Source organism: Anas platyrhynchos, chromosome 3 (assembly GCF_047663525.1).
Source record: "Anas platyrhynchos isolate ZD024472 breed Pekin duck chromosome 3, IASCAAS_PekinDuck_T2T, whole genome shotgun sequence".
NCBI lineage: Eukaryota > Metazoa > Chordata > Aves > Anseriformes > Anatidae > Anas > Anas platyrhynchos.
The window spans coordinates 45,134,193-45,274,283 of record NC_092589.1 but is presented as its reverse complement, the minus strand read 5'-3'; the positions used below and the strand labels follow the sequence as shown (position 1 = coordinate 45,274,283).

Below are 140,091 nucleotides of genomic sequence, written 5' to 3'. Positions count from 1 at the left end.
ACCTCCACAGCTCCCAAAAGGTTTTTAGGGGTGAACTGTGGTCAGAATGGAATGTCTAATTAATGCAGTCCTGGTCTGGGGTTTTATAAGTGCTGTTAAAGAAGAGGTGAAGGAAATTCAGTTCTTTAAAAATAAACAGTTGAAAATTGAAACGCAAAGCTGACAGCAGAACATCAAACCTTAGAAAAAAGAAGCTTATTCAGAATGTTGTGTTTTCTCACCCTTTAAGCATGTAAACACACAGTGCTGTGGATGCATTACAAGAAGTTGCTGTTAAATGGTGCTACGTTGCTTTTTAATATCACCTTATCAAAGTGACTTAAGTTGGCCATGCTACCTACTTTCAGGATCATGTTCTCAGTAAAATATGATAGCTTTAGTCCAATTTTGTTACTGGATACGTTAACAAAAATGATATTGACTGACATTTGGCTAACTAAACTGCTGAGAACCTTTTATGCACTTACTGTTTCTCTGGACTAGAATGTACTACACTTATATGCTCTGTTATTTAGGATGTTCAAGCAGCAAACAGTTGTTTTGGGGGCATGTACTGATGCATGAAAATCAGTATTGACCGAATAACAGATTTGTTACAGGCAAGGAAGAACAGGGACCATCTGATTTTGCCTGTTATCTGCGGTCAGGCAGCAAAACAAGGGAGAAAAGGAGAAATCTTTTGCATTCTTCCTATCTGCTATTTCTTATGCCTTTTACTGTGACAGTCAGCGTTGTTCCTGTTTGCACACATGCTGAAGCCAGTCAGATCCTTCTGGTGCTGTCATTGTTTTCAAGCTGTGCTTCCTCCAGCATCAGGGATTTCTGGAGACTGGGAAACTGTCTCTGGGAAAGTGTCTAAATGGGTGAGAGCTACATAACCTCCCCATGCACCCTAGAGAGTACATGAGCCAGAGGTAATGGGGTGATGCTGAGACAGAGATGTGTCACGTGTGTTAAGTTCAGACATGGATGGTTTCTCTGAAGAGATCTTGGCTTTCTCCAGGTTATGGACTGGTAACAAAGCAGGCATCAACAGCCAGGCATGCATCCTGCAGGAGTGCCTCATCCGCACTGTGACAGTCTTCTTAATAACAGTAAGAAGGCCACTGATGCTGAATTTGTTGGCAATGTTTTAAGAATTTATTTAGAAACTGTAAAACGGCATAAACTCATATGTCAGGTTTTTCCAAAAGAGTAATAATAATACACAAAGTTTTAGACCAAAAGACAAAAAGCAGTTTGTTTCCGATTCAAAAAATACAAACTTTTGCTACAGATACAAAATTATAAAAGTTTCTATTTTCCTCTTGATCTGGTGACAGACACATACAGAAGAGATGTATATTTCACCAGGTCCAAATTCATATAAGGTATGGGAAATGATGCTAAAGAAAAAAAATGTTGTCGTTAAGAAGAAAACAGGAAAAAAACTTCTCGTCCTTCACTTAACCAGAAGTGAACACCATTATCTTATTCCTTTGCACTTTTTTTGGTTGCCAACATTTAAATTAGTGTTACTCATGCTTCATATAACAATCAGAAATAACAGCAGTTTTACCTCATGCATTTACTTCAATATTCATCACATAATGTCTTCTCACCATGCTACCTACAAAGGTTAGTTTTTATTGACAACATTAAAGGAAGGTGGTAGCAGCCATCAGGATGAAAGAATGGGATCTGGATCCATAAATACTTAGATCTACTGACTTACAATAACATATTAAAAATCCTCCAATTAGCAGAAAAAAATAATTTAGTACTGTTCTGCTTGGATTTGCTTCCAATTACAAACACAACAGAAAGTCACTTAACAGAAGGGGAAAATGCTGCTGAGTATCTAGCTCAGCCAACACACATCTGTCTCCTGTATTGTGCAAAGATGCAGAAACCCCACACGTAGTTTTTGTGGCTTGCATATGGGCTTCTACACATAGAAAGACTGAGTGTATCTTATTTGTGATGGATTTGTGCTTCAAGCTGCCACTCCAGCCATTTGTATGCGAGCATTTAGTAGTACTGGACAGAGGAATCACCAGAAATGTTGTCAATAAAAACTAGAAGCAGCTCACTTAAAAAAAAAAGTTAATAAAAATTAATAACAGTAAGATGACTCTCCATCTTTGATAATTTTCAGTGATAAGTGCCCTTTATGTTTGCAATGTGTTTGATTTGTTACCATAACCTGTTGATGGACTTGTCATCTCCCTTCCAAAGTTGAGCTAGCCAAGATGTTTGGGTTTTTCATAGTATTTTACCTGGTTCAAAGGTTAATTTTTTCCTCTGCTATTTAAGCGTATTGCTGCAAAGCTGATAAAGCCTGAGATTAGGTCTAACAACTCTATTTTCTCATCTTTCTTTTTGTGAACAGAGGATGTACTAGATGGTACCAGAAAGCTGCTGTTAACAGGTTGTTGTACTTCGCATCCCTTCTCACAGGAACAGGTCATCTTAATTGTGGTCCAAAATGCACGACCTCATTGGTAATCACAAAGTATTTTTCACGTGGTGGTAGTGGCAGCTTAACCTTGACTCTCTTTCTCTTTCCTCTTTTAATGTTAATATGTAAGAAAAAAATAATCTGCATATCACATTTCTTCTTGCTCTAGAACAACTAGGAAACATGGGTATTGGTGCTCTGTGCCATCTTTACTAGTTATACTTCAAAAGGAGAAGTTAAAAACAGAATTCATACAGCACTACAACAGAACTCTCATCACCAGCCAAGAACAAACTACAGCAATACACTGTAATGGTTTTATTTACAACATGATGGAACACTATGCACATAATAAATTACATTTGATAATTTTCCTCTTAATTTCTGATATATGTAAGCTTTTTTTTTTTAATCCAGTCCAATGTATTTTTCTTTATGTCTTTAAAGTATGGCAAATATGGGAGGTGACAGTGCTGTTTGCCTGTCTTCTGTGTTTTAGAAGCCAAATTGCTTTCCAAATTCAAGATGCATCACAGTATCCTACTGTCCTTGCTGACATATTTTAGTGTGCATCTTTCAACCTCAGAAGTAGTAAGAGATTGTCAGCTAGGCCTGTGCTCTCTTAGTAAGAGCTCTTCACAAGAACTTTCTGGGCTGATGAGGGAAATACAGGTTCAGGAAATCGTGTAGCATTGCACGCAGTGGGAGATCTGACAATGCCCCTGATGGCACAATTCTTTTGTTTGGTCCCACTAAACGTAATAGGGAAATTTGCAGAGGAAAGAGCCAGGATGATGGTTCACAAAAGATAACGTTTGGGTTTGTGTGGGTAGGTGAAAGCTAAGAGTCCCTTGTTGCTCTGCAGGACAGAAAGTTTGCCTGCTGTATTCATTTAGCAGCTGTGCAAATGTTCCAAATTGACATTTTCGGAAATCAAGTTTCATTGTGCTTATTAGAGGAGGACTTGCTTCTTTTGTAAACATTTAGTCAATTTACAACTGCCTTATGTGGACTCTGCACCACAGGGGATGAACATGGGATGAGACTCAACCCAGTGCAAAAGGCTCTGCTCTCCTATTTATAGGGAAGAGCCTGTGCTCCCGGAACAGATGCATCCCACAAAAAGCAGCTCGCTGCTTGTCCAGGTGCCTGGGATACAGGAGGATCATGATTTTGGAGCCCCAGAGAGCTGCACAAATATCCCAAGGAATCAAAAGGAAGCAAGAGACATCCAAAGCCCTTCGGTATCTGTGCCACCTTTTGGTTCCCCGGGTTCCTCCTGGATAGTCAGCGGGGCAATTTCTGCAAGGACTGCACTACTAAAGGCTGGCTCCCTCCCAGAGAAGGGATTTGGAGGAAATAGAAGCTGGCAAAAGAGATGCTGTAGATGAAGAACATGCAGGCTGCTGGGTTTATAACCAGATGGGAGAGTTACCTGCAGAGAAACAAGCTACCTCCCTCCTGAGCAGAGAGGTGAAAGTGCCCTGCTTCTCCCCACCCGATGCTGTTCTGCAAAAGGCAATTTCTGCTCTGCTCTAAGTTCAGATGGCTCCTGCTGCCATCTGGATGCTCTGTGTAAATATGTGTGGAGTAATTCGTTTCCTAGCATAATTCTATCTACTTAAGCATTATTTCTGTTAAACTACCAAAATGCATCCAGCTAAGTCATGAGACTACGTTCTGTTGGGGTAACTTGGCTTATTGCTATGGACCACGCCAAGTCCAAGTTGCTGAAATTGTACACAACCAACACATACACCCACTTTGTTTAGGTTTAGACCTAGGCTAAATTAGTCCTGCTAATGCAGGATACCTACTTCTAACTGTATTCCTTTTATTTTATTTGCATCTCCACTAGGTTAAAAAGAGGCTGTAATGGCAGCTAGTCTGTACCCTACCTGTATGAGTGTTAGAACAACAATGAGCTTCTCTACAGAGCTGATGTGGGTCCCTACCGTCCATATTTCCATGAAAAAGTAGTGACCTGTACCACTCACTGTATTCTCCCCAAGGTACAACACTAGGAACCTATACCAAAGCAACTATGAAAACCAAAACCAAGTACTGCAACGCTTCTAAAACCCATTCAGAATTAATTTTAAACATCTGGCAATGGTTGAAGAGTGGAACGATCTAAATTCATTTGAATTTCCTTCACAGAAGCTGGGAGCAAAGACAAAGGTTTAGTCCCAAAACAAACATCTGGTTGTTTTTAATAAGAAAAGTGAAAGTGGAGTGCCTTCTGTATTAAAATCATCATGGGATGTTCCTCAATATAAAAAACTATGTGCAACTTATGTACAGTATTCCCACACACTGCTCTGACTGGCAATACTCAGCTTTTAGGTTCACTGAAGACAATTTTATGATGAGCATGCTCGGGAGGAAATTCAGGGTCCAATAGCACTCTAGCTGAGGTAGGTTAAAGCAGACCCACTGAATTAGAAAATCCTGCACGAGTTCATATGGCATTAAACACAACCAAAAATTAAAACACAGCTGGTCTCTGCTATTCCTTAAGAAATCAAGGTGAGCATAGCACAGTTATTCCAATGTTTAAAAGGTTACTCCATTTCAGACTTTAAGAAAGTACAGTTGCTTTCCTGCTTAACAGCTTAAGTTATTTTTTCCTTTTGTTGGTTTTGTTTCCTATTTCAGTCTTGACATCCCTGAAGGTGCATTGCTGTCGTGCAGGAGAGGTGGGCTACGAGATGCTTAGCTAGTTACAGGCACTGTGGTGGCAGGCTGCATTTCACCTGTCAAATAGCCCGTGACTATTTCATGCCGGGTTGCCTTCTGCTCCCCACAGTGGCTGTGCAGGATGGGATGCCACCAGTGAGGACGCTGGCTGCTCTGTCACAGCACAGCCTTGACAGCACTCAGCACTACCTGAGTGATGTGCTCAGGGCAGGGACTGAAAGTGCAGCTGCACCAGGCTGCCCAAAGGGAAGCCTGGGCTGTTGGTCCTGTGGCTATGCAAGGCAGTTAGCTGGATCTGGGCTTCAGGCTTTGTAATTACTTGGCTGACAACAATACGCATGTGCTTGTACATATGCTTAGAGGGGAAAATCTGTGTAAGCAGCAGAATTTAAGAAAAGGACATAGCACATCAATAGGATGTAAGAGCTGATGCTTGTGGCATCTTGTTTGATCCCACTGCACTTACGTAGGATTGGACAAAATGACAAATGGCAAAGTCTGAGATGTCGTGGGCTCACACAGTCTGCTGCATCTTGTTCTTATGCGTTACCACTAGGCACACACAGAGCTTATGTTAACTTGTTTTACAGGAAAAGGAACACTCACACAAACCAATATGTTTTCTGACAACAGCATGCAGGTGGGAGTGCTGTGGTTAGGGGAAGTTCCACGTTGGTCAGACTCACGTTGTCACGGACAGCATCTGAAATGGCTTCTTGCCTTCAAGGGAGATTCAATAGACAGTCACATCTCACAAAGTATTTATGTCCCAATCCAGAAAAAAAATCTTCAGAACAGATTTAGCATTAATCCTATGAATCTCTCTTGCTCAAATGTTTCATGGAAGTCAAGACGTTAGATACATCACCCTAATCTAATAGAAAATTAAGGCTTTTGATCTCAAAGCTACATTGGAACTACAGTTGCCCAGGACTTACAGGCTGAAAAGCAGCATTTCTCTGTGTGGAATACTTTGCATATACCATATCTAAATAAATCTCTCATCAGTTAAATTCAAAAGGATCTACCCTGCATAATTTTTCAAGAGTTGTGCTGATAACCACAATCAGATCTTCTCTGTGTGATAGTCCCCACAATCACACTTAAATAAGGAATATGAAAATGTATCAAGAATATTTTTCTCTCTACCTTTCATATCTGAATTGTGCAGGTATCATGGTGCAAGCTCAAATGAGCACAACTATTATGTGACAGCATTTGGGAAACGATCTTATTCTTATTGAAGTGCAAGTTCTGCCACTGAATTCTAGGGGAACAAAAGTCACAGCTTACTGTACTCTAGAGCCAGAAGGAATAGTTAAGGTCATTTGAGCCCCTGGAAGTAACAGACAAAAGAATCTTGCAGGTGAATTCTTTAACTGAGCACACAGCTTCCACTTCAGCTGCCAAAACACACACTGTCTTGAATTAAGGATTTCAGGAGGCAAAAGGAATCCACCAAATTCACCAACTGGTGAATTGTTCCAGCAGCCAATGTTCTCCAGTCCTAGTCTTGCCCATTTTTTCAAGCATCCTTAATATCTTTTGAGTACAAATCCAGCCATGGGAGAGAAAATACACTCATTTACTTTTTCACCTTATAAATATGTGTACGCATGTGTGTGCACATGTATGCAATGCAGTATAGATATGTGCAGGTACCCAGTTGTAATCACGTGCCAGTTCTGTGGGTATGCTTGCTATGGCTTGTTAAATCAAAGATGGAGTGGGCGAGCTGTAACCAGTGGAGTACTCAGTGAGCAACACGGTGTACAACATTTTACGTAGGGAAGAGAATGCTTTTTTTCTGACTTACTAAAAGGTGCCAAATCACACTGAGAAAGCTTGCAGATCCAGCAGGGGCTCAGGCAGAAGCTTCATTAGTTGCTGGGCAACTTTGGCTGCTTTACACATTGTGGCACCTCCAGTCCTGTCTGCAGTGTCACCTGTGCAAAGGAGAAATAACACTGGCCATGAGCTTCCCCCTCACACTTTCTTGGCCATGCTCTGCCTTAACTTGGTCATGGTAAATGTAAGCCAGGTGCTACAAGGATGTAGGGAGGCTGCAACTGAAAACGTGTGTTGAAAAAAGCAGTCAGGTTCCCAGGGAGGTGCTTGCATCTTCCACTTTGTGCATCAAATACAATAAAGCGACAAAACCTTGAAAGATTTGGATGCCACCAGCAACTAATGCTAATGTTAATGTAAGGCCGTGTGAAGTTTCTTGCTTCAGTCTGGGGATTGTACATGATGGATATTCCATGCCTGACTGCATTGGTCCTGTCTGACTAAAACCAGCCTCTGTCATTCCTCAGGCTTCTGGCATTTCCATAGGTAGAGCTGCTGGTTCTCCCTTACATTACCTCCTGTTTCTAGCCATATGCAGTGGTTTTGAAGTAAAAAACACATTATATTGAAAGAGGGTTCCTCCAAGAGGAGATTTCTTGGGAACAGAGAGAAATCTCTGAACTTCAGAGTCTTCTCTGTTGAACCAATTCTCTGACCTGTGTTGTCTTTGCTCTACTTACTGCTTTGCTGTTGGCATTTCTGTCTCTTGACAATGTTAACTATCTCTAAACACAAGATCTACGTGGAATTCGGATACTCATGCTTTTTAGTCAAAATGGCAGAAGAAGCCTTAACCCTGCTGCTTTCTAAGGGGTTGTGTTGCAGCAGACCAATGTAGGCATTAGGATGCACAGGCACTTTTGCTTGCTTTTACAGGGTTACCCCTCACACCTTTGAGGCAAGACAGAAGGTCAAATCAAATTTTCAAGAAAGTGTTAGCCTTCTCAGTGAAAGCTGAGAAGGAAAGCTAATATCCGTAGTGACTACCCACAAATGACATTACCTGTCACAGCAGAAAGGGCCAGTAGCATATCCCCTCCTTTAGCTGAGCAGGGCAAGTTGTCTTGAACTACAGAAGACTTACCTGGACGTTTCGATTGAGGCTCAGTGCAGGCATGAAGACACCCTCAATGTTTTCAAAAGCTGGAGGTCCTTGCTGCTGCCCATTTATATAGAAGGTCAGGTTGTGCTTGTTCAGATCCAGCAGAACACCAACGGTGGCACCTTTAGAGACTCCTCCTTCAGTCCTAAGGCACAAAGGAACCGCAAGGTTGGTTTAGTGAAGGCAGAATGCTACACCCCTGCTGCTCTCTCCAGGACAAGCAGTCTTACTAAGGAAGGGGAGAGTGGAGCAGCACAGAGAAAAGATTAGCCCCACAGCACTTTGGCAATGACAAACCGCACCTTTACCCAAAACATATGTACCACGTTCATCAGAGCTTAAAGGGGATATCTGAAAGAGAAATTGGGTCCAATTCTCCTCCAGCTGTAAAGTCAGCGCTAAAAATTGTGTTCAAAGCTAACAGAGGCCCTGAGCTGACAAGAGCTGGGCAGGTAAGCAGATCGGTTCAGTGCTGAGGGTGCAGGACAGGAGTCCTGGAGATAGCTCCTGAGAGTGCCCCTGCTGTGGTGGAGTGATGCGCACAGAGAATGAACGAGCAGAAAAGCTTGTGTGCTAGGCACTCGTTTTTAATTGCTCTGCCTGCTAACAGCTCGAGACTCACCTCTGCCATCCCCCCATCCCCAAGGAGACCCAATTTCCCAGAGCCAGCATAGGTCGAACAGATCCTGGCTTCAGGGAGGAAGGGAAGGTGGGGCTGGTTAGGGATACACGTAGATCTGCGGCTGGCGAGGTGTTCAGCTATAGGGCTGGGAGCTGTTCTAGGCTTTGGGGCACAGCTATTAGTATCGGGGATAATTGGTTGTGTCAGGAGCAGCTGCTGAGAGCTACCATGGTATCAGAGTGTGCCAGGACAGATCCAGCCATTACATGCATGAACGATTTGACGTTAATGCACTTTGATTTGGGGGTTAGTCAAACCCAGTATTACTTTAAAGAGCACTGAGCAAGAAATCTGCTACATATGCAGATTGGCCACAGGCACTGCTACTTCGCTAATGTCATGGGGTGGGGGCTCTGCAATGGATTTACAACCTGACACAATTTGTTCAGGCTAAATCAGATTTCAAGTCATTTGCATCAGGAAAGGAAGCAACTGTCCTTTGTCCCACGAGCTTCCCTCAGTCACACAAAATTCACAGGATAAATGCAATTTTAACATAAAATTTATCCCATAGATAAAACAAATACACTAGGAATATGGTAGGAAATTTTCATCGTGTCCACTAGGTGTCATAAACTGCTTTTCCTTTAGACTAAATGCGGCACATACAATTTCCTCTTAAGGTGTAAGTAGTTTTACCTGTGATAGTAATGGCAACAATATTTTGACTTCTCTATTTATAGCTCTTCAAACAATAATGGTACAGCTGAGAATCAGGAGTTGGGCTCTCAGATGTGTTAGATTTAAAACTGTGCAGTTCTGAGCTCCCTTTAATCTATTTCTGGTATTGTAAGCATTAACAAGTTTGTGTTTGAGCTCTTCTCCAAAACCATAAAGCATATTATTTTCCAACAAAAGTTAAAATGCTTACCTAGCCTCAGTGTCTTAAGATCTAGGTTGTTGAAAAACTCAGTGAGACTGTGGGAAGTGTCACTACTACGATCTAGAGCTATTTTCAAATGGATAATGTGGTTTTTTTTGTTTGTTTTTTTTTTTCCTCTGATGGAGAACAGCTTTGATTGCAGTGCACCAAGTTTCATATCCTGCAGTGTTTCAAAATAGATTTTATGACATCCTTTTAAATGACATTGATTCTCTCGGGGAAACAGAAATGGCAACTTTGCCTATTTCAGATTATTATGCTCTTTCTTATATAATAAACTAATTTGCTTCTTGTGGGCTAATTAGCCACGTGCTACATGGTGACATTGAGTGACTTCTCTGCAGCCCAAGGGGAAAGCCCTGCTGAAGAAAAGCTGCTGCCTGCAGCACATGACCCAGCTGAGGGCTGCCCGGGACAAGGGGAGCAAGACACGGGGCTCTCCCTGACTTTCTTGCCCCAAATTTTGCAGCACTTCAGCAGGCCAGATGCCTTGTTACTGAGCATCCACCTCCCCACAGGGAGCAGCAGGCTCTGGCAGGATGAAGCCATGGCTTCTGAGGCTGAACAGCTCATCCTGGGCATCCCAGGATGTCTTTGGGAACTTATTTTGAGAGACCCAGTGCTTTTGGGACTACTGTCACGGTCACCTCCTTTAGGCGGAAAGATGGGACAGCTAAAGTTTCATGAGCAAACTTGTGCAGAACACAGTCACTCTTCCACACATCATCAAGACTGGATATTTTACTGGATATTTATTCTAATAAACGTCTTAGTTGTAATACAAAAGCCTGCTAGCTCAAGCAACTTAAACTGATGCTCCTTCCTGGTACACTTCTGTGCCAGCATGTCCAAGAGCTGACACTTCAATGTCTTTTTAAACTACTTAATGGTAGTTATCCTACAGCCTCCTGATAGTCTGAAGACCAAGTGAAAGGAAAAGGCAGCTACCTGGTACAGTAGTACTTCTGCAATGATGATCCATTTTTGAAAACATGCACCACTTTCATCATTCCCAGTAAATCCCAACTCTCACACACCTTTTCCCACAGTCCTGCAAATATTTACCTCTGTGCACAGTGCTGAGTACTGACTGCCAGTATTATGTGTAGGACTGAGTGCAGACACAGGAATTGGGCTACCCTGAAAAATGCCACTGTCTGCTGCAGTGGGATCTGACGTTCTCAGAATGCTTTCAGCAGCAGTGTGGACAATTTGCAAAACTGGACTGAATGAATTGGCTTGAGGAATTAAGAATAGCAGTAAATTTCAATGTTATTGAAAAATAAATCTTAACTTATGAACACTGTTTAATACACTGAAGAATTAACTCCACATTAACAGTGTTTTTTCATTAACTTTAGAGTAACTTCACAACTTTGCCATGTCCATTGCCAAGGCCAGTATTTTTCAATCAATTGTAATATTTTTGTGTGATGAGAACCTGTTCTTGAGACCTCTGAAGTTAGTGCAGAGACTCGCCTTAAGCAGGGGGCTTAAAGATTAACTGTCCAGATTTTGACATCCCCCAGTCTTTCAGCATAAAATATTTCAGTGTGATTTCCATCTCTTTCATTGCAATGAGTGGTGATGCCTCTAAGCAATGGGCACACAACACCTCTGCTGTGAATCGACTATTTTCAGGAACAACAAGGCTGAAAGGTACCTTACAGAGGTATATCCCTGCCCTGAAGTATCAAACTAGTGTCTGCATAACCTGTTCTCAAAGGTCTCTATTTTTTATAGCATTAGGTTCATCTGTTTGTGCCCTTTCCTCTAGCACGACAGAGGTCGAGCCCAGCCTGGCTGTTTTTAAGGATGCAGACAGATCCTGGCGTGCTTGCTGTGAGCAAAAAGAACAGGAAAGTGTTCTAAACTTGTCAGGTCCCATGCCTCGGTCTTTCAAGCTCCACCCCAGCTTATCCTTGAAGCTAGTCATTTATTTATAGTCCTAATTTAGTCTTGTGAAGATTTGGATGGATGAAATGATTACTAGGATATCTCCTCCAACATAATAACATCTGAGAGGCTAAAAGCTGGCAATAAATTTTCTTTGGACTGACATTGTGCTATCATGCACTTGTCTCCAGTGGGGAAAAATGACAAGGCAGCAACAATTGTTTCCACAAGACTACCACAGCTAATGAGTTAAAAACCTGACCTACTTGACTGTCACGGTTAAAAATATAATGCCTAGACCTAATTTCATTGAAGCGCATGTGATTTCATGAGACTACATGCTCTTCATCAGTGTATTTCACTCGAAAGAATATTCTACTGGACTGCCCATTCCTTGGATGTGCTTGCCAAACCTCTGTTTTACCTAGTAAAAAGAGGGAAGCTCTCATCAACACAAAGTACTTCGTTCTCTTGTTTAAGCAGGATGATTGGAAATCCAAAGTGTTTCCATTGCTTTTGCTTCCCAGAAGGAAAGCTTTTGCTTTGCTCTTGTGTTGCTTGCGGGAAGAAGCATGCCTAGGACCAAATCCATAAAATAGGTTTCTGGGACAGCAGCACACAGAACGTTTGCCAGTTTTTTCCAGAAAACATAAGCTGTTTCACAGAGCATTAAAATTTACCCAGCTTAACATTACTTCCACCCTAAATCAAATCAAGATATTAAAGGGACAGAGAACCTTTTGATATATTTATTATTCTGACGTTATTTTATGCTGCATTTACTTATGACATGACCTAAGTCATGTCCTAAAAAGACCTTTCATTGGCCTTTGGAGCCGATTAAAATATTCATATTTACTTTAGATAGCTTTGGGTCCAGCTACAAGGTTCTTCCACCTGTCTGTAACAAATTAAAAAATCAAACTGCTTCAAACAAAAATTACCATCAATTGCAGTATATGTACTCAAAATACAAGTATGTTTTAGAGTTTGAATGACTTCTCAACAGGAGACATTATTATCAGCTTAGGATGCCATGAAAGTTGGCAGAAACTTCCCTCTAAGGAGATAATACAAGCATTTTTAGTGTTTTAAAAATGACTGCAAACCTTTCTTTTAATCATTTGACATAACTGAAACAACATCTGACCTAGTAAGTACGGAAAACCTGCTGAGACAGGCAGTAGGAAACTAAATCAAAATTGATTCCCACTCTGCCACAGACCCACTATATATCCTCAGCCAGACTTTGTACATCAGTCTCCCATCATGGTAGAGTAGGTATACAAATATGGTGTTTTCCAAATATACAAGGCATTTAGACTGCATGGCACTCCTATCTACCGACATTGTGGGTAGGACATGAAATCATGGGTTTAATCGCAGCAGGGGAGATTTAGCTAGATCTCAGGAAAAAGCTGCTAATGGAAAGGGTAACATACACCAACACAGATTGCCTGGGGACGAGATGCCATCTCTGTCACTGGTGACTTTTAAGAACAGGTGAGTCAGGAATAAAATAACTATTTGGCAGGGAGGTGGACTACAGCTTGTTGAGATCTCATCCTCTGATGACAAGGAGAAAAAAAGAAACAACCGATAAGGAGAAAATTGTGCAGATGGTGCTTACCGGTTGGTGTGAGAGTTGCAGTGCATGAACCAGCTGCGGTTGTTGTCAACGTACATGGCCCAAGCCTTGTCGTCCTTGCCCAGCATCATGTCCTTGACGACATTAATCCTGGCAATGCCAAAGGCTGGATCGGGATGGTTGTCATAGCGGTCCACGTGCAGTTCCCAGTAATGCACGCCCTTGGAGAAGGCAGCCGTGCCCAGAACAACCCGGTCATCGTAGCTGCTGCAGGTGGCCGTCTGGTTGTCATTTGACAGCACGATGTCCCTGTGAGCTGAGGAGGGGTCGAAGGTGAACCACGCCACTGTGCAGGGGAAAAGGAGATGCAGGTTTGTGACAGAATTGGCTGTACACACCGATCGGATGCTCTACTTCCACTAGGAGAACGAGGATCAGCCTTCCTAAAGACCCCACCACACTCTCAAGTAACAAGGATGATCTTTCCTCATTATCCTAGAGGTTACACAGGACTGCTTTGCACTGAGACCCAGCTCAGGGTGACTACTGGTGACTGAGTGAGAAAGAAAAGAGTGCTTCATGCAATCTGCATAACCCAGGAAGACCTGAAAGGCATTTTTCAGTTCAGGCAGCTGAAAGGTGCTATGGAAGTGTAAATTACTCGTGTGCCTTATATCATCTGCGTCTCTGAATGGACGCTTCTAAGGGCAGTGACCTGCTATTCTCATACAGTAACTAGAAAATCATAGAGGAAACGAAGTCTTCTTCGTAATGCAGAAAATGCTCACAAGTGTGAATTGGTTCAGGATTGTCTCTAATAAAAACAGAGTTCCTCTGTGTCCATGCTGGTAAGGGCTGATTTCACTAGTTTATCAAAGAAGGGAAGAAAAAAAAAAAAAAACAAAAAAACAGAGAAAAAGCTCTTAAAGTATTAATAATTTACACTGGCCTATTTTGGCAACACAGCATAAAAGTTGAAGTGAGGACAGCACATACTTCTCAATTCATTACAATATCATTACTGAAGATGAACTTCTTGTAATGCCTCTGTGGATGTCAAGTGTAATTACAGAAGAACAAGCACAAATTCCCATCTCTGTCTTATCAAACCTTGCTCTGAAATTGAAGCAGTAGTGAGGAAAAACACAGATTCCAAAGATAAATGTAAAAGTGGAGACAGCATGGCATACAAAATATCCATATTGCATAACTGCCTCTGTATGCTACAACAAATAAAGACCCTAATTGGACATCCAACTTCCATAACCAAACAAAACAGCAAATTTGAAACCTGAAGTGTTACTGACAATGGAAAATCCCCCAAAAGCATAAAGAAATGGCCTACTTGAATTTTATCATTAGTGAAGTTAGGACTGGGTTGTTCCCCCCCCCCCGAGATAGCAGGCTGTTTTCCACCCAAGTGCACTGCAGCAGCCATCAGAATACACCTACAGCTGCGTGTGGTTTTGGGCACTGTCTTCTGCACGTACACTCAGCAGCATCGGTCACCTGCAGGTGGGTTGGCTTCAATCAGCACTGGAAAAGCATGCACACACAAAGGTGCGTGCAGCTTGTTGGAAATGCTGTGCAGTCATTTAGCTCACATGCAGAAGGGACGGCAGGGACAGCAGTGGCACAGCCCTGCATTCTTCAGCCCTGACCTGGAAGTGCACATCTGGAGGACAGCTCAGTCCCTAGCCTCCCCACTGAGATGATCCAAAATCTCCATGCCAGCAAGTCCCACATGTATCAGTGGATATAATGGGATGCAAGTGTCCTGACACTGCAGGCTGCAGTTTTACTTTAGAAACTGGCAAAAAACAAACTCACCATCAGATGTCTGTAAGATAACTGTCTTGCTGTAAGGACCAACTCCCGATGAATTAAAAGCTTTGACTCTTGCATTATAGGTGCTGTTGAAATGAAGGCCATCAATAGTGCAGAGAGTCTCCTTGCCGACATATACTTCCTAAACACCAAAAACAACCAGAGAGAAAGAAAGAGGGACATAGTTTAACTGTTTCTGTGTCTCATGATCATGTTAAGACTTCTAAACAGAAATCACAAGTAAACAAATTCTTGTGGCTTTAGTGAATGCAGAGTTTAGGCTGTTACAACATGGATAGCTACAGAAGTGGAGACACCAAGTAAGGTCAGCACTGGAGACACTAAGGTGAAGGTAAAAAGGGAACACAGATTTTACTTTTCATCCTCTTTTCCTAAACACCTATTCGAAAACACTATTTTGGGCAGTAGTCCTAGAATCTCAACTACCATGGCCATTCTTATCTTTATATAGGACCATAAAAAGGGGGAAAGGAGGAATAAAAAACAAGTAAGCACAGTTTAATTCTGTTGGAAAGGTTGTCTCATGCCTGCATTAATACATAATTTTGAAACCCGCTAAGACAGAGACAGAAGAATCCAGTCTCCTGAAGATTAGGATCACATGCATCACCTGATGAAACAGCAACTAGACAGCAGAGACATAATAAAAGTCTGCAAAGATTTATTAAAGAGCAAGCACTTGCATAACGCAAAATATTTCAGGAGGAGGAAAAGCTAGGCAAAATACCAGGATCAGTCAGATGATAGTTTGTGATGAACTGAAAGAAGCCTAGAAACCTCATGTTTATTGGAAAACTGAATACAGCAATAGGAAATGATCGAAAAGGAAATAATCCTGTTCAGCAGCAGGCTGAAAGCCACAGTTCCCAAGCTTTCTCACCTCTGATTTCTCTTATTTTGTGAAATCCACAGATCTGTGGTAGCAAAGGCTGTAAACAGCTTAAGGCTGTGAGTAAGCAGAGCACTCAGCCCCCAGTTAGGTTAAGACACTTAAGTATACGCCTAGAAGCAGTCCTGATGATTAAAGCTCTTTGATAGGAACCTGAAGTGAATGGAGTATGTGATGAATAAGAAAGGGATTATTTAAGTACATGGCAGGGTGTGTGTTTTTCCACCTTGCTTACTGTGGTGGCTGCCACAATAACAAAATCTCTTGAGTCCTGAGCTAGCCTCTGAACTTTCATGGAGAGAAAGAGTTTCAACAGAACAGTTTTTCATCTCTGTATTATAAAATATACTGCCTGTGCAAAACGTTGTATTTGTAGGACAACTCTCCATTTTCCAATCCATCTATTTTTACAGTTGTTTCACCATAGTCTTACCACTGCTTGTGTTTATTCAGACTGATGCTCTCCACTACAAAGGGAAAAAAGAAACATTCTTAAAAATCTACTCATCAAGAATTGATGAAGCGCAGTCAGTATCACTGCTCTCAGATATGTAATCCTTCAGAAAACTGGTCAGCAAACTCTTATTGAAATGGGATTTCTGAGAAGCCTGCATTTTATCTTTCCGTGGGTAAAACTGAGGATGTTCCTTCCCCAGCAAACAAAGTGTTTCACTTAGAAACCGTGACCTTTGAGCTTTAGGGATTGAGATTGTATTGTATCCTTTCAATCCAAAATCCTGACACGGCAGCACTGGCAGTCCTAAAGCCTTTGCCAGTTATAAAACGCCACACGCAAATGGACCAAGGCTCATTCACACCTTGGATATGCACACCCTGAAATCTTGTCTATTCACAACTATTTCTTTAGTTGTAAATAACACTTGAAATGGTTTATCCAAGACACTGGAATGTGTCACACCTCATCCACCGCACATGGATGGATACCGCTCTCACCTACTAACATTAACTCTGTCAGCAGCTTCTGGCCAGTCATTCTCAAAGGTACCTTTTCACAAATGATACTTGGACCAAGGAATTGAGAAGTTCTAGAAACACTGTGCCCTCTCCAAAACACCCTGCCAACATTGCTGTTTTTTCTAATGAGGGGCATCCAAACCAGGTGCCTTTGCTGGCTGTGGTGTAGTGGTTTGGTATGGGGAGGCAGTTCCTTAGGTAGGCCAGCTCCAGGCTATTTAACTAGCTTTACTAAGCTTTACTAACCTTCAGGTTTCTGGTGGGAAGCTAGTTTACAGCTCCCAAAGAAATCTCATCGCATATTTTAGGCACAATTTCCCCCTTGTGAAGACAGCTCTGTAGTAATGATTTCAAGGCACTAGGCCCTGGGGAACCCATCAGCCTAGCCTGGTCCTGAAGTAACAGAAGTATGAACAGTAGCAGCAATCCTGTCCGTGGTAGGCAGACCACTGCTTCTAGCATGACGTGGCTGGCAGAAAGATGGTTGAATTACTTCTGCGGTTCATTTATTCAGATGTGGAGGGAGGGGACAAGAGTATCCTGCATCTACAGGCATGAGTGAGCAGTTGTGGAATCACCCTGGAGATCTGGGAGGATGGCACTCAGGATGTCCTCCCATACTTACTGAGGCCACTGCAGCGTGTCTGAGGAACACTTCCCTCAGCCTCATATCATCCACTCTCAGAGAAAAATATTAGAAATCCTGTATTTTTATGCAGGATCCTATTTTAAATCTGAACACTAGGGGAAAAAAAAATGCATTTCTGGACCAAGAATTTCATCTATTATATCTATCTATATAGGGGAGACAATATGGACAGACGAGAGTAGGGGCTTCAAAGAAATCCTTGCTACGTGGCATGAAGCACTTCCAGCCCCTGTAGGCTGGTGTGGGATTTTCTGTGGGGGTGTTCTCCAGGGAGGACACACAGCAGATACACTAGTGACTTGAAATTCCACCTTTCACCTCAGCAAGGCCTCTTTGCCAGCTGCCCAGGAAGAGCTTCAACCAAATTCCTACCCAAGCTGGGGCTCCTTCTAAGGAGTAGAAACCACATCCAGAGCTTTCTACATCCATGCAATGAAAGCCAGGGATGCTTTGACAAACCAAACCTTCCCTACTCCCTCTCCCCACCCTCAGACAGACACAAATTCATATCCTGAGGAATCTTATATACAAAGAAACACAAATAAATGCTGAATGAAATTCTCACTCGGAATTGGCCACCATCTCCATCATCAAGTTCCAAGATATAACCCTCCACCGGGTTGTGGCTCAAAGGTGGCATCCTCCAGGCCAATGTCACACTGTTGTTTCTGGTGCAACACTTCTCCAGCTGCAGTAATGGGACGGGTGGCACTGTAACAGGAACTGAGTACAGATTAGTGCAGCTCTGCCCAACCCCCTCAGTCTGTGTTGGGAGCAGGACCACAACCACTCGCTTCCCTCCTCTCCTGGGGAGTGAATGGTAGGGGGGGGATCAGAAGGGTGTGGGTTGGAAGGGACCTTTAAAGATCATCCAGTCCAACCCCCGAAGATGGCCGTTGAAACAAAAGCTGGTAAAAATGATATAATGAAATGTTTTTACTTGGCTAGGCAAACCATTTGGCAGAAATATGTAAATTAAAATGTATTTGGAAACTGTTCCAATTGCAACGTTTATCTAAATCCCTCAGCTCAGGTAGCCAAAGGAGCTTCTGCGTCACAGGAGACTGCTTGTGGCTCTGTCCTTTTGGAAATTAGAGCCTTGAAGTTATCTGCAGACACGCTTTTTTACTGACTTTCCCAGGAAAAAAAAAAACACACCAAGACGCTGTTGACCAGAGCAGCATCTTAAAAATAAAAGTAAACTGAGTACAACATTCAGGCCTGAAAAATAAAAGTAAACTGAGTACAACATTCAGGCCTGCCTCTGGGAAGAGGCCTCCACCACACCTTCTCTACCACGCACACCTGAACTCTCACTGTTCGCCCTTTGCTGGAAATTATTAAGTGAAATTTAAGTCTCCTGGAGAGATCTGGCATATGTCTTGTGCACGACTGAAATTACACAGGATAAGTGAGATATACGTGACGCACAGGCCCTGCCTCGTCTTCTGCCCAAGGCTTAATTTCAGTGTTAGGATCATTTCTGCAGAGCTCCACGGCATCTTGCAGGGAGCTGAGTGCTCTGAGCATTCATTGACTGAGCTCTTAACAATGTCAATTTGCTCTTCTTTTATGTACTCCACTTTGAGCCTCTAGTTTATTCTCCTCCTCCTGCCTGTGAGAGAGCTAAGCCCTTGAGCTGTTCCTTTCGTCCTATTTAACCTCTCAGCATAAAAAGGACTGCTCATGTTTCGTGCAGCAAACTGTCTGTGGGAAAACAGGGGGAAAATGCTCCCTACTGCGTCAGGAGGCTAAGGCTTCACCCCCACGTTGGAAGGGACAAAAGTCAACACCCTACCCCAACAGAATGAGTGTGGCCTGTAACAAAGGAGCTCAATAAACTAGCTCTTAAAGGATTTTCTGAAAACAAAACACAATAGAAACCTTTGCTGCTTTTCCTTGATATTTAAGGATGATTCAGAGGGTCTCATATATAAAGACCTACTTGTTTTTTTCCACACAAAAAGTTCAGACTTTTCTCTAGAAGGCACCATGTCTGGAAAAGTAACAGAAATATGGCATTACAGGAGCCAAAAAACTGACAGCAAGGAATGCAGAGGTAAAGCGAATTTTAAACAAACCATTTTTAGTTTAGGGTTTTGTTTGTGTTTGTTAGCATGTGTATTTTCAGTGATTGATGAACCTGGGAGAAGACAGGGCTGCATCAGCCACCACTCCCACTCCTGCCACTCTGGCTACCCTGCCAACTCTCTCAGGAAGTGTTTGCTGGGTCCCCCCTACTTCTGAGACTCCCTCTGGCAAAACTACATGAAAACCTCGTTCACAAAGCTAAGTGCAAAATAGGCAGCACTCCCACACTCCTCAACCAAGCGCCCAAATCCCTGTGCTGCACAGCCACACAGTGGCCCAGGACAGGATAAGAAGCTCCCCCCAGGCAGGTGTCCAGCTTTGCTGGATTACGCCTGCTGCACTCGCCCTCCTGGAGCAGCTGGACACAGATGGTCGGAGATTTATCTTGACCTCAGACTCCCTTTGGGAGGAAAGAGGGTGAACTCTTTCTGTAAAAGTCATAGGAAAGTACAGAGGGAGTTGAATAAGTGGGACACGGGGATGCACTTCATAGTGAAGAGCCATGGGACAGCGCTAGGAAAAGACAAATATAGGCTGTCAGGAAAAAAAAAAAGAAGTTTCAGATGTTAAATAACAGTGCTGTCCCACTTCTTGTTCAACTTAAAAGTCCTCTAGAGAGTTTTTGAAGGAAAGGAATGAAAATATAAAGGGAGAAGTGATACTGCATTGGCACAGCAAGACCTATTAATGAGCTTGAATAATGTCCTGCTATTGCAGAAGTGCTACACGCAGGTCATGCTTAGCTAAGAAATGTGATACTGATGCCTAACGTCAACTCAGCAGTTTCAGAAACACATTATTCAATGCATCTCACAGTTGATCTTCTCTTAGGGTAGAGTAAGGCTGTTCTAAGATTTTGCTTGTTATTTGTCATCATGTGGATATAAATGACTGTCCAGCGGTGGTACAGAAAATTGGCAGGTAGCTACATTCTTTCCTGTTTTGCACCTGGTCTACATTTTACAACAAACCAAGACTGCATGGCAATTCCAGCTGTTTGCACTAAACAAACCTCAAACACATTATTTGCCTGTGTCCATAGCTTGAACTGAGAAAATGCATTGTACACAATGAGCTAATCATTGAATAAGACAGGAATTTCATGCCAAGGCACTCAGAAAAAGCAATAAAAAGAAGAAAACACAGACAGAGGAAGGAGATTTGGGAAAGCTCAGCACACCAGCAAATACTAGAGCTGCACATGTATCTCAGCAGGTCAGCTAGACAGGGGACTGCAGGACCCTTACCAAAGAAGAATCAGTGAGACACTTCAGTCAATACGACTGCTTAAGCATTGCTTCTGCTTCTATCACATTTCTGCTCCCTGCACATTTAATTTGGTACTGAATTGCTTTTTTCTTTCCATAAAAAGAAAAGAAAACAACACTCCCTGATCTTTATTCACTGAGATTGGCCTTAGATATAGGCTTACACAGAATCCACCAGTAAGGTACATGAACAAGTCATCAGAGCAAATCTAATGTGATTTGTTCTCATTTTCATTCTTCTTTGTCTAACACAGTGAATCAATGTTTACTTACAAGCAAGCTTTCACTCTAAATGACCCATGCAAGCTCACTGAGGTTGAATGAGGCCAGAGTTTGGAAAAAAAAATTAGAAATTCAGTCATGCATTAAGCATCGATAACAATATTACAGACCTTACATCGCAATGCATTTGCAAAGAAACAGCACGCAGCTGGAAAAGCTACATTGGCCCTGTTCTCTGAGGCTCCCCCCAAAATCCCTCTACAGACGGTCTCTGATGTCTTTAGTGTATCTACTCTTGTCAGATTGATCCATACGGTGAGTCAGTAACACTCCCCTCAACACCAAACGTTTGGCAAAGATCGATGACTCGGTGTGCTGGGGCAGGTGAGATTCAAGAAAGAAGAGCAGATGTGAAGAGACAGATTTTTTTGTGTGTGGAATTGGCGACTCAGAAGGATTCAAGTCCTGAGGGTGATTTTGCTACAAATAGCAAAACAGAACCAACAACAGCTCCCTCTCAGTCTGCAAAGTGATAATCCTCGTGGGTCTGGGTGCTCACTACTGAAAGGCTGGGTTGTTTACTCTGTAGTATCTGTGTCTTCAGATGCAAGACCACTACGCATGAGAAGATGATGCAAAGCTGGCTGATGTCCATAGAGGTAAATATGTCCACAATGACGCCCATAGAGGCAAATTTCAGAAACAAAAATGTCAATGTGTCAGATAGTGAGCAGCTCAAATACAAATAGATTTGTAGTCAGTCATAAACTGAAAAATATACTGCATATATTTAACTATGCTCAGTACCTACAAATGTTGGCTCAGGACCAGCTGGTGGCACACATTGCTTGGGCACACATCAGTGCCAGGGGGAATAACGCAGTCCCTTATGCATCTGCAGTAACGGGGACCAGGATAAATTTCCACCCCTGTTTGCACCGTTTCTACAGCCAGGCCAGGTCTCAACATGCACCAGCCATCTGTACTGACCAACCCAACGAGATTTGCAGCTTGGTCAAAGCCAAGACAGCCCAAGGAAAAGCTCTTCCCAAGGACTAACTATCACAGTGCTGCTGGGGAGCAGTGCCCAAGCTGGTCTGTAAGCTCTCCACAGGCTTAAGCAGAAGCAGTCCTGCCCTGTCCTCTGCATCTCAGGCTACGTCTAGCTCAGTGCCAGAGCTTAACAGTGATAGTACTTTAAATGGGTTTGTCAACTGACAGCACTATCTCTCATAAAGCTCCAGTGAATCTGGCTCAATTAGTCTCTAAGTCCTCACACTTAAAGCCAGATGAACATCCAAAAGCCAAATACCTAAGCTGCTCTCACCTCAAGTGACCTGTGGCTAATGAGCAATCTAAGTGGGTAGTTTAGCTAAATTCTTTAAATGTTAGGGATGGAGACTGGTGGAAGATTAGTACTAAATATATTTAATAATAAATATGGCCAGCATTAAATATAAACTGATTTAAACAGATAAATGCGAGAATATTTGGAGAAGCTTTATCAGCAATACTCTTTCTCTCTTGACTGCTTTACAGCTCTAAGCATTTCAGGAGCAGTTTGCAGATGTTTTTTCAGTAACTTCTTTAACACAGCCTGTTCCTGTCAAGATGTAAGCCATTCCTGGTGAGCAGACTTTGGCCTTTAACCGTTTACCCATTCTTTCTCCACAGATTTATCTGCCAAATGATCCACTCCATCTTGGGTCTCTTAGGTTCAGAATCAGGTTCAGGGAGAACAGAAACTGAACTGAAATCTTTACGTTTATTTGAAGTTAAAAAAAAAACAAAAAAACAACACATCCAACATCACTACATGATTATTCTTAACTTATTCATGAACTTCTGCCAGCCTCTACCCTGTTGCCCACTTGTATAACTAAGTCTTGATTCACCACTGAGTAGAGAAAGTGGCCTGATTCCCAGAGACCACCATGGGTTTAACATCTAGCTAGCCTATGTATCTCTCTACTTAATCCTGATGCAGTTGTGTGCTCTGCATACACCATGTGCATTACAAGCACATGTTTGTTAGTATATTTTTGCCAATGGCATCTACTGTTCATCAGCTTCTGCTTTTAAATAATTTCCTTAACCTCATCTTCCATTTATTTGTGCCCCTCAGGATCGTTCTGACAACTGGAATCAAGGAACAGTACAGGCACTGAACTACTTTCTGCCTGTAATTCTCCACCTCCCAGTTTTATTTTATTTTAAAGCCTGAGCACTGTTAGCAGCACATTCCAGATATAAGCCAAAGGGGTTCTCTCCCAATGAAGCATATGTGTGTGGGGGGGAGTATTTATTTACTACTTCAGCTGTTCCCGACAAGATAGAGGTAACTAGTATTTTGATTAACTCTGTTAAATCTATGAATGCTATAAAATGGCATGAAGTTTCATGCAGCTGATGTCTTTTGAATCACCAAAGCTAACAGACAGTCCTATTTTGAAGAATTCATCTTTTCAAATATGCAACGGCACATGGTATCACTGTCTGAGCCTGTCCAGGTCACTGCATGTGAGATGAGCACACCCGTCTCGGAAACACCCAGCAATCTTAATTTGCTTGAAAACTTTTTTAAAATATCCAGCAATTTCAAATCATTCCTCCCACTGCGTCCCCCCCTCTTCACAGTGCAATTTCAACACATGCATGAAAAACAGAAAAACAAAATTACAAAAGCTCACCCCTACATTTCATCTGAATAAAATCCAAATGGTGAATCGCCTCCAGTAAAGGTTCACTATCCAATGTCAGGTCAAACTCAGCAGACACTTTTGGCTCCAAGGCTCCTTTGACCCATTGTTCCTGGGATACCTGAACACGTTTGATTAAAGCATCTGAAATCTGAAAGACAGCATCAAGCTTATGATGAAACTGCAGATGAAGCAGCACATTGGAAGACATTAGAAGTGACAGTATGGCTGAGAGATACAGCACAAGGAAACCAGGATTATGACAGCATGAGAGTTGAGATGGGATCCAGTAATTCTGGGGTGAGTTCCATTTATGTGGTATCCTTTGGTCTCCTCCTTTCAAAAACAATCTTAGAATAGGGAAGTAAAAACTGCATTCATAAAGACCATTAAGATTGTTATGTATCATGTCTCTGAATGCCTCATGCACTTGTGAACTCTGTTCTCTGCTGTGTACAGTATCGTTTTGCTCTCCTGTTTAAACAGCAGTTGCACAGAGGCTTACATGTCAGAGAGTCTCTCCATTTAGCACAAATAATTCAGCTGAAAGGAATAAAAAATCAAAAGGAAAAGAAGGTGTGTATTTCTCACAGTGAGGGAAGTAAGTTGTCAGCCAGATTTCCTTAGAATATGATGGACTTGCTATCGATACATCAAAACAATTTCGTTTTTAAATCTTTGCTCTAGCTCAGCCCACAGACAATTAGGCCAGAAGTCACACTAAGATGATCCCAATGGCCTCCTCTGTAAGCGAAATCTTGGCTCTGAGGAAATCAATGAACTCAACTGTCCTTGAGTTCAGCAACACCAGTTGGATACCTGGAATCCTTCCCAGTGAGATTCCTGCAAATCACAGAGAGCAGAATTTTCTTCTGTCTAGGTCAGAGATATTTTTCCTGTACTGCAGGAGTTCAGATATTCTTCCTCACTACTGTCACTGTAAGACACTTCTGTCTGGACTCCTGCACCAACAGCTCCTAACCAGTCTGTGCCTTAAGTGGAGAAGCATCTTACAGCCTTCCTACAACCTTGGAGTCACTTACAGGGGTGCTGGATCCCTTGGCTGCGTTTCAATATCCTGGCTGCAGGAGTAGTTGGCTCTAAGTAATGCAGTGCTTCAGTGTTTGCTGGTAACCTGGAAATCATTGTTAAATAAACCAGGAAAATGTAAAAACAAAAGTACTTTTTTTTACGTAAAAGGCGAGCGCAAAAAACGAAGTCACAAAGGTTATAGGAAAAATAAGCTGAAACAAAAAGAAAGCATATATCTAAGCATGTGTGTAAGACCTAAAGGTTGCATTCGTTCTGTAGTATCCAACTGACAGCTTGCTAAAATGCTGTGTAGTCTTTTAGATTAACATACACCACACATTCCTAACTCTTGTTTGAGACCAGACGTGACAGTAACAATCAATCTGGAGTGCTAATAGGTTTATGTTGGCTAATTTTCATCCTGTTCTTAGGGATACTGTGACAGCCCTCTGACACTCATGCATTCATGTGTGCAGCATGCCCTGTTCAGCTGACAGCCACATACAAATCATTTTGTTTGATGTGCCTTTCTTCTTAGGCAATTTATAAGGCAATAAAGCTAATACGTTAAAATAAGAATTAAGGAAAATAGTTAATGTGATTAATTAGGCAAAGTAATTAATTGGATAGTAAAACTGTTATGTTTTTTTCTCATCAATTGACCCTTTCATGATTTGCCCAATCTCCTCCCTAATCTTGGCAATGGTAACAATGAAAGACTCCTGCTTCCTCCCTGGGACCTAGGCTGCACAGCTCCTGGAACTGAGCCAGAGGAAGTCAAATGTTAAAGAAGAGACACCTGCCAATCAATCCTTCATGTTGTAGGCTTACATGAGATCTAGCCATAAAATCTCACTCAGTAGTTACTGAGGCAGATTCTAAGGGGCCTTCTATACATTTAAAAGCTCTTCAAACCTTAGGACACACCACTAATGAGTTGTCTGTTGTAGAGAAGATGGAATAAAACTATCAGATTTAGTGATATTAAAAATGTATAGAAAAAGAAAAGCTTGCACCTAAGAAACAATATTTGCAACTGGCCTTTTAGACATTACCAACAGGAGTTAAAATGAACCTGCCTTGGAGGTGAAAGGTGCTAATTAGCAAAGCAGTCCATTTTTAGATTTACATATCAATTTATATTTTTTTTTCCTCAGAACACTGGAAAGAAAAATACCTGTAAAAACCCAGAGGGATCATTTTCTTTGATAACTTCTAGGCAGTACTCCATAAGCCCTGTTGACTGACGTAGCTTCAGTGTACAGTGATTTATCTGGTCCCAAACAACCTGGAAAACAATCAGTACAGTCCTGATAATTGCCTCAGCTCACAGTGAAATGTATAAAATTATTTCAGAAGAGGCAACAAACGGATGAGTGTGTTAAAGCTATGCTTAATTTAGCTGCCATATGGCCATTGCCACATCTCCATCAGCTACACTCACTTGCTCTGTATTGTAAATACCGATAATTAGTTTGGCAAAATGTTGTGCACAGGGAATCTCAATTTTCAGAGCAGATTAATTGCTCAAACCTCAGGTTTGCTTGGGGCAGAGAAAGCACAGAATATGTTTTTGCATTTGTAGTATTCACATTTACAATCGTGCTTTCACTAAAAATTGAGCTTTCAAAAAACCTTTGACTTAAAAAGCAAATATTACAGAGGATAACTGCAGGGATAGCTTCTTGCAGATTATACTCTGCCATTATCTTCACAATTCCCCATTGATCCTGTTCTGCTTGAAGATGCATTGCTAGGATTAAGAATGCCTCTCATTTCTTCCAGATTTTGTACTAGATTCTGCTGTAAATTAGGCCTAATAGCACTGTGTTCAGTCACAGAACTCCACAGTTACCTCAGGCTAAGGGGAATGAAAAGCAGGATCAACTATGCTGTTAAAAGCACGTCCTAAATGTTGGTTCTTGTTAAGCACGGGGATTTTGGAATGCTTACTTCAGGTAGATTTTATTCATTGTTTTCCACTTTATATTTTTCACTTTGATTTTTCCTTCTGTCTTAGATGCCATTAATGTTACCAGCACTGTAATATCTCAAAATCATTTATGTAGTTCCCCTTTCCAAGAAATTTGCTTATTTTCTGACTGCCACTTTGTTTAACCACCCATAGCTTTCTTTTCTTCCCTTTACAGCATCTCTTTAATGTCTTTCGAGTAGCGCATTAATATCTGGTGGTGGCCTGTCTGAATTTCAGAGACTTGAAGAGAATCCAAAATCCTCAAAGATTTACTTGGGCAGAAGGGGTTTCTTGCATTTGGAAGGACCTACAATCGAAATCACACAGAGGTTACACTAACAAGCAGCTGTCAAAAGTGAGCCCCTAAGTATCAGATACATAGAATGATGGCCTCACTCAAGAAATTGCTGAAGTACAGGCCTAATTTTAAGTGTATAAGCACATTTCCATTAAACTGCTAAGATGGAACCTGCTGAAGGACTTCGGGATTGGGCTGTTCAGCATTAAAGGGCTCAGAACTTGACAAAATGCTCACTAACACAAGATATCAACAGCTGAATATTCACAGCTAATGAGAGTTACACTCACTTTTAGCTTGTGCTCACGTTCCTTGGTAACTTTTGTGAGCAGCTTGGCCTTTTGTCGTGTTAACGCATCGACCAGGGCATCGCACTGAGCAACGAGACAGGCTTCATAATCCAACCCATTCTCCTAGAAGAAGTTGAGAAACATATTAATCAAAGAACACATTTTATAGCTTACATGATTGTTCATTCTTACCATTTTCCATTCGGAGAAGATTTCTTTTCAAGGTTTTAGCATGCCTATTGCCTTTCTGATTTCATTATTGCTGTACCATTAATATCCACATGCTATAAAACAAAACAGTGAGATGCTATGCCACAGAGTAAGTTTATATGAAAACCTTGATTTACTGGCACTTTTCCAGACAGCAGATGTAGTACAACATAATGTAAAATCTAAACCTGCCATGCACAATGCATATATATATATGTAAGAGGGTTCTGTCCCACTGTATAATTATTGCAGTGTAGCTCCCTTGAAATCACTAGCTCTACACTATGACAACTAGAAGAGAATTATGGACCAGGATGCAGTCCATAGGCTGATTACCAAGAAATGAATCAAGTACGAATATTATTCCTGAGATTTTGTGTATTGCCTCTAGTACTTTTTCACAAATAGCAAGCACTTGGCAGTCTTTTATTGATGCTGTGGTAAAACTCTCTGCTGGGCAGAGGCCAGCACGTGAGGTGCACAATGTCTACCCCTGCTGAGCCTTGAACAACACCTGGGTATCGCTCAGCCTTGTATAAACTCCTATACAAAAGACAGGGCACAAACCCCGCTTTCACTGACTCCCACTGCAGCAGTAGAAATCCGTGTGAATGTCTTGAAGTGTCTTCAGGATGGCTCCCTCTGGTTGTGGAGTTGGTGCTGTAACATCCATCGAAGGGAGGCTCTCCCTTGCTTCATCTGCTGGTGAGGCTAGAAGGAGAAAGTTTTCAAGCTCCTCTTTCCATCTTTCCAGATGCTTAGCTGTCCTGTCAGCTTTTTAACCAGTTCCCCAAATCAACAAAAAGAAAAAAAAAAAGGGAGATGATTTTAAACATGTGCTTAAGGAGAAGTATCTCTATGGAAAGCCATCACACATCACACACCCCTAACTCCTTATTTTCTCTCAGCTCTTTTGTTTATGCTGTTCTCTTCTTTTCTGTTCATTTGTTTTGTCTTCATTCTTTTGAGACCAAATCTTTCAGCACTGCATTCCTTTCCCTGCAGTACAACACCTTCATCCCTTCCTCTGTCCAAGAGAAGCAGGCTTACTCTTCATTGTCCTAGCCACTGGCAGCGAGAGGGGAGCAGGGAGACACCACACAGCTCGATTACTGTTCACAGGTTTGTTCTAGATTCCTCCTGTTTGTATCTCTCCCTCCTCGGCTTTTATCACACCTGACTCACTCTTAAGCTTCTTTCTGTCAAGCTTCTCTTGACACACTGTTATGTGTACAGAGCCTGACTCTGTAAATGGCTGTGGTGCATCGTTTTTTCTCTTCATTTTCTGTTCACACATCAAACAGGGTGTTTGGCGACATGCCTCTTCCGAGTGAGAAAGGAGGAAATTGTTACAGCAGATGGGAAAATGTGAAAATCCGATAATGACCACAACAAGGAGGAGCAAGGAAGCAACAGGGGCAATGAGGAAGGAACAGGCAGTTTCTAAAGAGAAAAGACTACAAGATTTAAAAGTGACCTCAGAAAGGGGAAGGGAATGAAGATGAGGAGAAACCAACAGATCTGCAAAATGGGAGAAAGAATAGATTATGAATTTGTAAACTGCCTCAGGCAAGACAAAAGCACTGCTCCTGGTAGCTCTGACATGCTCAGAGAAGAGATGAAGAGTGGATGGCTAACTGGTCCAGTATGCATTGAAACAGGATAATAAAATGAACATATGGCTCACTCCTTTGTGTAAAAATACATTTTAGCTGAGTAGTGTCTGTATGCATGTGTGGTAACCACAAGACAGCTATTAGAAATACCCTGCACTGAGATACATGGTTCTGTGTACCTCCATGCAAATTATATCTACCTCCTCAAAAATCAGTCCAAGAACTGTTCTTTGGTCCAAAGGCCAAAAGGCACAGATCAGCTCATGACACATTGAAATCCCTTCCCCTAAATCAGCATGGCTGCACCAAACCTGCCTACTGGGAGCAATCCCCAGCACGTGCCATCAGTCAGTGCTGCTCAGGCTTCACCTGGGAAGACTGCAATTTGTCATGGGACAAACCGTGCCGTGTCAGACGGTGTGAGTGATCATCATCTAGCACTCAGTTATACCCTAGCCTTGTTTCACTTACTAATACATATGCAGCTGATTTGTCCTTATGTTCTAGTTTGCTAAAATTTGATGTCCTCATTCAGCCTGATGCTGGAGAATGGCTCAACATGTGAAGTTCACATTCAGCTTTGTGTCCAGACACACCTGAATTTTAGAGGGCGGTTGGTAGATACTGTTTCCACTTTCAAGCCCTCCTCTAGCATTTAAGCAATGAGCAGCATCAAAGAAATTACTTGGTCTTTTGATCTAATTCTAGCAGCTCCCTTAAGCAGAGCAATTTGCCAGTGATTTTATTGAAACACATTAAAGGATTTTACAGCATAGTCATAAATAGTCGTAATAGGCCACCTTTGGGTTTCAAGAGGGAAAAAATACATTTTTAATGGAGGTAGATGACTCAAGAAAAGACTGGTGACAGACTTGTTTTGGATGAGTTTTCCCAGCCTAAAATAGCTGCCAGTACATATAGGAAGAACGGTTCTCTACAGGTACCTCTCCTTCTCCTTGGAAAATGTCAGAAGCCCAAGTGACTAGGCTGGATGAGCTATTTACCTTTTAAATAGCTAAGGTCAGCTGAGAAAAACCTCACACTGCATCCAAAACATGACACGTGACAGGCACCAGTCAGTGGCTGCATGCTGGTTTCTTTCAGCTAGATGTTCTTTCCTTTAACCAATTTCCTAGTCTTTGCTTGTTCTCCTTCCCACCCTGTCACAGAAGGCTGTAGGGGGGGGATTTATGCTGCTCTGTGGCAATCCACGAGCTCTGGCAGCATTTGTGGTACAAATCCATAATTTGCAGCATAAAGTGTCATTTTTTTAATGATTACGTTCTAAACCGAATACAGATTTTTGAACTTGGGCTTTGGCTTTCTGTTAGTAACAGAAACAGGACTTGCTTGTTGATGAAAGATGAGCAGGCATATCGTGGAGCAGATGATGCGTATCGCACAGAAAACACACGGCAGCAGAGCGCTGCTGCTGCAGATAGCAAGTGTCCGCTCCTGGAATCATTGAAGCTCGAAGCACAGCAGCACATCCCCAGCCCCACTCTGCAGGGTGAGAAGGAAGTTAAGGATCACCTAACCTCCAACACTGATCAGAGCTTAAATCTGGTTGAAAATAGAACTTGTTTCATTTGGGGTTTGTGCTCTCAATTATTGCACTCACCATGAGCCCTATTCTCACTGTTGAAGCTCGGCAATTATGTGCATGGAAATATCTTCTCCTTCAAACCAAATTGATTTAGTTTCTTTTTCCTTATTTTTGACTTCCTAAAAATTCTCCAATAAACAGGTTGGCTGGATTTTATCCAGAAATTAGTACATTTTTAGAAATTGCTAGATGAAAAACAAGTAGTAAATTGTAAGTGGGTAAAAAATGAGAACTTATCCTAAATTCAAAGAATTATCATCAGGCAGGAGGCTGGATTCAATCAAATACAAATCAACACAGCTTCAGCATCCAGTATTGAATATCAGCTTCGTGCAATAAGCAGCAAACAATCCGGAAGCTAAAAGAGGCTTACAGACATTATTTGATGAGTAATTTTGCCTAGCAAATACATTCAAGAAAGGTTAGACGATTCCAGGAAATATGAGAACAGCAAAGGAGACAAAGTCATCAGATAAATTATTCACTCAGTTCTATTGATTAGGTATTATCACAACAGCTAATATTCTACATACCTGTATCTGCTGCAATAGATTTTTCAGCTGAACCAAAAATTCTTTAGCTTCTTTTGCTTTATCTGAAACACCATTTAAAGCCTGAGAGAGCTGTGCCTGCAAGAAAAAAAAAATAGAAGGAAAAATTAGAGATAAAATGCAAAATCTCTTACTAATCCTTGCTTTTAACAATTAACAGTGAGCTAAAAGGTTTATGTGCTGTCACATGTATTCTTACACACAGACTGTTTGTGCTTGAAGAGAAGAGTTAAGATTTTAATTGTAGTAAGTTTTAATAAAGGAGAAATATGCATGTGGGGGCAGTCAAGTATTGTGTCTGCACATTACACTTTATTACAGTGACTCTAACTCAAAATACTTTTTACAAGACAACTACCCACATATATAACAAAATAATAGTCTTACACAGCAGCATCTGTCACGCCAAAAAAATTCCCAAGTGCTTTCAAAAACAGTTTTTTATTTCCAAAGCCTGAAATCTTAAATGTAGTAGATTCTACCAAACCTACGACTTCAAAGACAAATCTGTGTTTTCAGACTTCATAGTAATGTCTTTTGGGGGCTTCAGTTTTCCATGCTCCAATCCAAGAAACGGGTGAACATTTCTGGAGAAGCTGAAAAAACCTATTCTGATAGCTTTTGACAGGTGAGATATGAGGACTTGATCACTGCATAAGTACACACCGGAGAGCCAACTTTTCCTTTGCTCAGCTGGCACCTGATCTCTCTAAACTGAACAAGACATTTCTTGATGGACTTTCTGGGTTGGAAGGAAACTCCATCTACAGGAACCCGTGGTCTGAGCGCACAGTCCTTGAGCAGCTTCCTTGGAGCCTGGCTGGGACTACAGAAACCACACTCTTCCATCTGGCAGCCCAAATCCAGCATTAGATTTCTGCCAGTGTAGCATGGAGAGATGGGATGGGTCCCCTTGTGGGTGTCACTGAAGACATTTTCTTCTTGCTGTCATACTCAGCCTTCTTCACAAGGGCATCCACCGAGCATGGGGCTCTGGGCTCCTGTGCCAAGTCCTACCAGTTGGACCTTCTCCTCTGGGTTTGCTTCTTCGTCGCACTTGGCCACATCAGATTGCCAATGCCCTCGTAATATCCTCAGCAAACAGATATAATAATTGATGGAGAAATGGAAAATTAAGTATTCTTGATAATGTCAGACCCCCAAAAGTTTACAGTCTCTTTGGCTCTAGGACTAGAGGGTGTCTTGAGACAGCACCTTCTATGAAGGAAGGCACAAAAGCTATGAGCCCCTAAGAGGAGACCTAGTTGCAGTCCTGGAAGTCCCCACTCATTCTCTGCTTCCCTCTTGTTCCTGAAGGGAAGTGAATTACTCCACCCCTGAGAAGGGCACAGCTCACTTCTTCACACTGACAGGGTTCAGGGCTTACCTCCTGCCTGAACGTCCCCTACACATCCTCCACAACTGGGGCTGAATTATAGAGAAAGCAGCCATCCTCACACCTTTCCCTCACTGTCACACAATTTTTACCCTTTAAGCCCAGCTGTAGGCATCACATCAGTGTCAAATCTGGAAATTAAATATGCTTTACTACAACTCCTTTGTAACAAATGTAATAGGAAGATCAACAATTACCGTGTTAGTTGCTCGATAGTTAAATATTTAATATTCTCTTACACAGAATCCTGCCACCTCACAAAAATGTAAAGTAAGCATATTTGATAGAAAAGCCACCTGAGGCCACAAAAAAATCCTCTAACTCCTTGTAAGGGTCCCTGTTTTCTGCCAGACCTGCTGATCAGGACTGCAGATCAGCCCTCTGTGTGCTGGTTGTGGCTGCGATGATTTAAAGCCCACCCTTTTTGATGGCACTTTCTACCCAACCCACAAGGTGTTTGGGCCTTTGGTTTGTCCAGCTGACACATGACAAGGTGGAACTGGCGCATGACAAAGCAGTGGGGAGGAAGCAAGAAAGAAACAGGGGGCACAAGCAGCAGAAGTTCTGCCAAGGACCAGCCCAGCACAACTGTCCCAGTGTTTCTGTCACAGCAAAGCCAAGGACTGGTCCTGACAAAAGTAAAACTTTTCCAACATCAACTCTCACTTACAAATCAAAGTGTATGTTGCCAGGTAAGAAGAGCCGAAAATTATTTGTGGCCATCAGGTAGAAACCCAAGCCAACGCAGACGAACTGTGGCCACCACAGGCGCTGCCGTCAATTCGCAGTCACGCTACCACTGCGAGGGACTGGAGCAGACACTTGACAAAGTCATTGATCAGATGGCTCTTAAGGGAATTTTCGTGCTCACTAAAAACAGCAGTTGCATTAACGCGGCTGCAGCACGGAACCACGGAGAAGACCAGACCTCCATTTATGAAACCCACTTAGAGATAATAGCCTTGTTTTTCAAAGCGATTGCAAAGGATACCTTACAAAGCAGTGGCATCTGGTCCTGCACTTCCCATTAAAATCAAACAGGGCTACATGACTAAGCCCTCAGTAAACCAACCAAACCATAAAATACCCTGTACGCTCCGAGCAGTCTTGCGTGCTGCAGAATATTTACTTGAAGCCAAGCTGAAACATTACAAGCTCCATTGACTATGATAATTAATAACTCCTGACAAACGGTACTCTGCTGATGGTTGTCTTTACTATCATACCTGCTCTGGCAACAAAAAAAAAGTGAGGATGCTGGATGCCAAGTTTCTGCTTCTATCAAACACAGGAACAGGGAGATAATGAGGGTGAGTAATTAAATCCAGATAGGCATGGAAGACTGATGCTTCCTTTGATTGTAGAAAATGAACCAGATAATGCCAATGTCCTTTTTCAAGCACACAGCTCGTGTTCGTTTAGCTTGCTTTCCCTCTCTCTCTCTTTAGCAGCAGATTGGCTATTGATTAGATAAGCTTACCCTGGCAGTGAATGCTGAAAGAGCCCTCATGTTTTGGGGAGCACAAGTCTTCACACCAGCAAACAAAAGCAGGCATGCAGACTCCAATTCCATGCGTCCACAATCATTTAGGAAGTGCAGAGGTGAGACATGCCCACCATCATTCCTCATATCCATAGGTCCTCTGTTCTTGTTTTGAATGCCTCAACCAACTTCTCTGGCAGTACTTTTACTTCATCACCTCAAGCTGCTGGTCCAGATGCACAAGTCATGTCAGTGAACGTAACACAGCCCACCTAACTCAGTGGATTTACTTACCCTGCTTCATGCCATCAGGGCCCTCTTTTTGTTTTCCACCCTTTTTCATACCTCTAAAGGAGAGGTTACGTGCAGCAGGGTAATGGGGAAACCTGCACCATTATCAGGGGCCAATCAGTCTTGAACAGCCATAAGGGCAGCAGCACGGCTGAGGTGAGATGCCATTTGCACTGCATGGTCTGAAACACTGCATGGATGAGTTCACACGCTCTGTAATTTCCCACCAAATCACTACATAAGGCTCAGAGAACGGAGAAGTCAAAGAGCCTGAGCAGAAGGCTAATGCAGAAGTGGGTGGAAATGGTCCTGAAGGTGAAGACGGGCAGGGGCTCTGGACAAACAGCTCTAAGGTCGGTAGAGAAATTGTTCATCTGAAGTTTGCTGCTGTGGGATGAAACCACGCCCTGTAAGAGGAGGGGGACATGGCACTAGCATGTGTATCTAAGTATCTAACTCCAGAGCAATTTTTCCAAGAGAATGTGAGCTGCTGATTTAGGCTGTCTGACTGTATGGTTCCACTATATTTACTTTCAGCCAAGCACGTTGTTCTGGGGAAAGTAATATTCACAGGAGACCAACTTCAGAGTCCCCAGATTAGTTAATTTTGAGTCTTTTTTTTTTTTTTTTTGGCTTTCACCAGCCTTTTCACACTAAGATTGAATCTATAAATCAAGAGAAATCACATTCAGTGATACCATACTCACTGAAAAAATGCAGTAAAAATAGAAACCAACTTGCTCTTGTTCATTCTGGTGACATCAGAAAATGACCGACGGTGCACTCTGATCACAGCAGAGTTTATCACACTGTTCAAAAAGGCACCAAGCCAGTTTTAACTCAAAGTAAATTGTAACACAACAAGCCGGTCCCTCACAACACACAAAATGTTAACCACATGTGAACAGTGAGCTCGGTCACTGCTCATGGAAATAATTCTGCTCAGAACTGGAATCTGCCATTAGCAGCTTAGTGATGGCTGCAGATCTGTGATCTGCTCCTTCTGAGTTGAGAGAACTTCTCCCCTGCACAAGTAACAGTCACATTTGTGAGGAGGAGGCTGAGCCCTTGGCCAAGAGTATGCAATGGACACGCATTTGGAAGGAGCTTGTCTTTCTCAGATGGACAAGCTATGGATTTCAATACCAACTGGTGTCTTTTGGAGGTCTTAAAACCAAAAGCCAATGTTTTTCATTATGCTAGCTCGTGCTCAGCCACTCCATGGCTGGGGGATGAGGAGACCTGACTTGATTCTGTCCTTTCCGGCAGTGTCTGAAAGGATTTCTCTGGGCTCCTTTCAGTGCTATCTGCAGCAGAGAAGGAGATCCTGAAGCCATCAGAGCTAGCCAAGTACCCTTCGCATGGCCTGTAGGACTTTGCCCCCAACACAGCTGGACACTCCAAAGGACAGCTCTCAGCTCAGATGTTTTAATACAAATGAACATACAGAGGGGAATCTAACTAACTTTCCCAGGGTCCATCATTTTTAATAAGAATGAGCTAACTTCGTGCACTTTATAAACTTTTATGGTCAAGTCTTGCTCTTTATTCAAATGGTTGCAAAGACTTATCTTGCACCACCTGTGCTGCAAAGCACTGACTCTGAGATCTCCGGGGTCTCCAGGAAGGGCTAAGGGAAAGATCAGACACAACATCATGGGAATTGCAAGAGGCTGTACTTGTCCCCTGAGCCCATCCTACAATTCCTCACTCACTTTTGTGCCATGAAGGCCCCCCAGCCATTCCTTCTGCCCTCTGGGTATTGAGGGGAGGAGAAGACCTCCTTGAGGACCAGGAGACAACACGGTGCCCTGCGAGCCTCCCTGCCACACCTTCACATTTAAAAACTTTGGGTGGCTGCGGGCCATTTGACCAATTTGCGGCATTGACAGGAAGGAAGAGGTGGTGGGAAGAGTCCCAGGAGGTGAAATGGAAGAACGGACAAGATGATGGCATGGACAAGCAAGCTGGCAGGGCTGGTAACCCCAGGTGCCTGCTGGGGACCAGCCTGAGGTCTGACACTGGGATGAGGCATGGTGGCAGTGGGAGGGAGCCTGCTGGTGCCAGAAAACCCCGAGTGAAGGCTTTTGGGCGTCGGGGCTTACCTTGTGCTGCTTCCACATGGCTCCCAGGGCCTTGACGTCGTGCTTGCCGTGCCGGCCGTCCTCCAGGCACTGGTAGCAGACGGGGCTGCGGCAGCTCAGGCAGTACATGCTGTACTGCTCCAGCTCATGCTCGGCGCACGTCGCCGGCTTGCGCCCGCCGCCCGCCCCTTTCCCTTCGGCCCCGGGGGGGGGTCCGGGCTGGCCGGGCGGCGGCGCCAGGCGGTGCTTGGCGAAGGGCCCGCGGGCCGGGTGGCAGCGGAGCTGGCAGGCGGCGCAGTACAGCACCTCGCACTGCTCGCACAGCACGGCCGCCGGCTCGGCCGGGCTGCGGTCGCACAGCTGGCACCTGGCCGTGCGGCCCTGGCGGTAGCGCTGCACGATGGCCTCCAGCAGCCGGTTGCGCTGGAAGCCGCGGAGGCCGCGCTGCTCCAGCGAGGCGCTCCGGTGGCACTGCGGGCAGGTGAGGGACGAGCCCACGGGGCCGGGGATGGGGCTGGGGCTGGGGACGGCGCCCCGCGGAGCTGCTGCTGCTGCTGCTCCCCCCGGGGGTGCGGGCACCAGCGGCAGCACCCGCACGCCGTTGGGGGACTTGAGGCTGGGCGTGTAGGAGCCGTAGCCGCTGTCGGTCTCGCTGTGCAGGCTCAGCTTGTCCGCGTGGTCCCCGCCGCCGCCCGCCGAGCACTCCGGGTCCAAGGGGGCGGCGGAGCCCCCGGGCGGCCCCGGGGTTGTCGTTGTTGTTGTTGGGGTCGGGGCCGGAGCGGCGGTGCCCCGCGGGTGGAGCAGGGCCGGCAGGTGCTGCTCGCTCTCCGGGGTCTGCACGGCGATGGTGCGGGCGCAGGGCAGGCAGACATTGTGCGAGCAGGGCAGGATGATGGGCTCCCTGAAGAGCGAGCCGCACACCGGGCACTTCAGCTCCTCTTCCATGGCCGCCGCTGTGTGCACGGGGATGGATCGGGGGGCTCCCTCCCCACTCCTCCCGGTGCCCTCCTCCTTCTCCTTCAGCACTCGGCGGGCGCGGACAGCTCGGCGGGGCCGGGCCGAGGGGCCGGCAGCCCGGGGACGCCGCCCGGTCTGGCCCGGCGGGGCGTTATGGGGGCGGCTTTATGGGGGCGGGAGGAGGCGGGAGGAGCCCCTGGCAGCGAATGAGGGGCCGCGCTCCTCGCGGCTGGGGAGGGCGAAAACAGCCTGGGAAGGGGCTCTCAGGGCGGAGGGGGCTTCCCTCGGTGCCTGTGAAGGTGCTGGGGGGGGCGGGGGTGCCTTTCCTCAGCGCCACGGGGGCTTTCTGAGCACCCCCCGGGGGTGGGTGGCAAACGGGAGCTCAGGGGCTGAAGGCAGCCCCCTCGGAAGGAAAAACAGCGCTGGGAGCCCCCCTTTCCCGTCTGGTTTACTCGGTTTGTTTTCATAGTGGAGAGGTTACGCGCTGCTATTTATTTTGCTCGTGTGCCTTGTCCGAAAGCCACGTCTCCAGGGACTTCAGCTCCCCAAGCAGATGCCTTTTTATTAAAATGCAAGCTGGTTGGGTCAGAGCAGCTTTTAAAAATTGCACTACTAACTCCTATCTAATAAAAAAAAAAAAAGTCCGTATTAAACACATCGCCTCTCTCATAATGTTTCTTAATACACGATGATCATTTTGTGGCACTGGGTAGGAAAGGATTTTCCAGTTTCGCGTTTTCTTTTTGCCAGGTTATTAAAACTGTTGATGCGTAGAAAAGGAGGGAAGGGGACAGAGAGCACAAATATATTAAAGGTTCCCGGTTTTGCCTTCCTTCCTCTCTGCAGCTCTCCTTCTTGCCTAGATGTTCTCGTGACAAGCTGAGGGGAAAGAAAGTCCCAGGTGGCTTCAAGCTTTGTAGCTGCTCGGTTCAAGGTTGAAAGGGGCACGTTTGTCCTCTGGCACACAAAAGAAGAAAGCCCTGACCCACATAAACCCGCCTGTCTTCTGTCTAGGTATCTTTTTCTTTCATGTGACCTCTGTGCCAAGACTTGGAGTTGATAGAAGGGCTGTGTTTGGGCTGCCTCCACCCAGAAACCTCAGCCGTGCAAGAAATGTTCTCAAATACCATTGATTTCGCAGCTGCCTTGTGCTACTACACTGCAAGAAAAAGCTGGGGGTGAAATGCTGTCACCTCCAGAGCCTCCATTCTCTGCTTTACCATCTGTCAGCAGTGGGAAGGGATGTATAATAAAGGCTTCCTGCATCTGTACAGGTGAATCCAAATCACAATTTTCACATATATGTTGGAAGCCACAGTCCTAACATAATTAGGAAGGCACCATAGCTTTTATTATTATTATTATTTTCTCCCCAGGACTTTTGCTTTCTTTCTTTACCTGTCTTGTGTGTTAGATGAGAGCAATCAAAAAGTGTACATGTATATTGGTAATAGCAGCTCCGAGACATATAAAAAAAACCCTGGGCTTATCAGACTGGAACGGGTGAAAATGACTGGGTACAAACACCAAACCCTACCAGCACACCTTTACAGGAGCTTTTTAGCCATGGCTGACAAGTTCCAGACTTCTAATACAGTGAATTTCAAATTTCCATTTTGACCATTGCTCTACAGTTTACATAAAAGTGTAATATTTTTTGCCCTTGGCTACTGAGGGAAGAAAGCATCTCTGAAGTGCCACTGTGATCAGTCAAACCGAACTCCTCCACAAGCCTGATGTGGCCTCAAAGTGTATATCCGTAAGAGATGACATTTGGAATGCAAGCCAAAAAATTGAGTGGGTCTTCTCTGCCCTGTGATGTGACCTTTATCTTTCTCCACCTGCTTCATAAGCTTGCCTCAAACGTCTCTGTCCAGGAGAGCTCTGGCTCTGAAAGAAGGGAGAGCCGCGTGGGCTGGTGTTCCAGCTCATCTGTCAAGGCAGTGCTGGCTTCCAGGCGATTGCAGAGGGCGAGCACAGAAACATGCAGCCATGTGGCACCATCGGCTGCTGACCAAATTAGCGCCTACGATTGCTCTACTAACTGCTCTGAGGGGTTTAGGTTGCAGAGCACAGGTTTTCCTCCTCATGACAAGCGTTCATCTATCCAAAGGCGAGTGACGATGGGGGTGAGCAATTAAGACACCGCTATCGTCTCTGCTGCCTCAGAGGCCAGAACAGAAACTGATCTAAGCACTGAAAACTGGCACCAAGCATGAGTGATCCCTGCAAACCCCACCAACTAACTTTGGACACCCTTAGTTTTGCCAAGAAACAGAACCTACTGGTGTTAACTGATGTTAACTGGTGTTAATGGAGTTATTCCTAGAGCTCTGCGCAGCCCGATCAGCCTGATAGAATTGGGCCTTTACTATGTTTTGTAATCAAGCCATTCTTATAACAGAGATGATCCCAATGATTTTTCCTCTTTTCATGTTCAAATGAGTCTTTAATCTGTTAGAACTGTAACTGCATAGAATAACCTAGAAACCCTATTCTGGCAGTCACTGCTTTGATCTTTATTTTAATACTTCAGTATCACTAATATCATCCCCTTAAACTATTTACCCTTTGTAAGAACTCATTAGCATCTTTTATATCCTCCCGGCAGGAAAAAAAAAAAAGCTAATGAAGTTTATTTATAAATGTATTAAAAAGACGATGAGGCAGGTTGCAGTACAAGCCCTCAGTATAGAGATTTGATTCATCTTTTTGCCTCTCTTGTTTCATTGCTTACATCTTTTTTTTTTCTGTTTCCCCATTTATTTTCTTGTACTTCTTTATATTTTAGAATGCCCTCACACATTAACCCCTTTCCAATTAGTGTTTCTTTTTTTTTATATTATTTTTCTCAGCTTTTTTTTCTTCTAAAGCTGTCCATAAAGGTCACTTCACTTTCTTCAGTTTTCTTCTTTTACCACGGCCGTTTCCCCACCCATGGGGAACTTTTTGATCCCAGTATTCCAGCATCGCTCCCACTAAGGGGCATCACTCAAAGCACACCTCCTGCAGTTTGAAGGGCAACAGAGAAAAAAAAAAATCTTTTCTCCACAGGCACTTATTCCATTGCAAAAAGAACTACAGAGAGAGAGAGTTCACAAAACCAGAAGATGACAAAACACATCTGGGCTAATGCCAGCGTGTGTCTGGCAGTGTAAGGTGAGGAGTCTCGCTGCACCGTTATAAATGCATGTTGCTCAATTAGCAGGGGAGGATGCCCTCAGCAAGCACCGAGGACAATGCAGTTGCAGCTGCTGCTATCTCTGAATTTTAGGCTAGAGTACTAACCCGTGGATGTGTTTTTGGTACACACACACATCACACCTTGCCATTGCTCATAAACAAACACGCCACTTTGTAACCTCTCCTCTTTCCAGCATTACTAGCCGCAGCTGAGGCTGGTGTATGTTCTGTGTGAGGGGTGATGTGGCAGAGGCATGGGAGATTGCTTCCGCTGGGGATTAGAGGAAAAGCTGATGCATGCAGTCTCTGGGGCAGGGCAGCTTTGGAAAAGGTAGCTATGTGCTACCACTCTTCCTTATTTACCTGTTTTTGTAGATTTGCATTAGCTACAATATGTAGGTGCAACAGTTTTGATTTTTTTTTCAGCTTGCATTCAAGTATCTATTATGCTATTTAGGGTTTTTAAATGTTTGCACATTGATCTGTTCATGAAAGGAAAGAAGGCAGAGCTTGGCAGCAGCCCAGAAGAGTGCCACAGAAGCATGGCTGCTGATAAAAAGCTTATCTGTTGGCTAGCAGAAGACTGTATCTGTAATATAAATGCAGCTACATATTGAATTTTCTCTGTCAGAGGATTAAATCTGCCATAAAAAATATAATTCAAAACAGAGAACAATTTTATACAATGCAATTTTATTCAGACTGTCTACTGAGTGTATGTTTGTTATGATGGTTAAATAGCAAAAAATAACGCTTGATCCTAAATATTTATTGACAAATACACTCCTAAGTGTACTCTGGCAATCTATGAATTAAATTTGATATAGAGGAAATGCTGCTTTAAACACATGACAACAACAACAACAAAAAAAGGTAAATTGGCACAAATTACAGTAAGAGGTCCGTTTCAACACTTCTTAACAAATTTCTGTTGAAAAGAAATCATGAGGAAAAACAAAAGGCACTAATCTATAATCAGGACTCTTGAAAAGTAAGATCTCGTGTTTCAGTGATGCTGTAAAAGTCTTTCAGACTAAAAGCCTCTGGAATCACTCCAGGGACATTCTGGCTTTTCTGCTATGTGAGGAGCCCTCTCTTTGTTGCAGTTTCTGGAGTGAGATCCTTTCCTTGTCTGCTAGAATTCAAACAGCGGGCAGCGACCTCAGAACGGTGCTCTTGAGAAGTGAGAGAAGGGAGCGCTGGACCCTGCACCTCCATGTTTAATGGAAATCACGATTGACATTGGGAGCATCATCAGTGCCTTCACAACATGAGTATTATAGAGAGCTCTTGTAGCATTTTCTTTTTTTGTTGTTGTTTTTTTTTGTTTTTAAGGTACTGTGTGAATTTCTTAAAAAGACGTCTGAATTTCACAAAGTCGTGCTCACTGTGCCCATTTGAGCAAAGGGCTGCAAAAAGCTGTCCTGAGCATGTACTTGCGGTCAGTCTAAACTCTCTGCCCTGGATCTGCCTCAGTTCCCTGCTCTGCCCAGCTGCCCCCATGGTCATCCTACTCATGACTAAAAGGAAAAGAAGCTTATCTGGCTTTTTTGAAAAGCTAGCCAAGGAGTACGTAAAATCCAAAGTGTTCGTGTGTTCACTTTTTGCAGGAAGACTGGGAGGAGGTAGAAAACAATCACAGACTCATAGAATATCCCAAGTTGGAAGGGACACTCAAGGATCACTGTGTCCAACTCTGGGCTCTACAAAGAACCACACAAAAATCAACCCGTACGTCTGAGAGCATTGTCCAAACAATCCTTGAACTCCTTCAGGCTCGGCGCCATGACCACTGCCCTGGGGAGCCTGTCCCAGTGCCCAACCACCCTCTGGGTGCAGAACCTGTCCCTAACCCCCAGCCTGACACTCCCCTGCCCCAGCTCCATGCCGTCCCCTCGGGTCCTGTCGCTGTCCCCAGAGAGCAGAGCTCAGTGCCTGCCCCTCCGCTCCCCTCGTGAGGGAGCTGCAGGCCGCCATGAGGCCTCCCCTCAGCCTGCGCTGCTCGGGGCTGAGCAAACCAAGGGACTGCTCCTCAGGCATCTTCCCCTCCAGACCCCTCACCATTTTTGTAGCACTCCCTTGGACACTCTCTAACAGTTTTCTATATTTCTTATACTGTTGTGCCCCAAACTGCACACAGTACTCAAGGTGAGGCCACACCACGGCAGAGTAAAGCGGGAAATGATGGTATTCAAAGCATAGTAGGGGGGCAAGGGTGAGAGGAGAGGGACAAACACCCTCAACAAAAACGGGGGAAGAAGAACAGATGATCTTAACATGGAGTGCTAACATTTCATAAGAGCACAAGATGGGCTGAAAAAATAACAAACACTTGAAAATGAAACAAGGCTAGGCTAGGTATTGTGTGTATACAATTGTAAAGTGGATGTAAATTGCCACCATGTGGCAATCTCTCCACATACAAAGAAAATACTTATATAAGGGGGATAGTGAATTTTTGTCCCTGAAAGAGCAGGCAATATACTGTGAACTGAGCTAGGGAGCTGATTGCTTTGTGACTCACTGAGAAGGGTCTTTTATCAAGAACAGAGGCTTCCCTTCCTAAGTAGCTTTTCTCCAGCTCTAATGTACATAAGAAAAGACAGAAAATGTTATCATTGTTTAGCAAAAGATAACAGATAGAGAGGAAATTTCCCTGAGCCATAAAGAATCTATAAATACCCTAGCAGATGGGCTTTGTTTTTCTATTCTGGAAGTAACTAGGGATCAGACCTTCTCACAAGGCCTTTAGAAACTGGAGAAAGACCTGGAGACCTGTACAAACTGCTTTGGCTGTAGCTACTGGGACGAAATTCCCATGAAGTTCTAGTGGGTTTGATCAAAGCCTCCTCTATCCTTTGCAATATCATCCAGGAGCACTGAAAATCAGGAGGAGACTTGGAAGCTGCATGGAGAAACAAGGAGTAAGAGCCAAGGAAGCAGGATCACGAGGAAGAAATGTAGGAGATAATCATGTTTGAGGCACAGATGGAGAGCCTTCAGAGCAGGCTGCAGGTGTAGGGACTGCCTTGGGCTTGCCCTTCTTTTTTTAGCTTGGTTTCTGTTGAGCAAGCAAGAATTCATACATCTGTATGCATCAGAGAGTCAAGACAGAAGAGATCTCTTGTGAGCACAGGCCTGGGCTAGGCTGGGACTCATGCCTCATCAGTTGGTGACTAGACGAGCACTGTAATCTGGTGTAAATCCATGTCATTGCTATAAAGGGAGGTCCTTTGTGCCACCGCCCCTACCCATTCGTTCTCACAGCCACAAGATAATAATACTGAAGGGCTCAGAAAGGCTGGTTTCCAGCATCAGCACTCTGATCCCCAAATGCTGGTGACTCCACAAGGACAGGAGGGGAAGGGAGTGGCCCCTACCAGCAGCTCTGAGGGTGATTCAAAGAGCAGCGTGGCCATGGCCTGAGACACCAGCATTAATCAGGTGGAGAGGCAGGTCCACAAGATGCCAAGCTTGATATACTTGTTTTCGTCAACACAACACCTCACGTACCTGAGTTTTATGTCCCCTCTCTCTCAGCAGCTAGCGGAGGTGCCCAGTGGGAAGGAGGAAGTGGAAACCAGCCAAATCAACCACACTCACGTCAGCAGTGGGCTTTATGGCTTCATTACATTTTCTGATTTGAAAAACAATTTATTCCTGCCTTTGTGCTTTCTTTCCCTTTGCAACATTTTATTTTCATCTATTTTATGTAATATATAAATCATACATACTATATATAAAATAATATAATAATACAGTATATAAAATATATTTTAAATAATATAAAAAAATAAATATTTCGCATTATTAAATAAGTAGAGATGCTGCTTCCCTTTTCCTTCTGGTATGAGCAGATCCCTCTGCATCCCCTGCAATGTAGGCCATTGAGGGACATACAAAGCTGTCATCATTTACAGCACTGAGCAGCATTAGGATAGAAGAAACACAAAGCCCTCTCTGGTCCAGAGTCAGAGGGTGCAAAGACAGCTGTGAATCCTATAAAGCACACCAGACAGTGTGGTCCATCAGATTTAAATTCCTATTTACAATGATTTTGCACCATTGTAACCACTGATTGCAATAGCAGGAGATCCTTTTTTCACCATAGTGTGGACATAATATGAAGTATGTATGGAATTGAGTATATATGCAAACCGGTTCCTCCTTCTGTTTCTACTATAGCCCCATAGGAATGGCCAAGCCATTTTCAGGCCCCCTATTCATTCCTCTAGCTTAATCATTTCTCAGTACACAGCATGTGGTAAGCCAGAATTCCATAAATCCCACTTCTTCTTAAAAAAAAAAAAAAAAAAAAAGGCATTATCAATCTGATTTCAATTTTCTCCTCATACTGGCTCTGATACCCACAAAGATAAATGAAATGGTAATATATGTGAAATACAAAATCTTCTGCACGCATATTTAAAAACAAAGATGTCAGCACATTATCCCAGCTGCAGAGAGATCTCCCCCCTTAACTTTTTCTTCCTAAGTCTCTTGCTGGGCTCTTGCCTCTCAGTTGATTCCACTTTTAATTTTACGTTTCCATGAATAGCAGAGAAATAAGACAGCTGAAGGGGACAGATAAGGGACTTAGTCCACAACAGCCACTATCCAACTCCAAATTGGATTGACTGGCTGAGTGCCCCAAAATCCTCTATGGATATGCAATTTAACAGAACGAAAAAACTCCTCACACAAAGAAAAATGTACAGGAAATACTGTGGCCACTTTACGAAACATCACAGCCCGGGCAATGTGTATACAATTATAGCCTTAATTCAAACAAAATGTAACATGCATGCTTTTATATTACCCTAAGAAAAAAGAACGCAGCTGATTATTTCACTTGTCCTTTTACCAAATGTTTTATTTTTTAGTGAGGCATTACTCAAGGAAGAACATAAAACAAGACTGTATCACAGCAGCCCAATGATGAACCCAGTCCCTCTTGTCTTTAACAATAGCCAGTAATGGATACCGAGAGAATACAAAAGAGTGTAACAAAACAGATGTGGAAAAAATAATAATAATAATAATAATGAGAATCTGAGGAAGAGAAAAAAAAATAAGGCAGGTGGAGGAGCTAAAAGAATTCCCCCAGTTTTGTAGGTAGTTGCATGTATGTGTTGTACAGAGGCAGTTTTGCACAGAAGCAGCATGTGTCGAGATCAGCTCTGCTGCTCAGGGGCACTCCAATATCTGGCTGTGGAGAGGGAAGACTGTCTGGCCAGGCTGCCAGGGCAGAGTAGTAGATGTTTGCCCGACCAGTCATTTGTATTATTATTTCTTTTCACTTGAGCTGTCTCCCCTAGGACATAACCAGTTTTAAATGCAAGCAGAACTCATGCATTCTCAAAGTATGTGCTGGCATCTTTCTATAACCACCCGGTTGGTCAGAAGATAGATATTATACCAGTCCTACCATACTCCTTTGTCACAAACTCAGCAGACCTCTGTCCCGGAATTATGCTGTGCTGTCCTAATCTCTCCCTCTCGCTATTCTTCTTTTAAATTATTCCACTTTGCTTCACAACTTTGCCTCCCCTTGATCTCCTAATAGGATGGTGACCCCCTGATCCCTTTTCCAGGAGTACTGCCTGCAACTTAACCTTTTCAGACAGCTAAACTTTTTTTCTCCTCATTTCCGTCCTGCTGTGCCACCAGTTTCATTGTTTCCTTTCTACATCTCTATCTCTGCATTTTCTTTCATTATTTTTCTGCTAGGAAAATGCAGCTTAGCCTACTCACTGCTGAACCACCACAGTAGCTGCTGAGTGACGAAAATCACTGGAATATTAAAGAATTTGCAGTGGCTCATTTAGCAGCACAGCACATGTTTTGTACGAGGACAGTGTGGTGCTTTACATTTGCTTGTAATAATTGGAATGTTTCCTATCTGAATGCTGCTGGCTTTAGGCTTATTTGGTAAAATCTCCATCTGTGGTGTGCACAGGACACAGGTCAGCAAGTTGGAGTTCAGTGGTCGAGCGTGGGACACATCTCACCACACTGCGACTGTCGCAGTAAGGGTTTTGATGCTCAGGTAGGTACCTCAGTTGTTCTGCAGGCATTTCTACATTTATTTATATATGTAAAATAACACGTATATAGGTGTGTGTAAGTCCCCGGGCTGTGCCTCTCCAAGGACAGCAGAGGGAGCTCAGAGGACGAGGTCAGGACCATGCCAGCCCTCAGGTGGGCCGCGGTGGATGGTCCCAATGCCACCTCTGGGGACTCTGCCTGCTGAAGCGACAGCAAAGCCTCTGGCCAGGAGCTGGAGTGGTGCTGTGGAGGACAGGGAGGAGAGGGGTTTTGGTTTGATCATCATTGTTTTGATGAGAAAACAGTTTGTATGACAGACCCTCACTAAGGTGCAACCACCACTGACAAAAGTCCCCCATGCAGGCAAAAGATGGGACTTTCTAAGCTGAAACTTGTTTAAAATGCATGTAAACATGTTCTACCTGAGTATCTTTGCATAAGAAATACCTGTTGGTCAGTTCTGAGCTTTATTCAGCTTGCTTTTCTGTTGCTCTACCACAACCTAGAGAAGGTGGATGGGGTGAACAAGGTCTGCAGGAATTCTGGAAGAGGCCACTAAGGTGACCCAACACAGACCAGGATGGCTTTTTTTTTTCGATATTAGGAAAAAATTCTTCTCAGAAGGAGTGGTTAGGCATTGAAACAGGTTGCCCAGGGAGGTGGTGGAGTCACCATCCCTGGGGGTGTGTAAGGAAAGGGTCGATGTGGTGCTTAGGGACATGGTTTAGTGGCCAGTATTGGTGGTAGGGGAACAGTTGGACCAGACGATCTCAGAGGTCTTTTCCAACCTTAATGATTCTGTGATTTTATTATTTTTCTTGTACTTGTTTCCTCCACTTTGATATTTAAAATGTCTAGTATTTGTACTGTGCCATTTGTCAGTCCACTACTAATAACTGCAATAATAGTCACAAGATCTCTGGAAGTATTCAGGTGTGGTTTTGTGATGTTTTAAGACGCTCAGTTGAATGGTGTTATATAATAAGAAATCCAGACTAACTATGCATTAAAATGTTCTATTTTACATCTCTATTTAAAAAGATAGCATGCCCTGCATCTGGATTACAGGAAAGAAGCTGTCTTTGTATTCCAGCAATACAAATGCAACATACAAACACATATATATACACACGCAGCTCATCCTGCACAGCTGTTAATAAATATGTATTTTACATTTAGCCACTAACTGCTGTTCAGGGTTTCTTTCCAGATGCCCAGGGATGAGTTAACATCACTTTGATTACAGGGTAATGCATTCCCTATATCAAAAGCTAGCAAAAGGAGCTCCTTTGATAGCAAAAGAGACAGCCAGTGGTGATTACAACAAGCAAATGTCCTGGGGAGATGTTTGAGGCAAACTGCAGACCCTGATCAAAGCACAGGTACTGTCAGCAGCATAAGGTTAGTGGGGAGAAGCAGTATCTTTTATTAGACCAGCTTGCAGTACTGGAGAGCATGGACAACTCTTGATGGCCTTTCTTCAGGTCTATCAGTTGAGCTAATAAAAAGCATCCTGTCTCCCTAAATATGTTGCTTCTTTTGCATTTGCAGACCCCTCCTGAGACAATATTCCTACTGCTAAGGTAGATGTAATTTTTATGACAGACATGATTGATGCCACACTGTCTAACAGTTTATGGGAATAATTTAAGATCCCAATTATTTCAGTACAGAAATGCAGCTCCCAAAGAGAATTTATCTGATTTGTTGAAAGAGAGCTCTCTTAGAGAAAGAAGACACAAAAAGTTGAAAGATGTGTTTGTCAAAGCCCAAGAGTTCTAACATAACAATGGCAAAAACCTATTTTTGAACATTAACTGTAGCAGAAAGCTGTCTGACATCTCTCACAGTCAGTCTCTGGCTTTGTGCAACTCAATTGCAGTGACTTCAGATTTTTATTTGCTTCTTAGTCTGTAGCCACTCACCCCTCTGCCCTACCTGTCTGCTTGCCTCACCAAACGAGATGGAAAAAGCCCTGCCTTCACTTTCACCCAAGAGCTGCTGGATGGACAGGAAACACATCCAAAAGCAAACAGAAAGCTGAGAAGAGCCCTGTCTACCTCACCTGTGGGGGGGATTCACTGCTTCTCAGCTCTCCCTCATCTCTCAGCAGCAGTTTCCTTGGCCCGCAGGACTTGTGACCTCCATGGGGAAGAAGGCTGAGCTAAGATCCTGAGCCACATGTGACACTGGAAAGAGAAAAGTGTGGAACAGGGATGGAGAAGGGAAAGATTAACTGGGATGAGAATTTTTGCAAAGGCAACAGTTGACATGGAGACGGGCAACAGTTTGGAGAAGAGAGAGCCATGGGTTCACGTTTGGGCTATATGAAATGGATTTTGGGGTGGAAATTGATTTATCCTTAATATAATTGGGTGCCTTGGAGAATTCTGGGACAGAACTGAACTGGTGGGAGGCAAGTAAAAGCCCTGGGAGGCTGGTGTGTCTGTTTTGTGAGATGTTGTTTCAGTCTGCCTCCCCTTCACCAAGGTGTGCTCGAGGTTCCTTCAGGGAAAGGAGCAAGACAATAAAGAGTGGGGCAAAATGATAAACCATGTCTTTATTTTTTGTGATACTAAAATGAACATTTCCATGAGGCATTTTGATCGAAGGTAATGCTGACATATGCTCCAGTTACAGATCTGCCAGCTTGCTTCCAAATTGTCTGTGAGCAGGAGAACATTTTCACCAGTCTACTCTGCTGCCAAAAAGGCAGGCAAGCAGGAGTGATACGGAGTGGCTGACTAATTTCCAAATGTCAAGGTTTGCCTTTAACTCTCTCTCCACCCCAGTTTCACGGAGGCAGGCTGAAGTTTGTGACTGCAGTGCCTTGGGCAAGAGAGCTGTTATTGCTCCGGATCTGGCTACAGATACTGCACGCTGCTCCTTGACGTGTTCTGAAGTCTTGTCGCAGAGCAATCCCCAAGGAACGTGTCTTCATCTGTTTCTTCAGGGACTGCTTTTTCCAATCTGTGTAATACTGTGTGAGAAACTGCTGCAAAGTCCTGTGGAAATGTCAGCTGCACTTTGCTTGTCAATGCAGAGCTGAGCTCCTGTTGCAGACGCTGGCTTTGTGCAGTACCAGCATGTACCTGCTCATTCCTTTCACAGGCAGATAAGGTACGTTGTCTACAAGACTCTTCAGAGAGCACATCCCTAGTTTAACACTAACACATCTCCAAACGTATTCCTTCTCACTGACAGAAAACACAGCGTTTCCCAAAATAAACACAACCCCAGCTATCCAATCTTTCCGTGCTCCTCCAGACAAACATCTGGTGAAACAGATGAAATCCTGACCTTTCCCTCACAGGCAGCCCACAGAGGCTGGCATAGAGGAGGCCTCCACCAGGCCCGTGGTATAGCCACGGCACATTAGCTCCAGGCACGTGCTGTGGAAACCCCCATCAGCTCTCAGGGACAGAAGTGATTCCGTAGCTGTCAGAAGTCAGCTCCTGAGGTATACGCAGAAATAAACAAGAAGCTTCTGCAGCTGTTGGGAAAGAGGCTGTCAGAAATGTCCATCAGTTTCTGTCCACCGAAGACTGCTCACGCTGTGAGCTGTCAGAGGGTTTTGACAGCTGTATCCTGTCGCAGCTGCAACTTCTGTGAAAACGCTGCAGGGTAATGCCAGATAAGTCACGTATAAGCAGGTAGGCATGGAAAAGCTACACACAAAGATGCAAACAGAGAGATGTGAGTGGGAAAATAAGAACTCTTCACGGAATCATAGAAGCATTAAGGTTGGGGAACACCTCCAAGATCATCTGGTCCAACCATTCCCCAACCACCAATACTAAACCATGTCCCTAAACCACTAAACCATGTCCCTAAAACAAGCCTTCATTACGCACATTAACTGAAATTTTGGGGAAAATAGGGGAATCACAGAGCACCCTCTTCCCTGCATGCATTTCAGCATAACTGTTCTTGTTCCCCCCCCCCTCCTTTCTTCCTTGGTGACCCTTTTAATAACTGTTTTGGGGGTCCTATTTTCTCAGCACTGTTTCCAGCAAACTTTTCATTTCCTGTTGGCACATCTTTCTTCCTTACTTCTTCTCCTTCATTATCCCTTGCTACACACCTCACCCAGCTGTTGGGGTGATATCCCCTGAACAAGCACTTGGCATTTGCTTATTCTACCCCATTTTCTTTGCTCCAGCCAAATCCCTGATGTTCTTTGAGCTCAGCTCCTTCTTCTCTGCAGAAGTCTTAACCTTAGAAGAGGCTCTTCTTATCTCTTCACCTTGTTCTTACTTCACTACTTCTTTTTCAATATCATTATCTCTCTTTTCCACCACCAACGCAACCTTCACAGAGCTGCCCTTATGTTTCTCGTCTTCCAACCCCTCCTTAGACTCTCCTCATTGAATTTCCCAGAAGGATCCCTGCAAAGATCACAAGACCTGCAGAAACCCCTGCCAAAGTGATGAAATATGTATGGGCTCTATCTGCACAGATAGTGATAGCCCCTTCAAGCCTCCCGTGTCAGTTATGAACTCTGTTGCTCACATGGCATCCTGCAAAGATGATAAACTGAGCATGGACTCCCACAGAGAAAATAAAAGCCAGAAGGGCTCCCCTGGTGCTTCATATTACACTGAGGCTTCAAAAAGATACGGATAAATGCATTCAACCTTTGCAAGACGAGGAAGTACAGCAAAATGCTCCAGAATGACTCGTTTAAAGGAGGTTCAGGGATGCGATGGAAATGCACAGCACTGGGTTAAGATGCAAGGGTGACATAGAACAGGGTGGTATAAAAGTTAGGAAACCTCAGAGCAAAAACAGGAGATAGGGAGAAAACAGAGCTTGGAAATTCAAGGTTCAGTTAACCCAACTGTTGCATATACAGGCAATCAGGACCAAGACAGCTTGGAAAGACTCAGGTCTGTCTCAGCTCCTTGCCACTCCAGCCTGTCTCAGTGTTTGTCCCTAGACAATAAAGTACCTGACACTCTAAGCCCTCTGCAGTTTTATTAGTTCTTTGGCCCATATTGCAGTCATCCTAAAGTAGGTCTAGCGTGGTTTAAGTTGCAGAGGGCATACATAAGGGAATATCCTTGCAGATGGGGCTGTAGTCTTTTTGAAAATCCTAAAAGCTTAAAGTAGATAGCAATTTCCCAGGCACTGACATAAATAAATTATACAAGGAAAGCAGGCTAAAATGAGTTCAGTCTTTGGGTGAAGTGTGAGAAGAAAACGAGGTCAGATACCGCTGCTGTCTTACCAAAGCAGGGACAGGAGAATGGTCTGCGATCTTTTTACAGCCTTTCGACAGGTTCTTTGGTATGAAACGTGGCTCTGTCTGGGGCAAGGGTGCTAAACGGTCCTGAGCTCCTCCGCCTTTTAGCGTGAGGCAGCATGAATGTACAGCACACCCAGCCAGCCACATCAGGGATGTGTCCCTCCTTCACTGCCTGGCTCACTCGGTGCTTTAAAATGATGTGCATGACACCACCACTGACATTCACGTATGCAATTCATTTTGCATTAGCAAATTTTGCAGGTCAAACTTCTGCTCAGAGCTAATGGATTCAGTTTCAACTGTCTTAAAATATAGCATGTTTTTTCTGCAGGTCCATTACAACAGGCAGCTTTAGCTTGATCTTTCAACTGCTTTTATATAACCATCTGCTTCTACACCAAAGAACAGATGATGAGAGCTAAACAGAAATTTATTCCTGTAAGACTTCAATAGAGAGCAGTGATGTGTTCAGGCTAGCTTCGTCGTGCTTCCTTCCTCTGATATTTATATTTCTGGTTTTGATCAATTAATCAGTTGTGATTGTGGGTTTTTAATAAACTGAGAACGCAAGAAAAAACAAGGTCTCCTTTTCTCTTGCAGCTCTGGGCTACCTACCTCATGAGCATAAAACATTAAAAGACTTAATAATACCGCTACTTTTAGTCATCTTTTAACCTACATTGTTCTTGTTTATATTTTACTTGTGTGTTTAATTAAGTGGGCTGTTATTTATTTATCCTTTGTTTTTCATCTAAATACCAGTCAAAATGAAGCAGCGCATGGTGGCTGAGAAAAATTACCACACAGGCAATGTTTGAAAGACTCTAGTTGTGCAGTTCTGTGGATGCGAAGGGGAAGAAGAGCCAGAGGGGGACAATGCTTCCTCCAGGCAAGGCTGGCTCTGTCACCTGAGAGGACAACACTGAGCCAGCAGGGCATTGCCATTTCCACCGCCATCTGAGATGTGCCCAAGGGGAGCTGCGCTTTGCTGGCTCAAGCTATTTGCCTTCCCATCTGCTCAAGTTGATTTAGAGACATGCGTTATGCAACCTGCTGTATTCCTGCGATGCCGGCGGTCAAATGGATGCGGCAGCACACTTAATGCTTCGAGGAGAAGTTTGGAGGAGAAGGAGTGGTTATTTCAAACCAGGCTTTTCAGTCTGCTGTGGTAAAGATATTCCTATGTGACCAAAAAAGAAAAAAAAAAGACTTGAGGAGAGCTGAAGAAGATTAAAACTGAGAAAGGCTGAGGCGCACTCAATTGTATGGGCGAGGATTAATGCTTGAAAACCGGTCAGGACAATGCTAAAGACAGATTATCTGCACAGTTGGGGGTTTGGCAGGGAAACAGTGCTATTGTACAGCAGCCTAGGGCTGGGTCGCCTGCAGTCCTTCAGACGGTCTGGTACCGCTGGGCAGGAACATTTGCAGAGCACATGTTAAGTGCCTTCAGCTAAGAAAACCCAACACATTTAGTGGGTGCTTGTGAACTGTGATAAAATATTCCTATCAATATTTAGTTTAATGAAACCCCTCCTAAAATTCCCTACATTTTCTGTGATAAAACTATTTGACGGCATGCTTTACACTGGCCGGTACTACAAATGACACAGTCTTTCCTTCCTGATCTCCCTTTATGGGGCTGTCACTCACCTATCAACTTCCACCAATACTTCATTAGCATCCACTTTGAGCAGTCAGCATCTCTGCTTGGCTTCCTCAGCCAGCTCCCGAGTTTCTTGGCCACCTCTCTTCTGCAAAACCCTAACACTTTGGGTTCAGGGACTATATCCACAACAAGCAGGACATGTGCAGGCCTTCTACAGGGAGCTTATCCCAGCCAAGGACCTCACCAAGCTCCCTTCATAACTGAATTCATTTTCAGAAACAAGTCCAGAGCAGAGACAGAAAAGTATATAAGGTCTGAAATGATTAAAAAATGATGGTATTTTTAAGTTAGCACTTGTTTATCTTCTGATCCATGACAATTCACCAAAGCAATGTAAAATTATCATCTTATGTCTCTCCCTAGCTGTCTCACAGCAGTGTCAGAGCAAAGAATGACTCGGCAAGAAGAGAGCTGGTAAATATAAACAGCTTCATCAAAGGTGCAGGTGCCTCCGGGTGCACATCACCTGCTCTTGCAGCACTGACAGAATAGTGCTGATCCTATTCTGAACACTTATATAATTTTTGGAACATGAAAGAGCTAGTTCTTGCTATTTTTTGCTTGAAGTTGAAAACTGGCAAGAATTGATAAGGATATTAAAGTTATTTCAGGTCACTGGTATTCCAAAAAGTTCTGAAAACTCCTCATTAATTAAAAAGCAATTGTACTCCAGTAATCGACCATGTAAAAAAGATAAGTTAAACTCAAAGCAAGTAAACGTTGCACTCTAAATCCTATTTTTCATATTGTAGTGGCTTTATGGCCTTGCAAAAATTATGGTTTTTAACCTGTCACAGTTCTTTAAAAAAATGCTGAAGGAGAAAGGTGAGTGAGAAGACCTGTGCTCCTTTCGCCTTTCAGATCTGTAAACTCAAGGTCTGTTAAAGATCTCCACCGCTTTTGCCTCATTAGTGTTCATTTTGAATGGAAGCAGAAATCAAGTTATTGATGGGCCTTAGAACTGACTTTTAGGATAAATTACACTCAAAAACATATTGAGCAATGTATTTTTTCCGAACTACATGGATACATCAGCATAAAGTTGCTAGTTACTGATGCACAAAGTTCACCCAAAGAAAGAGGAGGCTCTGAAGCAATGAACTTGAACAACGTCCTGTTACCAAAAGCTCATTTTCGCGGCAAGTGCAGGCACTGTCAGTAACCATACTTCTGGTGGTTCCTCCTCAAGCAGTCTATTTAGGCTTCCATCTTCCTTGGCTGACTTATCAAAGAAAGACAAAGGATGCTTTAGTTCATCTTTGCCTTGGCAGAACAATTCTTATTTTGGCAAACTTGCCAAAAAAACTTCAAAAATCCATGTTCTTGCCTTTTAACTCATTTGCACACCTGTTTGTTCCTGTCAGGGGCTGATTAGTGCAGCAGTGATTGGCTTGATCTGATCTCATTTCCAGCACAGATGTCGGGTTTTCACAGCTTCCCTTCTTTGCGGATATTGCTATCACGTTTCCCCCTGGAAGGGCTTTGGTCTTTTGTTTTGTTTTGCTTTGCTTTATTTTTTTGTTTCCTTTTGCAACTATAATATATACTGTAGATTGCTTTTTTTCTTTTTTTTAAGGTTCTGTGTGATGTTCCAGATGGCACCTAGTTGTAACATGGCGAAGTGACTTGAATTCTCATACGGTTTGATCCTGCCACACGTTGTCTCCAACAATACAACAGGTGCATCAGGTACGGGCAGGAATCACTGCACTCCAGAACAGCTTTCACTTGGCAATACGGCTCTTGCCAATACTCTTCTCCCTCAGCATTTCTACTAAGGAAGAACAGCTCTGAGGAGCAAAGAAAACCAGAGGGACTTCACAGAGGTGAGCTGAGCTGAGCCTCTGGATCCCCCAGTGGGGGATCCCCCGCCAGAGCCTCCCTCTTGGCAGGCTCAGAAAGCTCTTGGGTAGAAGTCAGGAAAGCAACCACTCAGTTTGGAGAGCCTGAGAGGGGGCTTTTTTTGGTGCTGTGTGTGCGTGAATTGTTTTCCTGCTGTTTGAAATGTAAACCGCTTTGATGGCATTTTTCTGACAGGTTCACTTCGGGTAAAAATCTGGTATCGCAGGTACTCAAGCCAAAAAGTTATTTTCAAGCTTTATGTTTGCTGTACGGAATATATTTCAGTTTTAAATGCTGGTTATATTTCAAAGTTATTCCTTCGCCTCTACCATTACAAAAGTTGATTTCCCATACTAAATAAGGCTCGGTCTTGTTGCTGTTTGGGTGCCACATGCTCAAATGCTGCAAGAAGCAATGAACATAACTCAGCTAGCAGAACATCTGCCTCTGAGTCAGTAATTGCTGAGTGCCCCTGCACTGAATTCAGGGGTCACTGGGCTGCTGAATGTGCTGTTCTCATATGAAATATGAAACAAAAATTCTAATCACTTGTTGGCCATTAAATAACTGATGACAGTTTTCATCAGAGACTCACAATAGCTTTGCTCCTCTAAGTGTGCCAGGTAATTACATTCTATCTACCTAAATGAACTTTCAATTACAAAGAGTACTTTTCTCCTCTAAACTATTTAGAAATAATGTTATGCACTGTTAAATTACTGTCCTTGACCTATCTCAGTAATAGACAAAGAGATCTGGGTATATGGAAGGATACCTGACCGCAGGCTTTGTCGCAGCCGCGATTCAGCAACCAGATTTTGTTCTCAGGCGTGCACTTTGGCCTCATGAACTCGGTGCAACTTGAGCTGCTGGGAGGTAAAGCAACCACTGACATCTGCTCATCACTCTCCCCTTCCAAGAGCTTGCACAGACGTGCAGGCTGTTTTCACTACCAGGCAGTACTCCAGCACAGGCGGGAGGTGCTAGGTGCTAATGGAATTTGGCCTGGCTCAACTGAAGGATATGTATTTTTTTTTATGGCCTCAGTTTTGCCTTTAATTATTCAGCACTAGTCTGTCTGCTTGTGGAAGAGGATGGTCGTTTTTCAGGAACACAGGTATGTCTGAGTATAAAATTACCCCTCCTTAAGAGCAAACATTATAGCTATACACGGCTGAAGAGTGTTTATCTTCTGAGCAGTGTAACCTGCATCCATCTCACGGAAATATGTTATCTCACAGATTTTTGCATTCAACCTGGAAAAAAATTTCACCTGTAGATTTAGTAAGGGAGAATGCAGAAGAAAGAAGCAAGAAATTATGTTTATTAACATTAGTTGAACATGGTAATATACAGAAACTTCCATGTTTGGTTACAACTGAATGCCTTGCAGAGAAATAATTCTTTTTAGAAGTGATTGACTACGGCTCCCCACTCAAAAATACTGCAAGGCAGATATCAGACCGCTAGAGAATCTGCAATATTCTGCAATCCGTAAGCACAAATCATTCTTACTACTTGTGCACATCAGCAGGCATCCCTTTTCAGCAGCACTTCATTTCAGCCCTGCAATTTTGCCTGCAGATTTAGACCTCCCGTCATTTTTACCTCAAATGACCTCGGCACGGCTTAGGCGGCATCCTCAGGGTTTGACCCCAATGTAGGTCTCACTGAAGGAAAGAGTCTGCTCAGTGTCACTGGGATAATAAGACAAATACCCTCAAAGCCTGTAGCTCTGATCCCCTGGCTATCTACTTTCAGTAATCAGATTCTGGAAAGCTGTTACTGGAAGTCAGGAGCAAGCAACCTGTTGTTGGGAGGCTAACAAACTGAACCCAATGCTGGAGCAGCAGTAATAAAGGTCCGCTCAAGCCATCATTTTGAAGAGGCAAATGATTCAGCCCAAAGCTTATCAGAACTATACCGAGCTCTTAGGAAGCATGGGGGAAAAAAAATCAAAAGGCCCTTTGAAGTCCTTAGTTCCTTTTGTATTTTTGATGCAGAAGGAGACTAAGGAAGACGTTCAATGCCGTTGTGGGCTGTGGGCATGAGGATCGTCTATTGCATAATTATCTCACAAAACTCTGTCATGTTCTTTTATGCCTACGAATTTCCACATAATACCGGAATGATTAATTCCTACAACATAGTATTGTTTCTCATTTCATTTTGGTGGATTTGCTTTTACCAGCTGATATGAAATCCTAAAATGACTTTCTTTGTTAATTACAGAAAGAAGCCTCGTTCTGAAGAGGAGGGTGTTGCAGCAACATGAATTTGGTGGGGTCTAAATGCCAACTCTCTTTTCTGCTAGCTAATGTAATGGGGATGAATCCATGAGACTGGAGAGGTAGGGAGAATAGACTGATACTGTTACATCTGATTTAATGAAGTGAGAGGACACAGGAGATTTTAAAACCGGTGTTGCAGAGCACAGTGATGTACTATGGAGAAGATTTATAGTTTGATCTAAGGTTAAACAGAGACATGAACAAGCCAGATTTTGGCATCATCAGGAAAATAAATGACCAGTTATCTTAACTCCCATCAATTTTACTATCAGGCCAAGTCAATGTTTATCCTGAGTATGATCCTTCTATAATCCTAAACCAGAATTTCTGATATGAAAGTACAGACTTTGATTGTGTCTTTTCTTTCCACAACAAAAACTAATAGCATTTGGTAACAGATGAAAATGTGAAACAAAGAAAAGCAAAATAGTGTGAGAGAGGAATTAGACCCGTAGTGATTACAGAAATATAACCTGCTATTTGCCATATGCACCCAGCCTTTGGATTTTCATACTGCTTCTTACTGCTTTCTGCTGGGCATAAATTATTCCAAAAATCCCTACCATCCTCATTGCGAAAAGGAGAGAGAGAGGGGACAGAGCTCTGGTTGGAGGAGCTGCTATTTGTGAACAAAAAGAAGAAACATACCTACGTGCATATTATTGCTGGCTGGCAGATGCCTTCAGTGGAGAAATTGTTACTCATCCACACTCATAGACCTCTACATACCAGTCCCTATATTTAACCTCTCTGGTTCTTCCTTCCTTTTGAACCCATTGCCCTTGCTCTCCCAATACTAATCAGCATTTCGTCAGCATCTACCCTTCCCATCCCCTATATATATATCTCCTGCTGTCAAAAGTTTGCTTTTCTAGTTCTCTATAAAAAAAAAAAAAGGAAGAGTTAGCAGTCTGACTTCTCTACAGAAGAATAAAGGGCAGAGTTACATATTAAAGAACAGCTGAGGAAGGCAGCAGCAAGAGTGCATGTGTGGCAGCTGTTGAAAGAGGGACAAAAGCAAAAGGCGGGTGTAGGAACTAAGGGGTCAGAGATCATAGCTAGCAGTCACTGGTTCGGACAGGGTTCTTGCAAGGACAGGAACTGGTGAAAAAAAACAGCAACATGGGACAAAAAACAGCAACAAGTATCAAAATTGGGACTCTTTACAGTTTTATTTAAAAACACTTTTTGATGTGGTTTTATGACACCTAAGAATTGAATGATCTTTGGCTGAAAATCTAATTTCTTCTTGGCTATGCCACTATGTGGAGTTGTGTATCATGTGTGAATTATGCCCAGCAACTTCTACATTCTCTTAGCCCAAGGACCAAAATCTGTAGCATTCCCAGAGCATCACAGAACAGCATCATCTGATCTCTGTTCCTCCACATCAGTGATGAAAACCAGAGGCCTCATGAGAAATAGAGTATATTCAAGGCATTCTGACTGCAGGAGGAAATGGAAGAGTAAACCACGCGTCACTAATTATTAATTTGTCTTCCATACGCCTAGTTTGTGATATCTGGATCCTGACCTGTCATTTGCAAGCAGTCGTGGCTGCAAGTTGACCCAATGAGAGACATCTTGCAAACAAACAGGACTTAAAAATGCCAATGGCAGTGACAGATGAGCTCTGGTGCATCTTGTTTGGCAAGTTTAAGATGCCCCTGCAGCACAGTGGACAAAATGTGACCTTAGCCACATCACTGCAAAGGCTTAGAGCAAAGGTGCTGCCCTGCACAGGGTAGCTTAAAGTTGAGGCTCACGTCCTTCTGTCAGAAGGGTGGGATAACATTCAATTCAATTAAAATGCCATAAAGACATTTTGGGGTTGCTACAATACACGTTGAACTGCTGCAAAAAGCTTTGTGTTCTAAGGAAAATCATCCCTAAGAATCACAAAGTAGGCACTTAAAATTAGTAAACATGTTTTACCGTGACCTACCTTTAGCTCTGTGTCCTGGTTCCCTATCCACAGAACAAATAATAATACCATCTGCTATCACAGGGGTGTCATAAAGAAGAATTCATCAGCGTTTGTAGATAAGTCAGTTATTACAGGGGAGAGCATTATAGGAAAGGCTGCAGGAAACCCTCATAATTTATCAATCCAACATGCTCTATAGTGAATATATATCACCACATCCAGAAAGAAGAGTATTAGAAATGAGGTATAAATGATACACGAGTATCATCTATTCTCATAATGAATGATGAAAGGAAAAAAAAATCACATAAGAATGTAAAATTAAAGATATACCATAATGCATTTGTATGAGGAAATGGCCTCTATTCTGACACTTCCTAGTTCTTTATGACACAAACTACATGATGTATTTTTAATGTGTTTTCTTTTTTAAGGTTGTATCCTTAACAAAGGACACTTGTGAGTAACATTTCTGCATCTTGGTCCTAGGAAATAGCACAGACTAAGAGATTTATACAGCTAAAGAAAGCATGTTCCACAAAAGCACAACAGACAACTGTGAAGACTCCAGCTTCCACTGTCACCGTGTTATAACTAGGTCAGACTAAATAAAGAAGTTGGTTTAGATTTTAAAGGCTAGCTAAGAACTTAGAATCAGAATATCCCAAACTGGAAGGGACCCACAAGGATCACTGAATCCAACTCCTGCCTCCACAAAGGACCACCCAAAAATCAACCCATACGTCTGAGAGCATTGTCCAAACACTCCTTGAACTCCTTCAGGCTCGGCGCCATGACCACTGCCCTGGGGAGCCTGTCCCAGTGCCCGACCACCCTCTGGGTGCAGAACCTGTCCCTAACCCCCAGCCTGACCCTCCCCTGTCCCAGCTCCATGCCGTCCCCTCGGGTCCTGTCACTGTCCCCAGAGAGCAGAGCTCAGCGCCTGCCCCTCCGCTCCCCTTGTGAGGGAGCTGCAGGCCGCCATGAGGCCTCCCCTCAGCCTGCTCTGCTCGGGGCTGAGCAAACCAAGGGACCTCAGGGGCTCCTCAGGCATCGTCCCCTCTAGGTCCTTCACCATCTTTGCAGCCCTTCTTTGGGTACTCTCTAACAGCTTCATGTCCTTGTTTAATATGAACAAAGGCTAGGTAAGGTTGCCATCCGAGAGATGAGAACCCAGAAAGTAAATTTTTTGACTTTTCGGTTGACAAAGTTAAACAGCAAGCCAGCATAAAGATTGTTAATAGTAATGATATGGCAATAAGGTGCCTAAAGGCCCTGAGTGTGAAAAAAATGCACTTATAATCTAATGGGATCAGGCAAGCTGAAAAAAATAATTATGATAAGCCGGTCTAGATAAAATAAGAATATTCATGAGCTTTTCCAAATAGCTGTCATCTGGAAAAAAAAAAAAAAAAAGATGAACGGATTGGAAGGAAAGCAAATAAATAAGCTATATTTGCTTATAGAAAGCAGGAAGATAATAATGTGCCTACATTGTCAGCAAACTGAATCAATATTTTTGCTGTCAGACACATTTAGCCTGCAAGGACAAGGGCTTTCTTAATGCTTTTAATCTACAACAGGAATGGTCTGAAATGCGTTTAGTGTTATAAATGCTAACAGCACTATTTCATTTTTCACAATCAGCTGGGGCAGAAGTCACAACATGACAAATGGAAAATAAAAATCCTCTTGACTCTAATGTACAAGGCATTAAAATGAAGAGCAGATCATCTTAAAAATCAATTCCCGAAGTAGCACATAAATACAAATAAGGATTGGAAAAAGATTCCTCCACCGTAAGCCAGTTTAAAACAATTGTCAGGGGGGTTGATGAGAATGAAATCCGGAAAAAGCCACATGAATCTGCGAGCAAAACACAAAACGGTGTGGAGGCTTAACTCCACTGCAACTCCATAATACAGATATTAAAAATCACTGTATGTGGAGGGGTTTTTTTTGAACAAAATATTGCACAAAGAAAGCGAGGTTGTGGCAACAGGACTACACCTTAAACCATCTGCTCCTAGCAGCCTGGCCGGGCCATGGCAGTGTGCTCCCAGAGCTCCACCTTTACCAAACGGCTTTGGGTTTGGCTTTTCGGTCTGCAGCTGTTGCACAAAAGGCAAAGGTCCTTCTGGCAGGCAGGGAGGCTGTCACAGCTAATGTGGGGTAAGAGTTAATGTGGGGTATATACAATAAGGAAGCATCTGCTCTGTATGAAGTCAAGAAGCGTTTAACTATTCAATATGAAGTCAGGAAGCTTTTTACTGCTCAATATTTAGCTTTCAAACACCCACTTGCCCTGGCATTGCGTGCAGGTTAGGGGGGGGGAGGAAAACCACAAAGGTCTGCCCGAGAGCTGCCCGACCCCAGCGCTGCCCCACCGCCCGGGGCCGGCGCTACCGAGGCGGCGGCGCTGATTGCCGCGGGCAGCGCTACGGGAGGCACCTGCTGCGCGCTGCAGGCGGCGCCGCCAGCACGGCACAGCTCGGTACAGCACAGCACGGCTCGGGAGGGCTCGGTACAACACAGCCCGGCCCGGTACGGCTCCGTACAGCCCGGCCCAGGAGGCGGGGCGGGCAGCGGGCGGTGCCTCCCCGGCTTGGAGCCGGGCCGGCCCTTCCCGTCGCCGCTCGCCGCTGGCCGCCGCCGCAGCATGAGCGGGCCGGGGCTGCCGGGTCCCGGCTCGGGCTCGGGGCTGCCGCCGCTGCCCAAGAGCCTGAGCGGGCTGCTCAACTCCTCCTCCTCCGGCGGCGGCGGCCAGGGCGGGCGCTGGCGGGACCTGGAGCGGCTATACGCGCAGAAGTCCCGCATCCAGGACGAGCTGAGCGGCGGCGGCCGGGGCTCGCCGCGGCCCCCCAAGCCCCCCAACCTGGACGCGGCGCTGGCCCTGCTCCGCAAGGAGATGGTGAGGGGCGGCGGGGGAAAGGGGGCGGGGGGGAGCCGCGTCGAGGCCTCCCGGAGGCCGAGGCCTGTCTGGGCCAGGGCTCGGCCTCCGGGGCTTTGTCCCCTTCGCTGAGCCCGGGGAGAGGCTTTGTGCTTTGTGCCCCCTCCCGAGGGTGCCCGGCTGTGGGGGGCGCAGCGGCGGCCATGGGAGCGGGGCGCCCCCCCCCCCCCCCCAGCGCTATTGGGGGCTGTAGGGGAGGGTTAGCGCCCGTCCAGGGGGAGCAAGCCCCGGCAGGGCTCTTCTTCGGGCTTTGTTTTGGGTCTGTAGAGCCGTGGCAGAGGCAGAGCTCTTCCTGAACCAGCGATTACAGGCGGGTTGGGGTGGCTTGTGCCAGGTGCGGCTGCAGTGAGTAAGAAGCGACGGGCATTACGCGCCCTGTGCTCCCAAACAAGGCACGGGACGGCTAAAATCTGCCCTTTACAAGGCCTTTTTATTCCTAACCATGCCAAAAACGTGCTTTGAACGTGAGATGCTGTTGAGAAACCTGTGTGTAGCTTCAGAAGGATGTGCAGCCTGAGTCTGCCGTGAATGCGCCAACAAGTAATTCAGATAAAGTTTGAGACAGCCCTAAAATTGCGCTGAAGCACAGGCAGCACAAGTGGCCATCCACCCCAGTTGTTTTTTTTCCCTATAGTCTAATAAAGGAACACAAAAATATGATCCTACTCATCATAATCCTTCCCGAAAAAGCAAAGGTAGCTCTTATAAAAAGTCTAATTTATTTTTCCTAATGGAAAATCAAACGAGATGCTGGTTAAAGTCATTTGACACCCGCATTCCCCTTTGATACTCAGTTATCCTTGATGATAACTTGATAAAACCCTTCTGAAGAAAAAAAACACTTTGCCTCCAAACACATCAAAGGCGTTCAAGCAACAGTTTCTGCAGTTCCAGGTGTGCTTTTTTGTGGCCCGTACAAATTAGAGAGAGACTCACATCCTAATAGCCCGTCTTTCATCAAGCGGGTAACAGCACGTTATTATTGATGTTGAACGCTCTTCCTCGCACCAGCCAAAGATAGCATTACAACTGGGTAATGAGCTTACCCCAAAAATTCAGCACCAAATGGGGAAGCTATGCATAGCAGCATCTTCCCCTGCAAGATCCTCTGTGTGGGTTTTTTAAGACGGGAAGGTGTTAGATTTAGATGCGTTGCGGGGGGACTGGATCATGAGGAAAAGAGTCGACAGCAGGGGAGTGTGCAGTGGGTTGCCCGGTGGGTGCTGTGAGGAAACCTGAGTCAGACTCAGCCTGACTGGGATTAAAAACTTCATGCTTGTGCTAGTAAGCCCAGACGTTTCTTCAGGCTTTTGCTACCTCCAAGATGGTACTTGAAAGTTGTGAAGAGCTAGACGCTGTGTTTCTTTTTCAGCAGATCTACTGTTCGTGTTTGAGTGCTTGACGCTGGTGACAGCTATGGGTGTTAAGGCCTGATGAATTAATTCTGCTGAGCAATGTCTAGCTCTGAGATTAGTTAGGTGTAGAATTAATTGTTCTTCACTGGAGTGCTTCACCAAGAAGGAAATTCTCGTGCATTCCTTCGGAGACAAAGATCTTGCATCTGGAATCTCTCTTCTGTCTCCAGGTTGAATTTCCTTGCTCGACCCACTCCCTTTATTCCTAATGCCTCTTTGAAAAATTCCTCACCACAGCCTTGGCCCTCAGCGCTGATGCAAGCTTGCTTAATCTTTCGGATGTTTACACGTAATAGTTTTAAGCCCAGCTTCACAGAATTCTTTCTTACCTGAGGTGAGCAGTTTGTTTAGATGGGGCAAGCCAAACCCCTTTAACTGCCAGCCATAAAGGCTGACGTTCAGACTTTATTCTTGGGCAGGTAAACATTCATTAGCTTAACACCTCTGAAGAAATTACCTCAGTAGGACTTGAATAGATGGAGGGGCCTGGATATGGTACAAATACCTCCTTTTCATTTTCCCCTGTGTAGTCTTTCTTGTTTTTTTTTTTTGTTTGTTTGTTTGTTTTTTGTTTTTTTTTTTACAAATTTCTGCCAAAGGGGATTTGTCCAAGTGCTGTTCTCCTCTTGCAGCATACAGGAAGACTCAGAAGACACCACTAAGTGAATTTTGTTTCTTTGCTTACTGCAGACTGTTTGCTTAAACAAGGAGAGAGAAAGCAGGCAGTAGTGTTCTATAAATAAAATAAATAAAAAAAAAAAGGAGATGGGGAAGAAGAGCAGTGTTGATCTGAGGGTATTGAAAGGCACATCTGTAATCTGCTGGCCACTAGCATAACATTCCTGAGCTTGCTCCAAGTCTTGGCCTAAAAGGCATGAAAGCATTAATGGTCTGGTCTATGGGAGACGTGATGTCTGGGCTTCTTGGCCTGACCAGGTAATGCACATTGGCTCTGAAAGACGCTGTATCCTATCTAAGTTGGAGTGGCATTGTGTGTGATGCTTGTTTTCCCTCTTACCACCTTTAGAAAAAGGCGCTCATAGGATAATTCAGGTTGGTAGGGACCTGAGGAATGCCAGAGAAAGATCTTCATATTAACCCCTTGTGGTTTTCTCATGTGCTGGGTGTATTTCTTAGAATTTAAACATGTAAGGAAAGGTTTTGGAGAAGAATTCTCATTCTGTGCAACACGCAACCTGGCTGCGAGGCTGCAGTAAAGGCTACGTTTTTTTCCTCATCTTCAAATACAAATTATAGCAAAAAAACCAACATGCAAAACTTTATGAAAATGCGTCTTGGTATAGCCTGTTAGCTTAACACTTCCTATTCTAAAATTTAGGCATAACAGCTGCTTCTTGAAAAACGTTATTTTGGGTAGTGGTTTAAATTTACTGCAAGAGGGAACCTACACTTAATTTGATCTCGCCTGCGTAGGTGAAAATGTCAAAGGAACTCTCTGTTCTGCTGCCACAGAGGGAAACCACTTCAAGTTAAATGACTAGCTTTATTTTACTTTTCAGTGTAATGTACACGTTTATGCCTGAAATACAGATGCAGACCACAAGGTAACTTCCTTTGCTGTTGCTCCAAGTCTTTAATTAGACCTGGAGCTGATATTTTAGAAATCTGGGGGACATAAAATATTAGGGTCTTCATTACAAAGCAAGCCCGTGCACGTCAAACTCTGGGAGTACCAAAAGGACTCTTGAGTAGCACACAAAGACACACGTCACTGCTTGCAAACCTGCCGAGTGTTTTTATCTGATTCAGCTTTAGTGTTGCTGCCTTCAAGTGGCGTGCTGTATTGTGTTAGACAGTGAGCCTTGTCGAGGCAAACACGTCAGCTGCCTGTGTATGTCAGTATAGAAAAGAAAACTGAGTAGAGAGAGACCTCACCATGAAGTGGGACACCCGTCAGAGCTGCATTTGCAAATCTTTATCCAGGCAGTTTTAAACAAAAGCAGACAGACATATGAAAGATGTGTGGTGATACTGGAAAAGTGTGTCTTTGGCATTGTTGCAGTAAAAGCATTATGCTGCCAATGAAATTGAACTTGTAATAATGGTGGTTTTTTGGTTGTTTTTTGTTTTTCTTTCTCTCCCGCTCCTCTCCCCTCAGGTTGGCCTTCGGCAGCTAGATATGTCCTTACTGTGTCAGCTCTACTCCCTCTATGAGTCCATTCAAGAATACAAAGGTGCCTGCCAAGCTGACTCTAACGCAGACTGCACGTATGCTATGGAAAACGGCTTTTTTGATGAAGAGGAGGAATACTTCTAGAAAGAAGACTAATCTCCAGGCTGGCCTAGGTTCCTTTGTCCTTCTCTCCCTGTACTACACATCACGAAGAATGACTGGAATCTCTACGGATCTCTCTTCCTGAGGAGGAACACCCAGCTACCCCAACTGGTGTTAAATTCACTTATTTTAACAAGCTGTCAGTACAAGTTACTCATGCAAATACCACTTGAGCAAAGTGCTGTACTATAACTTTTGAAGAGTTCTCAAGCATGTTTGACAAGAGTTTTCAGTTTAGTTTGCAAGGTGGGTGTTTTCAACTTACGAATATCGGTAGCTTATAACTGGAATTTTGACCATAGAAGACAGCAGTGACTTCCTGAGTTGTAATAACTCCTTAAGGGGGGGGAGGGAAGCCTCCGCTGTGGTGTAAATAGCTGTGATTTATTTCTTTTTTTTTGTCAACAGTATTGATAAATGCATTTTGAACAGGTATCTGGATGCACGCACATCCTTAGCTCTGTTAAGCTAGTTCTGCTCTTATCAGCTGCATCCAGTTTTGTACTGGGTGGATTGTTTACACAGTTTAATTTTTTTCTTCTTAAGCTAATTTTGACTTTTCCTTATACCGAGCTTACAAGCTGTACGTGTGATAGTGAATGCTATCAGCAGTTTTTTTTCCTGTTGATCTAATTCACTTTCTTGGTACTGCCACTTGGCATTAACTTTTATACTATTGTCTGGATTTCTCGCATAAACACAGTTCTTTGACCTGCTAAACTCTGTTCTCAAATGGTTTGCTTAGCTTTTGCTACACTGGGTAGTAAAAGCACCGACTCAAACATAGTTTGTCTGCCACTGTGTGGCTTGGAAATAACGTGAACTCTTGTGCAAGTGTTCTCGATCATATGAAGAATAAGGAAACCTCTCATATGACAAAATGGGACAAATTGCAATATTTTATACTGGGTGAACTTTGTTTCTGTAAGGTAGACTACAGCTCTTTTTAAAAATGCAGAATAAGTATTTTGAGCACATACTTTGCATACGTTAAAACTTTTTATACTAACTTGTTCTTTGAAGTATAACTTATTTTTGTTTTCAGAACTTACTAAAGCACTCAGTTGTTTTTTTTTTTTAATTTCGTAGTGTGTATCTGTAATGCTTCATTAGCTTGGAATATATGAGTTGCCACAATTTTGCTCTTCCCCCAACTCTGTTTTAAATAAAATCAGCTCCCAAAGCGATTTTTTTTCATTTCTAACTTTCATTTTAAAGATTGCTGTAAATCACAGTGCCTGAATCTTGACACAAGCTAATAATTAAGGGCTTTAATCTCAAAGGGTTTTTGCATGGTTTATGTCTGGCATGCATACAGTTTACAGAAAGAATTGGAGACAAATTCTGGGGTAGTTCCTCTCTTAGTTTTTAGCAAATGCTAGGATGTTGCAGTGATAAAAGCAAAGAGACTTCCAGGGTGGAGTTTTTGTGCATTCTCTCTAAAACTGGCTTCTTTTAGTAGAATTTAATGGCCACAAGAGTAAAGACTGTGTTGTAATTGTGTATGTGCTTAAGCTCTTAAACTAGTCTGTGAAAATGGTTGGATTTTTTTGTTGTTGTTAATTCTGGTCTAATTACTTCACTCACAAAACTAAAATGAAAAGGCAAACAGAAATAATCCAAATGGCTACATTTAAAATGTGTGTGCGTACATAGACACACGAGCGTACAACTTCATGCTTTGACCTAGGAATGTATCCGTTTTGAATATAATTTGCTGTGCTTTTGGTATTTATATGAGGCTTTTTCTAGTCTGTTGAAATACTGCTATTTTCTTGCTCTTTCCAAAAAAAAATAAAAATAAAAGCATGATGCTTAGCATAACATTTTAATGTCGTGTGCATTTTAATTTATTATTTAAATCTGAACTGTTGTTGTCTGCTCCCTGCTTCCCACAAAAAACAAAACAACCTATCACTAGTCATGACCTCTGCAGTGAAGCAAGCTGTTTTTAAATTAGAATGGAAAAGGTTCTGTCTGTCTGTATTTGGAGTGGGAATTTCCTACTTCTGTTTTGTGTTTTACTTACTTTGAATTAAGCATAGGAAATCCGTCTCCACAAGAATTAAAAATGATTTACAAATCCATACACAGTGCAATTCATGAGCAGTCCCACTGCTGAGAATGGTCTTGAGAGAAACTCACAGTATTTTTTTTCTTGTATAAATGAAACTTTAAATTGTCAAGGTAAATAAATGCTTGTGAGGTAGGGAATGTGGAATGTTTGGCTGATATTCACTGTATGAAGAGAAGCATAGAAGTCTGAAGGCTTTATTCCACAACATTATTTACACTGGAAAAAGGATGGATTGTTCCGACTTGCTAAGTTTTCAGCACCTTCTTCCTTTTAAGACTACCTTGCACGGGAGAGAAGTCATAGTTTGTGTTCTGAAGCCAAATTCAAACACAGTGGAGACTGGCTAGCTAGTGAAAAGTTTTAAAAACAATAAATTTAAGTCAGTAAACAATTGTTGCAGAGGCATATTTCTCTGCCTGGTGTTTTGGCTGCTGAGCTGCATCTCTTCACCACATTATAACAACATGAGGTAGGGAAATTGATTTGAGAGACAGATGCTTCGTGGGAAAACACAGCTTAAATACTGAGTAATAGTTACATGCAGCTCCAAGTCAGAGTTTAGTTATGTGCATGATAGAAAGCTGCGTTACTACAAATGCTTGCTGCTCTCAGTCCAAAACACGTACCGGTAATAACACTTCCCATTTTCCCTCTGCAATCCCACTTTAAATTACATATAACCTTTTAAGGATATAACACAAGAAACTCTTGAAACTTTGTCTGTATTGCTGGACTCTAATACCTTTTAGTTTTCTTTCTTTCTTTGTCAGGAAGTATGAATGAAGCTGGAACCAACGCAGTTGGTTTAATTTGTTTTCTGTAAAGACTCTGTGGCCTTATTAGCAGTTGGTTTGTTCTAGAAAAGGGCTGAGTCCACAGCTAGTATACCACTGCAGTAGTAAAATGGGGACAGCTTCTGTTTCAACAAGGAAAATGAATTATATGTTGCTGAGTACTTACTGAAGGAGTCCAGAACTGACTCACAGTGGTATCTCCCTTCCAGTAAAGTGAATGAGTGTTAATGTTTAGGCAACTACACAACCATGGAGGCTGCAGTGTGCAACATACCTCTCACTGCTCCTGTCTCCTTCCTTCAGCACAGCTGTCTGTTTGTCTCACCATGCTCGTGACATGGTACGAGCATGCTCTCCCACCAGACTAAGCTGTGCCATATGCAGGAATCCTGGTGAGAGGAAGGGAGCTGGGTCTGTGGGGCAGATGGGAGACCTCGGCCAAAGGAAGGCTTCACAGATGTTTCTGAGCACATAAGAGAAGTAGCTAATGCAGGGAAGATTCTTCTGTTTCAGACTGTTCAGATACGTTGCTTTGTACCATGTGAATACCGTGCCACTGGCAGTCCCACACGGCACAGTCAGCTTAGCCAACACGGCGCTAAGAGATGGAAAAGACAGGCTTTCAAGAAAATAGGGACAATTTCCTGCTGCTCAGAGATGGAAAACTTAGTGAAGTGGTTAAAAAGGTAATTGTAACCATCCCTTAACCACCACTGGTAATCTACCATCGTTAAGTCTTCACTAGTCATTTTCCAGCATGCCTACCAATGGAGTACAGTGGTTAGAAATAGGGAGTTACTAAGTCTGTGCTAGCTGTTTGAAGGCTTTTGAACAACATACATTCATTTTATTGCTATGACAACTGCAGAGTCATACCAGTTGTAATTAAATCACAGTCTAGTTGTTTTGAAATGCTCTGAGTCTGCAAAGAGAGAAAAATCTTTTCAGAAGATGTGCTCCGCTCAGCAATGCAAGCGTTATACAAAAATAGATGGATGATGCTCTGACAGCATTAAGGGATGGGCATTTAGGTCTAGCTTCAAGTCCTGGTGGGTTCACCATCAGTCCTGTTGATTTTGATGGGATGGAATTGGAAGCGACGGCCCCTTCCTGAAATCAGAACCGCAGCTCAGCATCGTTTGTTTCCACGACTGAAAGAGCTGCATGGTATCTCCAACCACCTGTGCTAACATACAAGAGGTATTCAAATAAACAGCCCAAGTATTTTCAAAGGTGCTACTTTGTAATGCATCAAAACTTGCCATAGATGATCATTCCATTAACTCGTAAAAAAAAAAAAAAAAAAAAAAAACTGTTCACAGAAGTTTTCCAATAAAGGCGGAACAAAGTTGCACTCTCTGTTTACAGATAGCTTGGACACATCTTTCAGGTGCTTTCTAAAGGTGAGTTCTTAATGCAAAAGTAATCCAAAATTTAGTATAGTCATGAAATCAAAAGATCGGGAGAATGATTATCCAAAATTACTATGTTTGCAAATAATACTTCAGTTCCTAATTATAGTTAACCAAACTGTTTCAGATGGTCTTCTAAAATATGTTGATTTTTTTAAAATTGTTTAGATTTCATTGTAAAGAATTAGGCTTGCAAAATTTTAAATGCAACAAAGAGAATGGCAAAACTCCCAGAATCTCTATAAAAAGTTAACGATTAATCCACTCAGTGTCTATTTAGTTACTGAAGGCTTTGCTGTGCATTTAGTCTACTTCCTCAGGGAACAAAGCTTATGTAGTCACTCTGTCCATGCATTTTATGTCATTTTTATTTTATTTTATTTTTTGCTAATAAACTAAATCTGACTGGATAAAATTTGCAAAGTTGCTCTCTTTCTAGAAACTGTAAAAATTAGCAGCTGGTAGAGGAGAGAGGCTTGCTGGTGCTTCGGCTGCCAGAATCACAGGTAAAACTCACCTTTTCCTTTCTTTATGGTCAACAGCAACCAAAAAGCAAAAGCTCTACAGCAGCCTCCGTGCCTGCTGTGTCTTCCCTAGTTTTGCCTGCCAGGCAAAATAAATGTAGGTGGTGTGGGAAGGAGGCGAGAGACTTCAGCGCGTCTGTTAGCGTGGATGAGAACTGGGTATATTGCACGGGGGAAGAGGCTTAGGGGAGAACTCAGATATTGCCTTTTGGACTAAATGGGGTGTTGGGAGGTGTGAGTGTTGTGGTGAAGAATACGAGTGCTTTCAGAGGACAGAGGTAAGTGCAGTTTGGAAAGAGATGCCGAGTACCCAGGACACAAGTTGTTGAAGGTCCCGTGTTTCACCAGCTCTGCTGCTCGCAGCTTGAGGGATTTTTCGTTGTTTTCCAAAAGACTTTAAAATCTGGGTATGCACTACTTGCTTGTCATGGATTTCTAACGTCAAAGTCATTTGTTGCAGATGCATAGATTTGTGTAACTGGAAAGAATGCATTTTACTTGCCTTGCTGTCTAACTAAAACCATTAATTGTCTTTAAGGAGTTAGATTGTTCTGAGGGCAAGGGGAACTAATTTCCCCGATCTGTCATTCAGCTGACTGCTGGTGACAAGTATGAAATGGGTGGATTCATAGGTGTGTACCTGCCAAAGGGATTCCTACCAACAGGTATGTTTTCTTGTCCAATGTGCAGCTTTGTGTCCTTGAGCCATTCTGAAAGAATTTACTCCCGTTTTCTTGACGTCCGCCTGTAGAGAACACATCACCACAGCAGTTTCAGGTTCATATTCCTTTTCATACAGTACATACGCTTTCTGAGAAAACAACTCCTCATGTGTATATTTTCTGTCCATTATATTTGTTGGTTTATTTGAATCTTGTAAATTTAACTCTAGACAACACTGCGTGACCTAAGGAAATAACTATTTTAATGAATATGTATATACATACATATGAACCACAGCTCTGTCTTATTTACAAAGCCATCTTTACATTAATTTGAACATTTTTTGTGAGATTTAATGCTCCATGTGCTATGCTAAGTGGTAAAGCTTCCTAACAAGCTGTTCCAGCTGGCTTCCTAGCTACTCTAACCCTGTAATCTGCTCTGCAAACGCGTAGGGTCTGTTGCAAAGGGCTGGCTTCTTTGGTATTCCGAGGTTAAAAGAATCTGTGAAATCTGTACACATGGTTTGCATGCAGTGATAAGCTATCCCCAGATCAGATTGTCTGGAAGAGCAGACATGGCCCACAATGTATGTTTGCTTAAGGGCAGATGTAATAGATTAAAACTGTAGGTGAGTCTCGATTTGTGCTGGACTGGCGCCTGCAACTTGCAGGGCAATTAAACTTCATAAGAAAGCGATGGTTTTAGAAAGGAGTTCTCACTTCAGATCACCAGCAGTAAATTTGGCTGTTTGTTTTTAAATGACAGGGTAATTTTGGAGGGGATGAATATTCACTGCACAAGTCTGTTGCTCTGACTTTTTTGGCTTCCTTTCATCCTTCCTATTCAGGAAAATTCATTAGATGAATGTGGAAACAACCAGCATTGAGTAATCGAGCCCACATCTGATTTCAGAGGAATGTGCTGTTAGCAATAGAATTTACATTTTTCAGATAAGGCTGCTATGTAATTTAAAGAGACAAAGCTGTTTGCTTTTGAAATACACGGGCGTGTGACTACTTCAACTCTTCACCGAACTTTTGCCATGGTTTTAAATGCATTGATGCTGCAGCAGTATTAAGATAATGTCTTTAAGATAACATAATTTGTTGAGATTTCCTCAGTTTAAAGTGAGAGGAGAAATCACCTGCAAGTTGTGGATTATTACAATTTTAAAGACGGGACCAGAGCAGACTCCGTAGGTTGCTGTTTGGAAGTGTAAGGGTGTAGAGTTTGGCTGGGTGCCAAACCGCTGCCTTAAATTGGTGTTAGCAGAAGTATTTCAGTTGTTCTCACAGGGCCAAACACTCTCTCCTTCAGAAATCACAAGCGTTTCTTCCATGGGTCAGAAACTTCCCTGTGATTATCTGGCTAGACACATGAGTAATAGTTTGAGAGCTCATTTTGGCTCAGGATACCAAGCACTGTCACAAACAATAAAGGTGCCTGTCTGCGTCCTGGTAGCTATTGCTTAAACTGTTCTGACTCGTCAAACAGCACAACCTCTTAAATCACTTACAAAAGGGCAACATAGTAAGGTCATTACCTCACTTACAGAAGCACCTGTACCACGCAGACAGTAAATTTTGTTATTTATTTTTTCCTCTAACCTCAACCCTTTAGGGTGTCTTCAGTTAACTCAATCTGGAATTTAAGAAGGAACTGTAGCACCAATTATTTGTACTGAAAGCCCCCAGAGCCTACAATTTCATTCTGGTTGCTTAAGATATTGGAAAGTTCAAGCATTGCACACAGGCGTGAATTACTAAGAAATGAGGCAACGTTCTGTATAGAAGTACAAGCTTAAACAGGACCACATGTGTCACTTGTATTACTATTAAATACCATCATAGGCTGCTCATTCATGTATCATGGAATAAAATGATTTTTTCTGTGTTGCATTGCATAAAAAGTAAACTACCTAAAGATTTAAACACTTGTTTGGTATAGGAGAAGGACATTTTATCAGAATGAGCTGAAAGAGAAATAATACATTGTTAGGATGAAAATTCATTTCTCATAGTACAAACATACCCAAATCCTGTTATCACTTGTTACCTTTCTGTGTTTTGAACACAGCACATCCATATTCTAAGGGTCTTCATATTCCTTTGTTCTTCTCTTTATTATTGTACAAATCATGCAGATTCTTTGCTGACATCTTCCAATTACCCTTGCTTTTTCTGACTGACTTAGCCACACTGCTCAAATTGGGGAAGGATTTCCATAAATACATTCTATCACACCATATATTATTCCTGCAGAGAGAAATGGGATATGTAGCACCTATTCAGTATATCATTTATACCTTTCTTTCCAGGCATTTTTAGCGGAGGAAAGACATTTATGAACAAAGCTCTAGTGTATTTTGGGGACAGTCGTTGTGCTTGCATAAAGGATTAAAATTTAATGATAAATGAGTGAGGTAGAAATTTGTGGTAATCTCTAGGGGGGAAAGGAATTCTCCTATCTGTTTTATGCATTTCTTTTATCTTGCCTCATGTTCTTTTCTGTAGGATTTGCTTGAGGTCTGAGTTTTCATATGTAAATAGATTTGTCTTGTCTTTAGTGCTTTATATGATTAAACAATGGGACTTTTTTTCCCTGTGCCACTTATCACTAGCCAGTCATTCAGAAAGTCCTTTCTGTTTCTGTTGCAAATGGAGAATTGTTCTAGTGTTTCAATATAACTTCTCACAGAGAATAAAACTCTTTTCTATGCCTTTAAATGCAGGTGTGGAGAGACAAAATATGTCAATCAGCATTAGAGAAGCCAAGCATATCTCACTATTACTGCATACGCTCCTTTGTAAGAGTCTGTTTAAATCTGTGCTGACTGTAGAAATTTAGATGACAACTTATTTTACAAATTAAATGGCTGTTTGTACAGATGCATTTATTATCCAAGAACAGAGATCTCAATTCACCCATTCTTTCATTGCCTTCTGAATTAAATACTTGAGTTTGCAGGCAGCGATCATATTTTTGTTTAAACTTAACTGTGTGTAAGCCAATGTGTAAGTAAGTCCAGATGAGAAGTCGGTAGATTTGAAGAGGTACAGATTGCCTTATTTAAAGTCCTATACACTTTGCAGCTCTACAGCTAAGCAATCTGATGGATTTTAATGCATCTGGCTCAGCAAGGCTGTTGCAAGGGGCAGCAGAGTTTTTGAAGCATGCAACCAGGAGAATAAAAATAGAGGATGCTGCATAGCTAAGAGATCAAGCCACCATCTTCACAATAAGTAAGTCCAGGTTTAAAAGCTGAAGAACAACAGGACATCAAACTGTTGCTGCGCATAGCAAAATCCAGCAGGTCTCTTAATTTAGGAAAGACAGCTGAACTTTGGCTCCTCTGAGGCAGGATCTCCGGCTGCCAGCCAAAACATCTGTCCAGAGTGCCAGTCCAGCCTCATGGCTGGATGAAGGACCAGATGATCTCTGAGTTCCCTTTTAGCCCTATCTGATTCTGTGAAAACAGATCTCTTCCCTCCCTGACAGTGGCAGAGCCAGCTGCCAGCTCAGGACAAAGAGCCAAGTGCTCAGGAACAGCTGTTGCGAGGAGTTTAGAGGAGCCAGCACTTTTCTGTATAATGGCATGAAATTGCAGATGGCTATCTTCCACGCAGCCTTTAGAAAGAGGAAGGATCTGTGCATGAGAACTTCCTGTTTTGCTGTCCTCTATCAGGACATAATGTAGAGGATTAAAAAACCTCTCTGAACTTCCTATCAAAGAGCTCCTGCAGCTGAATTAGATTAGCATCACCATGATGGCATTTTTTTTTAAATGAAAACAGATGAGTAACAGTGAGAGAAGGCAGAACTGATCTATATACATTTTTCATGCTGCTTTATCAGGGACTTTTTTTTAATGATACAATCTGTTATTGCTGCATAGTCAAACTATTGTGAGGATAAGGTGCCTTCCTCCCAGGTGGCATTTTCTTTCCATGACGAACCTTCACGTGGTGCAGCTGAGATCACATCTGCAAGGTGGCATAGGTAGAAGTTACACAATTTAATACTAATAACTAAGGCAGAAAATGCACAGGCTGTAACAAGATGATCAATGGACCTTCCCTTTCTCTCTTTGTGTATACATGCACACATATGATTTAGATAAATTCCACAGTTCAATTGAGTAGGAAAGTTTTTGGGGAAAAACAAAACAAAACAAAACAAAAACTTAAAATGGAAGCAGTGTAAAATAAAATTTGAACAGAATTGAGTTTTCATTAAAACTAGTCTCTTCGTGTGCTTATGTAAGGAAACGTATATGTAAGGAACCATTGCATTCATTCCTAGCAAAAATCATTTGTTTTTCCCTAGCAAAGGTTTTGACTTATCTGTCTGTCCTTTCTGAACAAATACTTCAATGATCAGCACTGTCTTACTGTCATACTGCTCTCTCCCAGGACAGAATGAGTAAGAGATGGGTTATGGTTTCCTAGCTGTGCAACTCACCTGTCACTTCCACACTGCAAAGCAGAATTGTCCTCAGAGAAACAGAGATCCTTGATGCTGAAAAAGATGATAAGGAGTGTACTCAAATTGATATATTTACTTTTGCTCTCAATCCTGCGAAGTCCAAACCATTTTTCCTGATTCTGGTATGTGGCACTTCATTATGCAGTGGGTGCTCTCTTCTTCCTAGTTATTATTACATTATTGTTGGCTTTTGATTTCTGTTGATCAAAAGAATGCTGTACTTGTACAGAGAGAAAGAGATGCTATCTCTGCTGTAGCCAAGACATGATACACCGGTGGCTTTGAAGGTAAGAACCAAACCCTTGCACTGGAAGTGAAGTGAGAGACCAAAGAAGGGATCAAAGTTTGGGAGTGATGCAGGAATGACAGCATCAGATGGGCTACAGGCATGTGGGGCAGGAAATCACTGTAAAGGTAATAACCATGGCTGCTTACTAACAGGGAATTAGCAGTCCTAAGAAGAAAATGCAAGGTGAGTACAAGTGCTTCTGTGTTGACATTTTGCTTTCTTGTTTAAATTTGTGCAATGTTAATGGAGTCATTTACTGAAAAGATATTAATAATTACAAATATGTTTTTCAAAAAAAAATTTTTATGAAAGACATACCTGTGCTTTCTACCTCAAAGTCTCATACTGTCAAATAAAACAGGATACCTAAATTCTCCTTTCAGATAGCTGAAAGTAAGATCAGTTAAGGCGCCAGCTCCCACCCCTCCAATTTTCTTAACTAATTTCAGTTTTATTTTGGCACACGTAGCAGCTGTAATAACTTAAAATTCACAATAAGGGATTCATGATTCGCTGTATATACCCCTAAAAGTCTACAGATATTTATGTTATAGAACTGTAGGCCAGCAAGGGTCAGAATTAAAACTTCCCTTGACATATCAAAGAAGAATTCTTTAAACACATCAACTTCGGTATTCACATTCTCTGCCCCCTGGCATCTCTGTTTCCATGTCTGACATACATGGTGTTGACTGACTCCTAATGACTGCAGCTGAGAGGACTTAATGCTTTTCATCTTTTTAAGCAGACATCAACAAATTAATCCTCTCCCAAATCCTGTGGTGGTGGAGGTACAGTCATTTCATGGAGATACGTACATGACTTGCTCAAGGTCACAGCAGCACTCAGTCTCATATCCAGAATGAGGATACAGACCCCTACTGTTGTGCTCAGATAGCCGTGCCATGCACTTCTGTGCATATTATGGACAATTCTTTTGCCTAAAAATGTATTCAGAATTACAGTTACAGATTATAAAAAAATTATGGGAGGCATCTGGATTTATTTCTCCAGCAGCCAGCATATATACAAACTATACAAGTTCACACTCATATTATGTGAAGGAATTTAAACCACAGTTTTTCCAAGGAAAAAAAAAAAAAAAAGGATCTCTAATCCTATTGAGGAGCAAATAAAACATAATTGGCAGTATTTCCTAGGCACTTTCCAGGCCTGCCGTTTATTTATACAGTGCTCAAAAGAGCTTTGCAAATTTAGGACCACAGATCATATGTAGGAAAAAGATTTTACAAAGCTCCTCAAATTCAGATCTTCTTTCTAGTAAGTAATATAGTAAGCATTATTGGAAAGGCTACGAAGGTCAGCATTTTAAAAGAGCCAGGAGAGAATTCAGGAATCTTGTCATATGCTCCTTCCTGCAAAGTCTAACTGCAGCAACTTGGGTTTCAAATTAATCCAGTGTCAAAATTCCTACTGATTTTTAGCAGCGAAGGCATGCATTCACTATGCCTTTTACCACATGGATTTTCTCTAAAATCAGTGAGACTACTCAAAATAATCTTAGTTTGCATGACTGTTTGTCTTAAATAGGATGATGCCACACTAAAATAATTTGCATTTCATAGCTTTCCTGGTGGAATAGAGAATGGACTTTTATACAAGTTATGAAACAATTATTTTGTGGGCTGATTTTGATCACTAAGTTCGTTATAACATGTCTCCAAACTGAAAATGAGTAATACTTTCAAAAGCTTGAATTAGTGATTTTCCAAAAAATAAGATAAAGTATGTTGATGCTCCTTCCAGTTTTTAGAAACAATAGTGCTTCACTCTTCAACTCCAGATGGCACTGTGGTGCTTAACATCCTCCACTTGGGTGAGAGCTGACGGACTGCAAAAGCGCACAAGTTCCTGAAAAACAAAAGCTTTCTTGTTTTAAGATAAATCAGCTGCTAATAGTTTTCCAGTGCAGATGTGATATTAGACTTTCAACTTTGTGAAGACTGGCTTAACAAATGGCAGCTTGTATGCCAGAAACAGGACTTGTTGTGTAAGAAAAGACTTACTTGTCTATACTTGAATGAGGTCACGAGGGTAGTAGTAGCCTTTTCCTCACCAGCAAAACCTAGAACACCGTGCACTGTTGCAGAATCAAGGGAGAATCCCTGCTGAGGCATACCCCTTCCTGTTCACAGCATTTAATTCTATTTATCTCTGTATAATTGGTAATTCTGTTTGTAGGAGTGTGTTTTCAAGGATGGGGTGCAAACCACCGAGATAATGTTACCAGCAACTTTTCTGAAGGAAAACCATAGACTTCACTGTTTTGAAAACATCATTGACCACTTCATGTTATCAGTTAGACTATTACAAAAATATCTACAAACAACATTTTTCCTTCCTGTTCACCCTTAGAAAATTTGAGTATGATGTTCATACATTACTTAAGTCATACACTCATACTGTTTTATAATACATTTGTAATGGCTTATTTTTTTTTTTCCTACACGTTAACTTTTATTGAGACTATTCCCCTATCCCCTTAGTTTTTATAATCTTCTCAACTCTTAATTTGGTCAAAGTCTGCCCAACTGCTACCATCTTTTAAGTCTTCCTTCTTAGCTTATATGCCATTTCTTCAATGTTGTACCGAATAATTTCTAAATACTTGTTATTTGACCTATGGACCCAGGTAAAGTTCACATTGCATAGTTGCTAAACCTTTGCTCAACCCAAGTCTGAGTAACATCACGGATTGTTCTGTGCATTTAATCCAACAGAATTCTCACCTTTCCTCCACTTATTTCCTTCCTCTATAGGCTCCAGTATCCCATTAGATTCTAAGCAAAACTCACAACTATTTACAGGGCTTCATTTGCTGGCTTTTATTTTTCTTAGCCCAAATAAACCTTTGCACATAAGTCAATGAAACAATATGAGGATATGTAGAAAGGGCAGGCTATTTTTAATATATCTTCTAGCACAGAAGACTATTTTATTAAAATTTTTTTTTGAAAGATTATATAAATAAATAAATAAATAAATATGAGAGACACGACTATTTTAAACAGACAGGCCTTTGAAATGGTCTAGGTTCTCCCTGAAGCACCATACAGAATCCTTTCCCAAAGGCATCAAATGTGCACCCCACACACATATGCAGAGGAAGTTCTCAAGTCCCCCCTGGCCTGACAGAGTATTACTGCATTTCTCATTCCACTTCTGGTAAATTAGGAGTCATAAAACCACGTAATGCTGAACGCCCAGATCATGATGATGCCTCTTGAAGAATGAAAACGTGTACAACACCTACATTTGTTCCACAGCTGCGTAGTTTTAATTTTCTTCTCCTTCCTCCTAGTTGCATAAGAATAGTGGTGGCTCCTGATAACATTACAGAGCACAACACTGAGATGTTATCACTATATGTGACACAACATTACGCACTTCCTTTGGAATGTATTCATGTCCATTCTAGGTCTTCTAAATAAAACTCAAATTGTCCCAAAGATCTTTTTTTTTTTTTTTTAATTTTAAGTAAACTTCAATAAAACTGTTTTTCCCCAAAATTTATGTACATTGTATTTACATTTTTGCTGTTGAATAGGTAATATGTATGTTACATGTCACACAAAATCTTTCCTTTCTATTACCTGTAATTAAATGTGCTCCACTCAGCCTTTTGACTGAAATCAGTGCCAGAGCAGATGAGACATTTCTTAAAAACAAAAAAATCTTCTGTGTATACCCATGACGCATAAGATTAATAGTAATAAAAAACATAACAGGAACACAAACAAAAACATTGCTTTTACATCATTAGAAAAAAAATAAATAAATTGTGGGTGGGTGGGGAGGAGAAAGCAATTCCTGAAGAGGGACATACCAAATGGTAAGAAACTTTATCAGTTGCAATGCTGAGGTACTTCTAAGGTGAACAGAGAGATGGGTGAATGGCAGATGACAGCTACAGTAACAGTGGGAATTAGCTCAGCACACACCAGCATCTTCCTAGTGCCTATTCTTCTGTCACCCTCTCTGCTGCAGCAGAACTGCATTCCCTCTTACACTATTGGCAGAAGGAGAAATAAGAAAATGAAAGCAGGCCAAACCAGCACCCCTCCAGGTTTTCTAAAAGATCTACTGCTCTTTCCCTTTGCATCATCTCAACCTGCAGCATCTGTTGCAGTGATGTGTGTTGGTATTTTAGGAGGACAACAAACACTAATCTATGCACCTTGTGCAACATACTCTTCTTAAAAAAAAAAACAAAAAACACTTTTGGAGGAGGAGTATTGCCCCAAAAGTAATTATGTAAAGCAAAGCATGTTCTAGATACCATGTTGACAATGCTGCTGCTCAACCAGTGAACAACTGCACACCCACCATCAGTTGTCTGGTCATTAATTGACACCAGTAGCAAGGTGGAGCCCTCATACTCCTTCAGAACTATGTGCTTGCTGGAGTACTTGAAGTGTTGACTTGTCTTGTGTTCTTAAAAGAGGCCGTATTGTGTTTTTTGTTGTTGTTGTTGTTGTTTGTTGGTTTGTGTGCTTTCTCTGGCCTCACTGTCACATGCTCAGAAAGATAACAAATCTAACAAATCATATGTGAGTGGTGTCAACCTCTGACCTATTAAAAAAGAATTAGCAATCATTTGCTTTTCTAACAGAGTAACTTAACATGGCTTGTGTTGTTGCAAGGGTTCTAAGAAGTCTGATGTCTTCTGTGCTCATAATCTAGATTTACTCTAAACCTGTTCATAATTAACTTGAAGATGTTGCAAAATGTTAATTTTGTTAATGCATTTTCCAAAACAGAGATAGGAGACTGCATGTGGGAAAAATGAAGTAGGGAAGTAGTATCTGAGTCAGCACAGCCTTCCAGAACTGAAGCAGGAAAATTAAACACTGGATGAAACATGATAGAAACTGATCTGCAGAAGAGTAAGGTTAGTGTCCTAAATGCTGCCTCGAGAAAACCAATTCTGCCAGTTCTCTTGTGGGTCATCTAGCACTCTCCTTGCCTGTTGGGGAAAAAGGATGCAGAACTTCTATAAACGTTTCTTTATTAATACAGTCCAAACCTTGTTTCTTTTCCAATAAATAATACTCCATAAAAGAACATTGCTGAGCAGCCTCATACTTCACTTTTTATGAGATCACATAAAATTCAAAGCCATTTAAAACTATACATCCTAGAGATTATTCTAGAACTAAATATTTTATTATTTTGGATTGTTATATAAGCACTCAGGAGAATGCAACTTAATTTGTCCACTGCAGTTTCAATCTGTAATAGCTGCCTTTTCTCTAAAAATCTGTTTGTATGTGTTCACTTCTCTCTGAAAATCTGGTTTTGTGGAAATGTCAATTTTGCCTTTTATATTTTTCCACTGACTTTTTTCCTTCCGTTTAAGGGAAGGATTCATCCCCATCTTTCTGACAAAATGCAGTGATGGTTGGCAGTGCTGAATTTTTTCAGTGTACCTTTTTTTTTTATTACAGCCATACAGCCAGAATTATAAGGCTATTAGGATAGTGACACATTCATATTTTTAATGCAAAAAACTAAGGCTGAAGTTTTATGGCTCATCAAATTTAACAGGACACCTTCTGAAGTTTCTCTTTCGAACTCATCCTAAAACCATCCACTCACACCACTAATGAAAATTTTTGTTATCGATCATCTTCTTTATCACTATAAAAATAGTGTCTTCAGAGCCTGCTGGCAGAGATCATTCTCAGAAAATGATCACCACGTTGTATTTCCTTAGGTCTGCGCTAACATTTCAAACATCCCATCCAATTTTCTGGACCAAGCAAACCACACCATTTTCCAGAATTAATCCAAAGACGATGGCCAACCAAGAGAGCACTCGGTTCAAGTTCAATGTAACTGCAAGAGAAAACAAAACAAATGTATTGATTTCCAGCTAAGAAGTCCACAGAAACCATGTGAGAATTCATATTAATTTGTATGTGTAAGAAATCACACCAGTGTGTTAAAATCTGAATTCCAAAGCCATGCATAAAATTAACATGAAATTTTCATCTTCCAGACATACAAAGAATTCTATTTAATGTTTCAATGATCCACACTAAGGTGTCTCAAACCGTAACTGATGTATGCAATGTAACATATACAAAGAGATGGTGGATAAAAAAAAAAAAGAAAAAGCATCTCTTATCTAAGTTTTTTTTTTTTTAAATTCACTTTATATGAAAGTTTAAATATTACTGCTTTAGGCTGAAGCTATGTCAGTGATGTCTGATACTGATACAGCAACAACAAAAGTGACTTAAAAAAAACTTTAAAAGTGACAAAAGTGACTAACAGCTGCATTCTCACACAAGTTCTACACAAATCATGTATTAACAAAGCAAAAACGTACCTCTAATTGCCTGAGAGTTTGATGTCAAGACAAATACTTTTATAAACACAAGGCACAAAGGCGTATAGTCATGTTCCCAAATAACAGCTGGAATTAGCAAAAGTTTTCCATAGCCAGACAACAGCAGTGCTTTGAGAAGTAAAATGAAGTCAGACTTGGTTTTTAGCATCTCAGGTCTCATCCACCACAAGGCAATAAAGATGCCAACCAGAAATGAAGTTTGTTCTAAGAGGAAATAAGAGGAGATGGAAAGAGAGAATGAAGCACCAAAATCAAGTCATTTTTTGGAAACATTTTAATGAAATGCTTTGTGTCAAATGAAACTGAGACACTGCTATTTAAAAGACATATGTAAACATGAACATGTCCTCCAGCTCCTGCATTCATTTTAATAGTCATATGTGACTATTACTTACCTAAGCTAATTCTGTATCATTACATTCAAAATAACTATCACAGATTTCTGTACGTAGCAGTCATACTTGTAATTTTTGACACCATACAGCACAGGCAGTTTAATACATTAAAACTCTACTTTTCAACAAAAGGAGTTTTTTTGTTTGTTTGTTTGTTTTTCCCAAGCTGTCTGTTCGTCTGTAAAATAAGATCATCAATACTTTTTATTTTTGAAAAGGTCACCAGCAATGAACCTTTTCCATGCAGCACCAGGAGAAACACTGAAGTGAAAATATCATTGAGCTATTAGACTTTTCTTGACACCTTCTCTCTGTGTAACACTGGAACTCATGCAGATACCAAAACAACTCTCACAACAACTGGTTGAGCTCTATACTAGTTTTCAAACTATGAAAACAGTTCAGACCACGATTTTGAATATTGCTACTTTTCAGTGATTTGATATATAATGCTGACAATATTGGTCTAAATTGTAATCAATGTTGGGATATGAATTTCATAGAATCATAATCATAGAATAGCTTGGGTTGGAAGGGACCTAAAAGACCAACTAGTTCTAACTCTCCTGCTAGTAAATTAGAGAACATGTGCATAATCATTTAACCATGCTGGGTCGGACATGACATCTATTCTAATGTGTTTTTTTTGTTTGTTTGTTTTTTTGCAATACAGGCTTGTATAATAAGACTCAAAATTATCGAATGCTTAGAATGTACACTTGATAGTTAAATGAAATAATTTTTGATCTTACCTAAAGAAGCAATACCAAACATCCTATAAAAATCCCATTCCTTGGCATATCTGATTAAGTCATCAGGATCTGTATTTTGGCTTGAATCCTGCAGTTGGAGCCACCTGAGATAAGCTTCACAGAGCAAACAAAATACGCAGAGCTTACCATGAATCTGGTAAATGAAAGAACAATAAAAGCATTACTGTTAAATCAGCATAAATTAAATCAGTGTTAAATTAGTATTTGATATACATTTCTATATCTCTAAACAAACAAGCTCTGTAGTTATTTTCTATTTGCTTAGTAATATAAGCAAATTACTTCTGTTGAGCAACTAGTTTAGCACATCATCTTTTTAACATCAATTAACCTGATAGGCAAATTAGAGGGTGTAGAAAACTGTGTTAACAGTTCTGCACAGAAGAAAATACATAAGTAGTTTTTAAAGCCTGCTTTTTATTTTTATATTTTTTAAATAGTTAAAACTCTTTCAGTTAGAAATATAAAAACGAAAATTGTGCTGTAGCTAATAGAGCTATACTGTCAAAAACTTCAGTGTAACGGCATCTACTCCATTCAATGAACTGGTTTAAGCACCCTTGTTTTTATTTTTCCCTGTGGCAATCTGTATCTCCATTAGAAGAAACTGGTAGTGTAGTTAGACCAAAAATATTTTTTACTTCAGACAAGGGTGAGGAATCAACAATAAAAGGAGCAATATAACCAAACTAAACTTAAAGTATCCTCTGAAGTGATGCAAAAATTATGTCATGAGTGTCCATACTTCACATATTTCAACATTAAACATGTTCTATAAGGCAATGGGGGAGAGGGTGAACTTTGATTTTACACAGATTTAACAAACAATGCAACTTCTGTGAATGAATACTCTGTTTTTTTTTTGTTTGGTTTGTTTTGTTTTTTTTTTTTTTCTTTTTTATCCAGTAGAGACTAGTTATGCTGACTGCATGTACAGCCTAAGCAAGTTTAAAATTTCAGTTGATGGATGACATTTCCACAAATGGAACATTCTTTCAGAAGCCTCATGGAAAGCATCACCACCAGTCTCCAAAAGCAATGAATTAATTACAAACCTTTAATCAGATTTCTGTTTGAAAGACCAGGCCAGTATATCTATCTACATTGCTTAACACTGGACTGGTCAAGAAGTATCAACATGAACACAACATACGCTTATGCTTGCATCGTTTGTTGTAAATTAGCTTCCCTTTCCTGGAAAAAAAGGAAATCTATCAGACCAACTACCTCTACACTCCAATAGTATGACCAGCACAACTAAGTTGACTCCGTAACTGCGTCAAGAACAAGAATGCTTCATGTGAAAGCATTATCTCTTGCTACAGTTTTCAGGACAAGTTTAATTACTCAGGAGCAAACTCACAAGAAAGTAGTAGCATAGGTTTAATTGGTATTAATTGGCTTAGTACTGGTAATATGCCATGTTGTACTACTATAGCTCACTTCAAAAATAATTGTTTCCATCAGCAATTTAAGTTAGAAACAAATTTGAAATTAGAACTTTCCCTTCCAATGAGTCCAACTAGGACTCACTTTAATATGTAGGATGATAGCTGTTTTTACTGGTATTGTAGAGAAAGTAACTTTCTCAGTAATAGCTAGAGTTTGAGACTTCATACGTTCCATTCGTAATATTAGACCCTTTATTTGTTTGAGAACCAAACAGGTTCGGCTTGCTCATAGCTGTGAAAGGGAACAGTTCCTGATTTTTACAGCTATTCCAACCTATTTAACAAACATAAATATTGTCTTTAACATAAAAAAGTCAGAAAGTGGGGGCATAGCAACTTACATTTATCTTTGTATTGAAAAGAATGTGTCTGTATGCTTGTGCTTTACACAAAATTGCATTAATCAAGATGATAACAGGATCATACTCAATGTATTTGTCCACAGGTTTCTGGCAGGATTTCTGAAAATCATAAAATAACAAGAATTAGGAAAAAAAAAAAAAAAAAAAAGTTTATGAAATGTTCCTCCGAGCTTAGCACAATTGCAGAAATACAAAGTAGCTAGTCAATTCTTGTTAGTCTTTCCTTAGTGTAATCTTAATTTTCAAAAGGTTTTTAATTCATCCCCAAAAATTGTACTTTCCCCCTTTGACACTACGGTTAATACAAAGATTTCCTTTGTAAGCCAGAAAGATACACCATTTACTTTTGTAGGCTTCAGATTAACACAGATCATTAAATTATGAAGGATGTACTTACTTAGTTACCATTTCCTTCTTTTTAAAGAGATGCTTGATCCTCCTGACAAGAGGCACTTGTTGTAACAGTTAACAGAATGGCTATGAACAGTCCTACAAGAGCCTCAACCAGGAGACCTGAGGGGGAAATAACTTGTAGGAGCAAGCAGAGGAGCAGCAGCACCTCAAGTACTGTGATCAGCTTTCAGCCCCTCACTACAAGGACATGGAGGCCCTGAAACATGTCCAGAAAAGGGCTACGAAGCTGGTGAAGGGCCTGGGACACAAGTCCTGTGAGGAGCAGCTGAGGGAGCTGGGGGTGTTTAGTGTGAAGAGGAGGCTCAGGGGAGACCTCATTGCTCTCTGCAACTGCCTGAAAGGAAGGTGTGAGGAGCTGGGGACCGGCCTCTTCTCACAGATAACTAGTGACAGGACTAGAGGGAATGGCCTCAAGTTGTGCCAGGGGAGGTTCAGATTGGAAGTGAGGAGACATTTCTGCTCAGAAAGAGCAGTCAGGCACTGGGACGGGTTGCCCACGGAGGTGGTGGTGTTACGAACCCTCTGGGGGGTTTTAAGGAAAAATTGGAGGTGGTGCTTAAGGACATGATTTAGTGGGTGACAGTGGTAGTAGGGGGTGGTTGGAGCAGATCATCTTAGAGACATTTTCCAACTTCAATGATTCTACAATTTTATTCAACCAACAGCCATTTTGGGGATTTCTTCTTGATAGGGGCTTCCGCTCTGCCCCCAGGAGGGTTTTGAGGAGAACCGTGCCACGGCTGCCCCGCCTGGATGTGGCTCTGGCCACGGCTCCCTCTCACTGAGAAATCCAGGGCACAGTCCCAAACACGGGGGGCTCAGGCCCACCGCCCCGCTGGTCAGACAGACCCCCTCTGCAGACTGCAGTGGCAGCAGCAGGCTTCGAAGCCCAGCTGCCCGCGTCCTCCCCAGCCTTGCCATGGCCTTTGTTGCCTGCCCATCTCCCGGCAACAGGCCCTGTGACCTCAGACCTGGGTATAAAAGCGGGCTGCGGCTGGGCACCGCTGCTAGTGCTGCTGGTCACTGCCGCTAGTGCTGCTGGTCACTGCCTCTAGTGCTGTTGGTCACTGCCTCTAGTGCTGGTAGTCACTGCCGCTAGTGCTGTTGGTCACTGCCGCTAGCGCTGGTGGTCACTGCTGGAGCTCTGCTCAGCGTGACAGCCATCCCAGTGTCAATTTGTGTTCACCAGGAGAGAGCAGGATGAAGTTCATCCTGGCTCTCCTCCTGGTCACGGCTCTGGCCGTGGCTGTGTTCCAGGCATGTGGCCTTGGTCTCTGCGGCCACCACTGCTGGGAAAGGGTCAGGGTCAGCCGGAGCCTAGGCGCCAAGAACCAGGTCTCCAACTGGCCCTGCAGCCTCGGGCTTTCCAGCTGCCCCAGCCGGATCCGGCTCAGGCTGAACTCCGTGGACCCTTCAGAGGGCCCAAAGCTACGTCCCGTCAGCACCGAGCACCAGCCCTCCGACCTGCCCTACCCCCTGCTCCACTTCTGGGAATACCTTGCCCTGGGCGGGAGAGTCTGGCTGCTGTGCACTCACTGGGACACCATCTGCTCCCTTGGCGTGGGGCTGCTTGCCCACAGCCTCTGGAGAAGAGTAAAGAGACGCCTCAGACAGGTGAGTGCTGGAGACGCCGCGTGCAGGAAAGGGCCAGCTGTTGTGAGCCCCCACGGCTGCCCAGAGCAGTCCTACAAGGCTGGAAGCTCCAGAGGAAGCCGAGCCCAGCAGGACAATTCGCCACCTCGTGAGCCCTCATCCCTGCCCTTCACTGTGCCGCTTCTCTTGTTGCTTCCAGGGCATGGGCCGGCGGGCCTCAGCTTCCTTTTGGACAGACCGCCAGGGAAAGGACGCTCTGGATGATGGAGCCTTGCTCGGACGGACGGAGGCCAACGCTGCCATCATGGTGAGGTGCCTGAAGCACCTCTACCAGCTCCGCCTGCAACAGCTTGGGCTGCCACATCGGAGGAAGAAGGCACAAAACAAGCACGGGAAAAGAACAGCCCTCGTGTGCCCCCTCCGCAAATTCATCTAGAGCGTGCATCCCGTGCACCGGTGACAGGAAAGGGAGCGCGGCGAGTGAGTGCTGCTGGCCATGGGTTTGGGGAGGCTGATGCTCCAGGAGAAGGGGGGAGAGGAGCTCGGAACCCGTGGCTGGGGGTTGCCCCATAGGAGGAGCCCATGACCCAGGGAAAGGGACGCGTGGCCCGGCCACCACCCACGGCCCTGTAAGATGGCAGTGGCCAGGGAATGCCCACGACCTGTTGGGGTAGCCCTTGGGCTTAGGACCTTCAGGCCCGTGAGAGGGTAGGCATCGCACTGGGAAAAGGGGCAGGTGGAAGGAAGTGCCTGGCTAGTAATTGTGGCACAGCATTTTCAGCCACCTGACAGTCAATTCTCTTCAGATTGACAGCGAGCCGGTGAGGCAGGACACACCTCAGCCCTCCGAAGGCTCTCGCTGCGCTGAAGGCATCTCCCCTGACAACTGGATGCCAACATCGCCCTGAACACCTCCTCCCTGCGTGGGCACCACCGACAATGCCAGCTGTCCCCTGGTGGGCTGCCCACGCCCAGCCAGAACAACAGCCAGCGGGGACTCGCCATTCATCTCATGAGGACCTCTGAGGAGGAGTCTCCTTTTCCATCCTCCCTGAGGTGCCTCTGGGACCGCTGGCATCCCAAAGGACGTGGCTCTGCTTTGTTGCTCCACAGAGGACAGCAGGAGCACGCGTGTGCAGCAGAGCTGGCTGGGAGACTCCGGAAAACTTCTGTTGGTAGCAGACCACTTCTCCCAGCTCAATAAAGATCATCCCTACAGAACCTGCGTCCGTCCTTTTGGTACCAAGGGGCTTGGGGCAGCAGTCACGTGGGAGGCAGTGGGGCAAGTGAGGGCTGCTGTGTGTGGGGTGTAGAGAACACACCTGCAGAGGAATGAGGGAGATGGGCAGGGAGAGAAGAGCTGCGAGGTGCCGCCCAGGCGCCCATGCCCCAGAAGGAGAGACCACATCCTGGCAGGGTGCCCGTGTCCCACTGAGGTTTCCTGGGGGTGCCCATGGCCCTGGGAGGTGGCAGTGGCTGGTGAGTGCCCAGGACCCTGAGAATCATGTCCCTGGGGACTAGTTCCATACTAACTCCACTCCCACTTCACAACACTTTACATTTGGAGGCTCTGCATAGGGACCCGGTAAGTTTGGATCAATGGCAGAGGCCAAGTGGATGAGTGCTGTGTTCAGCTTTGGGCCCCTCACTACAAGAAGGACATCGAGGCCCTGGAGCGTGTCCAGAGAAGGGCTACGAAGCTGGTGAAGGGCCTGGGACACAAGTCCTGTGAGGAGCGGCTGAGAGAGCTGGGGGTGTTTAGTGTGAAGAGGAGGCTCAGGGGAGACCTCATTGCTCTCTGCAACTGCCTGAAAGGAAGGTGTGAGGAGCTGGGGACCGGCCTCTTCTCACAGATAACTAGTGACAGGACTAGAGGGAATGGCCTCAAGTTGTGCCAGGGGAGGTTCAGATTGGAAGTGAGGAGACATTTCTGCTCAGAAAGAGCAGTCAGGCACTGGGACGGGTTGCCCAGGGAAGTGGTGGTGTCACGAACCCTCTGGGGGTGTTCAAGGAGAGGTTAGACGTGGTGCTTGGGGACATGGTTTAGTGGGTGACATTGGTGGTTAGGGGGGTGGTTGGAAGAGGTGATGTTGGAGGGATTTTCCAACCCTAATGATTCTACAGTCACAGCCACCACCTCAGCTCAAACAAGGGCACTTGCAGAAGGCTGTGTACGTGTGGGCCGACCTTCTCCTGCCACTGGTCCTCCAGCCTCTCCTGAGCTAATCCCACTCCCCTGGGCCTACACATCGGCTGCCATGCTCAGAGTACCAAAGTCACAGAAACGATCCCTATTTCCATTTTAATCAGCGCACAGCTGTGCACTGCCAGCACAGAAATCTGTGCACAGCAGCTTTCTGAAATGCTGCCACAGTCAGAAGAATCATTAGACAACGTGAACCTACAGACAAACTGTCAGCAAAGAGCAAATGGTTTCCGCCATTTTAGAGTATTCCCTGTGTCTAAAGTTAATTCTGATAAATATAAAGGCAAAGATATTATTGGAGAATTTGATCAGGTAAAAATTCACTAGCAAATTGACTCAAAAGACCAATCTCCATATCAAGAAAAGCATCTGAACAAATGTTTCATAATCAAATAGACTGTCCGAGGAACACTGCTACCACCACTCAGTGCTTCTTGGTCCAGCTCAAGAAAAACAACAACAAACTTATTTAGATCAGAAAAGAAAATACTATGTATAACAGCAGTGCAGAACTCAAAAATTAAAGTTAATTAAAAAATTAACTTAATTAACCAACCGTTGGAAGGGTCTAACATTAAAGTCAGAGCGATGGAAGAAAGGATGTAATTACCAGAAGACCACAGTTACAGCATTTAATAAAGAGACAAATCTACCACAGAAGAAATCTTAATTAAAGGCAATGCCTTGCTTCATTTCCTCCTACAGGAAAATCATGAACACATTCATTTAGGCAGCAATTTACTTATGTCAAATCTCCAGGCTGATGTAGCACAGGTAAACTCCATTTTTTTTGTAAGTTTATTCACACAAGCACTGGACAAGCACAAACAAAAGATTTTTCTTCAACACAGCGTGTGTTGTAAAGGTTAAGGATGAAGGATATCCTCCATGCCCACAAATTCATTATGCTCTCCAATCTTCCTAGAACTGAACGTTTTTACACCAGGGCCCAAAACCTTTCTGGGAGGAATAAAACCATTTTTGCAAATGAAGGGGTCCTGGCCAAACACCCATCAAAACCCCTACAGCTAAAAGCTACTGAAAAGTTTTAACTGATGGCTGAGAAGCATTTTAGATAATTAAAATATATCAGACCAATCCTCCAGGCAAAACAAAACATCTAGAAATTCTACCACAGGCATACAGGGAGACTGCCACAAATACACAAGTAGCAGCATTAGGCATGAGGGGCTTCTCCTCCAGAGCTTCTGGCTGCCACAACCAAACAAATCTTCTGCAGCTGTAAGGATGATGCTTAAGTCAATATTTCAACATACCACCACCAAACATTTAAGAATCCTATTTCCCTTGTGTTATTTTAATGGCAAAAAGAAAATCTGACATATCACAAAACCCAGCCACTTTCAAGGACATTTCACACAAAGACAGGAACATATATTAATGTCTGGCTGTCTTCTTGAGTTAGACCAGCATCCTATTCTTAATATACTCAATTTCTATTTGAGTATTAACCATATAAAGGAAAAGCCTTTTTGCTTATCCGGCCATTGACCAAAGTGAGTTTTTGGGAGATTCAGGGACTTGTGAGATCTTCGAAGCATTGCACTGAACACTTGTATGTGTGCTGACACAGACTTACCAGACAAAATGAAGACATTTCTTGTATAACGAGGACATTCAAGAATAAGTAAATCCTCCAAAATCAAATTTTCTCTGTGCCTGACTTTGCTTTTGCTTTTTTTTTTTTCTTCTTCCCCTTTTCCCGCTGTAATACTAAAACATCTACCACTAACCTTAAACACCTAGCAAGGAAACTCGTGACTAGAGCCTGACTTCAGCAAAATCAATGCAAGCAAAGGTTAATGCAGTTCAAGTGCATGTATGTTTATCTTGACAGCTTTAGCTAGGTAAAATGATGTAACTTCATGAACATCGATAATCCCTAGCTCTTCTGCAGCAGATCAGCAGGAGCAGCTCAGCTATGCAGAACTGGTGGCAGGCCTCCTTCTAAGATTTCAGCCAGGCTGCTCAGAGTGAGCTAAAATACTGGTGCTCATGTCTAATTCCCGCTGTACAGCTATAGACAACAGCCCATTCAGCATCACCGGTGAAGTACATCTTTAACAAAACCGAGCTTTTTCAGCTTTCTTTTGTCTTTCTCAAATAAACGAATAATTTATTACAACCAGATCTAAACCTACTGAAAGGAGTATCTGGATTTCTGCATGTTTTTAAAACAGTTTCTAATTTCTTCCTTAAACATGCAATTGACGTCATAAACAGGACATAACCGGTGTATTTTCTTGAAAAAATAGATGACTTGGATTACAAGCTATTTTCAGGTTATGCTGCAGAAGAGACAGGTCAAATGTGCCACCGTTAATTTCACTTAGAGATTTTCTTCTAAATTGCTACATTTCAGTTTATAGGAACGCTTGATACTAACACACTCAAGTCCCATAAATACTTCTATCCTCTAAAAAATGCTATTTTGAATGTATTTCAGTATTCCAATGAATTAAAATGAATATTAATTTATGAATTATTGACAGTATTTGAGTATGTTTGTCTGTTACTTCAAAAAACAAATTTCTACTCTATGATAACTAGGCACATTTTTAAATCAAAGTATTTTATTTTAAAAAAGACATCTTTAAGATGCAAGCCTCTTCAAACACCAGTACAACCACGTTCTTCACAGTTAAGCTTACAAGATGCTTTCTGATCAAAACAATCAGAGAAAAGATCAGAAAAGCAATATATATTTTAACAGCAAGTTTTATTAAATAAGAATAAAGTACTAAAATGCTAATTATTACTGCATTTTTACCAGCCTTTTATAAAATTCTGTTCGAAAGGTGTACCTATTCTTTATTCATCAGAGATACTCAGCTGTGAACACAGTCCACAGATTTATGCAAAATAAACGATGGCGTATAAATATTTGGGGAAGTACCTACTGTCACCGAAGGGCTAAGTTCCTAAAGTATATGAACATACATTTTTAGAGTGCTCTCTCCAACATTAAAATATACTGGATTTTTAAGTAAAAGCACTTGAGAATGGGGCTGGGAGAAGGGAAAAGCATTCTTCTTGAAGAGAAGTCTAGAGTGTACTACAGAAAATAAATAAATGTATTGAATAACCAGGCTCCATCCTAAATTAAAAACAACATGAATACTACACCACAGCAGGAATATATTTGCAAATCTGTGGATAATAGGAATACCAGTGCAACAGTTTCATTTTAGTATTGCTTTTTCTAGTGTTTAGAGTTTGGCAAAATGAAGCTACAATTTTTTGCTGGTCTACCCGTAGAGCAAATCTTACCATTTCCATGGGTTCATCATGAACACAGGTTCAGTTACATAGGTTCAGAGGGCAAAATAACATGCAGCCATTATTTTGAGAGATTACCTTTAACCCCAGCAGCACCCTTAAACAATAAAACGTAATCAGCCGTGCTGCTTTCAGGAATGGGTTCTTTATGAGGGATGCAGCTATATTAATATGCCAAAAAATAAAACAGTTCAGTTTGAAATGATCTCCATTTCACAAAATTAAAATTAAAAATATTTTTATAATATTTTTCCTAAATGAAACACATTGCAGCAGTGAGTTGCTCTGCAGATTGAGTTATGTAAATGCAGTACTTTATTTTCCAGGATGATGTTTTTACTCTTGGGAGATTCTTCACCTTACCACACAAATGCTTTGCATTCAGAGCATTTATAGTCTCTCTGCCTTGCTGCAATAAAAGAGCTTTTCAATTATTTTTTAATTGCAGAAAAGCTAAATGAAGTGTGCCCTGCTCAGGCAATTTGGCTTTCTTATTACAAAACACAAGGGGGATCCTGGCTGAAAGCTATGCATTGCAATGGATAATTTATTTTCCTTTGTTAGGGTCTGAAGCTATTAACAATTTTGAAACTCTTTTTAAACAAAAAAGTGATTTAAAATCAAATACAAAAAAAAAAAGAGCTTTTCCTTCTGCTTTTGAATCAATCAAGTTCACTAATTCCCTTTTATATTCTTTCCACTTCAACTGCAGAATTTATCTGAGGTTAGCCCAATTGTATTTTTTTTTTGTCCTATAGCATTAATACTATAATGGCTACGTTATCAGAACAGTACTTTTGTTACTGCTGTTAACAGCTGGTTCAGAATATATGAACTGAATATTTTGCTATGTTACTTACACATCATTTCAGTGTTAAGGATTTGAGTGTTAAAAATCATTTCTATAACGAAACACCTACACTTACTTTGACCATCACTTCTGGGTAAAAATAGGGAAAATGTCAGCATGCTTACAGTGCAGGACTCACACCGGACTGATGAGTGAGAGACACAGCAGCCACCAAACCTTACCTTCACTGGAGGCAATTCTCACACATCCACCCCGTCTGCCCCCCTAATTATCACACTGAATCAAAAAACCACACTGAACAGGTTCTTGCTGAGGAGGTGAATTTCCTCAAAAAATTACTATCCACTTATAAATACCTGCAAGTCCTTTTTAAGGAGCAACAGCCCACCTATTCTTTGTAATGACATTTCCACAGCAAAATCCGTGCACGATGAGAAAAAGGTTCATTCACTAAATACAAATCTCAAGAATGAATGCACCGTCTCAGAGGTCTGGGGTTGGCTTCTGCTGAAACTAATACCAATTAAACAGATTTAAGAAAAAAAAAAGTTAGAATTTGAAAAATTTGTAGCAGTTGGCCACCCCACAGGACATTTAACAAAAGACATGACTCCTCCATCCCAAATTTCATGGCACTAAGTGGAATTTTATGTTTGATAAAGGAAGAACATTTCCTTAAGTTTTTCAGTAGCCTTTGCAAAATTATTTCCAGAGTACATATTAACACCTGTGAGGTCTGCTTGTCTGCATCAGAATTACACCACGGAACTCTAAGAAACTTATTTTTTGTAAGAGCAATAGAAACGATTACTGGAACTAAGCTGAAGCAGTGCCGTATTAGATCAAATTTCCTAAACTGCACTCTAATATTGTGGGCTGGAAACAGATGAGCCCTAGTGGAAGCTTTTAGTATTTGCCTCTGGAAAAAAAAAATCCATTCTTCTCTCGAGCATTAAACTATGGAATACAGAATCGTGGTATTTTGTGTGCACATACAAATTCAAGTCTTCTACCTGAATATTAGTCCCAGATCATGTTAAACACATCCTAAAAATAAATGTAGGGCTACATGGAAGATCCTGTTTGGAGAACTCAACTTCTTCAACCTCAAGATGATGTTCCAAATAGTGCTGCATGACAGGACCATTCTGACCATGGCAAAGACCTTCTAGGTGCTGATTTATTAGCTCATCAAGAAGCACTTTAAAATAGTATTGGAGCAAGTTCGTAGGGTCGATACAGAATAGTGATAGCTGTGACAATGTTCTACATGCTCCTAATTTTCTGGAGATAAAAACTAAGTAGATGAGCCTATTACACTTCATATTATTTTAATATGAAACAAATAGTTTGTATTTTCCTTTACGTATCACTATTTCAAGGACTACTTGAAAATGGGAATGAGATACAAGTATCCCACTGCTGTTTAACAAAAAAAATATTTGGATAACGTCCATTGTTTTCACTTTGAGTATGATTATACAGTCTTTTCCAGGTAGGTATTCTTCATTTTTTATTTCTTTATGCCATAAAGGACTAGCAGTCTAACTCCATGCTCTGATTTCACAAAGGATGTTCTCAGGTCAAGTGAATACGCCTTCTGGTCTCACCTTAGTCCTCCAAATTTTCTGAAATACATTCAGATTTTCATGACAGTTCCCACTGTAATTTAGGGTCTACATTCCAAGCTATATAAATGTCTGATCTAAATGATATTTCATTTTGGTAAGCAGGATCTTTGCATTTTTTGAAGTGCAGAAAATTCTACTGACTACAATTTTCAGGTTAATGACAAACTCACTCTAACACTGCTCTTGAATTTCATGAAGGGTATCAAGTGACATTCCATGCTTGGATAGTTCTTGTCAACAGCACGATGCTGAATGTTACTGCGGTGACAAGAACATTCTTCCAGATTAAAGGGCAGAAATGAAAACAAGAATTGCCCTGTTATTTTTATAATTGCCATGAGTTCTTGATAGCTGAAGATGACAACAGTGCTTTCCTGCAATACGTACATAAAGCTGAATTTAGATCAGCTCACTTCAAGGAGCCTTTTGATCTTAACAATTTTCTAACATTCTGATCTCCACTTGATAAACTGTGAGGTGACGTGCTTCTTACCGCCTGGTCCTCACATGGCCTGCTCCTCCTCTCAGCCCATCGTGGGGGGCCAGAAATGGAGAGAAAGGATTAGAGATTATGTGATAACACCAAGTAAGGGCCACTAGGACTAAGACAAATCAAACCATGACAACCCACAACATAGCTGCAGGAAAATGACTGACAGGAATAAGAGAAGAATGCTACACATCTGGACCTGTATGGAGAAAGGCAGACTCAATTCCAATTCATTAGGACAGTGTGGTTCATTTATTCTTTCTTTTACACTGTTCCTTGTTCTTTCAAACAGTTCTGCATTTGTGATGAACACGGCAACGGCGACTTTTGACTCTGAGCTTAATGGGATGTCAGAGCTCCAGGAGAACAGGGTTCTCTGTCATCAAATGGTTAAATGCTAAGAGGAGCGAGTGCCATCTACTGGATCCCGGTTTCCCTTAGAGATTATCACAGCCAAATAAAAACTGTAATTGATAACACGGGTTCACAAGACGTACTAAGTCTCATGGGATATGGCTGCAGGCATAAACATTACACTTGTCCCTTCGCATCCAACTTGTCCTTGATTTCAAAGACGAGTTTGAAGCTCCACAGTAAACTAACGATTGATATATAATATTAATGCTAAGAAGTAACTAAAAATCTGTCTTTCCCTGCAGTGTACAAGCCTACAGCCAGCAGAAGCCAATTTCTATTACCTAATTTGTCTTCCACCTGAGAAAAACTGTTGCTCTCTCCAGTTTTTGAGAAATCCGTAGAGATTTTTGTGTAAGTTTTTAGCTATTTTATGTTCTATAGTAACAACCCATTTTAACATTTTGATCTTTTACTATCTATCCAGATACAAACCAGCCACAGATCTCTATGAACTGACTGCTGAACTCTCTATTTCTGATTCAAGAAACGCTTGAATGACCCCAGATTTTACAGGCGTACAGGAATTTCAGCACAAACCTGGCCACAGCCTGGCAGTCAGCCAACTCACCCAACTTCTTGCAGCGTTCTCTGAGTGCCAAGGGCAGCGTAAGCAGGTGAGACGAACACAAACGAGGCCTGAACAGCACACAACTAATTTAAGCTTTACTAGAGGGTATTATGTGATGTGTAAACGTGCAAGGTTCCCAGAGTTTATAAGGAGAAGTATAGCATATTGTGAAAAGTGCGGATAATTGGCTTAGTGAAGATGTGTATTGATAAATCCCTCCGTGACAGATCTTCTTCGCCATGTTAAAATATAGGGTGCTAGGTCGCTCAGTTTTTCCACACGTTACCAAAAAAGAAAAAAAAATAAAGAATATAAAAAAAGGGAAAAAAAAGGAAAAAAGAAAAAGAAAAAAAAAGAAAAAAAGGGAAAAAAAGGAAAAAAAAAAAAAAGGAAAGAAAAAGGGGAAAAAAATTAAAAAAAAAAAAAAAGGAAAAGAAAAAAGGAAAAAAATGGAAAAGAAAAAAAAAGGAAAAAAAAAAAAAAAAACACCCCAAAACCCAACCCACCTGAGAAGTAACCCCTGGAGGAGAACCTACCCAAACGGCACCAAACCTTGGCAGGAGTAACTCAGAAAGCTCCGAAAGCCCCGGTTAAAACACCAGGAGCTTGTTTATGACTTCCCCGCGCAGTCTCCACGGGAAGATAAGGCGACAAAGCCGGGACGAGGCGGCTGAGCCCCCCCCCGGCCGTTACTCACGCAGAGGGCGATGCGGAGCACCCCGCGCTGGTAGTCCCGGTACAGCTCCTCCGCGCCGCCGCTGCACTCCACGCAGCGGTACGCGCCCGGCTCCGCCATGGCGCCCGCACCTTCCCTTCCGCCTTCGGAGGCGGCGCGGGGCCCGGCCCGCCTCGCGGGGCACGCCGGGAGTTGTAGTTCTCCGCTCCTCCCTCCGGGGAGACCAGCGTGGGGGCCGGACTCCGTATCCCAGGAGGCGCCGCGGCGGCGCCCTCCTCCCTGCCCGTCCCTCGGCGTTCCCCCCTGCGAACATGGCACCTGCCGGCGGCGGCGGCCGCGGGGCCGCCCGGGGGCTGCGGGCGGCGCTGGCGGTGGCGGCGGCGCTGGTGCGGGCCGCGCTGTCGCTGAGCGAGCGCTACCCGGCCGTGTCCCTGCTCAAGCAGGAGCTGCACCGGCAGCGCCAGGGCCCGGCGGCAGAGTGGGCAGAGCAGTACGCGGCCGAGTGCGGTGAGACGGGGTGGGGGTGGGCACGGGGATGGGGCTGGGACCGGCAGCGGGGCGGGGAGGGGGAGCCCCGGGGGTGTCGGGGTCCCTCAGGGCCGGGGGGGGTCGGGGGGTTCACAAAGCCGTGAGCCGCGGCTGGCTGCGAGGGCCGGGCAGACTTTCACCCGGCGCCGAGATCAATAAAAGCTGCGCAATGTGGTGGGGAGGGCTGGGAGCCAGCCCTGTGGCTGGGGGGGGTACGGGGTGCTGTAAGGCAGCCTTTAATTTAATATATATATACACACGCTTACCCTGCTTGCCCTAAAACAGCAGCACAGCACTCCGCTCCTTGCTATTTAAATCTTGTGGCCAAGTGAATCGCCCGCTGGAAGCGTCCCTGAAGCTCCCAGCTCCTTGGGCAGCTCTCCCAGGAGCCGTGGCTCTCGCTGTCCCGAGGCGTTCCTCTTGCCACGAGGTCCAGGAGTGTCTCTGCTGATCCCACGGAAAGCTGCTAACAAAGCAGGGCGATACAAGCCTGACTGTATCTAACCTGTAGGCAAAGACAGCTCCGCTCCTCCTGTATTTGTGGCATCTTCATTGCCCTGAGAATTGCAAAGGTGAAAGGATGCTTTGCCCCCTTTGCCTTGCACCAGGTAGGCTGTTACCATGCCCTGCCACCTCGTTCAAAAACTTGTTCATTAAATTTTCACTGCTACACAGAAAAGGATTCTGGAGTTAGCAGGTCGTGCCAGCATCTCCTTATTTTGACACGTGAAGCCAGATGTGCTCAGTGAGCCTACGCTGAATTCCCCATCACTGACTTAAGAGCACCAGCACAGAACAAATAACCTATTGATGATGCTGCCCATGGCACAGGAGAGAAACATTTTGGCCAGCATAGAGAACAGGGCGGTGCTGAAACCTCTCCCCAGCAGTGATTTTTCTGGGAGCTGTGGGTGGTGAGCCACTGTTCTTACAGGACTTTGTGACTTCAGACTTTCACCTTCTGCTTTTCACTAGCCCTGCTTCTGTTGTAAAACTTCTCCCACCCAGTTATCGTTTATGGCTCAGCTTAGTTCCAAGTTTCTGCTTACAGCAAACGGTTTTAGATACTCTTTGACTTCCTTATAAGAAGGCTGTTTCATTTTGTTTTTCCCCTGCACTTGAGAGAAATGGGGAGTTAGCTAACTGCAGGCCTTATGTCATCAAACTACAAGAATAGCACTGCCTGCCAAACTTAATGAGAATGCACATACACCCTCTTTCCCCCTTTCAAATTTAGCATCAGTCTAGGGGCTTTTTGTTTGTTTGTTTGTGGTGTTTATTTACTTTGTTAATCTTTGCTGTCCCAACAAGCTGTGTATCATTCCTAGATTTCAGTGTAATATTATCCTTACTAATATACCTGTGACGGTCCTGCATATGTTTAGTCAGTTATGGTTTGCCATGTTCTCTCTACTTTCTGCAGTCTTTGTTAGCTCTGTGTCCTGGACTTCCAGCAGCAACTCTTTGCCCACCTCCATGTGATCCCTTCCATTAATTTTCTTCCACAGGTTTGGAATGATGATTTGGTCTTCAATTTGTTGGGCAAGAAAACAGGATCACAGTGCTAGCTGGGGACAGACCTACCCCATTTTTTTCCCTTTCTTGATTCCAGTTTCCCTCCCCGTTTTATTACTCCCCTGCTCTATTTTTGGGGGAAAGCTAAGATAAACATGAGGAAGTGTGGGATGTGTTGGCAGAACATGTGTGTGACTTCTTGAATTCCTAAAGGTATTAATTTTCTCTTTTTTTTCCCCTAGACTCATCATTTTTGCACTTCCGTGAATCAGATTGTGACATAAGAGGGACTTCATCTTGCGAGTCTGTGCTTTCTCTCAACACAGAAAAAATTCTGGTAAGCTGTTAAGAATATAATGTACAAAAGTTTTTAGTAGATTGAAGTGACACCGTGTTAATTCCAACCGGTTATGCAGTTAATTTTCAGCAAATAACTATAAATAGAATCTATTAATTAGCAGGCACAGGTCCCCAAAGGGCTTAAGTACAAATGAGCTAAAGTTGCTCATGAAGGAATGGCTTTGTAGTACTCCAGCATGAGTTTTTAGGGCTGTCAGCAGTATAAACCATTGAAGCTTTCTTTTCATTATAGGAACAGAGCAAAAAGTGTATAATGGGTTTGGGAAGGTTATTGTTACACTCGTAGGTGGTTGAAATATCTTTGTCATGGGTGCAAGTGATGGGACTTCTTTTGACTGAACAAGACAAAAATAAAAACCAAAACCAGAAGGCAGGAAGACAAAGCACAGTCCTCTCAGTAGAGGAAATGAAGTTAAAAATGTCATCTGAAGCTTAACGTGTTAAGCTGTTTTCTGCAAAGTTAAAGATGTACAGATGTGCAGTTCAAAAGAAGAGAACGGAGCAGTGAGAGAAGTTAGTTTTCCCATTCTTACTTCCAGTTTGAAAGGTTTACTGAATGAGAGTTTTGCATTTTTCTAACGTGTGTTGCTCTGCTAGGCTTACAGCTATCTTTGGAAAAAAGTTATGAAAACGAATAGGGTAGAGTATGTCAGTAAATGGGGGGCTGTCTCAGGCAAAATCAGTTTGTGCAGATAAGATTTGTGTTCCCAAAATAGTTTAGGCTTTGCTAAGGCTGTTGTAGTCTCAGCTGTAACCAATTGAAAGTTCTTAGGACAGCCTTTTTTTCTTTAGCATGGCACTGCTAAGTTAAACTTGTCTTTATTGCTGGAGCTATGCTTTTTTGGTATTTCATTTTGTGTTTTACTCTTCTGTAGTACTCTTCCCTTTGTAGGAGACAAAGAAATAGTTGATGGGGTAAAAACTGAAACTTTCCTGTGAAGTAACACATGTGTTAAACTTCTAAAACTTCACGTTAGACAGGTGTAATGTATAAACAGCAACCACTCCTGGAATACTGTCAATGTTCTTTCATTTGAAACCTTTAGTTAGCCTTTTGTTAGAGAGGATAGCGTCAGTGTCTGACTGAAAAACAATTTCTTCTCCCTGTGGAAGACTAGGATTGAATTTCTTTTCAATTAGATCAATCACAGTAGTCTTAACACTTTGATTTAACGCATTCTCTGTTAAAGTTCTGTTAAATTCTTTGTCGTTGTTTGCTAAACACTACAAACCATGATGTTTTACAGAGTCAAGCGAAGTCACTTGCAGAGCAAAAAAGATTTCCATTTGCTACTGATAATGACAGCACAAATGAAGAACTGGGTAAGGTGTCTTATATGAGGTTTGTTTGTGCAGTTGAAGTACATGCTGAGTAATAGTACTGAATGCTTTGAAACTAAACTATTGATTCCTATGTGATACATTAATTTTAAAACTATCCTAAAAAGCCCAGTGCATTTTCTCTGGTTACACAAAGAGAAAACAGATATGTTTTCCTAAAAATCCTCTCTGCTATGCTCACTGGAGTTCTTCCCTGAGTCTGCTTAAGCAGGTGTTCAGAAATCATTCTGATTAAATCCTGTTAAACAGTCTCAACTACTTTCTGCTTCCCTTTTCTGTCACTATTGATGGCTAAAACTATTCAGGCATCCAGAAAAATCTCAGTGGGATGTGCTTTCTGAAAAGCATAGGTCTTGGACCTGTTTTGTGCTCTCCACACACTCTTTTCATCAGTGCTTACAGGCAGCAAGAAGGCTTTCTGAATTTCTGTCCTGCAGTCCACTACTTGTTGATGTTTTTTCAAAGCACTCTTGGGGCAGAAGATGGAGGCATTTCAAATAAAGCAACAAGAAATCCTTTTCTCAAAAGCTTTGAGGAAGAAGTTACTTGCACTGCTTCTCCAAAATGGTATCCTGTGAAGGAAGCAGTGGGCACTACGAGGCAGCAAAGAGATTGGTGAGAATGTGTTTCAAGGAAGACAGCAAAGGGTCTTTTATATAAGAGCAAAGGGAGTCTTTCCTCATAATTTGTGTAACAAAGTAAAAACAATTGGGTAGTTATTTGTTGATGTAACTTCTGCCTTCAAGGATTTATCCAGCAAAAGTTATGGATTTAATCTTTCATATTGCTAGCATACCTAACTAGGTTTCCAGAATCTTTTAGGGAATGCTGAACTTCCAACCAGCAGAAGATATTTGATGCTTTAATATCTGCACTGTAGACTCTGAAGAGTATGCCAGAGGGTCCCTATTATCATGTTTTGCCTGTAGGCTGACATCTAGCTTCCCACTTTGTTTCAAGTATGTCCTGCTGTGAGGAGCCTGGGTCCCTCTTGTTTCTGTGCTACTGCTTGTAACTGTTCTGAGGAAAAGTAGCATGGAATGTATCTTGCATTTTGAAGAAACTTAGTATGCAGATACTTGGACAAATGGATCATTGTTAACCCTTGTATGTCATTATGAAAAATCTACTTGTAATGTTTCTAGTACTTGAAGATTAGTTGAAAAGCTGGAATTTAAAAAGCTGATATTCTGTCAGCTACTGTCAATCAGTTGCCATAGCTTTACAGACATAGTGTACAACCTCGTGTGTTTGCCAAGAGTCTTGAGTAAAGATAAAACTGAAATTCATTATCAGCAAGACAAGTAGTTTCCATTTTCTTGCTTCCTCAGCTTTTTTGTTTAATGATAGCATGCTTGAATTCATCTTTTTTTTATTTGCTGGTTGTTCTGTGTGCGGGGATTGGAACCATAAAGATGATACCAAGAAACCTGTAGGCTTGGAGGATAGTGAAATGACAAAAACTCAACAGCTCTTCAAACTGTCCTTGATTCTTCCTGTTTTCTTTCAGTTGGTGGCTATGCTATGTGTCTGCACAGAGTGAAGCTTTTTATGTATTGAGGAAAAAGTTTATATTGCACATGCACTTCCTTCTGTGTAAAATAAATGCTCCAAGAATTTAGGAGTCTCTGGGTTAAACACATTTCTCACTTCTTTCACTTATCTTTTTTCTTCCTTTAATGAACAGAGTTTAGTGACGTTGCCTAAAGATTGTGGCCTGCCTGAAAAATCTCTGTGTCTTATAAAAATATTTCTGTTCTAATTGGCTTTATTTGTCTGTTTATGTTTGAGTAAATAATTAAGCTGATAGACCTCATCCATTCTGCTTGGATGACTGCTAAAACTCAGTATAAGAGTGAGGAAAAGTAAAATTCCAGTGCCCAGTTCTGCTCTCAGCTGTTCATGTGAACTGCTGGGGGAAATGTTTTTCTTTACCTTTCATAGCTCTAGTTTTCAAGATGCTTGCTTTTTGTGGGCAGCGTGGGCAGATCTTAGTCCAGAGCTAAGACCAGTGAAAGATTGTTTCATTAAGCGTGTTGTAGGTATTCAGCTGTCAAAACTGAACTTCAGTCACATAAGCACAACCACAGCTTTTCAGTCTTGTGACTTGACTATTTTTGTATCCTGTGAAGATTACAGGAACATGTTACTAAAAACAGTGGTCTGTTTCTTTTTCAAATACTTAGCTTCTGCTCCAAAGGCAGGGTACAAGAACTTTACAACTTTTTATGTTTTAAAATGGGTAAGGATTCTGTGTTTTTCAATCTCAGTTTTATAAACAACAGAGTCACTTTTGTTTTTCTAGGTACTTCAAGTGAATGAAAAAAATGTGAGCTATTAAAGTTTAGCAAAATGTATGCAAAGAAATAAAATCAGATGCTTTCTAATAGGAGTGTCAAAAAACTATCAGTGTTAGCCAAGCTCACGTACAGTTGAGAGTTCACATAGGGCTACCAAATAGGGTCGTGGTACCTTTCCGGGTCCTCAGTACTTTAGAAGCTAACATGAACTCTTTCTTACACTGCTTGCAAAAAAAGAGAGGGGCGAGGGACAAAACCCAAATTCGGGTGAGCATAATCCAAACTGAAATAATTAACAAAGGGTTGGTAATGGTTGAAGAAGGCAATTTCAGTGGCAGTTTAGAAAACAATTGACCAACTAATATAAGTTCCTAGTATGTACATTATGTATATTCCTGTAAATGCAACCAAATTGTAAAATGTATGTGTGAAGGAAGCCAGCTGTTTTTTGATGTTTTACTTACGCTTGTAATTTCTCATTAGCAATTGCTTACGTGTTGATTGGCAACGGCCTGTATGATGAAGCCATACGACAATTTTCAACAATGCTTCAGGTAAGCTTTCTTTTTGGACTCCTCAAACTAAATGTAGTATTTAAGGGAAAAAAAACACAACAAAAACCAAACATGTCACTTTATGAAATTATCTGATCTAACCTATGGCTTTTACTAAACCATATTGAATTAAGGGTTTAAAAATGAGAATAACAGCTCTGATATTTATTTTTTGTCCAAGCATAAGCGTGCTCTTAAAGTCAGGTGATTCACATCTTGGTTAGTTGGTGAGTATTTTTCTCATCTGTACGAATAATTTTTTTTATGATGTTTCGATTTAAAAAAGCATCTTCAGAAACCGATTTGTGCAAGATTGAAGTTCCTTCAATTCCTGTCTTAGTGTGTAGACTGAGATCATTTAATTGTGCTGTGTATGGGAGGAGACGGGCTGCAGTTAGGATGCTCCTAGTAACATCAGGAGAAAACAGAGCAAGATCGCTTGCTGCTAGTGTCAAGTTCCACCTTGCATTCTTAGTGATAATACTTTTGTATGATGGATTTATCCTTCTTCAGTGGTAAACGTGATGAGTTTGTAAGTAAAACTTAGCTAATACTTCAGGATATTTGTTTCTGATCAAGGTAAAGAATTCAGAATCTTCTATGAACCTGGGTAAACCACTTTTGAAACAACAACAACAAAAACAAACAAACACAACAACAACAAAACCAACAAATAAACAAAAAAAACACAATACCTAAAGCTGATATCAAAATACTGTGTTTATATGGCCAAGAACCTGTGACTATGAGAAGTATGTGCCTTCTTTCTTTCTAAACTGGTTGTACTGCACAAATGGAAGTGGTAAAGTAGTACTGCAAGTATCATGCATGTTTTGACTCAGGTAGCATATGGCTCATACTTTGAGTGAAAGTATAATAACAAAACTATTATAAATAATAGTTTTTATTAAAAATAATAACAAAATTATTATAGGGAACTTATCAGAGGACAGACAAGCTACGAATCAGAACTTTTTCCAGTTATTTAGAGATCTGTCATTGGTATGCTTCTAATGTAAGGAATGATTTAACTTTTCTAATGAAAAATCCTGCTTCTAAAAATTAAGTTATAAAGCTCTTCCTGCCTTCTCTTCAGTAAGAAGGTAAAATAGAAAGTGAAGATAAGCGAGATATATCAACTGTAGAAAGTTACTGTGAAAAGTGTGTGTGTAATAGAGCAGATTTGTAATGCACACACTTCAGCTGAAATCATGATATCATGATTAGATGCCTCAAAGAACGTAGAGTCATTAAGATCATTCACTCTGTCTTCCATAAGACAATTTTAAATACACTTATTAAAATGATTATTGGAACATTTAACAGAACAAAACATTCATGCTTAGTCATTATATTAAAAGTAGGGAAGTTACCTGAACTTGACATTGGCACGTGTACAGTTGGGATCAGTTGAAGTCTGGCAAACTGTCAGCATTGGTTACACCACTTATCTGTTGTTTAGTCAATGCAGTAATTTGTTTCCTGGCAGTTGTCCCAGGTAAATGAGCACGGCTACGTACCTGGTTGCAGGTATTTAAATTGGCAATTCCTGACTGGATTTCAGGGAACCCCTAACTGCCTAGGCCTAGTTGTGCCAAGAAAACCAGCTCTGCAGTTGTAGTTCTTCATATTTAGGTGGGAAGCCATGGCCGGATTACATTTTATTGCACAAGATGTTGTTTAACTCATAGAACCTCTCAGAGTCTAAACTCCTTCCTTCTTGTGTTATAAAAATCATAAATACAACCAGAAGAAAGGAATAAAAAATATACATGAAACTTTTCTGTATCTCACTGTTGAGTGCTTTTGCTATAAAATAGTGTTAAAAATGCTGTGGGTAGCATTTCTCATATGAAGTCTCTTCTCTCCCATCAGATTTGTTGGAGATGTTTAGCTCTTTTTCCAGACAAATCCTGCCCACTAATTCCAGTATATTAAACTGGAAGGTTGTGACCATATGAAAGTATAGGGTGTAATACAATCCATGTGATATCTTTGCCTGGCAGCTGTGGTTGTTCATTGCTTGCTAGTTGATAGCAACAAGAATTAAACATTTATTGAAGAAAGATGCTTATTTTTTAAGCGATTACTACATTTGTTTTTAATCTAACAGGAAGAACCGGAGCTGGTTAGTGCAATCTATGGACGAGGGATAGCATACGGAAAAAAAGGACTCCATGTAAGTAGATGATTATTTAAAGTTATAGGTGACTGAATTATTTGAAACTAACCTATAAGAAGGCCTTTTACAGGAGGAGCTTAGATTGATTGGTATGTACCTACCAAGTTGTAAACTCGTGCTCTCCTGCTGTAGGCGATGCAGAAGTGTCCCATGTCCTTCCCTTGGTAGGTGCTCTGTAACCTAGTGATCTAGTGGACCATGCTACTCAGCCCATGGGTATGTTCTTTGTGGGACTGTGAAAGTAAAGCAACATGAAGCAAAGATGTCAAAGGAGAATATAGGAACAGTTGTGAGTGGTAAATAGTAATGCTCAGAGCTGGGATCTACAGTTACTTGTAAGAGTTATCAGATAAGATAATGAGCAGTGTCTTCTAAAAGGCAGGTTTCTGAAGCCCCACAGAGTTTATTTTTGTATCTGGTCTGTTTTTGGAAATGAAAAAGTCTTTTATTTCAGCATGGAAAATTGTCAGCTCTTGCAGTCCAGTAGGCTTTATATTGCTTCTTGATAGACATGGTTCTTCAAATCTTATTGAACAAATTAATACATTTCAAGTTATATTACTTAGAGCTGACTGCTCAAAATTTTCCTGAGCAAAAGTAAGTTTTAAAATAGATGGAGTTTATGTAGCCTGTTAACTCATGATTGAGTGGTCTCTCAGTATTCTAGAGGGAAGAGTTGAATAACTTCTAGAAAATTTCTCTTGTGCAGGATCTTTAATTCTTTAGTGGTGCTGACAGGAGGTTAAAGTCCCTCGTATTTGCATGTTTTTAACACCAGCCTGATTTTTTTTCTGTGTTTTGTTAGATGTTACTACAGTTTCGCTTCATAAAATGAGGTTTCTGTCAACAACTCTTTTGAGACACTAAGATGGTGTTTAGCATGTTAAAACTGGTTATATAGCAGCTTGCTATGTAGCCATTTTTTTGTAGATGAAGTATGTGCTCCCATCCTACAGCTTATTGAGGAAAATCTAAAAACTTAGACAAGACACTGACGCCATCAACTGATTGCCAGAACTCCTCAGATCGGGTTATAAATGGTATTGATGATAGCACTGGTGTGTGCGTGCGTGCATGTGTGTTGGAGTTCATGTGCGAGCTTGAGCCAGCTTTGCTGCCAAGAATATGTTATTAGAGCTGCAACACAAAATTGATGTTTACAAGCAGAGTTCATTTTCTTATAACAAATAAGTGTTTTTCAGCTATTTGTAGCATGCCGCATCTTAATCTTGTTAGCGAAGGTGTGAAGGACATTTAATGTAAATCAATGCACTTTCAGAGTCTTAGCCAAATGAATTGTTCTTCATCGCTCAGAATGTATTACTGTAAGTACGCACAGTTGTTTACCTTGCTTATTTCTCTCCTTTTCAGGATGTGAAAAATGCTGAACTTGCTCTTTTTGAGCTCAGTAGGGTAATTAGTCTAGAACCAGATCATCCTGAAGTATTTGAACAACGAGCAGAAGTGAGTATTTTTTTCTGTCTTTTCAGATAGTTGGAAGTTGTTGCAATTGCACAGTGTTTTCAAGTATAATTTTCCATGTAATTTCTGGAATGTTTACTTTTAAAATTAAACATACATGGAATGGAATTACTATAGACAATAGTATAGCATATATTATGTTTAAGTGTACAATTATTTATAAAATATAAAATATTTATAAATATGTTTTTTTTAGTAATCTTGATCTAAAAATAAGAAAGGCATTCATATAATTGGGAAATGGGCAAATTTTGTTTGGGGGGAATACTTTGCCTAAACTGAAAATGTTTGAGAAGGTTTTAATTACATTTTCTGTTGAGTACGTTGGAATTACTTTGAAATACAGTATTTTGCTTTGGTTGTCTTGTTTCTGTTCAAAATATTAAGTTCCTAAAAATGATGATGGTTGAAGGTACACTGGTATTTCAAGGGAAAGATGCTTTCAGATTTTCTATTTCATAAGAGCTTAGAAAAAGGAGAATTTTCTGGCCTGTTCTAAAAAATATATTCTGTTACAGCTGAACATGAAAAAGAATAGTTCTCATATTTCTAAAACTAATCCGTTCAGCCTGCATGCCCTAAACTGATGTTTTCGTTGGGTCTCTTAGATACTGTCCCCTCTAGGACGAATCAGTGAAGCATTATCTGACCTCACCAAAGCTATTCAGCTACAGCCATCGGCACGGCTTTACAGGCATAGAGGCACCCTGTACTTCATATCTGAGGTTAGTGGATTTGGGTGGTTCTGTTTGGTTCTGGTTGTGTGGGTGTTGCTGGGTTTTTGTTTGGCATTTTCTTGTGCGTTTTTTATACCAATTGCTACTTTTGTTCAATACCATCTTTACTATTTAAGCAGAGAGGGGGAAGCCTTGTTTTTAACGTATTTTACTTTCCAGCAGTTCAAAGATATTATTCAAGGATTTCATCTGCATTTCTATTTAATGCAGAGAAGCAGAGGGCAACTACATGGTTTACCTTGCGTGCTTGTCTCCAATTATTGTGTGTGTTTGAGGAATAGGATATGGATAAAGAATTTGATTTATAATCTCCAATTGCATTTAAGGAGTATTATTAAATACTAGTCTAAAAAGGAAAAGTTATGGCCGCCACAGTAACTACTATATATGCTTAAAAAAAACCTAATACCCTGTTTTGTTATGTAATCAGTTTATGTTGATTTTCTTACACTTTGAAGATAAGTTACTCATTTTACATTAAAGATTGTCTGAATTCTAGTAGCTGACAGCTCACTTTGCTCTGATCTGTCTCTGTGTCTAGTCTTTTTTTCCATTTACTTTGTTTTATTACAGCACTCACTGAAAAAGTTGAAAGTGCATTATTCATTCCTTATTTGTCGATACTCTGAGTGGCTGTTTACAATCATTGCTGTTTGGCCCTGAGGGTAACTTCATATATCAAAGAAAATTCTGTAGTTTAACTTTATGAAAATACAAATATATATTACTCTTTATTTGTATAGTGTTTCTTCTGTCATCTAAAATCTGCTTTATCACAGGATTATGCAACAGCCCACGAAGATTTTCAGCACTCGCTGGAACTGAACAAAAATCAGCCTATAGCTATGCTTTATAAAGGCTTAACCTTTTTTCACAGAGGACTCTTGAAGGTAAAGTTATGTTAAATAACAATTATCTATTTGAGGTTATTTCCAAAAAATAGTTCTAGAAATCTCATTTGGTGTTGGCATACATATTTCTCTCACATAAAAACTTTAAGGCAAAAGGAGTAAAAGCAAAATGAAAATGCTTTTAGTCCAATTCTAACAATGTAATGCTTCATAATATGACATGTAAGTACTGCTGGTCTTGATGGATGTTGGTAAATCAGTCATAACTGATGATGTGTTTATGTAGTGCTTTCAAAGATGTTTGTGTTTTGCATCTCTGCTAAGATCTGCATAGTTGTATTAAACTTTTTTTTTTTTTTTTCATGAAATGGAGACTCCTTAGAGTAGCCTGTGAATGGGAAAGGGATGAAGAGGAAAATAATATTAGATTCTTTCTTGAATGAGCTAGAATCAAGCTATTATTCAAAGAAACCAGGAATAGAGAACCCTACATCAGTGCCTGTGATATAAGTTGATTCTAAAGCGCTCATAGATAAATAGGGGGGACATAATTGTTCCCTCAGATTCTAAAATGAGCAGAGGAGTTGTTTCCTTTTTCAATCAGCTGAAACCAATTTGAGATGCAAAGATAAAACTGTGATTCTTAAATTTCAAGAGAGTGGATTGTTTTTTGCCTTTACTAACAGCTTGGAATTCAGTAAAGGTTGTATGAAGAAAGCCTGACAGAACCAGGAGACAACCCAGAACTCCTGGGTTTCAGCCCAGTATTTTTCATAGTTTATCACTACCCTTTTTGTATCCACGCTGGTATTTTCCCCTCACACACACACTCACTGTACAAGGTGAGAACTCCAGGATGTCACTGAACTTACTGTCTGAATCTTATCTCAGTCAAGTGAGGTACTTGCAAATAATAGTTGGATTGAATTTCTGATGTAGACAGCCAAAAGCCCAGAAGGTGAACGTGGAAATATAACTGACAAGAGTAAATAATGCCTCGATCTTCAAGATAGGAACAATGCTTTCTTTTTTCAGATTTACAAATTGACACAATTCTATGCTTTCCTCCACCCCATTTTTTTTTCCTGGAGGAAGTATCCTACCCATTACTGCCCTTTCATCCCTCTCTAATATTCTGTTTCTGAGGGATTGTTACTGAGTGGCTCTGCATTTCCAAGCATACCTCTACTCCTGTTTATCCTCTAATAAATTACTGTCAGGAGTGGTTCTTAAAAGCAAGGCTGTTCAGGTCACCTCTTAGGTTTTACTAGGCTTGCTGGAAACTGAGCTTTGGCTCAGTTCAAGAGGGTATTAATTTTGGAGGGGTGTTAATTTTTGAGTGAAAAGACATTGCTTTTGGGGATAATCTTCCGGCATCTAAAACTTATCTAGAGTATACAAGACGGTCAGTAATGGTAGATGACTATCTTATATTTTTGTTCATTAAGTATTTTGGTGCTTCTAGTAGATAATACCCAGAATATATTTGATGCCTATTCTAACTAAGAATCTGGACAGGGTTTATACTAACTGTACAAGTAACTTAAATTTCTTACAAACTTTTGATGAAAAACTAAATCCATGGCAAGTAACTATTGACGATGCTAAAATGGTATGGAGGTAATAAGTGACAAAACTTTTTTGCTGTTATCTCTCTATAGGAAGCCATTGAATCTTTCAAAGAAGCTCTGAAGCAGAAAGCAGACTTCATAGATGCATATAAAAGTCTGGGACAAGCCTACAGGTAAAGACATTCAGAAATAGTTTTAAACTTCTTCTATATGATTGTCTTCTTTAAAATACACTCTTAAGTTTCACATATTTGTTACAAAACCATGCAGAATCATACGTGTCCTTGATAGCTCCTGTGGCCAGTATGGCTACATGAGCATGTGTTCAAGACAAATAATTTTCAGGTTTGCTCTGTAGTTTTAATTCAGTCCCCAGCAGCTGTGGATCAAAGGTTAGGTGAATGGCAGGTATCAGTAAGATGGGAACGTAACATAGTCATCAACTGAGTATCTCTGAACATTGTAGTTCTTTTCCCAACTTGCTGTGTCTTGTCAACTTTCTATTTCATATTTTACATTACTGTTTTTGGAAAGTACTGATCTGTGGCAGAAATGCTGTTGCAGCATAAGCATATTCTGTTTATCAAAGATTAAATGGGGTAGGGATGGTACACAAGCATTTCATACAGATTTTAGTTATGTGGTCATGTTCTCTTCAGGCTGTATGCTTCCTTCAGCATACAGAACATGCAATATTTACTGAAAGCAGTGAATTACATTTACTACATTAATTTTTTATTGTTAGCTTTGTGGACTTGTGCCTTATTACAGTCTCTGCGTTCTGAACTCAATATAATGGTTAGTTTCCTCATGAGTTTTTCTGTGGTATTTGTTACTGTGGTGTGTGAATACTTTTCAGGTGCTAATGAATTGTCAGTAATTTAGCCTGGAATGTGGGTAGGTGCCTTTTTACATTTCCAATAAATCCTTTAACTCTATTGTTTTGTGTTTGGATGTGAGACTTTCTCTCTCTCATCTTTTCTATCCTGTGTCCAAGAAACTTCAGTCTGAAGAAGTTTTATTTTGAGGGATGGGGATGAGGGGGAAACAAGCTTTTTAAAGTTTCATTTTGCAGTGGATTGTTGTCTTACAAAGCAAAAGTCACTAAATCAGAGCATTCCAATCAGCTGAAGTATGTTGCTTTTCTTCCCTCTCACTGTCCACCACACTCAAAGTTCTCTGGTTCTCAGGAAATAATGGCAGAAGGAATGTAAAAGAAACTTCATTTCTTGTTTTGCTTGTTTTTTGTTTTATTACACTTAATATGCAAAGCACAATTACTGTTGGCTCATCTAAAATGCTCAACAGTTAGATAAGGAATCTCAGCCAACAACCAGAAAATAATTGGAATATTGTTTAATAACAGAGGGGGCTATAACTAGTGGCCAACTATGAAAGTCTGAAATACTTTCCCATAAACACACAGGTGTTATGAGAGGCAGAAATAATATCTAAGTTCTCCAGGACAGCCCTTGGTTAACTTCAGCTGACAGATGCTTCTTTCTTTCTAAAATTACATATTTTAAGTTCACACCTTCTTTCTTCTACGTTTCAAATATGGTGCTTAAAAAAAATCTTTTAAAGATTTTTTTTTTATAGTGGAAGTAGACAATTCTGAGTCTCCGATTTGTCCTTCTGCACAACATCAGTTATGGCATTTTATTTAATTTCTGCTTTGAGTCTAGTGACTTCTGTGTTCGTGCATGTGCTTGAAACAGAAGAACTGTGGTTAATCACTGATCTGTCTAAAAATCCTTTTTGGCAAATGTACTTAAAACTAGTTAATGTTGTTAGTCTTTTCTGGCATTGCTAGTTTGGATTAATTTCAGGTAATGTAACTTGACCTAGAAAGAACTTCAAAATCTTAAATTTTAAAAATCAGTCTCCTGGACAAATATTTGAGGAAAAAATTACTTGTGTACTATTTCTATTTTTATTTATTCTGGATAGTAAAAACAGACACAGAGAAACTAAAAGCTGTCCTGACCATGGAGTAAGTCACTACGTTTGTTAGTATGTTTTCAGTTTCATCTTCCGAACACCACGCGCTTTCTTATTCAACATTTTAAGTATTTTGTATATTAAATAAATAAATATTAAAGTATATAAAAAGTTAAAAGACCTGTCAGAGATTGCATTCTCTAAGAATGCATTTTTTGGAAATTTTGGTTCTGTTAGGTTCTGAAACCCATACTTAAATTATTTTTTTTAATGGTTTATGTCCATATAGAATTGTGGAAAATTTTTGTGGTCTTGTGGCATTGCATATTAGAGTACACATTTCAGCTAGTAAAAAACTTCGTGCAGCTGTTAATACCACCAAAGAACAGTTAGAGAATTACTGCTTTTGCTGAAGAAATTTTTTATTAATATTGCATTCCATTTTGATGATATCCCCTGTGGACACGTGAAAACAACTTTTAACAAGTAAATTTGCTGTCACCATTAACTTCTGTATTTTTCACTTTATGGAATTCCCTAGGGAACTTGGCAACTTCGATGCTGCTACAGAGAGCTTCCAGAAGGCTTTGCTGCTAAATCAAAATCATGTTCAGACATTACAGCTCAAAGGAATGATGCTTTATCATCATGGTAGCTTAGATGAAGCACTGAAGAATTTTAAGGTATGTAGTGTAAGACCCACTTTAAATAAGAAATCAAAATATTTTAACAAAAGTGAGTATACAAGAAGTGTTTAAAAAAAAAAAAGGCAAATTCCAAGATTTACATTCTGAATGCAAATAAGAAAGTGCATTTGAATTAAAATGCAGTTTAAGTCTGTCATAAAAGATTTATTAAAACCTTGGAGTTTAGAATTAAAAATGAAATTTGGCTAAAACTAAGATACTTCCTCTACTTTATGAATTCCTGAAATCATGCTCTGGTTGAAATGTTTTATCTGTTTTTTGAAACTTGTAATTGTGTTCTAACTAATAACTTTGGGTTGAAACTTAAATGTTTATTTGTACCTGGGGGAAGAAAGGATTTAGTCATCTTTGTAATTTTAAGCTTAAAAACAAAATTTTACAAAGTTCCATTTTTGCAATAATAATTTCTGAGGCATTTTCCGTGTTTTGAAACAACTCACACTATGTAGTTATTCACTGACCTTGGGGAAAAAAAAGTACATAATTCCATAGGTAAATAAAATCTTGCCTCTTTCCATGGACATTAAGTAACAGCTTCATTTTGCAGGCAGAACAATAATGATATAGACGTGGTTAACATTTGCTTTTAAAACAATAATTGAAATGAGATGTGGACATGACTATATCCCCTTTGAATGCGACTGTGCTTATTCTAAGGAGAACACTTCCTTAGTCATTATGTATTCCTCTTGTAGAACACAATTTGTAGATACTGGTATAATTGAAAAGATGGTTTAACTTTTAAGACAGAGATGTTCCTCTAAAGAGATGTAATTGTTAGAAAAAGAATCAGAGCATTGTTTAAATGAATGAGTATCAGTTTGCTATGTGTTTAACATACAGTAAATATTTGACTAAAATAATGAAGTGTACTAATGCATGAACTAATGAAGATATCACACCATTTCTTCAATCCATATGTTGAACTAGTCAAAAAAACCACATTAATATAATGACTGGTTTTTTTCTAGTTTCATTCAACTAATGAAACTAGACCTGTTATCATTAGTGCAAACACAGTCTACTTTCATAACAATTAGTGTGATCAAAAGCATATTTGCACTGGCAATTCCTTTTCTTTAGTAAAGCTGGAAGTATTTTTCTTTGCTAGCAATCTAAGTGCCCAGAAGAATTTGAAAGAGAACTTTGGTGGAAAGTGCTTCTTAATAATCAGTAAATCTTTTCAGTAGGGAAGGCCTTCTGACAAAACAGGTTAGCTTATTTGAAGATTCTCATTCTCTGTTTCTTGATTTGTGAATGCTTTATTCCTTTAACCTTCTAGAGGTGTCTACAGCTAGAACCATACAATGAAGTATGCCAGTATATGAAAGGACTCAGCCATGTTGCAATGGGACAGTTTTATGAAGGCATAAAAGCTCAGACTAAAGTTATGTTAAATGATCCACTACCAGGCCAGAAAGCCAGTCCAGAATATCTGAAAGTGAAATATCTCCGAGGTGAGTTGATTTTTTTTGCTTTAAATCCTGTAAGAACCCTGAAAGTGCAAGTGTGCTTATAATTATGTCAATTTTAAGGAAACATTGTACATCCTGAGGAGCACAATAGAGTGTGTCATCCAGAAAATGTACACACTTGTTTGTTCATGCAGTTAAAAGTCAGCACCGTAAACCTGATGCATGTTTCTGTGAAATGGTAAAGTGGTACTTAGCTGAAGTAGGCTTATGTCTGTCTTGGAAATTAGCTAATAACAAAACTTGATTATTGAAGAGTAATACCTTATTTAAGTTATGTTGGATAACCGACAAATATATAATCTGTTTTCTGATCTTATATAATTACAGAAGTAGAATGATCATGCGAACAGTATTTAATTTTATTTCTTTCCTCCAGAGTATTCTAGATACTTGCATGCACATTTGGATACCCCTCTTACAGAGTATAATATTGATATAGATCTTCCTGGAAATTTCAAGGACCACTGGGCCAAAAATCTTCCTTTTCTTATAGAAAATTATGAAGAACAGCCAGGGTTACAGCCACATATAAAGTGAGCAATTTTATTTTTTTTTAAGCCTACTCACAATGCTTTTTTTTCTGCTTGACTTTTAAAAATGTTATTCTGAGGCACTTATACTGTGGAAATCCAGTGAGTGTAGGTTCTTTCGAAAACTGTAGCAACTGGAGTTGATTCAGTTCATAAAAGAGGAAGAATGATACTTACAATGACTTTGTTTCAATTTGATTTTCACATAAGCAATATTGTTTCACATCATAAGCTTTAATGATTTACTATTCTATTTTGTTTTCTTTGCAATCAACGTTAAGGCATTGAAAAGTTTGAGATGCTGAGTGCAATGCTATGTAACACCCTTACTAGTTTCTTGCTATGTGTTAAGTTTTATTTTATTTTATTTTTGTTAGAGTTGTAATTTCTCAACTATTAAGTAGATTTGTTAATAACAGATGGGTTTCACTAGGAAAAATATTCTCCAGAATAATTTAGATAACCAATATTTTAGGGGCAGCATAATATCAGCTAACAGAGCAGGGGATTTATTAGACTAGTCCTCAGAAATATGCACTTAAAGGAAGGATATCAGTTTCTCCTGATGTAAATGAATTTCTAGATATATTCTCACTTAATCCCTCTATGTAAAAATAATGCTGAGTTAAAAATATATGGCTTTTGTGTTAAAAAGATGGATTCTATTCCATATATGCAAGAAGCTTTTACAGAATTAAGGGATAACTTGCAGAATAAGACTTCCAGTTTCTATATGTATTCTTTCCTTACTTAGTGTTGAGGTTCCTCAGGTAAGCGTGGCATTTCAAGAAGGTGTGTTATTGGTTAACTTTTAGTGCCAATTACTATGAGAGTCTGAAGATGAAATAGTTTTTGATAATAATAAGATGAGTAGAATGAGGATTTGATTTGAGATAGTGTAACTGCCATATACTGTGTATGTTTAGTGAGGTGGAAAAAGAAACGAGTGTCAAAAAGTCAGTTTTTGAGTATTTCCCACATGAACAGTATGGATTACCAGACGAACAAATTGTGTTTTATAACTTCCAAGACCTATGTTGCCAAGTTATGTCTGATGTATGTTTTTCTCCTCTGTAAGAGATGTGTTATTTCAGAATTTTGAAAGCTATAAGACTGATGTGCAAGAACTCATATGTGTAGCTGATCATCTGGGTTCCATGATGCAGTATGAGACACCAGGATTTCTTCCAAATAAAAGAATACATAGAGGTATACTGAAAAAGCTCTGAACTTGAGAATTAAAAAATTAATGTGGTTACAATTTAATGCCATGCCTTTGCTACCTGCAAATTGGTCTTAAGCTCTACTCATTTCAAATACTTATATAAAAAGTTAAAATGAAAATAATAATTATATCAGCAAATTTCCTGGAAAAGATGATCTCCCAGTTTTTATTGATATGGGCATTTTTTTTCTGTAAATACATCACTTCCCTGCTTCAGTTTTCCTGTCTGTACAAAAATAAGTGTGTGGTTCTGATTGCTTTTGTGTTTTTGTTGTTTGTCCTTTTCTCCTCCTCCTCCCAGCGATGGGATTGGCTACTTTAGAAGTAATGCAAGCTGTGCAGCGGACATGGGCAAACTCAAAAGTTCGGATGAATGGGAAAACCAGACTGATGCAGTGGAGGGATATGTTTGACATTGCTGTGAAGTGGCGAAGGTAATGATAAGAGAGAAAACAAGCCTTAATATGTAATAATGGTGCATGGTTCAGTTAACCAAAGGGTTGTAGTCCGAACAGGTAGAACAATTGTTATTTCTTTGCTAGAAACAGGTAAATAAACTAAAGGGAGTCAGTCTTAACCTATATACTTGAATGTATCTTTGTGCATATCTTGATCCAGTCTGAAGAACCCAATGCATTCCATAAAGGGCTGTGTAACAATAAGTAATCTAAATGAAGAACTCAGACTGAGGCATTCTGGGGTTAGAGGGATTCTTTACTTGGTGTGCTGTTTCATTTTGTGTGTTTTTTTTGTTTTTTTTTTTTTTTTATTTATAATTCTTCATGGAAAAAGGGTAAACTAAAACAAAAGTGTGTTGCTAATGTGGAGAGGATGGATGAGTGTTTTGGTAGGTAAACACAATGTAAGCAGCAGTCTGTGACAGTCAATACTCAACATTTGAACTCTTTATTTTTTGTGTGATTAATTCACGTGAAATAATTCACTAAAATTGCAGTAATACAGCCATGTAACGATGATCAGATTGGTCTCATCTCATCAGGTTCCTCAGTAAGAAAAGTTACTATCTTGGACTCTATAGCTAAGACCAGTGGTCAATATAACTTTGCATCCTGTCAACAGCAAGAGCTAGTTGAAGGTTCATAAGAAAAAGTGTAAGAGTAAAACAAGTGCAAAGCAATCATCCAGAACAGTTTCCCAGTCTGTCATAGTTTTCTGTGGCTTGTGCATTTTATTGAGTCAGAGGTGACCAATAACGTACTCAGAGTTGTAGAATCATAGAATGAGGCAGCATTTTTCTGCTGTTATTCTGGCAGTAACATCTGTGAAGAGCAAGAAGGAATTGAGGCATGTTTGATTTTTTTTTGAGTCCAGAAAGACAAAATACAGCAGTCACCTCACTTATATTGGTTTAATTCTTTATAGGTTTTTGGTTCTTAAAAATCTCCCCTTAGTTAACACCTGTGCATTATAAACTAACATACTGTGCAATGTCAAGCTCCCTGCTGCAGACACAGTATTCAATTTTGACATGAAAATTCCCGCAACCTTCCGAGCAGTTAAGGCAGAGGTGATTCAGAGGACCTGGGACTAGACTTGCCCACATTTTTAGGTCTTATGCTTTGTGGGGATTTATTTTTCTTAATGCATCACTAATACTGAACTTATTAATACTTAAGGTGAGCAATTCTGATGCAAAAAATTCTTCCCTAGAGCAAGTGAAGGCTGTCATAGGAGGAATCATGTATACCTTTATCAGCAGGAAGACATACTTGTTTGTGGATTTAATGGGTTCTGTTGGCAATGAGAATCAGATTTTTCTTTTGTTTTATGTACCCTAAAATGGAATAATTGTAGGCACGTTTGACTGAAGAATCCCAATTACTGTAGGGTAACTAATTTTCTTTGTTTATATGATAGTAGCAGCTAGGGGCCGCAGTGGAGTCCCTATTATACTTACTTTTTAAAGTAAAAAACAGTTGTGTTGCAAAGAGTCTATGTTCTAATAAAAGGCTAAACTAGGTAGGTGAAACAAACAAGAGGGTGAGGGAGAAATAAAGTAATGCTAGTGTTAATAGTTCTTGTGCAAATCAGTGAGATATAATGAGCCAATTATTAGTAACAATCAGACTGATAGCCACTCCTTAAAAATAGATCTGCCAAAAAGGTGTTTGAAGTATATCAACAGCACTAGGAAAACCTCTGTTTTCACTGCCTGTGCTGCTGTTATTAGTTTATTAAATGAAAGACGCAAGAAGCAAGCAGCCTCATTTTTGCACTATGGAATTTAAAACGAGGCGAAAATTAATACTAGCTACCATTCTGTAAGTAAGTATTCTGATAAAATAAGAGGATGCTTTAGGTACAAGGAGTGCACTTCTGAAAATAGTCTGCATTCCCCCTTTAAAAAGAAGGGAAGGGTTGGGAATTACATTTTCTGGTTGATGCAAAGCTTTGAAAGACCACAGGACATATTGCAACTTTGTTTGAAACCCTTACTTTTTGTGAGCCAACCTCTAGCTACATAAAATGCTTATAAATTCTTTTCTTATGAAAACCCTATGTACATTTCTTTAAAAAAACAAAAAGCATTTTTTGTGACTTCTGAATTCTAGCTTTTGCGAAAAATTGTGTGAGAGAACAAAGTTCAATTAGAAATTTTACATGGAGTGAAATGTACCAATGTTAACGTCCTTTGTCTTTGTAGGATAGCAGACCCTGACCAGCCTGTGCTTTGGTTGGACCAAATGCCTGCCCGAAGCCTTAGCAGAGGTTTTAATAATCACATTAATTTAATCAGGTATGAGAGTTTTGCCAAACAGCTTTTTCACACACACTAAGGCACTGTACCAAAACTTACTGGTTGTTCATGAAACAGCATGCACGTTAAGGACATATGTGTCCAATACTATATTATTTACTTTAATGTGTATTTTTTATTTTCTATTGGAATATTTATTTATTGTGCACTCTTATTTTTCACTGATGACATTTTCTCTTCCTCCTGGATTTCAACTGTACAACTGTTTACAGCAAGATAAAAAGTAGTACCTGGAAGGTGCATATTTTTACATACTGTTTTTAATTCCCAAATGATCTTTTTTTTTTTTTTTTACATTTAAGGTAAAGTTGATCACAGCTGTTACTACTGCAGATGATATTTCTTGAAGACAGTGGCAATTATAATGAAACAGAGCTGTCTTATTGCCTTTATTCCCAATTTATAATAGGGAGAAAACAGTTTCTTTAGTTGTTCTCAAAGTAGGCTGAATTAAAGCAAAGGTGACAAAATAAGTAATCCATCAAAGGTAATAGGTGCATTTTCAAACAAAGCTCAAACTAAAGATTGAACCACTGTTGTACGTTCCATCTTCTCCCAATCTGCAAGACTCAGTATTGCACTCAAGGTAGTGCTACCTCCCACAAAGTGGTAGAAGTGTGAGAGACTCAATGTGGCAATGTGGCAACATCACTGTCAATCACAGGAGCAGAGTGTTTGTAACTAAATATGTAGCCAGATTACATCTTTTTTTTTTTTCTCCCCTACTATGGGAAGTATTGAATCTTTGATCTGTCATTCTGCTTTCATATCTACTTCTTCCTTTTTTGAGAATGTGCTTGGAAAAAGCAAGACAAGGAAGCAAAGCCTTCTCAAGAATTTTAAAGTAAAAAAAGTGATATTCTGATGTTCACAAATGATGATCACTACTGATAATTCCTCCACGCTCGTCCTACCATTCTACAAGGCTCCCCTTTACTTTAAGGAGCGATGGCAATGTAGTTTTAAACTCCAAATTGCAATTGGTGGTTGCCCTTCAGGGATGTATTCATTATTGGACAGTCTTAGGCTTCTGTCTTCCCTCAAGTCAAGTGTTACATTTGGACTCCAAACTCTGTCCATCTTTACTGCATTCCTCTCTACACACGTAGGCTTCAGCTGAAATCACAACAATCTATTCTTTGAGACAAGGGTGTCTCCCATACTTCATCTGTTTCTGTCTGTTTTTATTTTAAAATAGGAGAGGGGAAAACTTAATTCTTAGGTAGTCTAAGGTGGCAGAATGCAAGGACATTAATATAACAACACTTGATTACTATGCTGAAAGCATAATCTGAAGAGTGCACCCTTGTTCAAGATCTCTGTCAGCAACTGTTTTTCACTGAGCAAAGTACAGTAATTGCTTTGCTCATTGCATTTAATAATTGGATTTAATTGCTTTACTGATAGGAAAACAAAACTGACAATTTACTGTTCCAGTTATTGTGGTGGTTCTGTAGAAATTTAAAATAAGCATTATGAACTTTGAGAATGATAGGCCTGCAGTTTTAATCTTTTGGTTTTGGATCAGCCTTGACTTTTGGAGATCTCATCAGTGTTTTGGTTGTGCATATTTTGACAGCAAATTAATGATTATCAGGGAGTTACCATTTAGGGGCTTTTTTTAGAGGGAACACTAGATCTGAAGCAGCCTTAAGAGTTGATCATGGTTCAGTACTGGCTGCTGACTGCATCCTTTTTGATTCTAGAAAGCAATACTTGTTTGATGATTCTGCACCCCGAGTAATAGCTGTTTTCCTTGGTTAGCTTCCCATAGTGGTTTGTTTCTGCTTTTGGATTCCCTCCTGATGACTTCACATGGGGCTTACCCCCATCTGGAGTACTGCTTTCAGCTCTAGGGCCCCCAGCACAAGAAAGACATGAAAGTATTAGAACAAGTCTAATAAAAATGACTTTCTCTAATAAAACGATTTTATCTAACAATAGAACACCAGCCTTTTGTTCTTTGTTCCAAGGGAATAGGATAGTTAACAGTTCCTGAGTTTCTAATTTGTTATGGGCCCTACTGACAGAAGCTCAAATAATACTTAGTAGAATATGAACTTAGTAATATTTTGACATTCTGGCTAATGGCATACATTGTCTTGGAAGCATGTAAGAAATATAACTGCAAGTACTGGGTGTAGTTCATACCGGTAACTACTATTTCTTCAGTTGTGCTGATTCAGTGTCTTACGGCACATAACATTCAGTATTCCTATTTTGCATCTGTGTAGTTTATTTGGCAAAAATTAGGGCTCGGTAGCTCTAGAAGGGATAGTGGAGAGCGTAGAGGAGTAATGTTTTAAACTAGCTAGCCACTGAACGATTTGAAAAGTGGAACTTCCTTTCATTGTTTTAGTATTCACGACAGATGTAGTCAGGCTGAGCTCATGCTGTCTCTAGCTTGTTATAAGTTGTACACCAGTAATTTCTGTGTGCAAAAATACTTGGATTGGGTACTTGTCAACATAGGCTTTTTCTTTGCCTCAGAAATTGCATTTACAGTCCACCGTTGAATGATTTCTGAAAAAAAAAAAATGTTTACATGTGGAGACACTAGCATTCAGTGAGTTCTGAATTCAAAATTATTTTCCGGAATGGTATAGTGATTGAAGAGTGTCAGGAAACAATTTTGTTTTCATTTGGAGAGCTTTTAAAAGAGGGTATAAGAGAAGTCTTGTACTTCACTGTGTTTAATGGGCTTCCAGATCTTAACAGTCTCAAGATACTGGATATTGCTGCTACTTTGTGGGTCTATACACAAGCACAACTCTGGCTGATCTCTTTTCTGGCAAATGATCAAAGTTACCAAGTTTTATTTAAATTAGAGTGAAAGTTTGAGTTATTTCCGTAGGCAAAACAAGGATTTGGGATCAGCTAAACATTAAGGATACACTCAGTGTTCTTACCAAAAAAAAAAAAAAAGAAAAAGTAAAGACGCTCTCTGGAAGAGTGCTGCTTTTGAAGTTTTGGTAGTAGTGCTTGTTCAACAAGGAGAAAGTGGTAATATACAGAAATTAAAGCTGACCACCCACTAAAAGTCTTTTCTCAGTACTGCTGCTTCTAGGTGGTAGCCTTATGGAATGATAGGTCTGGTTTGGATGCATTTTCCAAGATGCCACTTAAGGAAAATCCAGTTCCTTATTCTGACATGCTTCTGCCTGTTGTACAGATTTTTTTATACAGATGGAAAATGATGGGACGTACAACAAGGGCAAATTATGCACAGAAATTTATCTTCATCCTTTCTCTTTCTATCTCTCCCTCCCTTTCCTTTGTGCAGATTATTTATGTGTTCTAATTCTGTTCAGGTTTTTAAAGACCGATTCTGCAATTACTCTGAGACCAGGCCTACTAAAGTGTGAGGTGGTGGAGTGAGACATTAGGGAGTTAAGCTGACAAAATCACTTACTCAGAGTGAATAAAAGCTAGGTGTGTACACCTTCCTGTGATTGACAGTGGTTTTGCTTCCTCAGAGAGCGATAACATTTGCTTTATAAAATCTTGTTTTGTAGACTGGGAGAAGAGGAAGGACTCCTACAAATGCAATAATGGTATGTAATTTTTCCTCTCGGAGTGGTTATAATACTAGCAGGTTTTTATCAGGTTTTTATTTATATTTTTTCTTAGTGTTCTATGGGGGCAAAAAAACTTGTTTCCTTATTCAACAGTTAGTACTCCTGTTAGGAGTCAAAGCAAAATTACTTCAGTAAGTAGGTGCTCAGGTGAGTAAAGAAAACTGTACCTGGAAATGTGAAAACTGTACATGGAAAACTATGTTAGAGCATATTAGCACATCTGTTCACAAATAAGTAAAATGGGGAATGTTGGTTCTCAAAGTAAATCAGTGTGCACACATAATTCTCTCAGCTCTGCAATTTCTACTAGTCTAAACAACTGTCTGAGAAAATTCTATCCTATTACAATAGATAATTATCATATAGATAATGGATATACAAAAAATGGGAGAATACCCATGAAATGCAGTTTATCTGAGAACAACTGTACCAATACATGAATTTTTGCAAGTTCAATTGGGAATCTATGTCCAAAGTTGGGGATGGGCAATTTGCCATTTCAGAAAAAAACTCTAATTCTTTACTTCAATCTAAGAGCATCTGTGGATAAAATATTGTCAAATTTTAATGAACAATGTTTGCCTTAGCCCTGGAATGTTGGGTTGAAAAACAGGACTTTAAAGAGAAACTTTCCTTTTGTTTTGTAGGGGCCAGGTCATTAACATGCGGTACCTGGAGTACTTCGAGAAAATTCTGCATTTTATCAAAGACAGGATCCTTGTTTATCATGGGTAAGCTTTTGATTTTTTTTTCATTTCTCCCTGCCTGCTGCTTCACTCCCCTGGTAATACTGATCTGAAATTTACATAGTGATTAATTTCGGAAAGTCCAAGTGACATTTCCGTAATTCTATGTTCTAGTTTTCTTAGTGTCTATAGCTGTTATACTTCCTAATAGAAATGCAAAATCCTATTATTTGCCACTTAACCTAATCAGAAAAATATTGTCAATTATAGTATACTTCTAATTAAATAATGGTATTAAATTTCTACCCACAGTTTTTGCATGAGTGGGTCTTAATTCTTTCTATAAAATATGACTCATTAAAGATGTCTTCCCCCCTGGTAGAACGGAGTACAGTTCCTGGTAAAATAGACTATAATTTCCTCTGGATATTAAGATTAATTTTTTTAATAGAGTGATAAATCCCACCTTTTGGAGTGAGGAGAAGGAAAAATAGAAGATAGGGAAAGCAATTTTATATAAAACTGGTGTTTGGCAAGTAGTTTTATCAGAACAGAAAATCTTTACTACCTGTTACATAGATGGGTTTGTAGACTGTGCTCAAGCAGAAGATGGTAGTAGATCCTTAAACAGAAGAATGTGGATAATCTTAAAATTGGCGTTTATATCAATTTCAAACTTTGATCACTCTCTTATGAGTAAAATATCTTCCCAACCTGTGGCTTATTTGTGACAGCAATATTCTGACAAAGTTAATAAATAAATAAATAAATAAATAAAATAAAATAAAAAAATTAAGAAACTCTTAAGTCTTCTAATTTTTCTTTGGCCTGGCAACTTCTATTAAATATTACATTCTATTATTCTTTGTGCTATGTGAATACCAAAAATAAAAGTACAGAAAAGCTTTATAACAATTGAAAACATTAAAGTTTTAGAACATATTTGATAGCTGCTGATTCATAAGCTTTGTAGTAACTGGAAAGTCTGTCTTCCATTGAAAACTTTTCCAGGCTGAGCCAGTAGCCTTTGACCTTGAACCAGAGCAATTTGTGCAGTGGTTTTAAAATATACTTCAATTCTTAAAATCTGTGTACAGTCATAAATTTTAGAGAGCTGGTTCAATAGGTTTCTTCACTATCCATCTGTGCCTGCACCTGTAATATATATGTTACATTTGAGGCTGCACAAATGCACACATTTTGGGAAGAGCATTTCTAACAAAACTATTTTTTTTCTGTCTTCTCTCATTAACAACCCCTGCCCACACATACACACAAGCACTGTTCAATGTTTCAGAGTGGCCAACCACAAATAAGATAAATTTGAACTTTGAAGTTGAGGATTGAAACTGAAAAAATAAGCTGAGATGATCTAGGGTGGAAAATTCTTTTTGAAGAAAGTGACTCTCTTGTGCTAGAATAGGTGACCATATGGTCAAGTATGAAGAAACTCCTTTTCAGAAAAGAAGTAAATACCTTTCAATAACTCATTGTACTAACCATTGATATGGCTAATTAAGTTAAAGCTAGATGGATTTCCAGAATTGTTACATGTTCAACCATTGTGACTCCATATTTGATCATTTCTTTTTCTAGTGCTAATAATCCAAAAGGACTATTGGAGGTTCGAGAAGCTTTGGAAAAGGTACATAAAGTAGAAGATCTTCTTCCCATAATGAAGGTAAATCAAAGTAAACATTTCAAAATATGCTGAAAATAATACAGCATATTATGGGACATATCCAGTTCCCCAGAATGTAACAACCATGAAAATGGTTAGAAATGACAAACTGGAAACACTAATTAAAGGTATTTCTGCCTTACCAGCCAGAAAGGTTTGTGGTCAGATCTTTTGTAATGGTCTGACAGCATGTGTGTACAGTATGAAGGAAAAAATTGAAGATATGTCTGAAAGATCAAGAACAACATGGAAGGAACAAGTTCATTTGGTGAATCTAATGTGAAACTATTGCAACTAATGTTGCCTGTAGTCACTGATAGCCAACCTGAAACTGTGTTTTACATTCTTGTGCTCTGGAAAAGGAGTGAGGGAAACCTGCATTTTTACTACTTGCTGGTGACGGTATCTGCAGAAAGACAGTGGATCATAAGGCGTGCCAAATGAGTTATATTATGATCTCAACTTAAGCAATGAGACTTAAGCTGGATTTAAGTAATGGGTTTTCCCCTCTCCCTTCAATCCTTTCAAATTACTCTAGGATGACCCTTATGTAAGTATTTGGGTTTGGGGAAACACCGTTACAAAGTATTTATTGCTAAAAGATTGAACAGAACTTCATTTAGAATAGAATAAAATTTGGGAAGGAATATGTATTCCAAATAGAGACCAACTCCTAACTTTCTGTTGGTATGTCTGCATTGTGGTTTCATGGACAGATACCAAGCTGTTGCTGATCAGTCACTCTGACTGATTGCCACAGAACAGTTCCTCAGAAGATTTGTTTACCTTGCTGCTACTGCTGATACACTGGTTTTGAATTTCCTCACTTGTGCACTATAGGTATCTTCACAGAAGCCACATGGCTCAAGCACTGAATTTTTCTGTGGCATTTTTAATAGGTTTTACAAATATAAGGGTCTACAAAATTCAGAGTTTTGGAAGTCTGTCCTTTTTAGATTCCTGTCTTGTCCTTGGCCTTTGAAGAGGAATCCACACGAATACCAGCTGAACCTAAACAAACTTGTGATGAAGAGACTGTAGATATTGGGGTGGTTAGGAGATTGTGTTGCATACTGCCACATGAAAGTGCAAATAACAGCCCTGTAGAACACTTCTTATGGCTACTATAGAATCATAAGCCAGAAAAAAAGTGAAAAGAAATCCTATTACTGGAGTTAAAAATACAGGTTATTCCAAGACAATGATGAAAATGTATAAACATAGTGGACTATACATAACCTAGTTTGTTATAAATGTTTCTAAGAACTGGCAGCAAATGTTTTTCTTGGTTTTCATAACCTGTACGTTTTGCTCTGGTTTGAATCAACTGTATCCTATTCTGAACTGCATCTAAGTGGAATGCTATTTCTCATTAGAGGCTTTTAGATTTGTTTCTTTAAAAATAAATGCGGATTCTCTTTAAACATAACATTCTGGATCACAAGTTCTATCTTAAAATAAATAATTGTCCTAGTAATTCATTCAACACTATTGCACAATAGTCATTAATAGTGCCTGTATAAAATAGCTGCCTGCTAATATTGACGCAGTTTGGTTATTCAGATAGCTGAGGAATGTTGTATGTCAAAAGCTGGGCTTTTGGCTTTACTTAAATACAGTTTTGCCTGGTTTATACAATTCTTTGGCTACAGTGCTACATTTAGATAATGTAGCTTTGTAAAATTCTTAAACTCTGTGATATTTTTCCTTCTGATGAGGATAAACATTAATTGAAATTGGATCACAGTTAACAAAGTGTTGCTATGAGATTGTATTCTGGAATCCACAGTTAAACTAATACAGCTACTTCTTAGTGTAAACATAAAAAGCAGACTTTCAGATTCCTGCTTTTGCATTTACATTGTTACACCAAATGGTTACTGTCAATGTGCAACTTGGGGAGAAATCTGTACAGTTCAAATTACAGTTGCTTTTCACACAAGGCAGTTTTATATTCACTATATAGTTAAAGTTGAATGGTAAAATGCCTCATTCGGTACTTAAGATTTCCATCCAGTAGCAAATGAAGAATGAATGAAATAATGTAGTTGACAGTAACTCTTTGTACTGCTCACCCAGCTTGTCCACTTTCATTTCTTCTCCAGTTTTAAGTGATTCAAAACAATAGAGGCAAATGTCTTTTTGCATTTACTCTAATATTACTTTTCTTTTTCTCTTGAAAGCAGTTTAACAGTAAAACAAGAGATGGGTTTACTGTGAACACAAAAGTCCCCAGCCTTAAGGATCAAGGAAAAGAATATGATGGATTCACGATTACCATAACAGGAGATAAGTATGTTTTCAGGGGCTCAAATACCTTAAGTAATGATGAAGTATTGGCAATTTATCTTCGCAAATGCCATTTCTACTTGCATCAAGTGGCTTTTGTTTTTCACTGGTGACGTTCTTGCCACCATATTTTTAAATTCTATTTCAGCACTTCTGATTCCTCTTGTGTCCCCTGACAGAGAGGGAATAGGAAAGTAATTGTGGAATTCAGTTGAGATGATTCTCTAACATAAGTGAAGAGACACCTTGTTATTCATTTTAAAATATAAAAAGCCTAAAGGAGGAAAAATGCCATTCTTTATCCATATCAAAATACATTTCTTGTTGTGAGACCTTGTCTTTTATCGAGGCTGAGAAGTCCTGAATGGAAATTTCTTTGATCAAAGCATGGAAAAGACTCTTCTATTTGGATTTTGGCCTTTTAATTTTCTGTATTTTTGAGATGTTTGCAGACCTGTTTCTGCCAGTTTAGACTATGTTATTTTTCTATGAGGATATGCTCGGGTGGGACCTCAGGCTTATCTCATTGAGTGAGATAGCAAATTTCTCACTGTATAGATGCTGACTACTTGTCTTCTCAAAGAGCGTTAATCTGAATCTAATTAGAACTAATCAGAAACCCCTTCCAACTACCAGCTGAAAGATTAACTAGACAGCTTGTGCTGTTGGTTTATTATGGGATTTTAAATTCTGTGCATTGGATTTTTTCCCAGAACTTGAGTGCTTCTAACGCTGGGACATGGAAGTTGAACTTCTATTCTAAAGTGTTAACATATTTCCTAACTTCTAATTTTACATTCTAAATCGTAAGCCTGTATACACTGAAATGAAACAAAACATGCCTTCACTATTTTAGAAAGATATTTTGGTATTAGTAAAATGGTATACTATATACTTCTTACAAATATTCTTCTATATTAATCTGTTTTAATCTGTAGTTTGAAGTCATGTTTTTATACCAAAACAATTCCATTTTGGTAGATTTAAGTTTGTAAAGCTGTATTTTGCATTCTATACAGGAGTCTCAAAGCCAAGAATATGTTTTAAAATTGGATAGCATCTTGATGTATTCTTTCAGATAAACTTACAACATGGCAAAATGTTTCTAATTTCAGTGTTTGTGTTTATTTAAACTAAAATGGGGGCAATGCACATAATATAAAGAAAAATATAGGAAAAAGTTATGATGTAGTATTTAACTGTTACACATTTGTTACTTAGCCTGTATACATGCAAACAAAATAATAAATTATCTATGTTCTTGTTTAATCTGTTTGATAGAGTTGGAAACATATTATTTTCAGTAGAAACTCAGACAACAGAAGAAAGAACACAGCTGTATCATGCAGAAATAGACGCTCTATATAAGGATCTGACAGCTAAAGGAAAAATTTTAATTCTGTCTGCAGAGCTGGGGGTAAGGCTGTTTTAATGGAAACGATGAGTTCCTTGATAAAATTCTATTATGTTTTTATACCTTGTGTTTAACAGTCAATGTCTTAATACTTTTTGACAGAGATCTTAAGTAATAAAATAGACTGCTTGTTTAAATCCAGTTATGTCAAATATTATAAGAAATTACCATCATTCTGTCTGCTACTTAAATTTGCTCTGCTTTTCTGCAGTAATTGGAGAGAGTCCAGACAAGGTCTTGATATCACAATGTGTTCTGCTACAGAAGTAGTGGATATTTTTTTCTCCTTTGTTTGCACGGGTCTGTCATCACTGTTTCATTGTTCTGATAAGCACTACTTAAGATCATATGCAGATTTGGTTTATAGTGGCTGGATGTAAGATGAGAAGTAACATGGAGTCATGGAAAAAAAAAACACACTAAAATTGTGTTCATGTTGATTTCTGGTATAATGAGAATTTGACCAGATTTAAGCCTGCACTTTCCACTTTTCATCCTTTAACACAGTATAGGTAAACAGTTTCACCTAAATTTGAAAGGTATAATAAAATAAGTTGCTTATATATGTTAATCAAGCTTCAGCTTATATTTTTCACATTTGAAATGGTTATTCTAAAAGTAAGTGCTACAAGATTTTTCCAAATATATGTTCATATGTATAGTAACATCTGGATATTAGACCATCTTTAATTCTCTTTTTGTCTTTGCTTAGGAAGCAGATGCTGTGTGCAACTTGATCCTGTCATTAGTTTATTACTTCTATAATTTAATGCCACTTTCAAGAGGATCTAGGTTAGTGATTGTTTTTTATCACATCTGTTGTCTTGGATGCACACTGTAAAATGTTCATGTATTACAGTATCCTAATATATTTTTAATATGAAAAAAATAGAAGTTGGACTGTCTGTCCTGTACAGTTTCTTATTTTAGCTGCCATAATGATGAACACTGATTTTGTAGTGTTTTAAAAGCTAGCACGTAACTGCTGATAGTAACTATTCATAGCTGCATGTATATTTAAAATGACGAGTAGTCTGTATTTACGGACTTCAGCTCAGGGACTGAAAAGTGTCTTTTTTAAATTGTAACATTTGGGTTCTTAGTCCACATTGTTAGGCCACTGTAATTTAATTCAAAGCTTTACTGAACCATGTATTTTATATTAATTATACTTTGGTATACCTTAGGATAATACTTACTTTGCATTTTATTAAAATTTTTTTTCAGCTGTTAGGGTTGCCAAATGAAACATTAGAATAAAGTTTTCCATATTTATTTGATCTCTTCAACTGAAATTCTAGTTTAAGTCATACACGTAGCCAGGTTTGAATGTTACTAATCTCTTTTCCACAGAGCGCTTATGAGTTTTAAGCTTATTGATAAACACAGTTCAGTAGAATATAAACAAATAATCAAGAGACTTTCGTATCTTTAATCAGCCTTTTACTTTATCTTGCAGAATGAAAAGATTAAAGAAATTGTTTGAATTTCACAATTAAAAAAAAAAAAAGTTGAACAGATGGGGTAGGGGAATCCCTTTCAGTCCTACAGTGCCTCTAGCTCTGTTGCAGTAAAGTTTATAAACTTTTCTGGGCTACAGTAAAGCTTCTTGGAAACAGGAGTTTGCTCTGTATTCAGCTGTGTAGAGTTTTAAGAACTCACAGTTCTGAAATTATAATTCTGACTACTGTAGAAACTGTTCTGCAGTAATTAAACTTCATAGGATCTTTATTTCAATGGTTTTGGAAAGGAAGTGATTTCACTTTTTAAGTGTGTCGCACTTTATTTCTAAATTTGTTTCTCTGTAACTCTTGCTAGCCTTCTGTGAAACAGCAATATACACAATTTTTTTTTTTTTTGTAATCTAATAGAATGCTTTTTAAAGCTATTATTTAGTATAACGCTTTGGAAAGACTTTGACTTTTTTTTTTTTTTTTTTAGTGTAATAGCTTATTCAGTGATCATGGGAGCACTAATGGCAAGTGGAAAAGAAGTATCAGGAAAAATTCCTAAAGGAAAGGCAAGTATCAAAACGCACTGCTTCAGCTTTGGTGGAGGAAGTAATGCATGTAAACTTGAGGAAGAAGCTGTAAAATGAACAGAAGTTACACATTTATTTACTGGAGATGAGGTAGCTTGAGTGAGTTTTAAAGATTCCACTGCTGAACTGAGAGCAGGTGAGACTTAGAAATAGTATATACAGTAACTCTGCTTAGTCAAATGGTAGCAGCTTACGCCCCACAGCAATGACACCTTTGGAAGGGAAGCAGTTCTTGTATGCTGAGCTGCATTTTCCAGCTTTCTTTGAAAAGGAATCTGAGAATACTTAGGCAGAATTAGCAGCTCTTCTGGACACACAGCAGAAATTCTTTCTTTACTCTCAATGTATTCTTAAGTACTTAGGGCTTAGCAATCAAAAAATGTATTTGCAGTTTCTCGTAATATCTCTTCCTCCTCTGAAATCAGTTTAAAATGTAGTCAGTTGAAAGGTCGGATTTCATTTAAATATTATAACACCTTGCTCCACATCCATTTCTTTATTCAACTAATGGTCTATTAGCTGTATCACCTCCTCAGCATAAAAGGAGTGAGAGCTCCTCTGTTTCTTTAATGTATTGTCAAAAGAATCAGCAAAATTTCAGTGAGACTCATTGTTGAAGGAAATACCCTGTGCGGATAACTGAAGAAAGGGCAACATTCCCATCTATTCTAGAAAGTCCTGAAAACAAAGTCTGTCCTTTTAGTACTGAGTTTAGAAGGCTGATAACATTAAAAACAACAGCAAAAACATAAACATGGACATGAAAATAATATACACTGTACTCCTAGCTGCTTTTAAGAGCAGATAGCAAAAAAACCTTCAATTTCAGTGGGCTGCTAAGCTGATATCTGCAGTGTTTTGTAGGAGCCCAAACTAAGATTGAAAATTTACTTATGTGGAGTGTTTTTTGTTGTTGTTATTTTATTTTAATGCATATTCTTAGGACTTAATAAGGTAATGCATTTTGCTGACCAATTTTATGTGGTCAAGCAATGTTTCAGGTTTACTAAAAAACAGGATTTCTGTCTTACGGGAAACTTCAAGGCAATTCTTATGTGTGAGGCTTTTTAAAATTATTTTTTTCCTGAAATAGAACCTGAATTGAAACAAAACCATTTTTAGGAAGGTTTTCACTAGCTGCAAGAAATTGTTTTTTTCTAGTTGAATGAAACCTGGAGTTCTTGACAGATCTCTTAGAGCTGGTCCCAAGCTCTAAGATGCAATATCAGACTGCTCTGAAGCCAAAGATGTGTAGTTGTTAAGCGTCCTGTTGCTGCCTTGGAAGGTCTGGCAGTAGCCATGGACTGCGTATTATTTATTGTGGACAGGAATGCAAACCCACAGTCAGATTCAGTGCTTGGCATGCATGCTGCTTTTCCAAATTGTTTGGTGATGAGGGAGAAAATAGCCTGGGCACAGATCAGTTAGCAAGCTTACTTCTGTCCCACCAGGAACAGAGGAAACATTTGATAGGAACCCTTTCTTAAATTTAGCCAGAGTTCACTAAACAGTTTTAACGAAGCAGTGTCTTTGAGCACTGCTTTGCTGAAAACTTGCTATGAGCTGTAGATATGAAGTTTCCAGTTTTGTAATTAAACTCTAAAAACTTGCTGTGGAAAGAAATAATACAGAATGCCTGGAAAATCCAGTATAAGTCTACTATTCCTATGGTATGATATTTTGCAGATACAGTGTGTGAAAATGTGAAATATCCCAGTTTTATTTGTTAATTGGACATTATAATAATTTTGAAGATGGTCCATATTTTCTGTCACCAACTGAGTAGTATAGACATCTTGCTTAGAGGGAGAAACTGTATTATGTCACAAAAGGAAAGATACATTTTTAAAATTGAAGTTATCTATTAAGAATATTCAGGGATTAACTTCCTGAAATTACAGATCTTGAAACTTCTCTCATTTCTTAAGATCTCTTCAATTTTGTTGCATTTTCAGCTTGTTGATTTTGAAGCAATGACAGCACCAGGATCTGAGGCTTTTAGCAAAATAGCAAGGAGCTGGATGAACCTAAAAAGGTAAATCTTTTTTGTTCTGATGGTGGAAGAGGATGGGTGTGGGGTAGCAGAATAGGAAAGACTTTAAGTCAAATTTAAGCCTATGCTGAAGAAGTGATTTAGGCATGATGAATTTAGCAAATGATCCAGTCTATTTTTAACTTTCAAATCTTGTCTTAACAAATCCTAATTTGTAAACAGTTTCCTAGGCTAACAGAACATTTGTCTACACATCCAGTCATCATGTGTTACCACTGAGAAAATTCCTTGAATTAATATTTTCTTCATTTTGTCCAAAGGTATAATTTGCCTTTTTTTCCTGTAGTTGTTATTAATGAATCTTGAGATTGAGTGGAAAAAGGGGGGAGGATTCAACTTGGTGGTTCTTTCAATTCTTATGGATCTCCGACCTATACACTGAAAGCGATGTACTTATCTGTTGGTGCTATTTTAATTTGAAGAATAAGTATTTTCAAAGTAAATGGAAGTTTTGAATATGCAGTATTATATTAATATAACTGTATGACTTCTGTATTATGCCAAAAAAAAGTTTTGATGTTTCTTAGAGTGGTTTTTGACTACTGAACATACTAATTCCTTGTCAGTGTTACAGAACTGTTGCATTTGATTTGTCCCTTAGTGGATATTCCCCATACAAAATCTAAAAATGGGGCTAGAGACAAAAAAAAAAAAAAAAAAAAAAAAAAGTTTTAGTATCTTTCAGGACAGGGTCAAGTCACTTAAAGGGTGCTGAGAGAACTGACCAATGTCCTTACAAGGCCAGCTTTAATCTCTGAGAGGTCATGTGGATCTGGGGATGTTACTGGTGACTTCAGGAAAGGAAATATTGCATCTGCCTTCAAAAGGCCTGAAGGACAACCCAAGGAAACTAGAGGCTGGTCAGCCACGCTTTGGTCCTAGGAAAGTTATGGAGTCCTCTAAAACACTTTAGTCCCTCGGAAAAGTTACAGAGTCTCAACTTTGTGTAAAGGGACCTGTAAGTCTTGATAAATTGCAAACCAAATGTGAGCTGGCAGTAGGGAAGGCCAGCAGCATCCTGGGCTGCTCTAAATAGATTATGAGGATGATTTTGCTCCATTCAGCACTTTAGATCACACCTGCATCCAGTTTTGGGGCTGCTGGTACAGTAAAGAAGGATAAACTGGAGCAACTTGATGAGAGGACCACCAGGATGGTAAAGGGGACTGAAGCACATGCCCCAACAGGAGGGAATTGGGCTTACTTAGCCTGGAGAAGAGAAGGCTTTGACCTAACAGGAACTTCCCAGTTCCTGACACTACCTTTACCACACAAAAGTTATCTTTTCTCGTTGGAGTAAAGTCAGCTTAAGCTATTCCAACCCTACCTATGTGTATCTGACCCTCTCAGTTGTACTGCTGAAATTATGTGTGGGGATCCCAAAGCAAACCAGATCAGGAAACTAAATTTTGGTTTTGACAAGGTTATTTTTAACTGAGACTGTTTCACAGCATAGGATTTGTTGGCTCAACTGAGAGATGGGTGAGGAATGAGCCAGAGTGGAGAAAATGCTAAAGCTGGCTTTGCTTGATACTGAGAAAAGTATCTGTGGAACCACAGCCCAAAGAGCTGGAAGTAATTATGTGATGATAATTAACCTGGGGAGCTAATTTGTCTGTGGTATAGAAATTACAGTGCGTAAGGTAAGTAAGGTTTGAAGATTTAGAGCAATAAAACTCTGCTTTAAGTTCTGCCATTTCAGAAGGCTCTTATTTAGTGATTGTTTTCATTCTGTATAGTGAGGGCAGCTCCTGAAGTGAGGAGTCAAGAGAAGCAAGAACTGGTGGTGATCAACAGGTTCTTGGCTTCGAGTCCCAAATGTGTTGAAGCGTTTGAACAGAGATACAAGCTAATATGTTAACTTTCAGGGAAATTATTTTTAATGCAGCAAAAGATTAATATATTTTTTTTTTCCTTTTTCAGTATTTCACCTTCTTACAAGAGTCTACCATCAGTATCAGAGACTTTTCCTACCCTGAGAACGATGATTGAAGTACTAAATACAGACTCGTCTTATTGTCTAAAAAAAACTATAGCTGTTGTGTAATTTATACAAATAAAAGACCAAGATATGCTGCTCCCTAAATTATTTTGAAGGGGAAAATATGGTCAAACTGGGTTTATTGTTTGTTTTTTCGATAAATAGAGTACACAAACTTATTTGAGTAATGATCACTAGGAAAGGGAATCTTTGTGACCAGTAATATTAATAAGGGAAAAAAAAAAAAAAAAAGGAGAGCAGTTAATTTCTTGTATCCTGACATACTCTAACAAGAAATACAGCTGTTTGGGGGGGGGGGGCAAAATGAAGAGCAAAAAGAAATTTCCATCTCACTTATGTTCTGAATGCTCTGCAAGTGAAGATTTACTTTAAAAAAAGTGTATTGAAAATACCACCGTGCAACTTCCCTTTTAAATTTTTTTTTTCCAAAGCCTCTGTCTTCTGCATGGAAAACCTTGAGAAAATGTGTGAGTAATTGGTAAATACACAGGCATTTCATGTAATGTAATCCAGTGAAGGAACAGATGTCAGCTTAAAGGAACGGATTTTAGGAGAACATAATTTGGAAACAAAAACAAACAAATGACATTCGGGGTTAGCTTCTTGGTGAGTAAATGTCAAAAACACAGCAGCAGTGCATTAGTTTCTCTTTCCATATACCCATTGGTGGCGGTATCTGGCAAAAGATATCAACAAACTTGAGAGCATGTTGGGAGAACAATCTAGGGCTCCCTGGGTTGTTTTTGTTGGAAGGGGACTGATGGAAAGACCGACTTCCTGTAGGGTAGAGCTAATTCAGTTCAGACAACGTGAACAATACCATGAACCAATTTCTCATTGTCATAGTCGTATTACTTCCAGTGAGTCTTAACTGTATTGTACTCGTTTTACGTCTATTCCTCAGGTTAAATGAACTCAGAAAGGGCAAGCAATGTTGGGACAAATACCTAGTTTCCTCAGTGACTTCAGGTTTTTTTCTGCGTTGATATTCAACACTTCTGAAAACGTGCAGAACTTTTCTGTTTTAGATATAGATTTCAACTTGTTTAATATTGATGATCTAATCTGTTCTAATTCTTTTACTGTCATCTTTCACACAAATATTCTATATACTTTCTTCCAATTTTCCAGAGTTTAGGGCTTTGTGCAATAGTAACTATCTGTCCCAATCATGCAGCACAAGATAGTGTAAAGAACAAGTTATTTTCCAAGGGAGAGGTGAAAATATCCTGCATACACCTTTTTTTTCTGGCTACAGCATGATGCATTCCAAATTGCCTCTTTAATGGAAAAGAAAAAAGAAAAAAAAAAAAAGAAATGCAGCAAAGCCTCAAGGATGTTGATATACGTGAACTACTTTAATAGTGGGGCTGAAAATAGGGTGGATTATTGAAGGGAAAGTGCTTGTTGATTATTCCACACAATGTTATTCTGTATTGGATTCAAAGTGGGCTCTGTGTGTGTATGTATGCTCAGATGTGTGTAAGTCCTGGAGCAAGAAGGAAAAAAAAAAAAAAAAAAAAAGGAAAAGCCACAAGAGCTACTCTGAGTACTGACATCCAACTGGAGGACTCAATTTAAATTCAATATTTGTTAACTTGATCACTGGCAGCAGAGGACAACCATGGGTAGCTAGAGTCTTGAATGTTCATGTGGGTTTTCCTAGAGCTATTTCTAAATGAAACCTGAAAAGTGAATGTGTACTATGTCTACATTAGGAAGCAGCACATCCCACCCAGTATAAGTAGAACACTTCCCACACTATTAATTTCAGAGGTCTTTTTCTATACTTGTCTGTTTTGTGAACTGACTGCTCACTACATTTGGAATGCGTGTTAGCGATGCATCTTCTGGTTTGGACTTCTTGGATGAAACAACACGTATTCTGAGACCTTCCTGTGGTGGGAAAAAAAATGTGGTTAAGTGGAGAAGATGAGGAGATCCACTTCAAAAGCGTGCTCCTGATCAAACTAAAATGGTGATGCGTATCTATCCACAGGAACTTTTTTCATTAAGTCTTGTATTCTAAAATTACATACTGAAAATATTAGAGTAGGGAAAGAATGTGCTTTTCTTCCACTTAGCGCCTCTACCATCTGTTGCCAGAACGTTTTGCTGCCCATGTAGTATGTCTCTAAGAACAAGTGCTATTATAGTGTTAACTTCTAGTTAACAAACTAGAACTACTAGTTCAGTTGGAAGGAACCTACAAAGGTCAAGTCCAATCGCTTGACTACTTCAGGGCTAACTAAGATAAAAGCATACTGACGAGGGCATTATCCAAATGCTTCTTGAACACTTACAAGCACGGGATATCAACTGCCTCATTAGGGGAGCCTGTTCCAGTGTTTGTCCACCCCCTTTCTGCAGGGCTGCTCTCAGCCACTCATCTCCCAATCTGTACCTGTGTCCAGTGTTACTCTCTGCTAGCTTATGGTATTGTTACCGTACATGTAAGCAGAAGTTAAGTGTGAAGGCAGGAGGAAGGAATAAGTAGCATTAAAGATGTTTTTTAACCCTAACTTGGGTCTGTCTGAGTCGGTAGGTCTAGGATCTGTTTGTCTTTGCATGGAGCTTTGTGCTGGAGCTACAGAGATGTCAAGGTTAAATTTGATGGAAAAACTGACCCACCTCCCACCCAAGGGAAGAATCCAGTGTGCAGTATCCTGAAGCCAACATGTGTTCCTCAAGTATCAGAAGGCAAGTAGGCTGCCCATATCTGAGCACAGTTTGCTTAAAGCCTAGGATTCTCTGCTCCTGCTTGTTTGTAGGTAAAGTATTAAATACGTTCCAGTACATATATTTGATCAATGGGGTACAAAATGTGTATATCCAAAAAGCAAATCTAGGAAAAAAATGGCTAGAATCCACGTTAGTAGCCATTAGTGTGCTTCATTGTATTGCTAAACATCGGGAAGGCTTGGTATAACTTCGAGAAAGGAAGTGAAACTCATCAAAAAAATAAAAATAAAAAATCATATGCTGACCTAAAATTCATCAGCAAAGCTATAATAAAGGCAAATTTGACCATCTGTCTGGTGGGTACTAATGGGAATGCATTTTAAACTTTCTTGGTCAGAATTTACATTAAGGCCTAACTTAGGTGTTTCTTTCTAAGGGTAAAGTGAAAGGTAAAGCTTGTGAAGTGAAGGGTAAAGTTTGTGAGCTTTTATTGAAAGAATTGAGTTATTTCACCAAACTTTTCCTTGAGTACCTTTCCCTGCCCCGTTATAAATAAGCACTGTTTGCTTCTATGATGCTTTCTATTTAAAGGTCTAAAAGCTTCAGAAATATCTATTAGATATCATTTTGGGGGAAAAGAATCATTTTATTTCTACATAATGGGGAAAGGTTCAGTAAACAGGGAAAGATTCCTAAACTGATGCCTTGATTGTATTCAAGCACTGGTCTTTCCTTTAGACCTGTACATTTTATTATAATTCACTGATAAGGGGGAAATCTGTTTTGGTATTGACCAGGAAGTTCTTGGAACTGTAAAATAAGAGCTGTTTTGTTTTATGGCTCTGCTTTATGGCTTTGATAAGAGGGAGCAGAGAATTGATGGTGGGGAAGAGGAAAAATCACCTGGACAAACAAGCCGTGTACAGCTGTCCAGGTTTCCTGCTCCTTATTCATTTTTACCCCTGTGCCTGACTTCATACCCATCCCCCTGCTGACAGCCAAAAAGATTGTTAGTGGCAGATGAAGGCAAAGGTAGGCAAAGCGTGTGTTGCATCCGCGTGTGTGTGCATAGGTGCTTCAAAGGCTTGTTTCTCTGGGCGATACATATGACTAAGAAAGTGAGCTGGAGTCAAATAATGCTCTCAAACAAGTTTAACAAACAGAACAAGATTATATAACTGGACTGGTATGTGAGGACGTGGAGAACTGTAATTATCTCCTTAGAAGTAGATATGTGGAGAAATCTAATTATCATTTTTCATCTTCTCCTGTGTCATCTTAGACAACTGGTCTAGCTATCGTTTGAGCTTTAAAATGGGAACACAGATGCACTGCAGGCCCAACCCAACCACTTATCTATTAATATTACAGAACGTATGAGGAGAAAAAATAGGTTAAGCAATGGAAACCCATTAATCTGAACCTCAGCATTTGTGAGA

At 40.7% G+C, this 140,091-nt stretch overlaps 4 protein-coding genes and 1 long non-coding RNA gene across 10 annotated transcripts; 3 read left to right on the top strand and 2 right to left on the bottom strand.

The window, feature by feature from the left end:
* Nucleotides 1–6,710: 6,710 nt before the first annotated feature.
* On the bottom strand, nucleotides 6,711–38,192 carry TRIM67 (tripartite motif containing 67). Of its 4 annotated transcripts, none has more exons than XM_038175936.2 (10): nucleotides 36,634–38,192; nucleotides 31,341–31,436; nucleotides 27,376–27,498; nucleotides 25,990–26,100; nucleotides 23,772–23,931; nucleotides 18,066–18,223; nucleotides 14,970–15,108; nucleotides 13,182–13,485; nucleotides 8,073–8,235; nucleotides 6,711–7,086 (listed from the first exon to the last, which is right to left on the bottom strand). In XM_038175936.2, exons 1-10 carry the CDS (start codon nucleotides 37,555–37,557, stop codon nucleotides 7,021–7,023), a joined length of 2,244 nt encoding a protein of 747 aa, XP_038031864.2. In that variant the 5' UTR covers nucleotides 37,558–38,192; the 3' UTR covers nucleotides 6,711–7,020. The 4 variants fall into 4 exon arrangements, with proteins under 4 accessions (XP_038031864.2, XP_038031865.2, XP_038031867.2 ...); XM_038175937.2 differs by having other exon boundaries at nucleotides 23,778–23,931; XM_038175939.2 differs by having other exon boundaries at nucleotides 18,066–18,211; nucleotides 23,778–23,931.
* On the top strand, nucleotides 36,954–45,047 carry LOC113843187 (uncharacterized). Its single transcript, XR_003496368.3, has 3 exons — nucleotides 36,954–37,093; nucleotides 40,624–40,728; nucleotides 41,892–45,047. It is a non-coding gene; the product is annotated as an uncharacterized lncRNA (long non-coding RNA).
* Nucleotides 45,048–62,360: 17,313 nt separating this feature from the next.
* On the top strand, nucleotides 62,361–68,264 carry FAM89A (family with sequence similarity 89 member A). Its single transcript, XM_027454191.3, has 2 exons — nucleotides 62,361–62,688; nucleotides 66,262–68,264. The coding sequence occupies exons 1-2, from the start codon at nucleotides 62,437–62,439 to the stop codon at nucleotides 66,418–66,420; spliced, it is 411 nt and encodes a 136-aa protein (XP_027309992.1). The 5' UTR covers nucleotides 62,361–62,436; the 3' UTR covers nucleotides 66,421–68,264.
* A 13,433-nt stretch (nucleotides 68,265–81,697) lies between these two features.
* On the bottom strand, nucleotides 81,698–98,329 carry ARV1 (ARV1 homolog, fatty acid homeostasis modulator). 2 transcript variants are annotated; one of them, XM_027454190.3, is made up of 6 exons: nucleotides 98,170–98,307; nucleotides 94,723–94,879; nucleotides 86,022–86,141; nucleotides 84,209–84,362; nucleotides 83,041–83,265; nucleotides 81,698–82,544 (listed from the first exon to the last, which is right to left on the bottom strand). In XM_027454190.3, the coding sequence occupies exons 2-6, from the start codon at nucleotides 94,771–94,773 to the stop codon at nucleotides 82,438–82,440; spliced, it is 657 nt and encodes a 218-aa protein (XP_027309991.1). In that variant the 5' UTR covers nucleotides 94,774–94,879; nucleotides 98,170–98,307; the 3' UTR covers nucleotides 81,698–82,437. The 2 variants fall into 2 exon arrangements, with proteins under 2 accessions (XP_027309991.1, XP_027309990.3); XM_027454189.3 differs by lacking the exon at nucleotides 94,723–94,879 and having other exon boundaries at nucleotides 98,170–98,329.
* Nucleotides 98,330–98,421: 92 nt separating this feature from the next.
* On the top strand, nucleotides 98,422–136,074 carry TTC13 (tetratricopeptide repeat domain 13). 2 transcript variants are annotated; one of them, XM_038177712.2, is made up of 23 exons: nucleotides 98,422–98,655; nucleotides 100,434–100,528; nucleotides 101,799–101,874; nucleotides 104,676–104,746; nucleotides 106,860–106,925; nucleotides 108,300–108,392; nucleotides 109,019–109,135; nucleotides 109,927–110,037; nucleotides 111,660–111,742; nucleotides 114,052–114,193; nucleotides 115,500–115,674; nucleotides 116,069–116,225; nucleotides 117,301–117,431; nucleotides 117,749–117,881; nucleotides 120,113–120,205; nucleotides 124,452–124,535; nucleotides 126,087–126,171; nucleotides 128,358–128,464; nucleotides 129,742–129,877; nucleotides 130,587–130,666; nucleotides 131,816–131,894; nucleotides 133,871–133,950; nucleotides 135,892–136,074. In XM_038177712.2, the coding sequence occupies exons 1-23, from the start codon at nucleotides 98,460–98,462 to the stop codon at nucleotides 136,013–136,015; spliced, it is 2,514 nt and encodes an 837-aa protein (XP_038033640.1). In that variant the 5' UTR covers nucleotides 98,422–98,459; the 3' UTR covers nucleotides 136,016–136,074. The 2 variants fall into 2 exon arrangements, with proteins under 2 accessions (XP_038033640.1, XP_038033639.1); XM_038177711.2 differs by having other exon boundaries at nucleotides 128,355–128,464.
* The last annotated feature ends 4,017 nt before the right edge of the window (nucleotides 136,075–140,091 follow it).

Coding starts and splice junctions, on each gene's coding strand:
- TRIM67 (XM_038175936.2), bottom strand. CDS start 37,557: ATGGAAGAGGAGCTGAAGTGCCCGGTGTGCGGCTCGCTCTTCAGGGAG. Junction 31,437..36,633: donor CCATGTGGAAGCAGCACAAG/GTAAGCCCCGAC, acceptor TTTTTCTTGCAG/GCACAGCTCTCTCAGGCTTT. Junction 27,499..31,340: donor ATCTATTGCAGCAGATACAG/GTATGTAGAATA, acceptor AACTTCTTCTAG/GAGAATGGGTTGGATTATGA.
- FAM89A (XM_027454191.3), top strand. CDS start 62,437: ATGAGCGGGCCGGGGCTGCCGGGTCCCGGCTCGGGCTCGGGGCTGCCG. Junction 62,689..66,261: donor CCCTGCTCCGCAAGGAGATG/GTGAGGGGCGGC, acceptor CTCTCCCCTCAG/GTTGGCCTTCGGCAGCTAGA.
- ARV1 (XM_027454189.3), bottom strand. CDS start 98,268: ATGGCGGAGCCGGGCGCGTACCGCTGCGTGGAGTGCAGCGGCGGCGCG. Junction 83,266..84,208: donor GTTTGGTATTGCTTCTTTAG/GTAAGATCAAAA, acceptor ATTTCCTCTTAG/AACAAACTTCATTTCTGGTT. Junction 82,545..83,040: donor AAACTCTCAGGCAATTAGAG/GTACGTTTTTGC, acceptor TTTCTCTTGCAG/TTACATTGAACTTGAACCGA.
- TTC13 (XM_038177711.2), top strand. CDS start 98,460: ATGGCACCTGCCGGCGGCGGCGGCCGCGGGGCCGCCCGGGGGCTGCGG. Junction 106,926..108,299: donor ACGGAAAAAAAGGACTCCAT/GTAAGTAGATGA, acceptor TCTCCTTTTCAG/GATGTGAAAAATGCTGAACT. Junction 117,882..120,112: donor ATTGCTGTGAAGTGGCGAAG/GTAATGATAAGA, acceptor TTGTCTTTGTAG/GATAGCAGACCCTGACCAGC.